This window comes from Hibiscus syriacus, unplaced genomic scaffold (assembly GCF_006381635.1).
Source record: "Hibiscus syriacus cultivar Baekdansim isolate YM2019G1 unplaced genomic scaffold, ASM638163v2 tig00110013_pilon, whole genome shotgun sequence".
NCBI lineage: Eukaryota > Viridiplantae > Streptophyta > Magnoliopsida > Malvales > Malvaceae > Hibiscus > Hibiscus syriacus.
The window spans coordinates 1,844,880-1,989,058 of NW_024062563.1; the positions used below are offsets into that span (position 1 = coordinate 1,844,880).

Here is a 144,179-nt window from a genome sequence, read left to right on the forward strand (position 1 = left end):
AATTCAATCTACCCAGAAAACCTCAAGCCTCCTTCTGTATTTATGGGGGAGGTAGATTCTAGATACCCTTAACTTTGTCGGGATTGACTTTCCTGCTGACTATAAAGCCTAATAGTTTCTCAGATGTTACCCCGAAGGTGCACTTACTAGGGTTCAGTCGCAGTTGGAACTTTCTCAATCTCTGGAAGAGCTTTCTCAGATTCTTGACATATTCATTCCTGGTTTGTGCCTTGACAATCATGTCGTTGACATAAACCTCGATTTCTTTATGCATCATATCGTGAAATAGGGTCACCATAGCTCTCTGATACGTTGTCCCGACATTATTCAATCTGAAGGGCATCACTTTGTAACAGAAAATTCCCCACATTGTGACAAATATGGTCTTCTCCATTTCTTCGGGATGCATCTTGATCTGATTATATCCCGAGAATCCATCCATGAATGAGAAGAAAGTGTTCCCGGCTATATTGTCTACCAAAGTGTCTATGTGTGGCAGATGAAAGTTATCTTTGGGACTTGCCTTGTTAAGGTCTCGGTAATCAACACACATACGCACTTTTCCATCTTTCTTCGGAACTGGAACAATGTTAGCCACCCACTCTGGATACTTAGCCATTTGAAGAAAACCAGCATCGAATTGCTTCTAGACCTCTTCTTTGATTTTAAGGAGCATTTCAGGTCGCATCATTCTCAGCTTTTGCTGCACGGGTTTGCATTATGGTTTGATAGGCAGTTTATGGACTACCATGTCTGTGTCTAGCCCCGACATGTCTTGATAAGACCAAGCGAACACATCTATATATTCTTTAAGTAGGACTATCAAGATTTGTCTTACTTCAGGCGAAAGAGTTATGTCGATTTTAACCTCCTTTCTATCCTCTTCAGTGCCCAGATTCAAGATTTTGATATTCTCTTCATGTGGAAGTATTTGTTTTTCTTCTCTTTCTACCATTCTCAAAAACTCAGTAGGTAAGTTGCACTTCTCTTCATTGTCACATTCATCAAATTCCCCAAGACAAATGGTTAATTAAAAATTCACCTCCGGTTTAAGATCATCAGTGCCTGTATTATCGTTATATGGGAACCTGAAGGAAAAGAAAATGTGTATGCATGAGAGGAACTATCCCTCATGGAACAATGAAAGAATAAAATTTGAAAAAGTATAAAATAGAGTGCTGAAATGAAGAAAATATAAAATGAATTCAAAAGAAATGAAACAAGATAATTGTTTGCCATGAAGAAAATTTCTCATATTTTATTGAATTAAAATCAATATGTTTATTCACTCTTACAAAAGATCACCTATTGCCTCGAGTATAGGCATATAGGGATAGTTCGAATATTACTCTGAAAGACTCTTATAAACCACATGTAGCTCTTCCACCGACCAGTTACTACACACAAACCCATGTGGCAGTGGGCGGATTCTTGATCTATCTGCATCTTCAGCATTTCTCGTGGTCACGACATTTATACTCAGATCTTCCAGAACCGCTTCTAAATCTTATGAGGTGGTCTCAAACACATAACCACCTGACTTGAACGTATTGTAAAGAGGCGGGAATGCCATGGGCTCCCATTGAAACTCACATCCAGTTAACCTGGCTAGTCTTCTTTCCCAGTTTTTTTTTGGATTTCTTTCCTCTTTTCATGATGATTGGGCTGAAAACCAAGCCCAAACTGATCTAATTTTGAAATAGGAATGACTAGATTAATCATTCTTTGCAGATGCTTTCTAAACCCTTTTCAGTCTTGGCACCTCTTCCCAAAGTCTGTCTGATCCCTATTCTGGTACACTTAGAAAGTCGAGGTTTAGGAATCCTTCTTTCTTCTACCACGAATGTGGCATTCATGAATTTTAAGGAGCGGAATGAACACTCTACCGTTTTCTCGTTGACCTCAATGTATGGAGCATCCATGGTCACACTTGCCACGATATCTTCTTCAGTATTTATGATCACCAAGGCTCCATCAATGACAAATTTAACTTTTTGATGCAGCGTGGATGATACTGCATCTGCTTGATGAATCCATGGCCTTTCCAAAAGACAGTTGTAAGAAGGCATGATATCATCACTAGAAACTCGACATTATAGGTGGCAGGTCCGATGGTTAGAATCACATCAATCTTGCCAATTACCTCTCTCTTGGTTCCGTCAAATGCTCGGACCATGTTCTGATAGGTTCTCATATGAGAGGTATCCATTGGCAACCTCTTCAATATAACCAAAGGCATCACGTTCAGGGCGGAGGCGTTGTCGATTAAAACACTTGGTAAAGCGTGCCCCTTACAATAGTTAGTATGTGTAATGCCTTTGTTCGGCCTCTCCTTTCAGACGAAATCTCATCATCTGAGAATGAGATTATCAGCTTGAATATTATTTACCAGTCGATCCATCTTGTTGACTGATATATTTTATGGCACGAACGTCTAATTTAGGACCTTCAACAACTTCTCTCGGTGTGCCTCTGAGTTTAACAGTAATGTTAACATTTAAGTGCTCGTCGGTAAGCTGTGGAGCTGTTCTATAACGCTGTACATGCTATGCTTCAAGAACTTGAGGAACTCTTTAGCTTCCTCATCCTTTATGGGTTTGTAAGCTAACACATCTTCTTTGAAGGGCTCAAGTGGTCTTTGCCCCACTTTGCTATCGGTTTCTTTCGAAGTACTCACCTGACATTCGTACTTCCATGGCACTTGTCAATATTCCTTGTATTGAAAATGTTGGGGTACTGTGATCACCACCTTGGTTTGTGTTGTTGTTGTCATTTTTGCTTTAGGGGTAATTATCAAAGGACTACCCCTTCAGTATTTCTTTTCTGATTATTCTCCGGTAGCACAAACGTTTGCTTCCGGGGAACCCTGAACTTCTTCATAAAATACCAACTCTTTCCTGTCCATCATGAGCTAGACTAATGATTTGAATTCTGGACAATCCTACACCTTATGCCCATCCTCATTGTGGTAACAACAATGGTTACTGTTTTCATTCCTTGTTGCCTCTGACTGGGGTGCAAGAAGCCCTGCTTTCACCATTTGTCTCCATATCCAAGCCAAAGGAGACTTTACTTTCGAAACATTAATTTTGATTATCCTGCCCTTCTCGGTGGTAATCGCGTTAATCCAGTCTCTTGATGATTAGGCAAGGGATTCTGTGCGACATTTGGTGTTCTGGAGTTAAAATGGATCCAATTCTTTTTCTGTATTTATTGAACCAACCTCTTGAATGTGAGACAATCTTCAATCGAATGCCCTTGTATACCGTCATGGTATTCGCAGTGAGTGTTCTCGTCATACCATCTCGGGTAAGGGGACTTAATTGGCTCCATAGGGTACGGTGACACCACGTGATCGTCGAAGAGTTATTGGTATAATTCTTTGTATGACATAGGAATGAGATCAATTTTTCCTTATTTTATGGCTAATTCGATCATCTCACCGGCCATAACTATATCTGATAAACTTCCCGATGTGATTGCCACCAGGTGCCCGAAGTAAAGGGCCTTCATGGTCTGAACAAAGAGCTTCCTAGTTTCATTTTCATCCAAGGGTGAATGAGCTTGCATAGCCAAATCTCTCCATCTCTGTGCGTATTTTCGGAAACTTTCATTGTGCTTTTTCTCCATGCTTTGTAACATAACCCAGTCCGGTCGCATGTCATTAATGTGCTTGTACTGCTCCAAGAAAGACTTGGCTAAGCCTTTCCACGTTTTAGTATGAGATCGGCTCATCTGATTATACCACCGGATGGTTAAACCAGACAGGCTCTCCTGGAAGTAGTGGATCAGGAGTTGGTCATTTCCCACATATCATGTCATCTTCCGAAAGAACATATTGATATGGGTTGAGGGACAGTTATTCCCGTCAAATTTCTTGAATTTGGGGACTATAAATTTTGGTGGAAGCACCAAATCCGGAACCAGACTAAGCTCTATTGCATCCACTCTATAGTATTCGTGGTCCCTTTTGACCACTTTTATCTGGTCTTCTAACAGCTTAATCTTTTCCTCCATCTTTTTTGCCTTATCCTCATTGTCAAAATCTAGGATATGGTAATCATCTGGATGGTTGTCATGATTAGTTGTAGAAGTTTGCATCTTTGCAGCAGAAGAGACTTTTCCTCTGTTGCAAGTAAGTCCCTTGTAGTCCAGGTAAGATCCTGGGTGATACAACTACTTGCGGGGTCGGTGGTATAGTTACCCCTATAGACGAACCTGCCCCTGATGCACTTGCCTGTTGTAAACCAGACAACTTGGCACGATTTGATCGACCAAAGATGCCTGGCTTTTCGTGATGGAATCAAGGGTACTCTGACTATTCTGGGCTATCTTATTTTCAAGCTCTTTCTGCAATTTCGCCATATTCTCCTCGATTTTTTCGATTCTGGCCTCCATTTGCTTCTTCTTTGTTCGAGTATTGTGCGGATGATGTGTGTCTTGAGATTGTAGAGGTAAACTCGGTGTTCTCTTCCTTCTCCTTCTGAGATATGTTCTGTTGGTTAATATGAATGTAAAAACATGAAAATATAAAAATAAACATTAAATATAAAATGCAATGGATGCAATACATGATGTATGTAATTTAGAGACATTGATCCAGAAAAGTGTCTGTTATTATAAATAATCCTTATTTAAACAAAAGTGTTTTATCTTTTAAGAGACAATAAAAACAATCTAAAGGTACATCCGGACTAAATCCTCTAGACCCCGAACATCTTCTAGTAAGTTGACAAGTCTTATTCTTCATATGTCACTGATTGAATGCCTTGTCAAACCACTCTGGCTTCCCTTGCTAGGCTATGCAAATAACGGTTACCTTCTGTACTTGTTCCAAGAAATCACGGATGACTGCATCTCTGGCCCTACCCTTTGCTGAGTTTGCGCCTAACAGAAACGCCACTGTAAACCTTCGTCAATAGGCACTATCTGAAGATCGCTCGCTTGCTTCTTGAATCCATCCACAATAGCTTCTAACTCACTATGGTTTTCCATCTCACTCTTATTGTTTCTGAAGGGATTTCTTAAGTTCAACTACTGGATTCTCAAGCGCTTGTTCTGATGGTGGCTGTCTATCAAGCACCTCTGAGTAGTTTTTAACTATTCTTTCAGGGTCTCTCTTTCATTCGGCCCTTCAAACTTCCTTTTCAAGCTGTAAGCTTCGTCTTTCCAATATCGAAGTCCTTCTCAGATTGGAATTATTCTAGACTTGCTCTTGGTACTCCTTTCTCAAATCCTCAAACTCAAAATATACCTTCTTATGTTCTTTCTCTAGCTTGTCTTACCGATCCTTTTGAGTATCGAATCTAACTTCCACTGGTAGCATTCAGCCTCAAGTTTACTCACCCTTTGCTTCAACTCATTCTCAGCTTCAAACTCTTCTATATCTCAAGTTCGGAAGGGACATGGTTGAGATGTTCCTTCATGGTTCGGGTGCCTCACAATCTGGCACTGGAATATTGTCGTTCTTCCTTAGTCTTCACCACTCCAAATAGTCAGGAGTGATCATGTCTTTGGCAGCCTCGACATCCATTCGGAACACTTTCTTCTATGACTCGACTACTTCCTTGAGTCTTTTCTTATAGTTGTCGCCATGGTATACAAATTCTGAACTAGCTAGTCCATACGTCACTAGGAAAACTGACGTGCCCCAAACTGTCGAAGTGCCAGAAGTAAGAATACCCAACTCTTTCCCACAGTCCAAGCAATGTTATGATGTCAGAATCTCCACATCAGAAATAAATGTCAATGTGGTCAACCAAGGGGCTCTCCAGGCAATATCTCGGTCCTGAAGATGTGTGAAGACTTTCATTTATTTTTCCTTTGAGGCGCCTTCATGCCATTTCATGTGATGAATTCACCTAAAGGTGAATAAGTGGTACTGAATTAGCGGTAGGCAACCTCATTAGTCTTCCAAAATGACTGTGAATCTAGACTTGAAGAAGCTGAGCACACCCACTTAACCTTCCTCCGCCAGTTTTTCTATAGTGGTTGGAGAGCGGAAGGTCACGGCTAAGATTGCTGGTGCTGGATTTACTCGCCTTGAGAGCTGTTCAAATAGCTCCACCACAGCTTCATCGATGCACCCCAAAGTCTTCAGGAAGATAATCAAACCGTAAAGACCCAGTGCAAAAAGATCTATAACCTTCCACTCATCAGGGTGATTCTTCATCAGTTACTTGATGTCAGACAAATGAATTCCTTCTCCGGTGCCTCTGCGCTAAGTCCGATTAATTACACATTTCTCGTCTACTCCCGCAATTTTGGCCAACCCATTTTTGAAGGGCTGACTCTTGATATGCTTGATATAGGCTTGTTTCAGTCTGATGTTTTCACAGTGTAGCAGTATAGTATACTCTTCGATAGTGGGCACCATGTCCTCCTGGTTAAAGGTGAAGCAGCTATACGCCGGATTCCAGAATTGAATCAAGGCTCTGATCAAGGGCTCGTCTATCTTGACATGGAGTAGGAATGCGATATCACCATACCGCTGGCTGAACTTTTGTTTTCTGTCACCCTTTAACTGTCCCAAATTCTCCATAGCTCTTGGACGTCGTTTTGCTTCAGGATGACAGAGGCGTAGCTAACCAGTTCTGACAGATAACTTCTCTGAAGACTGTCTCCCTTCTCTTTCTGAGTCTTCTCGGACCATAGTCGTACCTCGACATTTTTATCTCTTGCATTACAACCCCTTTGCCCATTAGTTCAGATTATTTGTTTATAATAAACACCGTTTTAGGGATCAATATCCTATTTTTATGATGCAAATTGCTAAAAAAGACAATCACGAAAACAAAAGGTTAGTAAAAATAATAGTAATAAAAGTAAAAAGGTAAAAGGAAAAAAGTAAACTGCATGGTTATGGTAAATACATCTTAGGGTTTGAAATGAGGTTTCGGGGTAGGCTCTAATTCTCCATAGTCTCCCGGTTTAGGTTCTAAAAAATGGTACCCGAGTTCTCCTTGCTGGTGCCCCCTTGGGCTTGCTAGACCCTTAGTCATAAGGCCATTACAAGCTTGTGTGGACTAAGTTAAACTCGAGAGGAAACATTCTCTTATGCCCATACGAAGAATAATTTCTCACGAGAGCGTCGCTTTCGCCCCACTTAAAACGGGTTCTGAGCTCAGGTTTAGAGCCTTAGGTGGAAAAAACTTTAAGGGTTGAAATCATTGAGAAAATCGTCAGTACAACTATTTATTTGAAAAATAATCAAAAGTAAGTAAAAAGAATCGAAATGTTACCTTAAAATTTAAACTTACCCTTTTCATTAAAAAGACAACTGAAAATTACCTTAGCCTGACTCACTTACATATCCTCAGCGGAGTCGCCAAGCTATCGAAACCATTTTCGGGTGGGCCAGAATTAGGCTTCGACTTGATTAAACGAATTGGAGTAGCCACTGATCATTTATTTTAAAGCAAATGGGTTGATCAGATATCTTATTTCTTACTTGATTTGCGTCTTACCAAAGATGTGTCGGATTCGGGAATCAGTTACAATCAAGGAAGGGTTAGCACCCTTGAACTGCCCTTTCAGTACTACGTAATTTCCAGTTGTCTTAAGTTAAGAAATCGTAATTTAAATGAAAAGGTAAAATAACGATCTAAATTACTTACTTCTTATGGATTTAAAATTGTACCCTTAAAAAAGAAATGTTAGATTTGTAGTGAATTACATAATTGAATTAAGGTAAAAAAACGTAAATATGGAAATAATAAACATGCAAAGAAGAGAGAAAAAAACAAAATAAAATAAAAATGAAACAAAGTGAATAAAATGATAATATAAATAAAAATAAAAACAATAAAATAAGACTAAAACAAAAATAAAAAACAAAGGCCTAAAACAATTGATGAAATTAAATAGAGAAAAATACAGTGAAAAAATATACATATATAAATATTAATGTTAAAATAAATTAAATAAAAATATATGTAAAATAATAGAATATAGTATTTAAATAAAACAAATGAATAAAAATAAATAAATAAATAAATATGTATATATAATAATAATAATAATACTAAATATAGATATATATGCATAATTAAATATTAAGGGAAAATTTTATAATAATAGTAGAGAAATAAAATAATAAAAATAAAATATAATAATTACAAATAAAGGATTAAATTGAAAAAACAATGAATAGAGGGTGAAATTTAAAACAAATCGGGGTAAAGAGTTAAAATTAGGGGTCAAAATGGGAGAATTAAAATAAGGGAGGACCAAAAAGCGATTTACCCTTTAATATACAAAAACATGTGGATCTTCTCGGGTCAGGGTCGACTCGCGGGTTACCAGTCGGTCGATGGGTCCTATAAAACCCAAAATATTTTAAAAGCTTCTCATTTACAACCTTCCAAACGAGAGCCCCAATCATCGTTTCTCGTTTTCTCTCGGCTGTTCTTCATCAAGTAAGAACAGCCACCGTTGTTTTCCAGATTCTGGCCGCCTTTGATCGACGCCGGCTGTCGGTCATCGGCGGCAAAACCAATTTTTTTACCATTCGAAAGCCCTTTTTACCCAAAGTCCAAAAATCTGAACTGTTTTTCAAAACTAGCCTCGTAGGGGTGTAGATATAGAAAATAGATTTCGAACTCTTCCCCTAGAGTTCATCGGCCATTCGAAAAAAGGAAAAAAAAAAAACGACACCACATACAAGCCAAATACAAAAATGTATGAACTTTTCACCTTAGATTTCTCTTCGAAATTTACAAAAAATGCTTCGAATATTTCTTTCAAGTTGCTTGTGATTTTCCTGCCTGTATTTGTGTGTGTAATACTTGTGCTTGTATTTCATATAAAAATTGTGTTACAAATGGTGTTGATTATATAGTATTTATAGTCTAAAAATACTATGTTAGCCTCGACTTTTTAGAGTTTTATTTGAACTCTAACACTTGTTTGTTGGTTGTGGATGAATCATGTGCACCCACGCTGTTGATGGCCGAGAAAATCGACGGTGGACTCGGATTGTTGGGGGTTTGCGCGGCATTGTGGAGATGGGAAACTAGGGTTTCAAAACCCTAGTTTGCATCGAGCAGGGGTTGGATTCGGGTCCTGGATCGGGTTTCACTCCAGTGGGTCTTGGGCTTTAGCAGATTCGGGCAGATGGGTTTGGGGGTGTTGGACGTGTAGCGTTTGTACTTGGGCCCTTGTTGGGTCTTGGACCTGTACATAAAATGAAATGTAAATAAATATATATATTATAACTTATATTATATATATATATATATATATATATTATAATTTAAGCGATCGAAATTAAGTGTCTTTACCATTCTATAACGTTGAAGTTGGTTCATGTATGTAAAAATATATGTTCAAAATTGGGTACCTTGAATTTTCGGGTAATAAAATATCGGTCCGTGACCCGACCCATTACATTCAGGTACTCGTAAAACCTGGGTGTCCGTATTTTGGGTAACAGGTACCCGATTCATAATTTTTTTTAAATTTTTCTTTAAATTATATTATTTTTAAAAAATATTTAGAAAAAAAGTCTAAAATTATAAAATTTAAAGGTCTATAATATATAATTCATGTATAAATTTTAAAAATTCAAATTACATAATTGAAAGAAATTTATTAAAAATTAAAATAAAAAAGATATAATTAAATTTTAAATGTTTCGAAGTTAAAATAAATATTTAAAGAATTAATTTAGAACGTTAATGTGAAATAATTTAAGATATTAAGAATTTAGAATGTTATGGTGATAAAATTTAAGAAATTAGGAATTTTTTAATGTTATAGTGAAATAATTTGAGAATTATAAATAAAAATTTAATAAAAATAAAAATAAAAAATATGTATAATAAACCGAGTATTTGGTTGGCGGGTACCCGTTAAGAAAGATTTCGTGACCTAGGCCCGACCCAAAAACCCAAAAAATTTAGCGGACCGGGTATCCAACCCGAAACTTCAGATATTTTCAAAATAAATATTCATATTTTTTAACCAAGTCAGTTTTTTTAAACACCCCTAATGGTATCCCACAAGTGTGAGTTATAAGTTTTTAATTGTTCTCAATATAATTCACAAGTAGCTTATTTTGAACATTATTTCCTCGTTTATCAATTAGTAATTTTAAACATATAATATATCGTTATAAAAATCCAATTGAGTAAAATATAAAATTATAATTTTATAATTAAAATCTTTGTCCATATAAAGTATATTTAAAAGTTTTCAAAAAAATCTATTTTTTTTCAACAGATGACTCTGTTACCAAATTTGAACATTTATTTTTCTTGTTCATCGAGACAGGTCTCCCTTACATCTTGACCTATTACGAATTGAATTGAGAAGGAAGGTTACTAAGAAGACAATCACATTAATCTTCATCATTTTACTTTGGAAGCAATCCGGCTGCTATTTCCTTTGGCAGTGATGCCACTGCTACTACCTGCAACCCTCACCCGAATTCTAATTTTTTATATATATATTTATAGGGTCGTATCGAATATTTTTGAGTGATTATTTTAAATAAAAATTGGTGTACCAAAGTGCCATCTTCCATTGTTTCACGGCGTTCGTAAACTATGAATTCTCTTCTTCTGAAGAAAGGCTTGAGTTTTGTCCAAACTTAAGACGAATAATGCTCAAGTTATCTTCAACATCTTTTATATATCTGGCTTCTACCATGTCAGGGTCCCATTGCTGTCCACAAAACAAATGTTAGCTCCTTTAAATAGATTTAAAACCTAAAATGGCCTCTGATCTGAACTTGACTAGTTAAAATTCACCTTGGCGGCTTCTATAACATTGGAAACGGTGATGAATTGCTATGGCGACACAGATCTGAGCAGCCGGCGACTACGGAAGATATGAAGAGACCTCTACCTGCGTTTCGATATCTCCACACCGTTGTCACGGCTGAGAATCTTCCATCCGTCGCCGCAGCGACACGAATTCCCTGATGAAGCCGACATTAACAACTCCTGCACACAGCTCTCGCCTGCGAATTGAACGTATCTTCTCAGCGAGTCCTCGCTGATGGACCATGACTGGTTGCAAGCTACAGAACCGGCATCCATTTCCATTGCAAGGCAGCTAACAACACTAGCTAGGCCTCTTTATCTAAATTTCACTAGTAAGAACTAAAGTATATATACCAGAAACTGATTACAAGGGTATGGTGAAGAGAGCAAAACAATTAGTGGAAAAGGGGGAGCTGTGATTATTGAGGCACATACGATGCCAGAAGAAGCTCCATGATTGAAACTGCACATCTCCATCTCTGGTTATAGATAAAAGATAGATTCTTTACTTGCAAAAAAGGAACAAGAAGCAAAGATAGGGAGGTGTGCACATGGATTGTTGGGAGTTTTAGGAAAAACCAACAGAGAATAAAACCATGGAAGCAGTAATTAATTGGAGGGGAGTTTAACTTGCCTGGTTATGTGGATGACAATTGAGTGTATTTAAAACACATCTCTTTGAGCATGAGGTCCCCAGTCACATGCAACTGCGAAGCCCCAAGTTTCAAATCTGGATTTCGACAGAAACATGTGTACGTGAACTTTTGTCCCCAACTGCAGCTAGCTGGGTCCTTCTAAACTTGGCTACATTGATGCATGTTACTCTTCTCGGCAATTGTTGAGGGAAAAACTATGATTATAACAAAGGTCAGTAATTCGTCTTTTGATTTAAATTGAAAATTGTAGACGATAGTTTAATAAACTGAAAAATAACATGATGTATAATGTATACAAAAGATTGAGTTCAGATATTTTCTCTAACTATGATGATTTATATGTTCAACTTTAATATTTAAATAGAGAAATAATGATTATTTATATATTACCCGTTTAAATAAATATAATTGTCGGATAATATATTAATTATGAAAGATCACGTGAATCAATTTGTGGTCATGTCAAGAGATTGCAATGGTTAGAAGTATATTGGACTCTTGAGACTCCAAAAACCTCAATAAACATAGGGTCATTGTATGGAGGTGCAATTCATGAAGAAGGTTTAAGGAGGTATAATTAGGGATGATAACGGGTCGGATTCAATTAGATTTTTGGCTCATCCAAAAATCATCTATCTGCTCTTGATCTGAACTTGATTTAAGAGTATCTCATCTGACATAAAACCTTATTCAAATTTTTAGGTTAAAACCCACAATCCAATTCGTTTCGATCTAAATATATTTATATATAAAATTATTTTTATTAAATAAAGTAAAGATCTAATTTAGAAAAATTAAAAAGTATTATTATGATTATTGCATAATATTATAACTCAACTAAATCAAAGGGAAAATAGAAATCATATGAATCTATTTATTTATTATCAAAGGAAAGCAACTTCGACAAGAATGACGAGAAACTCGAATAAAACTCAATCTCATTCACCATAGCTTTTTCCTTATGAATGTTGATGCCCATTATTGAGATAATATATAAGTAATATGACAGAACAGTACTACGTAACCTAGTTTAACATATTACATTAACTTTATATTATTAGGATAAAGACCGTTACGGTTGAGTGATTGATTTTTTATAAAATGATAATATTAATAATTGTTGAAACAATGATAACAAGGTAACTAGCTTAGTATGTTACATCAACATTATGTTATTGTAAGAAAAACAATTAATGATCGAGCAACTGGTTTTTTATAAAATGATAATGTCAATGATTGTTTCATTATTTTTAAAAAGTTCATGCTGAAACAAGAAATTCATTCGAAATTTAGTGACAATTTTTGTACTTTACCCTTTCATTAATTACTCTATCCTCCTTTTTTTTATAATTATTTTTTGATGATTGAGCGATCGAAATTGCTAAGTAAAAGTAGACAGGAAATTAAAAAGGAATGGGGAGTTCGTCAAATGATGATTTTTCGGTGGTGGTGCTTGCTTCCGATTTGGGTATAGACGCCCGTCCTTTCTTATCCAACCACGACACTGAAATCGAAGACCAAGACCACTGGCACGACTGTCCCCTGGATTTCTCCGATGAAGATTTCTCCGACCTCGATTTCCTCCAGTTCTTCCGCCGTCAGGGCTCCGATAAATCCGGTAACCGCATTATCCGCATCGTCGGAAAGTATTTTCCCGGTAATTTCATCTAACTTATTTTAATATATATTATTTTTCTTCTATAATTTTAGTTAGGGTTTGAACTTATTTAAATGAATTAGGTAAATGCATTAGATTATGGTAAATGGCAAGTGCAACTCATCCACTTAGAAGATAGCTGCTAAATCTTATCCAAAGTGAGATCCTTATCGAATCCTACTTAGAACCATCTTGTTTGTAAATAAATTGAAGAACTCACATATGGGATGAAATTTCATACTCTATTTCTCACTATTTGGGATTCTTGAAATCCACAAAGACAAATTAAATTCTTCCATTTGGTTCTTTTACACAGGCTTGATTACTGCTAACCAAAAACCTTCCGATCATCCAACTCACTCTGTTGTTACACATAGGTGATAAAAGAAACCTTTTCCAAGAATGAAATAGAGTGATTCTTGTTTAGTGTTTCATTTATATAAAACCAAAGGGGGATATCGGGAGTCCATAACCTAATTAGTCAAACAACTAAGTCCTTGTTAATGAATATTGTATTTAACTAAGTAGTTACATTCCAATTAAATTCCTTGTTCAGTTTATTTGATGTGATGCATTAGGTTCTTAAGATAACATGGTTTTGATTAATCATTCAAAGTATAGCATGTCGGTGCAGTTCAACTCCTTTATCAGATATCTTGACTTCTTGAGGAGAAAAAATGGCTCAATGTCTACTTTCTATCTCCTATATTAATCTGTATCTTATTCGATACTCTAATAATCACCCTGGTTAAGGACTTACATTAGTTAATCATATTCTAGGAATGAGTGAGAGATAAGTATTCGAATCACTAAAGGTGATGAATCCTTTTTGGATCACTCGTATAGCTTTAAAAGCGTCAGTTCATATCCAAATTCCCCTGGCCATAAGTATCCTTTCTTGGGCGCTATTCATATGAAATCAATGCATGCCAGTTTCAATACATTATGACCTATTGTCATAAGTCAAATTATTCGAGTAGAACAAAGTTATAGGGTTTCATCAAGTTTAAGTTGTTCCTCTAGTAAACTCCATTTTGGCCTTTCACAAGGTACTTGCTTTAATGTATGCAGCTCCAGTTGTTAGTGGGGAGCGACTGAAGAGATATATATACCACAAGATATGCAGTGAATTGCCTGAAGGTCCGTATTCCATAGTTTATATGCACAGCACAGTGCAGAAGGAGGATAACTCCCCCGGTGCTACTATCTTGAGGTGGATTTATGAAGAACTTCCCTCTGAGATCAAGGATAGGCTGCAAGTCATCTACTTTATTCACCCTGGGCTTCGTTCAAGGCTTGTCTTTGCCACATTGGGCCGGTTTCTTTTAAGTGGGGGGTAAGTTACCATAATTCAAATTAGCAATGTAGCTATCTAATAAGTTATACCTTTAATCAGATGAAAAATCTTTTAATTGTTTCTTGAACTTGATAGCAAAGCTTCTTCAACGCTCTTTCTTTCTATCAGTTGGACTAGTTGTTAAGCAAACTAGTCATATTGTCTAAAATATTTCTTTTCACATTCTTAAAAGAGTCAACACATTTGATGCAAATCCTGTCTTTCTTATCCTAAAACGTAATGAAAGCATGCTCTTAAATAACAATTGATAGATTAGCAGCCTTCTTGGTCATGCTAGAGGTCATCATAGATTTGCGACTATTCCGGCCAAATTTTTTAGTTAACTCCTTTTTTTCCAGTTTATATTGGAAGATCAAGTACATAAGCCGCCTGCAATACCTATGGGATGACATAAAGAAGGGAGAGGTTGAGATCCCTGAATTTGTGCAAAACCATGACAATGTTCTTGAGCACCGGCCCCTAACAGATTATGGCATTGAACCGGATCCTCTCCACTTAACAGAGGTACCTACCACTGCCTACTCATTGGGGAGGTATGAAGAGAGATTAACCTCAAGGGAATTCATGTTATAGTATCGAATTAGACGCAGCTAAACCCACTGAAAGGGTTTTCAGCCTCTTGCCGTTGGGAATTATCTGGTAAAACAAGAATTAAGAACTGTCTTTATATTGCGTTCCTTGCTCACTTAGAAACCGCTACGTTGTACTTGTAATTACTTATTGTGGCACGTTACGGCTGACATTGATGCATGGATGTATTACATTGCAGCTCAAAATATCATGGATTGTTTGCACCCTTTATTTTAGCCGGTTCGTCAATATTTTTGGTTAAATATTGTTGAATTATTGGATTGAAGTGACTTGTTCCATTTTTAATCACTATTTGTCGGCACATCAAATGCAAATCAAAACTTGATGGTAAAAACATTTTACAGGTCCTTGTATTTGTGCAAAACATAATTTGACGATAAAAGTATAACAACTTTGAAAGATTGTTAATTTTATGATGTGGTATTAAATCCTAAATGTAATAGTTTGATATTTTAAAGGTTATAATAGGTTATAAATGTCATATCATATTAATGTTATAATATTTATCAATATTTTCTCGTAACTTATTTTATTGTATCCAAAAAAAGATTGAATTTAGTATCATAAATTCAAAATTCATTCATGTAGATAAAAGTGACATATTAACAAAATTAACCTTAATATTTTCTTTTTGACTCCTATTATTTTTAAAGTATTATAATCTTAATTTTTAATTATTTATTAAAATAATCTCTACTACGGTAAAATTATTAGTTGATTAATGATCTGTGCATATTACTAATAGTGACAAATCTAAAAATTTAAATATCAGATCTAAAATTTTAAGGTAGGTAATTTTTTTTTCAATTAACACATTAAATAAAGGGTAAAATATATAAATAGTCATCTAACTTTAAGGACGCTTACATTTTGATCCTCCAACCTTTGAAACTTGCAATATAGTCATCGAAAATTTCCCCCCTTCGTTAACTCCCCTCCACCTCCTCTTTCTATTTTTGTCCATGTCGTTGCCTCCGTTAGTTTTTTACTGATGTGGCATTTAACACCCATTAACTCCCCTCATCCTCCTCATCCTTCCCAAGCTTAAACCCAAATAAAAAAGAGAATTATCAACAATCCCAAAAGCTTCCCCCGTAAACCTGAAATTCTACTCAAGAATCTAAGCTTCTTAGATTTGTATGTTTGTAAACCTCAAACAATAAAATGCGTTGGGACCAAATAATCTAAAACTAGTGTCGTTGTTTTTGTTTTGGGATTTGGTTTTTGATGAATATTGCTTTTGAATTCTAAGAGCGGCATCAAGGAGAAATATGGTTTTGGGTTTTTTGGGTTCAAACAAAGGGGATTTCTTTAACATGATAGGGGAATCATGGATCGAGAAAAAGCAAGTTTTTTTTTTTTACAGAAATTCGAAGGAAAGTTTGAGTTTTGAGAGATGGGTTTTCGTTTGTTGAACACCCATGGGGTTTTTGCACAAGTAAACAATCTTACAATAGGAATCTTTGATGGAACCGGGCAAATAAGCATAAGGGATGTGGGTGGCAAAAGCCTTTGGCTTGTAAACACTAATGTTTTTCATATTGGGGCTAGGATTGTTCATGTAGAAATAATTCTCAAAGGAACGAACAAGTGTGTGAGGATTAGAGGAGAGCAATGGGTGTTTATCTGTTGCTTTAGGGATGGTTTCCACTAGTTGTTGGAGCTCATCATCTCATGATTTATCCGTATCCAGGGTTAGTAAAATAAGTTTGGCTTTGCTCATTTTGTTGTATTCATGATGAAACCAACACTAATGATGATGATGAAGCAGATGAAGATTTAATGAGTGTTAAGTGTCCCATAAAAAAATTAACGGAGGTAACCATAAAGATAAAATATAAAAATAAACTAAAAGTTTAATAATTATATTAAAAGTTTTAAAAATTGAGTGATCAAAATATAAATACCATAAAAATTTGATAATTATTTATAAACTTTACTTTAAATTATATTTAATAATTTTTATAAAATAATGGAAATGTACTTGACATGTGTGAGGTTTAATGTATATACTCCTAACTACTGATGTGATATTTTTATATATGTTTAATTATTGACATATCATATATTATGTCACTGAAGTGATACCATGAAACACATTTATCACTTATAATGATAATGTGTCATGTTACCTAAAGTGATAATATAACATATGTTATCTTACTTAAAATGATAATATGATATGTATTACATTACCAACTAAGTACATAAAAAATATCATATCAATTATTTACGTGATATGTATAACATCATTTAAAATGATGTTATGATATGTATCACGTTACCAATTAAATACATACAAAAATGTCACATTAATATACAAACTAAATTATCTCAATGGTTAAATAGACGGTTGTTATTCTTAGAGGTTTCGAGTCTGAGCACTAACAACCACAAGTTATTTCAGTGTTCATTATCAACTGATTAAAAATATTTATAACAAATACCAACACTTCTAATCATCTTAGATTAATAAAATATATTATATTAATTATTTACGTTGATCATTAATCAAATTAATAATTTTATTTAGTAAGAATAATTTTAAATAAAAATTAAAATATAAGTACTAAAATATTAAAAGGTAAGGTATACAAATAGTCCATCGACTATATGATAATATTTTATTAAGTCAATCGACTATTAAAAGTTATAAATAGTCTTCTAACTACAGAGTGTTGTTTTGTTGAGTCTCTCAACTATTAAACATTACAAAATGATCACCTGACTATTCAATATGTTTCGAACTCATAATTTTTCGTTGAAAATCGACAGTATTATGGGCTGAATGTTAACATGTTGACTGTGATATGATAAAATCTGATCCCAGAATCTCAAACGGCTATCATATCCCAGTCATCATGTTAATGTCCAACTTAGACAACCGTCAATTTTTTAACAGAAAAAGACGAACTTGAAACATAATGAATAGTCGAGTGAATATTTTGTAACTTTTAATTATCGAAAGACTTAAAAATGCAACATTCTATAGTTAGATAATTATTTTATAAATTTTAATAGTCAAATGACTTAATAAAACAATACTCTATAATTGGGATCTTTTATATACTTTACTCAATAGAAAAATAAAAAAATGAACATTTGTGGTCGAGTTAATTTTATCATCATGTATATAAAATTCCATGCATCCTCCTCCATAGCCTGTTGTCTTCTATAGATGTAACTTGTCACTCCCTTCGTCGGTTATTAGATTCAAGGCTGACTCTTCTCTCTCGTCTTTCTCGTTTCTATGCTTAAATTTTTCCTTAATCAGTATCCAGTGTTGGTAATATTCAATCCCACATAGAGTTAAAAATACTAGTGGGAATGGTATTTCAGGTTCACATTCTCCATTTCTTTGTTGAGTGATAGAAAACAAGGTGTGATAATATGTGTCTTTGACACATCTTCACGAATACTATTTTTTTAGAAAAAATTCGTAAGGAAATTTTCTCCGAAAGATTAAATGAAAAATGTAAAAGATTCATCTAATATTTATAGGCTACTGAGACTGTTAAAGTTCGAATATTTCAGATGATAATAATTGATTATTAGTTGTCTGAAATTAAATAAATTAAACTGTTATTTTCCTAAATTAAATCAGAATTTAAGATGTATCTGGACTGATTTCAAGCTTTGTTCATGGGAGAGACAAGCTGTTAATATCAGGAGTTACAGGAGTTATCTGATTTAATTTCAAGAGTTACAACTGTTTAATTTTTATGCAATGAACATGGACAAGAGGAGTTACAAAAAGGGTTTAAATTCAGAATTAAAATCAAATTTAATTTGATTTTTTTGTTGGACGGATTTACCCTTACTTCTAGCCTATAAATAGAGAGTTAAATTCAGCTTCTTAATACACACTCTTTATAATTATAATTCACTCTCCAAGTGTTTTCTAAAGTTGTTCTCTCCGTGCTTTCCGATCAGAAGTGCAATACCACCAGTAGTCACTCTAGTTTCGGGTGTACGGAATTCGGAGCGACCGTGTTAACCTCGGGGGACGGTCCGCCTACTGCATCGATTACACACATCGGGACGAATTCGTTTCTAAGGCAGTGGTTAATACCACGACACGGTTAATCGATTCTTTATTTATATATTTCAATATATATCTTACATGTCAGTGCTAATGTCTCGTTTTGCAGCAGTCTATTTTACCAACAATTTAGAAACGAATTCGAACTGCTGCAAGATATTTGTAAAAGGAATGATGAAACCACATGTTAGATTCGAATGTGTAAGTCTGGATTCAAATGTCGGTTCAACCTTGCATCAAAGTGGTACGTAATATTTTGATACATAATATTATTCTTGTGGTAAAATACAGCCTAATGCAACTTAGAATTGGTTTGCTTTGACAAGTCTAAAATGTTTATTTACATTTAATACGATGAAATGGCTTATTAACAGTCAGTAACTGCCACTATAAGAAATTCAATGTAAACGCTTTATGTATATAAATGCTTTAATTAGTCGGCAAGCATTAATATTGGAAAGTTGAATATAGTTTTGATAACTGGCTGTTTTAGAATAGAAAGAATTCAATAGTGAATTGAAAGGTTGGGGTTATAACCTTTATTACTTATGATTATATATATATATATATATATTCATTAAATTTATGGTTATGGTGCTTAAGTTAATAACATTTTTATGGCTATTTAAACGTTTAAAATGTTTATTATAGTAAAATAGGTATTTGGGAAAAAGATGCTTGCTATAATATTTTAGCAATCATTTCTAAATGCTATAATGATATGAGTTATAACCACCGTTAGCATAATGAGAATTTATATATTTATTAATATGCTATAACGGTTTCATTAATGTGATTTTTGTAACTCATTATGTTGTTATATTAAAAGGAGAATGTTAAAAGGTGTTGTTACATGAGTTAAAGGTGAGTAACATCTTTATTTACTAATACGTTTGGGTTGAAACAATTCTATGCATTTATTATAACTTTAAATATGGATTATATTACTTTGTAAATAAGTTTGAATTGAAACGTTGAATATTTTAATTGGGCATTAATTGTGCAAATTATAGCTTTAATGGTGTTTATTTACAAAGTAATATACATATTGAAGTATTAGCCGATAGTGATTTCACTCGTTCTCGTTTGGGTCTTGGTTCACGAAAATGTTGAAATTGGTTAATTTATTATTATTTTATAATTAATTTTGAATTGTTATTGAAATGCCCATTTGTTATATGTATGGCGAAAGAAACCTTTAATGTGCATTAAGGTTAATCATTTTAAATGCAATAAAGCTTTGCATTAATTTTTACATGAATCTCATGTTTACACATTTAATGTTGCAGTTTCATGATTTTTAATCTTAAGCATGAATGTTAATTATAACCATTATTTAATGGTTTTTAAGTTTCAAAATGAGGTTGAACAATTTATTAAATAGCTATATAAATGTTTGTTAATAGCTATATAAATATTGGTAATTAGTAAATGTTCAATTTTGAAACTTATATGCTATAATCAAGAAGTGACATGATTATAATATTGGTTAACATTTTTTTTGAGAGATAATGCATGTATGATTGGTTAATATGAGGAAAAGAGTAACTATTTATTTTCATGTGGGGTAAGAATATTTCGTTTTTCAATAGTAAGTTGAAAATAAATGTCAACTCTCTTGTCGTACTAATAATTTCTTTTGAGAAATTTATAACGATAACAGAAAGTTGCAATTTTGGAGAATCATGAAGATGATGATGTTGAACGAGAATATTCTTCAAAATGATGATGCAAAGGCTGAAGTAGCGTGCATGGTGAGGATGAACAAGTTTATTTGGAAATTATGATTCTACCTGCGAGGTCAGACTATTTAGACTTGTTACTTATTAATTTATGCTTATAATGATGCATGAATTAGATTGCATGAGCCTTTAAGCTAGTCTTTAAAACTTAGTGGATACTATGAAATGAGATAAAAACTTGGTATTTAAGCGTGCCTAGTGCACCACCTCTCTTTCATAGAAACCTACCTGGTGCATTGTTCATTACCATGCTCACTATTTTTAATTTATAAAATACTATGACAAGATGAAAACTCTTTTAACTTAGTGTAGAAGTTAAAAGAGTAAAGATTAATTTGGTTGAGTGAAATACCAAACTTAGTCATAGTAAATAAAATATGTGATGATCTCGTTAAGGCTAATATGTTGAATATCATGAATGAAAATATGATAGACATTATTTCTACTAAGAGTGTGTTGTAGCTATTAAATTTCTTTAAGTGGTTTTCCTAAGTAGAGGAAAGAAAAGAGATTATATATTTCATAATAGTTTATGCATTTTAATCTTAATGATTTGTAACTTCTCAAAACTTTGAGAATATAATTATGCGTAAATAAAACTTGAGTTTGTTAAAATATAGTTTTATGGCTAAAACTCATAACAAACTTTACTCTAGTATGATTGAGTATTTGTTTACACGTTTTACAAGACACTTATGAATATCCTAAAATGTTAGAAATGTGGGGGTGTCTTAAAATGTAGATTAAATGCATAAACTCAAATAGAAAATATTTTATCCACTTCTTCTAGTATTCCTGCTAGGTATTCTCAATAAATTAATTTCGAGCCTAGAAGAAGTAAAAGGCTATTTGGACCAAAATTTATCACTTCCTTTATTTTTGAGATAAATGATTTAGACTCTCTTTCTGATCATATAACTTAAATGTTATATAAGGATCCTAAAAAAGCTATAAGATCTATCGATGCTAGTTTCTAGAAAAGCGCTTTTAATGATGAACTAGAATCGATAATGTCTAATCATACTTGGGAATTAGTTGACTTGCCTAGAGGATTTAAACCAATCTGTAGCAAATGAATCTTCCGGAAGAAAATGAGACCAAATGGTTTGATCCAGTAGTACAAGGCAAGGCTAGTTGTCAAAGGGTTCACTCACAAGTTTGTTTTAGACTACTTTGATTCTTACTTCCCCGTTATGAACATCTCAAAGATCCATGCATTATTTGCACTAGCCCCTATTCATAAGTTGATAGTACATCAAATGGATGTTAAGACTGCATTTTTGAATGGAGATCTAGATGAGGAGATCTATATGGGAATAATCGTACAAGAAATTTCATAAAACTATACTTAGTTTTGGTTTTTTGTGAATGGTTCGGATGCTTGTGTGTATTCGATGATGTTTGGTACTGATTGCGTCATCATAAGTTTTGTATGTTGATGGCATGTTGATTTTTAGTTCTAACATTGAGTCCATGAATAAAACAAACAGTTTCTTGTCCACTAAATTTGAGATAACGGATTTGGGAGAAGTAAATATAATCTTAAGAGTCAAAATTACCAAAACTGAAAAGGGATTTTCTTTAAGTCAAGCACACTATCTTGAGAAAGTGTTAAAGGAATTTGACAATTTTGATGTCGTCCCTGTTCGAACCCTTGTGACCCTAGCATATATATCTTTAAGAATAAAGGAAGTAGCGTTTCCCAAACAGAATATGCTAAATTAATCGAAATCTTAATGTTCTTAAAGAACTATACTCGGTCTGATATTGCTTATGCTGTGAGTAGACTAAGTAGATATACTCATAATCCGAGTGGTGAACACTGGATTGCTCTTAGACACTTACTAAAGTATCTTAAGGTTATTTTGGATTAGAAACTTGAGTTTGTTGGCTATTCTGCGATACTGGAACGATATTGTGATGCCAACTGGGTTTCTGATAATAATGAGGTAAGCTCTACGAGCGGATATGTTTTTTACTTTGGGTGGAGCAGATATCTCGTGAAAATCATCAAAACAGACTTGTATTGCTCGTTCTACCATGGAGTCAGAGTTTATAGCTCTTGACCTAGCTGGGAAAAAAGCCGAGTGGCTCAGAAGCTTGTTAGCAGATATTTCGTTGTGGGGAAGACCGACTCCTCCGGTTTCATTATTGTGTGATTCACAAGCTGCGATATGTATGGCTAAGAACCAAGCTTACAATGGTAAGAAAAGACATATTCGCATAAGACATGAATCAGTTAGACACTTAATAAAGAATGAAGTGCTCTCTTTAGAGTATGTGAAGTCGGAAAGGAATCTAGAAGATCCTTGGTCTTAGATTCATCGAGGCGGATTGGCCTAAAACCCATTGGTTGAGGAATTCATGGTGGATACCCAACTTAGTTATCTAAGTTCCATGTAACATCCTAATTAACGGGTTAGTGACTAAATTGTAAAAATTCAGAATTTGGTGATTAAAGTAGAATAATTATATAGTTTAAAAATAATTGTTAGTAAATATGAAATGAATTTAAGGACAAAATGGTAATTTTGCAAGGAAAATATAATTAAAAATTTTTATGGGGTTATATTATAACCCGTGGATTGAGTAGGAAACAATGTTTCCAGATTCCTCTCATCTTCTTCCTTCTTTCTATCTTCCTTCACTCTTCTCTTCTTCCAAACGTGAAGACCAAGTTTAAGGTAGAATCTGAACCTTGGTAAAAGGAAAGCTTATATGACATTAAGACAACAAGATAAGTGTTTTAGAGATAGATTTGGAAAATGAGTTTTTAGATGAAATTTTTATATGGATGAGTTTTTGAAGTTTGAATAAGATTTTTGACTTGTCAATAAGTTAATTAAGAAGTATGAGGTGATAGAATTAAAATTAGAACAAGTTGGAATTTGAGTAAGATTCTTAAATTCTATATGGATGATTAGTTTTTTTAGTTTTAAAGGTATTGAATGGATAATAATTAGTTTAAGTAAGTGCATGAAAGTTAAGAGTATTAAAGGGAGTGAAATATGAATGTTTGAGCTGAAATGAGATGATTTTCGAGCTCAAAATAGGATTTCTGGGCTAGGGGAATCGGTACCCATTCAAGGGGAATCGATACCCCCTCAACGTATATGAATTTCCAGAATGCTAGAGGGGAATCGATACCCCCAGGGGGGGAACCGATTCCCCCATATAAAAAAAAGAGAAAGACTAAACTATTAATTCCTTAAATTGGTAGGCCATTAAAGATTAATTTCAAGACATAGACATCTGATAATCATCTTGAAAATTATGTTCATGTAGATACTGAGCCTACACGAGTTCGGGAACAATCTACAAGTAGGATCGATCGAGGAAAAGACAAAGAAATATAGGTGAGTGCATAAGCATAGCATAATTATAGAAATATACTCAATTCTAGACTTGTGATAAGTCTAGATTGGTACATGATCATATTCTGTATTATGAGACATGACATGAATTCATATAAAATGCATTATATGACATGAATATGCAGGAAAAGTTATGAGCTATGTGAAAAGGTAAGAATTTACATGTCTACGCGATATAGACTACGTGAAATGTAAAAGCCCATGTTATGTAGATGAGAACTATAGGTATAGTTGGCATGCCAAGGGTAGAGGGTCTACGCGGTCCTTCGGGACAATATTCTACGCGGTCCTTTGGGATATATATATATTCTTTGGAACATGTGTGAAGTCTGGTGAGACACTTGTGATCCCTAGCATATGTATATGATTCTTAAGGAATTCTATGTGGTCCTTATGGACATTATTATATGGCACTACGATGTAATTCTACGCGGCACTTCGGTGCATTTATACGAGCTGTGGTGACAGCATAGTGCACAACCTCACATTACTCAGATACCTTAGGTTCTCAATATGATATCATGGGCCAATAAACTTATTAATACAAATTCATGAATGTTAAAGTAATATGCTTACAGGTATGGATATTGATGATGTAGACTACATTGATTAAGTACATGCTTTCATCTCATTTCATATGATTATGACATTTTCATTACATTGCCTTGTTATTATTATTACATTGCCTCACTAAGTCGATGACTTAGCGTATGAGTGTTTCACACGTAGGATCCGAGAAAGTAGACGAGACAGGTGAAGCAGCTTGACAGCATTACTCCTGCAACCACCAGATCAGAAGCAACTTAATAAGTAGGTCATTTTGTTATGTAAATGGCAGTTGGCATGTAATTAAAGGGTTAAGTTGTGTATGCTCTGAATATTTTGGTAAACTTATATTACAATATGTATTATCGTATTTTCTTAATATAAGTTCAAATATTTTGACTATTATTGGTTAAGAGTTGTGTTTTAAAAGTCAATGTAATATCTCTGACTCATATCCGAGTCGGGTACGGGTTGGGGGTGTTACATTTAATGGTATCAGAACTATGGTTTAGCCGATTCTAGGCATGAACCAGAGTCTATAGAGTCTTTAAATGAATACATGCCAACAAAGAGTGAGAACTTCTGATCTGGTATAGTATGAGTATGTGTTTTGCTAATAGAACAATGTGTTTATTTTTATTAGATGTCCGGACAAATAGCTCCCGAAGTGAAGCGGGAGAGATAGGCATGCTGAAAGCAGTAATTCACCTGCCCTGGCCAAGCAAGGTGAAGAACAGGCATCTCAAGGAGTGCCTGTGCAAGATCAAGATACGTTCTTCAGAACGTTAGACGCTATTCTGCGTCTTCAACCTTCTTCCACTAACTCAAAGAATAAATATAGCAAAAGAGTTGAGAGGTTTAGGAGCTCCCGAATTTAAGGGAGAAGCTGAGGAAGGTCCAGTGTCAGCGGATCTTTTGGTTGAATGATTTGAAAATCATGTTAGATGGTCTCCACTGTTCTGAAGTGGAGAAATTAGATGGAGCTGTATCTTTATTGAGGGGTCAGGCGAGGATATGGTGGACGAACGTCACCATGAGGATGTCAACCGACCAGTTGACTTGGTCTTTGTTTTAGAAGAATTTAAAAGCAAGTATATTGGAGATCAGTTTATCCGACAAATGAAGCAGGAGTTTATGAATTTGAAGCAGATGAGCCGCTCTGTATATGAGTATGAATGTGAGTTTAATAAGCTGAGCAGGTTTGCAGCTGAACTTGTGCCTACTGAAAAAGATGCTTGCGAATGGTTCGTGGAGGGCTTGCGCCCTAGACTTAAAGAATTGTTGATAGTGTTGAATTTGTCCTCGTTCCAAGAGGTGATCAATCGCGCCAAGGCTCTTGAAAGAGCTCAGAATGAGAGATTCGGGGATTTTAGAGTTCAAACATCAAAGAGAACGGGTGCTTCTTCTAGCTCAGTACATCAAAAAGGGGAAGAGACTCGGGATTTCGATCACAAAACTAGATCAGAATCAGTTGCATCGTCTGCTAGGGGAGCAAGTCAGGCAAGACCTAGACAGACGCAGTCAGTGGAATCTGGTGCTGGGAGATCTACTCCGAGTCAAGGGAGATAGTGTCAGCACTGTGGGAAAAACCATTATGGGGCTTGTCGGATGGCTGTTGGGACTTGTTTTCGATGCGGAGATGACGGACATTTTATCCGGGATTGTCCATTGATTGTTGGTGAGCTTGCACCATCTGGAAGAGTTGGTTCTTCCTCACAATGAGGACGAGGAAGAGGCAGAGGAAGGAACCCGTCTGAATTCTCAGCTCAACCTGAAGTTCGATCCACTGCTCGGGTATACAATTTAAAGACAAGTGATGACCGTGATGATCCTGATATCATTACAGGTACTTTTCAATTGTATGATAAATTAGTATTGGTGCTGATTGATCCGGGTTCTAATTATTCTTATATTACAAGTAAGTTAGTAAAGGAGTTGAGGATTCCCTTAGAAGCTACGAGTAAAGAGATTATAGTAACAACTCCGTTAGGCCATAGTGCCCGGGTGAATAAAGTCTGTAAGGGGTATCCCATAAAGGTTCAGGGAATTGAATTCCCTGCTAATATGATGGAATTACCCTTTGACGAGTTTGAAGTGATTCTGGGAATGGATTGGTTGTTCCGTTATTATGGAGATGTTAATTGCATATTGAAAAAGGTAACCCTGAAAAGTCCAAGAGGAACAGAGATAAGTGTGAGCAGTGAAAAGTTTAATCCTTTAGCAAATGTAATATCAGTGATGTCTGCCAAGAAATTATTGCTACAAGGATGTCAGGGTTTTCTTGCAAATGTGATTGATTCAAGAGCTCAAGAGAAAAGGTTAGAGGAGATTCCAATAGTTCGAGAATTCCCTGAAGTTTTCCCGACTGAGTTGCCAGGATTACCTCCGGATAGAGAGGTAGAATTCCAGATTGAAATAATGCCGGGAACAGCTCTGATTGCAATGGCACCTTATCGGATGGCTCCGAAAGAATTGCAAGAGTTAAAGAATCAATTGCAAGATTTGTTAGAAAAAGGATTTATTCGACCAAGGTGTCACCTTGGGGAGCTCCGGTGTTATTTGTTAAGAAGAAGGATGGATCAATACGTCTCTGTATTGATTATCGACAGCTTAATAAGGTGACTATCAAGAACAAGTATCCCCTTCCGCGCATTGATGACTTGTTTGATCAACTAAAAGGAGCTTCGGTATTTTCGAAGATCGATCTACGTTCGGGTTATCATCAATTGAAGATCCAGAGAAGATATCCGAAGACGGCTTTCAGAACGAGATATGGTCATTATGAATTCATCGTATGCCATTCGGAGTAAATGCACCTGCTGCTTTCATGGATCTTATGAACAGGATTTTTCAGCCCTACTTGGACCAGTTTGTTGTTGTCTTTATTGATGACATACTGGTTTACTCGAAGTCCATTGAAGAGCACAATGCACATCTGAGGCTAGTTTGCAAATTCTCAGGGATAAAATCTCTATGCGAAATTGTCCAAATGTGAATTTTGGCTAAACGAAGTAATTTTCTTGGGGCATGTGATCTCGGCAGTTGGGATTAGAGTAGACCCAGAAGGTTAAAGCTATAATGGATTGGGAAGTTCCTAAGAATGTGTCTGAAGTTCAGAGTTTTCTTGGACTTGCCGGTTACTATCGAAGATTCGTTAAGAATTTTTCGATGATTGTGCTGCCTTTAACAAAGCTAATGAGAAAGAACGTACCATTTGTTTGGACTTCTGAATGTCAAGAAAGTTTCGAAGTTTTAAAGAGAATTCTGACGGAAACTCCGATATTGGTTCAACCGGAATCTGGCAAGAATTTTGTAGTATACAGTGACGCATCCCATAACGGGTTGGGGTGTGTATTAGCAAGAAGGAAAGGTGGTAGCGTATCATCGAGACAGTTGAAACCACATGAAAGGAATTACCCCACTCATGATTTAGAAATGGTTTGTTAGTATTCGCTCTCAGGATTTGCGTCATATCTTTATGGGGAGCGTTGTTACTTATATACAGATCATAAGAGCCTGAAGTACCTGATGACTCAAAAAGAATTGAATTTGAGGCAACGTAGATGGGTAGTTCTTAAAGGATATGATGTGATAATTGACTATCATCCCGAAAATCATAAGAGCCTGAAGTACCCGATGACTCAAAAAGAATTGAATTTGAGGCAACGTAGATGGGTAGAGTTCTTAAAGGATTATGATGTGATAATTGACTATCATCCCGAAAAGGGGAATGTGGTAGCAGATGCTTTGAGTAGAAAGACGTTTGCAGCTTTACGAGCTATGGATGCAAGATTATCTTTAACGGGAGACGGTGGTCTTTGTGCAGAATTAACCCTTAAACCAGCATGGTTGGAACGAATAAGAGAATTGCAAAGTAAAGATGAAGTGTGTTTGAAAAGAATTGAACGAGTAAAGAACAAAGAGATTAAAGACTTTGAGATTAAGTCAGATGGAAATCTATATTGTAAAGGAAGAATTGTAATACCCGACAATGACGACTTGAAGAAAGAAATATTAACAGAGGCTCATTGCAGTCCGTTAACGATGCACCAGGGTGGAACCAAGATGTATATGGATTTGAAGGATCGATTTTGGTGGTCAGGGATGAAACGAAGCATCACCAAATTTGTGTCTAAGTGTTTGACATGTCAACAAGTCAAAGCCGAGCATCAAGTTCCATCAGGATTATTGCAACCGCTTTTCATTCCTCAATGGAAATGGGAAAATGTTACGATGGATTTTGTTTCGGGGTTACCCTTGACCCCGAACAAAGAGAATCAATCTGAGTAATTGTTGATCGATTAACTAAGTCAGCGCATTTTCTTCCGGTTAGAACGGATTTCTCTATGGAAAAGTATGCAGAGCTGTATATTAGAGAAGTTATTAGATTGCATGGAGTACCTGTTTCCATAGTCTCTGATCGAGACCCTCGATTCACTTTTAGATTCTGGAAATCTTTGCATGGAGCGTTGGGAACTCGTTTAAACTTTAGTACGGCTTTTCATCCTCAGACTGATGGGCAATCAGAGAGAACTATTCAGATATTGGAAGATATGTTGAGAGCATGCGTAATGGAATTTAAAGGATCATGGGAAAAGTATTTACCGCTGGCAGAGTTCGCTTACGACAATAGCTATCAGACGAGTATTAAAATGGCTCCCTATGAAGCTCTTTACGGAAGGAAATGGCGTACGCCTTTGAACTGGTATGAGCTCAAAGATAAATAAGTGCTTGGTCCTGAGTTGATTCAGGAAGTAGAAGAAAAGGTCCAAATAATTCAGAGTAATCTCAAAGCTGCAGCAGACAGACAGAAATCATATGCAGATCTAAAAAGAAAAGAAATTGAATTTCAAGTTGGAGATAAAGTGTTTTTAAAAGTGTCTCTATGGAAGAAGGTGTTGAGATTTGGTCAAAAAGGAAAATTGAGTCCTCGGTTTATTGGACCATATGAGATTGTAAGGAGAGTAGGACCTGTAGCATATCAGCTAGCTTTACCACCTGAGATGGAAAAGATACATGATGTCTTTCATGTTTCAATGCTTCGAAGATATAGATCTGATCCCTCTCATATCGTGACACCAGAAGAGATTGAGGTTCGACCTGACTTGACGTATGAGGAAGAACCTGCTCATATATTAGCTTACGAGGTGAAGCAACTAAGGAATAAAATTATTCCTTTGGTCAAAGTGTTGTGGAGAAATCACAAAGTAGAAGAAGCAACATGGGAGCGTGAAGAAGATATGCGACATCAATACCCTCATTTGTTCATGCAAGGAAAATTCGAGGACGAATTTTCTTAAGGGGGAGAGATTTGTAACATCCTAATTAACGGGTTAGTGACTAAATTGTAAAAATTTAGAATTTGGTGATTAAAGTAGAATAATTATATAGTTTAAAAATAATTGTTAGTAAATATGAAATGAATTTAAGGACAAAATGGTAATTTGCAAGGAAAAATAATAATTAAAAATTTTTATGGGGTTATATTATAACCCACGTGGGGATTGAGTAGGAAACAAATGTTTCCAGATTCCTCTCATCTCTTCTTCTTCTTTCTTATCTTCTTCACTCTTCTCTTCTTCCAAATGTGAAGACCAAGTTTAAGGTAAGAATCTGAACCTTGGTAGTTTCTTTGATTTTTAGCTTGGAAATTGAAGTTTGGATGTTATATAAGCTAAAGGAAAGCTTATATGACATTAAGACAACAAGATAAGTGTTTTAGAGATAGATTTGGAAAATGAGTTTTAGATGAAATTTTGATATGGATGAGTTTTTGAAGTTTGAATAAGATTTTGACTTGTCAATAAGTTAATTAAGAAGTATGAGGTGATAGAATTAAAATTAGAACAAGTTGAAATTTGAGTAAGATTCTTAAATTCTATATGGATGATTAGTTTTTTTAGTTTTAAAGGTATTGAATGGATAATAATTAGTTTAAGTAAGTGCATGAAAGTTAAGAGTATTAAAGGGAGTGAAATATGAATGTTTGAGCTGAAATGAGATGATTTTCGAGCTCAAAATAGGATTTCTGGGCTAGGGAATTGGTACCCATTCAAGGGGAATCGATACCCCCTCAACGTATATGAATTTCCAGAATGCTAGAGGGCCCATATAAAAAAAAAGAGAAAGACTAAACTATTAATTCTTTAAATTGGTAGGCCATTAAAGATTAATTTCAAGACATAGACATCTGATATCATCTTGAAAATTATGTCATGTAGATACTGAGCCTACCCGTTCGGGAACATCTACAAGTAGGATCGATCGAGGAAAAGACAAGAAATAGGTGAGTGCATAAGCATAGCATAATTATAGAAATATACTAATTCTAGACTTGTGATAAGTCTAGATTTATATCTTGGTACTGATCATATTCTGTATTATGACATTACATGAATTCATATAAAATGCATTATATGACATGAATATGCAGGAAAAGGTATGAGCTATGTGAAAAGGTAAGATTTACATGTCTACGCGATATAGACTACGTGAAATGTAAAAGCCCATGTTATGTAGATGAGAACTATAGGTATAGTTGGCATGCCAAGGGTAGAGGGTCTACGCGGTCCTTCGGGATATATATATATATTCTTTGGAACATGTGTGAAGTCTAGTGAGACACATATGTGATCCCTAGCATATGTATATGATTCTTAAGGAATTCTATGTGGTCCTTATGGACATTATTATGGCACTACGGTGCAATTACGCGCACTTCGTGCATTTATACGAGCTGTGGTGACAGCATAGTGCACAACCCACATTACTCAGATACCTAGGTTCTCAATATGATATCATAGGCCAATAAACTATTAATACAAATTCATGAATGTTAAAGTAATATGCTTACAGGTATGGATATTGATGATGTAGACTATATTGATTAAGTACATGCTTTCATCTCATTTCATATGATTATGACATTTTCATTACATTGCCTTGTTATTATTATTACATTGCCTCACTAAGTCGATGACTTAGCGTGTGAGTGTTTCACACGTAGGATCCGAGAAAGTAGACGAGACAGGTGAAGCAGCTTGACAGCATTACTCCTGCAACCACCAGATCAGAAGCAACTTAATCAGTAGGTCATTTTGTTATGTAAATGGCAGTTGGCATGTAATTAAAGGGTTAAGTTGTGTATGCTCTGAATATTTTGGTAAACTTATATTACAATATGTATATTATCGTATTTTCTTATATAGTTCAAATATTTTGACTATTATTGGTTAAGAGTTGTGTTTTAAAAGTCAATGTAATATCTATGACTCATATCCGGGTCGGGTACGGGTTGGGGGTGTTACATTCCATGTGGTCAAACAAAACCATTGAAAGACTCATATTGCACATTCCTACTGCCTATCCCTATGATGAATAATGTGCATGCCCAGGATGAGCTTAATTGCTCTTAATAAATTCATAACCCATGCTTTGAGTGGTCCTAGTGAGAAAGACTTGATGAATTTACCGGATTTTGGGTTGAATATATATTCTTAATAAGTTCATAACCCAGAGTTGAGTGGTAGTTCTAATCGCAAGGACTAGATGAACTTACCGCTTGAGAGATGAGTTTTATTAAACTCTTAATGAATTCAACCCAAGAGTTTGGGAGTTCCTAGTGAGAAGGACATATTATGGGAGTTCCTAGTGAGAAGACATATTGAATTCACATCCCTGTTAAGGGTGGTTTATATCGAGATAAACTTGATGAAATAACCTATGTAAATGAGAAGGGTTAGCCACATTCTATGAAAAATGTTGGGCCATTTTTCTAGAGCACTTACTAGAATCCTGAGGTAAGATGACCAAATATATACTTTTGTATATATATACCTTACACATCGAGGACTCAGGTGGATGAAGGGGTTAGTTGTGTGTTATGAGTTTACCCCCATCTTAGAAAGTTCCAGACTAGTTTCACTTATCTAAGAGAAGGATTGCTCATCATCACTATGTACTAGTTCCAGATACGTTCACTAGTGCTTAAGCAACTAATCTCGCTATTGCTCTTCTGGAAAGATTGTTTTCGAGTTTTAGAAGAATTCTTTCGCATTAGTGGGGGAATGTTGGTAATGCTCAATCCCACATAGAGTTGGAAACACTAGTGGGAAGGTATTTAAGGTTCATATTCTCCATTCCCTTGTTGAGTGATAGAGAACAAGGCGTGGTAATATGTGTCTTTGACACATCCTCACGAATAGTATATTTTTAGAGAAAATTTGTAAGGAATTTTTCTCCGAAAGATTAAATGAAAAATGTGAAAGATTCATCTAATATTTATAGGCTACTGAGACTATTAAAGTTCGAATATTTCAGATGATAATAATTGATTATTAGTTGTCTGAAATTAAATAAATTAAACTGTTATTTTCATAAATTAAATCAGAATTTAAGATGTATCTGACTGATTTCAAGCTTTGTTCATGAGAGAGACAAGTTGTTAATATCAGGAGTTACATGAGTTATTTGATTTAATTTCAGGAGTTATAACTGTTTAATTTTTATGAAATGAACATGGACTCTTTTTTGAGTCAGATTCATCAAGAGGAGTTACAAAAAGAGTTTAAATTCAGAATTAAAATCAAATTTAATTTGATTTTCTTGTTGGACAGATTTACCCTTACTTCTAGCCTATAAATAGAGAGCTAAATTCAGCTTCTCAACACACACTCTTTACAATTAGAATTCACTCTCTAAGTGTTTTCTAAAGTTGTTCTCTCCGTGCTTTCAGATCAGAAGTGCAATACCACCAGCAGTCCACTCTAGTTTCGGGTGTACGGAATTTGGAGCGACCGTGTTAACCTCGTGGGACGGTCCGTCTACTGCAACGATTACACACATCGGGGAATTCGTTTCTAAGGCAGTGGTTAATACTACGACACGGTTAATCGATTCTTTATTTATATATTTCAATATATATCTTTCATGTCAGTGCTAATACCTCGTTTTGCAGCCGTCTATTTTACTAATATCCATTACTATAGTGTTCAATGGCCGGACTTAGTTATTTTGACGAAAAGATGGCTGATCTCTTCAAACAGCTTTTGAGGCCCATTCCATTAGTCTTTTATTGAGTTTTTTATTTGCTAGTGACCATTACCCTTTTTGTCGAATGAGTGAAATCTTCTCCGCTGGTGTTTTCTAAAACATCAGATTCCTTGGTCCAACTGATGAAAATCTCCTGCCTGTTTGCTTCTGTTATTTATCTTTTTGTTTAAAATTTCTGTTATTCTTGTGTTTTGTAGGGTTTCTCGATTGGTTCTTAATCCATTTTCTTTTTATTGCCTCTACCTGGACCACCGTTTTTGATGTCCAAATATTTCTTAATCAATGAATACTTTTTTCCTCTCATATTTTTTCTTCTTCTTAGTCATGTTAATTATTTACGTTGTATTAAGGTCGTTGATTATCTTACAAATATAAATCCATCAATTATATGTAATGTTATGTTCCACAGAGAACTTCATTCAACAAATCCAAATCAAACAAAATGGAAGATGAAAACCAATCAATTGAACTCCAAAATATCAACCTTTAGATAGAATGTTCAAAGAACAACCAAGCTAAGGAGAAGTCCACATCGACGTCTATAGCACGAAAGAGGAACCTGGATGGCCACCATGCTTATGCATCACCGTTGTTCACTTTGAGCTCGTCTGCAACTGAATCATATATGTGAAATTGTATGATGCGTTTGGGAAAAAAAGACTATCTTTACAAAGAGCCTCGAAGATGATACACTTTCTTTTCAATTTCTTAAAAACTATTGTGTCTTTGCTCACTTAATTGAAGAGTGGGGTTCGACAATTTTGGGTGGAACTGTCTGGAATGAAAAGGATTTTTGAGAGAGAGCTCAGACCTTCAATGGGGGTTTGATTCTGTGGGAAATGGGTTTAGTTAATATTTTTTCTTATTTTTTTTTAATTTCAATCATTTAGATGAACCCTGTTTTTGGATCTAATGGTTGCAATACAATGAAAACTTACGCGCTCCTCACAATTACTAACTTATACTGCTGGAATTGGAAACTTCGTGGAAAGTTCAGATTTTTTTTAAGAAAGAGGTCTCAGTCGAGCGATAACTCATATGGGAAATCAACGCAAATCCATTGCTGCCGTCGTTTCGTCCATTATCCGAGCCATCGGCAGTGGGATTCCCCACTGCTTTTCTGGCAAGCCCAACTATCCAACTGTCTTTTGTTTTTTTTGTTCCTTGTTTTATTCCTTGCAAAAAAATCAAAAAGCAGAAACGAATGTCAAATTGGCCGTACAGGATAAAGAATTAGGGATTTCTTGTTACTCTGACAGAATGATATTGGCAGAGAAGTCCTCCGCATTTTCTGGATTCTCCTCTAATACATTTTCATTCATTGCTCCAGTACGGTTTGCCGGTGTTTTTTTTTTTTTGTTTTCTAGTTTCAAAAACTAAAAAAAATGTTGAGAAAAAGAGAGTATAAAGATTTGCCCGTGCTTCTGAATTCTGATAACACTAGGGTTCTTTCTGTATTGCAGGTGGCCTACCTTTGTATAAGGAGATTGCACCGTTGTGTTCGGTGGCCCGCCATCTACCTTGAGACAGTATTTCTGGTGAATTGCTATGGTCATGGACAACATGAGTAGCACTTTATCAGGAAGGGATCTTCTCCACCTCAATGACGTGGAGGTTGGCCTTTCCAAGGACAATGATGATCTCGACAATCATCTTGATCTTGATGTTGACCCCTCCGATCCCTTTGACATCACTCACACTAAAAATGTTCCCCCAGAGACTCTCAGACGCTGGAGGGTATAACCCCTTTTTCTCCTTCTGTAAAATCGTCTCTTTTGTCTGTTTTTCTTCTCTCATTGTAATTATAATATAAGTTGTTATATAGGATTTAGTGGCAATTAAATGACCTTCTTTTTCTCTTGTGTGTTTAAGCTGTTTCACTATTTTTTTTTTCGTGTTATTCATTGTATTGGACGTGGGAGATTTTTTGGTGATGCTTTCAATGTTTAAATGCAAGCTCAGAATTATCACGACGCAAATTGTTATATCTTATTTAATGCTTGCTTGGACTAAATCAGAATGTAGGACTTGTTATGTCTGTGTGTTCTGTGAAACTTGTGCATGAACCAAACTGAAGCATGTGTGGAACATTAAGCTGTTTTCAGTTATCATACTGCGTTCTTTGCCTTGATCCTGTACTGAGTAGGTGGTTTCCAATTATGTGTACTGTATGATCGGTCTGAAAATGGCGGCTCAACATTTAGGTATTCTTTTCAAGATAACTGTAATATCACTTATCCAAAGAAAGCATAATGCCCTGTTCCAAAATTAAAACATTCAGCAAAAGAATTTCTTCAAAGATTTAGGTGTTCTTTTCATTTAGGTGGAGCTTCTGGGCATTTTTTAGAATTAATTATGGATCCCTTATCTGTTTTACTTACAAAAGAAATTCATGGTTTTATGGCCAAGTTTGCTAATTCCATTTTGCTTTCGATTATTTGCAACCCCATATTTAATTCATAGTTATATAATATAAATGCATTAATTGTCTGTTTGAGGTCTTTGTGTAAGATGTGTACGGGCTCTAATTTTTCTTGGATCCTGGCTGATTTATTATTTATTTCTTTACAGCAAGCGGCGCTTGTTCTAAATGTTTGTCGCCGATTTCGCTACACATTGGACTTGAAAAAGGAAGAAGAAAAAGAACAAAGAAAGAGGATGATAAGAGCTCATGCACAAGTCATCAGAGTAATTTTAAATACTGTAATCAACATTTAAGTTAGATATTTTTGTTCCAGTAAAGTCAAACTGATGTTTGCTTGTTGCTTCAGGCAGCGTTGCTTTTCAAATTGGCTGGCGAAAATCAAATTGGTATGCTGCGCAATTCTATTTTTTAGGACTTCCTTTGCTTTTGCTTTCACCCCAATATCCAATTTTAGTAAGCAGTAGAAATATAATGGTGTCCTTGCAATTTAGCTTGTACAATAGGAAAGTGCTAATTATTTTTCTATTCATGATCGGGAAGTGTCATACTCCACTTGCTGATAGCACTGCTCTTTTTTTTTGGGTTTTTTATGGGATACAGTTTTATTTTTTTCGTGTCAATTATTAGTCATAAGCACGAAATGAGCAACCTCAGTGGTAAAGTAATTGTTGTTATTCCTTGAGGTTTCGGGTTTGAGCACCAGGAATGCTAGGGGTGTGAGCATTTAATGTCAAATGATTAAGAGTTATCTTTGAACATATATTGTCTCGTACTTACCCCAAATTAATAAAAAAACAATTATTAGTCATAAGAAAGTTGATACTTCCAACTGGATATTTCAACCAAATGAATGTGTTATAGTTTTTTTTCTTTTTTTTTTCTTTGGATGAAAATGGTATTTTTGTGAAGATACACATTGTTTGAATGTGCTAATGTACATTTGCATTCATTTTCTCTCTTGTGGCTCTTAACTTAAAAGTGAATTTTAATTTTGTTTTTAGCAGTGTGTTATCGAATATTTTGTTGTGTTTTGTCTTCTGTGAAGGAGCATATTTCTTAATTCTAAGATTGTTTTCTTTTCCACCTAGTTTTTTTATCTTCATGTTAACATATATTTGTTACTTCAGTATCAGGTGCACCAGTTGCACCGCCAATTGATGGTGGTGATTATCCAATTGGACTAGAGCGACTTGCATCAATGACCCACGATCATAAGTTATCTGTACTTGAACAATATGGTGGAGTAAGTTACCTATAAATGTAATTTTCCTTGTTTTATTTGGTGCTTTGTTTATAGCTACTGCCTGTTACTCATCGGAATTCCTTCATCAGGTTAAAGGGTTGTCAGGTCTGTTGAGCACAAATTTAGAGAAAGGACTTAATGAGGATGAGGCTGATTTTTCAAACCGGAGGAATGCATTTGGATCAAATACATATCCACGGAAAAAGGGGCGGAGTTTCTGGGTAAACTGTTTTTCGTCCTTTTTTTTTCAATGATTGCAATTACGGTGGAAATTTTACTGATTACATATATTGATATCTATGCTATATCTATGCTGGTTTGTAGATGTTCCTCTGGGAGGCGTGGCAGGATTTGACTCTTATTATATTGATTATAGCAGCTGCTGTGTCACTGGGGTTGGGAATAAAGACTGAGGTGAAGCTATTCTTTGTTTTGAATTTACTAATAATATGTTTGGATTAAGGGGAAGGAAGGGGAAGGAAGGGGAGGAAGGAAGGGAAAGAAAGGAAAATAGGGGATATTGGGAAAGTTTCCCTTCTTTTGGGTTGCACTCAAACAAAAGTAAGGAAAGTGACGGGTGCTCAGTAACCCTCCATTTTCTTCCCTTTCCCTTCCTCTCCCCCCCAAAAAAAATTTAGGGGAATTGAAAAATACGACCTCCATTTTCCTTAAACTCCCATTTTTAGTTCTTTAAATTTGGGGGAAATGAAAGGGAATGGAAAGAATTAATTTTAAAAGCTTTATATGACTATCATATCCTTATTGTTTTCTCCGATCTTTTACTTTGCAGTGATTTCTTTGTTCTTTCCTTTCTTGTTTCTTCCCCTATTGTCCTAACCGGTAATTGTTTTAATTGATATCCTTTATAGGGTTTGAAAGAAGGATGGTATGATGGGGGTAGCATTTTCTTTGCCATTTTGCTTGTTATACTTGTTACAGGTATCAAATTTGATAAGTCTCCATAAATAGAATGCAATTAGTATCCAAGCCCTGTGTTCTACTGCAGCTTCCTGTAACTATAAGCCCTATAGAGTTGTGCAGGTTACAATTGTTGTTGTTGCAGTGCCTGATGGGCTTCCTTTGGCTGTTACCTTAACGTATGTTTAAGTCATAGCTTTTGGTTTCTATGGACTAACAATTGAACTCATTCTGTTGAGTATATTTTATGCTTCTTTTCCTATCTTTTAATTCATGGTTCTGTTTTTACTTGAACTTTCAGTCTTGCATACTTAATGCGGAAGATGATGGCCGATAAAGCTTTGGCAAGTTCATTAATTCCAATTTTTAAATGTTTTACTTCCATGACTGACTCATGTTTTGGTTTAATAGTGTCTTTATCTAACAGACATAGATTTACAGGTGCGTCGGCTTTCAGCATGTGAAACCATGGGCTCTGCAACAACAATTTGCAGTGATAAGACTGGCACATTGACTTTAAATGAGGTTAGTCCTATGTGAGTTTTGTTAAACCACTATGATTTTATGCTTTTTGTTTTTGCACTTGATAAATGGGGTAATGCCCTAGATACAGTGGACTTCCTCCATTGGAAAGAGATACAGGAGGCGGGCAGTGATAAAATAAGTGCAAAAAAATATTGCTTTGTTTCTATTAAATCAAATGGGATTAGGGCTCATATAATCCTTTAGTTTTCTTATATCTTCCTAGTTCCAGTTGTAGTTAAAATATATTGCAACTTCTGTCGAGTCCTCCTTAGTTATGCCACACTTTCTGAAAGGTTCTCATTCAAATTTATTCCATTTAGTTCCTTGCTGTTAAATATTAATTTTCTTCAACGGAAAGTAGGCAATACATGTGAAAGTTTCTACATTAGTGATGATAATGATGTTTTATACACACACTCTTGAGTCTTGATTGTAGCATCTTCATATCTTTCTCACTTTGAATGTTCCCTGTCTTATGGTTTGACAACTAATTGTTGTGTCTTATGTTTCGCCCCCCTCTTTTTATTTTAATTTTATATTTCCATCCTTACTACATGGTTTTGCCTCATTAGGGTTGCTCTTGTTCAGTAAATATCTTTCACAAGCCTTTTCCAATTGGTTGCGCTTTCTGACATTTGTTTAGCTGTTTCAATTTTCTAATCCATCTGTTTGAAAGCTTTAGATATTGACCTGATTAACTATAATCACATATGACTGTTGTTGAAGCTATTGTTGGGATAAAGAAGATAAATCCACCTGCTGATTCTTCCCAGTTGCACCCATCAGTTGTGTCTCTGTTGAGTGAGGGAGTTGCTCATAATAGCGCAGGGAATGTTTTTGTGTCTAAGGTAAGATTTTTTATTCATCTAATTCATTATGCTATGGTCAAGAGATAAATAATCGTGATGCATAAGAAAATGTTAGTTTTTGTCTAAGCTTAAATGTTCTACATAGGAAATGACTTTTGCTTCTGACTCATCAATTGGTTCTGCCAAATATCGGTTTACTTGTTCATCAGTCATACTGGAAATCTCATTGAATTACATTCATTTTTTCAGGATGGTGGTAATGTTGAGATTTCTGGATCTCCTACAGAAAAAGCTATCCTTTCTTGGGCAACAAAGGTAACCCCAGAACTTGGTCTGTCATCTACTTTTGATTTATTTTTGTTTGCACATACTAATAATTGAAAATTGTATTGTAGTTGGGAATGAAATTTGATGCAATCAGATCAGAATCCACTATTCTTCATGTTTTCCTTTCCACTCAGAGAAAAAGCGGGTGGTTGCGTACGACAGGTAGTGGCTTCAGTCTAAATGCTTTTGACTTCGTTGATTCTCTACTATTTGGAAGATTTAAAATTCAATTATTAGAAGTAACAGAATGGATATGGCTAAAAACACTAATGGCTTTCTTATCAAAAAAATATTTGGGAATTTTGACAGAAGCATATTGGTTGTTTTCCTCAATTTTCCTTTTTTTCTTTTGTTAGGAAGATAAAAATGGAAAACTCTTTGATTGACAGGTTTCTTAGGCGGGAATTAGAATAGGCACAGTTTCCTGCCTACAACATCCGTTTCTCTTTCAAACATGTTTTTGGGGTTTCAGGGTGAATTACAATAAACACTATTAGCTATATTGAATAAGCATTCAACCAAATCTTGTGAATGGCAACATTTTCATTCCAATTTTTTAGTTGATTTTGTTAGTTGATTATAGGACTGGAATAAGGATATGAATGGATGGATAAAGAAGGAAAAAAATATAGAAAAGAGGTTTATGGGGTTTTGATCTTTCAGTAGGAAGAAAATGTTGTTCTGTGCTCAGGTTTTTTTCCACTTGATCAAGTCTTTTTAGTTGATGGAATTATAACTGAAGTGCGCAGGTTCAAGTGCATTTTAGTAGAATTTTTCTTAGGTGATGCAGAACATTTATTTAAAAAAGACAGCTTTTTTGCCAAATATTTTGAACCGGCACTACTGTTGATATTAATAATATACACGTCCTTTAATATATCTTTTTCCTGTTTTCTTATGGCAGTTCTGATGCTGAAGTTCATATACATTGGAAGGGAGCAGATGAGTTAGTTTTGGCTGCATGTTCTGGATATCTTGATTCAAATGGTTGCCTGCAATCCATGATAAGACAAGGTTAGTGACTATGTTATTCATAAATTTTTTTACACACAATAACATGCATGCACTACCGGAAGGTCTTCTGGGTAAAAAAAATAAGGGAATTTCCATTTCATTTGAGCCCCATAATTAACTTTAGCTTGCAATTCCTTCTAGTTTTTATGCAGAAATAAATTGTAGGTTGACTCAGTGCTTTAGCAAGTATCTGATTTTATGCAGACTGATAATTGATTTAGGGAAACCATTGACACGTATATTTGACTTAATGGCTGTTGATTAGAAACTAGACCTCTTGTTTAATAAATTAGGAAAGAAAAGGTTGTTTCTTACCAGAAATAATTGCTCACTTTATAAATTCTACTATTTAGGATTGCATGATTAGTTTTTATGCAGAAATAAATTGTAGGTTGACTCAGTGCTTTAGCAAGTATCTGATTTTATGCAGACTGATAATTGATTTAGGGAAACCATGTGAACACGTATATTTTGACTTAATGGCTGTTGATTAGAAACTAGACCTCTTGTTTAATAAATTAGGAAAGAAAAGGTTGTTTCTTACCAGAAATAAATTGCTCACTTTATATAAATTCTACTATTTAGGATTGCATGATTGAATAATGGACTTCACTGCCATTTAAACTATATTAATCATGGTTTTATTATGCAAGTATACTGGTTTAGGTATTTGCATACAAAAATTTTGAAATTGTTTCTGATTCCTAAATCCTAATATGATTTGATCATATACGCTTCAACTTTTATGTTTAACCACCTTTCTGCAGGAATTTTTTGAGGCTGCTATTGACAAAATGGCTGCAAGTAGCCTGCGTTGCGTTGCCCTTGCATACAGATTGTGTGAACAGGAAAAAGCTCCTAGGGATGAAGAGAGCTGTAGTGATTGGGTCTTACCTGAAGATAACCTTGTTTTGCTTGCTATTGTTGGTATAAAGGTAAACTATTTTAGCATGAATTCCCCACTTTTACCTAATGGTATTTCCACAATAATGGTTGTTAATCTATTAGAATATTGACTATCTTTTTTAGCTTTGACTTTATGTTCAATGCTATTGAATTTATGCAAAGATGTGCTGAATGATAATGTGAAGCTTTGCTTCTGCATGGAAGATACTTCTACGTCCCAAATTACATGCATGTACATCCAAACAATTAGATCTGTCATTGGAAACATTTGTTTTCATTGAAGTTTACTTTGGTAGATTAATTATGCCACAAATGGGAAAATTTTGCCATGATCTACTATTTAAGCTATATACCATGACATTTCTCCTTTTTACCCCTCGATTTATAACACTATAGTGTCATTCTTATTGTGCATGTTGGAACTTAGGAGTGCCTTTAATAATCATCTTATCATGTGTACTTTGTGTCTTACAATGGTTTCATCTTCTAATTATTAATTATGTGCTTGTCACAATGCTATTACACTAAAAAAGTTATTGTTCCAACTTTTGTTGGTGTAATTTACTGACTCACAATGGTCTTATGTTGATAAGAAAAGAAAGCTTACACTCCCTTTCATATAGGCCCTCCAGTTAGATGAGAAATATGCCAAAATATAAATGGAGGAATGGCTGTTAATACGTTATAATTGTCTAATATGAAAGATGAATTTTCTTGTACATATTAAAAAAAAATGCTTTTTATACAGGTGAACTATGCTCTTCCTTTTACTTATAATTACTAGTTTGGATACATTGTTCAAATTTGATGTTATTTTTGTTGCCAAAATTCTAGTGTTTGTGTTTTTCCATATACAAAGACAGTTTGGAAGTGTTTCTTTGGTTTTTATGTTCCATTGAGCAAAAGTGGAGGAGTTGCCATTTCGTTCAATTGTTTGTGTTGTCGTGAACTAGATTACTGTGCAATGTGCAACTGCTACCTCTACTAGCTAACATATTTTCTCACCTGCAGGATCCTTGTCGCCCAGGTGTTAAAGATGCTGTGAAAATATGTATGGATGCTGGTGTGAAGGTAATTTTGATGGTTTCATAAGATTTGCTTTAGAAGCTATCATACCTTAGTGCGTAGAATGCCTGCTTTTACAGAGTTCATATTGAATGGTCAAGTTTTCCTTTATTTTCAAAGATTTTTAATTATTATAATTTAGAAAAAGTACTTGTAATTTATGAATGATAATGCTTTATGCAAACTACGCTCTTATATATATGGCCTATTTTTTTGAATCATTAGGTACGCATGATCACTGGAGATAATATCCAAACAGCGAAAGCAATAGCTTTGGAGTGCGGGATACTTTGTTCTGCAAAAGATGTTACTGAGCATACCATCGAAGGAAGGGTGTTCAGAGCCTTACCTGGAAAAGAAAGAACAAATGGCCAAGAAAATAACGGTATCCATTGATTATGCTACTTGATTATATTGCCTTTAGATCTTGATATTATTCTCAAGTGTCCAAACATAATTGTTGTTTCAAACATGAAAGAGTGGTTAATGGGAGTTTTATGCAGGTAATGGGGAGATCTTCTCCAAATGACAAGCTTTTGCTTGTTCAAGCCTTGCGTAACGGAGGGATGTTGTAGCTGTGACTGGAGATGGTACCAATGATGCTCCTGCTTTCACGAGGTTGCTGTGTGGTTAACTTTGTTAGATTCATTTATTTTTCTGTGATGATATGCTTTACGATGCATATTATATGTGGTAAGCATCGGCTTAAGAGTATTTGATAAACCATTGAACGTTAAAATTTTGAATGGTTTACTTTTTCTATTGTATTCAATAATTTTTGTATGAACTACTTGATGGAAAATTCTCAAACAATAAGCGCTTAACTGCTTGGTAGCTTTTGCTACTTAACACATCAAGTAAATTTAAGGAGTTTTTTTAGTACAATAATCTTATATTCTTTCCTTTTAACTTATATAAATTGAAAATAATTATAAACCATATTTCTAATTCATAAAAGATAAATAAAATATCTAATGAACGTTCGTACCAAATAACCTTTAGGACACAAATTCTCTACTTAAATTTTCAGAACCAAAAATTCATTACTTAGGTTATCATCATTGAATTTGTTCAGTTTTCAAACTGCCCCTTTGGTATCCGTGTATGCTTAATATACTTGCATATAATTGTGAGATTGCCAGTGAGTCATGGAATTGGATAACTGTTCAGCCATGTGAACTATGGTAGGCCATTTACGTTATGTTCAAGCATCTTTGTTCCGAAATCTGATAAATCCCACCCTCTGCCTCTCATACTGCTTGGCTACGTGTGTTCCATAGCTTAATTTGCTAATCTTCCCAGTTTTTGCGATTTATATTCTGTTGATTGCATTTCTACTTTTCTGTATTTTAGGTGGATATAGGTCTGGTCTATGGGCATTCAAGGGACAGAAGTCGCAAAAGAAAGTTCAGATATCATTATATTGGATGATAATTTTCAATATTCAGAAGTTTATACAATTCCAGCTTACTGTGAATGTTGCAGCTCTTGTAATCAATGTCGTGGCAGCAATATCTTCCGGTGATGTTCCTTTAAATTCAGTGCAGGTACTGCTCTTTCTCTACTCTTCTATTTACCTACTTCTACTAATTTAATTTGACTACGTAAAAAAAAAGTTTACCTTAAGAAGTGCACTCTAATTTTCCCAAAAGAAAAACTAATAATAAATGGTTGAAATTCCCGAAATTACATGACTTGTTACCTATGAAATTTTGTTTTCTGGTTAACTGTCTGAAGGAGTTGAAAGTTATGCTTTTCATAGTACAGTTTCATCATAGAGGGTATGAATAATCCATGGATTTCAGTTGTTATGTACCTGTAGATGGGTTGGTTCAGTAGTTAACCGGAATGGGTATGTTGTTGAGTTAATGTCATTAAAAGGGGGATGGGCTTAGTTGGTAGCTAGTCAGTGTTTTAGTTTGTAATAAGTTGTTCTGTGGTGAAACTAAGGAGCTGTGTACATTGAAACATCCCTTTATGGTGACAAAAAAATTGAATGAGAGTTCTTTTGCTACGGTTACTATGGGTTAACCTGATCATGGATACTCTTGGAGCACTTGCATTGGCCACTGAACCTCCAACAGACAACCTTATGCATAGATCACCCGTTGGCCGAAGGTTTGAATCCTTTTATCATGTGAATATTTTGTGTACTTTGAATCATAGCACTCTAATTCTATGTATTGGTTATTAGAAATGGCTGAGTATACCTTATCTAGTTGATATTTAATTGACTTGTTGTATTGATCTAAATGTTTTATTTTCCCAGAGAACCTCTAATTACAAACATCATGTGGAGGAACTTACTAATACAGGTACCTGTTTTCTTGGGTCCTTGCCATATGATTTTCACTTGTTGACATTTTGCTTGTCTTATTGCAGTTTTACTTGAGATTCAGAATTGTTAACTCAGACAGAAGTCTGGGAATATAACACCATGGTTCTATGTTTTATAATGTCTTCACATTTCATTTCAGGCTTTATATCAAGTTAGTGTCCTTGTGCTCAACTTCTCGGGTTTGACCGTTCTTGGTTTGGAGGATGACAATGACAGGGAAATGCTTACAAAGTGAAGAATTCTTTGATATTCAATGCGTTTGTCATGTGTCAAGTACTTGGTGACAAGTTAAGATTCTGGGGTCTATTTTTTTTTTAACATTTGGCATAATGCTGAAGTTTGGTAACTGTTCAAATCACAGATATTCAACGAGTTTAATGCTAGAAAGCCTGAAGAAATCAATTGCTTCAAAGGAGTGACTAAAAACTACCTATTTATGGGAATAATCGGATTTACTCTCACACTTCAGGTGAACAAATCTTATCCTTTTTCATTTTCTCCATGGGCTTGTTCTGCTTTCTTTGTTGTCATCTGTTTTTACTTGGTCTGCTTATAATACTATTTCCAACTACTTCATAGATAATCATCATCGAGTTCCTTGGAAAATTTACCTCAACAGTGAGACTTGATTGGCAGCTGTGGCTTGTATCCGTTGGCATTGGCATTATCAGGTAGGGTCTCACGCTCCCGTCACTTTTAGCCTCCAAATACCTTCACATATTGTTGGTATTACTATTTACTGCTAATGCTAGTTGTAGTCAAACACAAAAAGAAGGTAGTTGTTAATTTCCCAGCCTTAAAAGCTGTTCGATATGAACTTATCGGCCAAAACAGAAAGAGCAAATTAAATAATTTTATATATTCATAACCTTCATTAACTGCTATTATCTTTTTGAAGTTGGCCTCTTGCAATCGTGGGGAAGCTGATTCCAGTTCCCAAGACTCCGGTTTCGAAATTCTTCGTAAAGCCATTTCGACAATGCAGAAGACCGAGGGATGCATGAACATGTTATTTCTGTTGTTCCTTGCAATCTAAGAAACTGCTAAGCTTGTATATATAAAGGATAGTGAAAGAGCAGGGCAGTTGCTTACATCCTTCTCCTCTAAAAAGGCAACAATGATGCTTTGCCTTTGTGATTTTTAAGGCAGATAATTCATGTATTTTATTAGTACAAGGCTTTCATGTCCCCCTCAATGTTACGTCAATCAATATAAGTTCAACGAGTTCTAATGTTTTTTTTTTATTAAAATTAAATAAAAATGATTCGAGTTAAGCTTCTTGATTATATTTGAAATTATTCGATCATTGAATCATACTTAGCTATTTTTATAAAAAAATATAAAATTGTTAAAAGCTATAAATTATCTGTAAAAAGTTGTATAAGATCAGTAATATTTTATTTGATTCTGGTTATATTATTATCACGATTTAAATAGATTATTAAAATAATCCACAAATTGATCTAATTTTCCATTGAGGATTGATTTTGAGAAGTTATTAACTCTAAAATAAGTAATTGTAAAAAGTTGTAATTTCTTGTTCTTCAGTTTGATTGCTAGAATTTATATCGTAAAAATATTTCTAAATTCGTCATACAATCATGTTACACCCCTTCTAATACAATTTGAAAGTCTAATCCATCTTATTACACCTACAATTTGACAAGCACAATTACATCAGCTTTCTCGTACTTGCACAACATGATCTATCTTTAAAATATATTGTTTGATCCATCAAAAGATTTTTCATCAAGCGAAATTTATTTACATATAGATTATCCACCTCCGTATCACCCTAAATAATTTGGGGCTCTTTTTAAATTTTTTTATTCATAATATAATGATAAAGAACATGATGTAGTGATGGGCATGGGTCGGGTTTTGGTTCACCCGACCCGACCTGAGAACAAGGAGTCTTCCACCCGAACCGGACCCGATATATAACTTAAAAATCCGACCTGACCCGGCCCGAAATAAATAAAAAATTTATTCAATAAAAACAGTGACTTAATGAAAAATAATAATATATAGAGGGGTATTATTGTAATTATTTCTAAATATATAAAGTAAAATTATATTTTTTCGGGTCGGTCGAGTATTTTTCACCCTAAACCCGAACCCGACCAGGCCCAAATTCATTTTAAAAAAAAAAAAAATTAGACCCGATTGGGTCTGATCGAAACCCGTCAAGTTTAGGTCTCATGCCCATCCCTAACAGGATGGATGCATTAAACCCTTAAGAGAGCGAGTGCATCTTATTATTTAAAAATACTGTAAAGATTAGTTCGAATGGGGATCAGAAAACCCCATGTCCTTTTTTTAAAAACGAGTATTAAAATTTTGGGTGAAGTATACAAAATGGTCTTCGATTATAAAATATTATTTTATTGAGTCATTGACTATTAAAAGTTACAAGATGGTGCCCTAACTATAGGACTTTTTTTGAGTCCCATAACTATTAAAAGTTACAAAATGATCACCCAACGATTCATTGTGTTCCAAACTCGTCCTTTTTTCGTTAAAAATTGATATCGGTTTGAGTTGGGTGTTAACCAATTGACTGAGATTCTGAGATCATATTATACATATATCGGTCAGCAGATTAACATCTAACTCAGATTAAAATCATTTTTTAACAAAAAAAGGACGAGTTTGGGACATAATGAATAGTCAAGTGACCATTTTGTAATTTTAATAGTTAGAGGACTTAAAAAATAATATTTATAGTCGAGTGACTATTTTATAACTTTTAATAATTGTAGGATTCAATAAAACAACACCTTAGTCGGAGATCATTTTGTAACATTTATTAATTGTAAGATTTGATAAAATAACACTTTATAGTCGGAGAAAATTTATATATTTTGCCTTAAAATTTTAAAATTTCTCGTCATTCAGAGATGATAGTTTTTCAAATAACTTTTTGTAGTAGAAAAAACTCTTATTCCCACGATAAAAATTATGAATATATTTATTTTAATTAAAAAAAAACTAGACATTTAAAATAAAAAATATAACTTAAACATTTATTTTTTTAACTAATCCCGTAAAATATAAATTGGGGAAACTGGTAAAGATTCTTCTTTTTTTAAAATTTTCTGGGTTTACTAATTTGTTTCTGATTGATTATTGATTGTCGAAATATGGGAAATGGGTAGAGTTCCAAAAGCTGAATCCTATCGGGGAGCTGGTGGACGGTGTCGATGTCATTTCAGACTCTTTTGCAATTCTCATGGTCATTTTCGGTTTCCCCTTGTTTTTTTTTATTCAATTCATCTCTATTGTATTCACCATACAGTATCTGGAGCAGAAACACCCTCAAATCCCCTTATTGCCATCTGATCTTTCGAAGAAGGCACTCAACTCTACTTTCCTCCATTTTTGTTTTGATAATGTTCCTTGACTAACTTAGCTTTGTATGATTATTTGCTAAGTTATGCTGCACTAATGAGTAATGAGTATTCGAACATCATTCTATAGGTCGCGAATATCGTCTGCTCGAGCATTCAGCCTCTTCAGAATCGAGCTGTGCTGGTTTGTCTCCGAGTGAATTGACCTCTTTTACGCATTCATTCCGTTTTCGATGGGATCATTGAAATACATAAGGAGTGTATGATTTGCTGCTTTTACCTTTATAGAATTGTGTAGACATCAATTTTTCATTTAAATTTATTATTATTATAAAATTATTATTATTATTATTATTATTATTATTATTATATTATTAAATATTACATAGCCCAAATACAAACCCCATGCCCAACTAGAACCGGCCCAGACCAGATGGAAATCCTAAACATTTAGGGTTTTAGCTAGGGTTTCTAAACCCTAGCACTTTAGCCGCCAATGATCCAGAATCCTCCACGCCGCCGCCGCACTTGCTGCCAAATGCTCCAACCAGCTGTTGCCGACGCCCACTGCCACGACTCCACCCTAGCCGAGGACTTCAGAAGCTCTGCTGCCACGACAACGTCCGTCCACGTTGAAGCTATTATGGTGAGTCACCACATAGTTCGGTGACTCACCGAAATCAACCCTTGGGACCGGTCCGAGAGCCGCACCGGTGAAGGCTATAAAGCCTCAACTTACCTGCAAGTAAAAAAGACACAACAGAGGGCCACGACAGAAGACAACGAACGGAGAACAGAAACAACGAGTAAACAAAGAGCAATAAACAAACACCCACATCCAACAGTAAGCCAAAACCAGAAAACAAAGAGAGAAAAGCCGAGATATTTACCTCATCGAAGCCTCCCTACGCCGTTGAAACCGAAACATCGGAGGTAGATCTACGTGTTTTGGTAAGATTTTAGGCTAAAACAACTTTAGATTTGAGTATAGAAAAATAAAAGCTTCGATTTGGGGTGGATTTTGTAATTTCCGGCCACCGGATACGGTGGCTGACGGTGGAATTAACGGAGGCGAACGGCTGCCGGCCGGTGCCGCTTCTCTCATTTTAGAGAGAACCCATAGAGAACTCTGGCTCTCTCAGCTTTGAGAGAGAAGAGAAAGGAAGAAATGAGAGAATGGCCCGTAGGGCCAGTCGATTTGGGTATTTATACCCTTTCCCAAACGACGCCGTTTTGGGAGGGGTATATCTGTAATTTGTGCATGGCCAAACCCTTTCAGCCATCCTATTTTGTAATCCTTACATTTTAGTCACTAAAGCAAATTTTTAGATCCTTTTAATTCGGTATTCGAATTTTATATATATGTATTTTAGTCCTTAACAGTAATTATAAATATTTTAGGTAAATTACTGATTTAATCCTTTAATTTTAATAATTAATTTTTTAATCCCGAATGCATGTTTTTTAATTTATTTTAATATGATATTCGAATTTAAGATAATTTTATTTTAGTCACTAATTTTAATACTTTAAGTTAATTACTAGTTTTTTTATTTATAGTTTTAATTTCATTATTTTTAATTATTGTTTTTATTTTTTATTATTATTATTATTATGTATAATATATATAATAAATATATATGTTTATTTATTTTTATAAAATCCTATTTATTTAATTTTATAAATTACTTTTAAGAAATAATCATATTTTGATTTATTTATTTTTTTTATATCGAAGAAAATAGCTGTCTTAAAGCACCTAGAAGCCCTTTCTGATATTTCTAAATAATTAGATATCTCTTATATTATATTTTTATAAAATTATAAATTTGAAATAAAAAAAATATTATAAGTTAATATATCTTTGAATTCTTAAATTCTATTATTAGAGACAATTCATAATTGAAAAGTACCAATTTTGGGCGTTGTAGGGGTGCTAATCCTTCCCTAAACATAACCGACCACGAATCCCCTTTTTATTATTAAAAAGGATGAATTTTTGGTTAAAATGCATATCAGTTTATCTTTTAATCGATGTTTTCTTAAAAACTCTTTTAAAAGAATGATTTTTAGGTATTCGACCTACCTGACCCAAAAGGCCGATGGCGACTCCCAAATTATTTTAAAACCATTTATTCACATCACTTTTCCCGCCAAGTAAAAAAATTCGTGACGAAAACCGGTTACGACAGCTTGGCGACTCCTGGGGATCGTAAAATTTAAAATTAATTATAAATTGTCTCTATCAGTGGAAATTAAAAATTCATATATTTAATTTTTAATTTTTTTTCTTTCAAATTTTTATTACTTATTATTTTTATTATTTTATTAATATTTATTTTTTATTTATTCAGGTATTAATTATTTTATTTGTCTGTTAGAAGTTTGAACATTCTCCTCACACAACACTGCATTGCATAACATAAGCTTTCTAATCAAGCTTGTCCTTTTAAGTGGGATGAAAGCGACGTCTTCGTGAGAATTTATTCTCCGTGTCAGACCTAGCAAGTAACTTTAGGGGTTCATATGCTCTATGTCTTCGTGAGAATTATTCTCCTGTGTCAGGCATAGAGAAATGTATCCCCTCGAATTGATCTCGATCCACTAAAGTCTATAATGGACTAGGATTGAGGGTTTGACAGCCCAAGGGGGCATCAACAAGGACAGTTCGAGTACCTTTACTCCTAGAACTGAAAACCTGCATATAATAAACCCTAGAAACTCTCCCGATCTGAAACCATGCCGAAATTTTGTCAGTAGGTATACACAAAGGAGAAATAAACTCTAGCTTTTAATTTATTTTATTTCCTTTTCTTTTCTGAATAAATGCATGTGAACTAGAAATCATGCGGTTAGGTTAAATTTTCCAAACAAAGCATGGAACTAGAAAGCATGAGGTTAAGATTTATACCTTGATAGATAGATTTTTTTTCCATTAGTTAGTACTAACTATTTTTTCTTTTTTTTTTCTTGCATGTTACATTGCTCTAATCTGTTCATATTGATTTCTTTGTTTGCATTGCATGATCATGGCATAACCAAAAGGTGTTTACTGGAAAGACTGTTCATCAAATTGGAAAGAAATCGTAAATGGACAAAAAGTTTTATGATCAAACAAAATATGATGCGGCCAAGGAAAGACATCCTGAGGAAACTCGAGGATGGAAGCGAGCAATGCACATAGAGATCCTGTATATTAATACCAAAAGTATTACACAAAGATCCTACCAGATTGATACCAAAAGCAGTTTATGGTAAGAACATCAGTCAGGGCATTCAGAGTAGTGGAGGTTTTTATGAAGCTCAAGCATGTTATTTGAAGGACTTGAACGACCAAAATAAGAAATTGAGCACATAAATGAAAACCATGCATGAAGATTTTCAGAAGATCAGTCAAACGTTTCAAAATGCTGACCTAGGAAGTACCCCAGAAGAGTGGATAACAGGGTCACCAAGATGAAAAAAAGCTGCATATATGAGGATCTTGTTCAAGAACTTCTTGGACAGAAAGGTTCTCTTACAAGGGAAAATGAGCAACTCCGAGAAATGACACAGAAGATGAAGAGAATGTCATGGAAGAAGTTACAGTCCAGACAAGCAATATGTTCTTAAGTAATAGATTTAGCTGATTTTACAAGGAGATGAAGCAGACTGAAGACTCAACTTTTTGAGCATGAATGGAAATTAACTGGGCTTTGGAGAAGTTAGAAGTGAAAGATATCCTTATATGTAAAGTTTTGTTTGATGTACCGAAACTTTTGTGTTCAATGAAATCTGTTCTAAGATGACCACTCTTGAGTAACACCTTTTCATACACATTTGCATTTTTCATCTTTGCATTTTTTATTTTGCAATTATACTTTTACATTACACAATTTACATTCCCATTTTTTACATTTTCACATTTACATTTCAGTTTTATTTAAATATTGTTATATGCATATAAATAATTTATGAAATGTTTTATAAAATTAAAATCGAGACCATTCATTCATTAAAAGAAGGATTTCAACCGAAGTGATCTTGGTTCTTACTTGAAGCAAAAACGCTTAGCACGACACAAGGAAAATGTATAAAGAAACTGAGGATAGGCTAGCCAAATTTGAGATAGAGCAAAAAGAGCAAGAAGAATTAAGAGCAGTTGGTACAAGTTGAAAACTAATATCGCAATTCTCAGATCAATCTATTGAACAAGTTGGAAGAATGATTGGGAAACATTTGACCCTGGGAAAAGTCTTGTTGAAAACCCCACATCCTCTTGGTGTTACATCTATTCACATTCCGGGGCACACTTCTGCGCATCAGGAAACCCAAGCACCAGTTCACTTCAATGTTAAAGACCCACAATCATGCTGGAGTTTGTTCCCACAGACTGTCCTACTGCTTCTGGGTTAAAGCTAAATGAATTTTGTACTGATAATGAATTTTGACCCAAATGAATTAGTTGAGAAGAGAAAACTCATCCAACGTCTGAAAATGTAGAAGAGGTCATAAAATCAAAGAGACAGCTAAGGTGGGTTGACGCCAAGAACTAAGTTTGGTCCCTGACTAGTTCTCCGCCAAAGTTTAAGGTTCCATATTTCGAGAAGTATAATGGGACCACATGTCCTTCATCCATATCACCATGTATGTCGTCGCATGACTGGCTATGTGGAGAATGAAAAATTGTTGATCCACTGTTTTCAAGAGTTTATCTGGAATGCATCCAAATGGTATAATCAGCTAAAACGTATTCAAATACGTTCTTGGAAAGACTTAGCCCAAGCTTTTTGGGTCAATACAAGCACATGATTGATGGCTAATGTGCAAAACATGAATATGAAGTGCAACGAGAACTTTCGACAATATTCACAAACGGAGAGACGTGCTTCTCAAGTGCATCCACCATTAACAGAAAGGGAATTCACTACTTTGTTCATCAATACATTAAAATTTCCCTATATCAATCACATGATAGGGACTGCCATTAATAATTTCTCTGACATAGTCATGTGTGGAGAAATGATCGAAATAGCTATCAAGAATGGCAGGATAAGAGGCTTTGATAGTACTGACGTCGAGAGAAAATCTGAGATCAATACAGTGAGGTCTTATTCAACTAATCATGGGACCAAATCTTATAGAATGACTCGAGAGAGAAAGCTCATATGATGAAATTCCAATGACATATGAGGAATTGCTCCCATTACTGGTTCAGCATAATCTTGTGACTCCAGTTCAATCTAAACCAAAAAATTCCCCATTCCTAAAAGGTATGAAGTTAATACAACATGTATCTACCACAAGGGAAGTACGGGGCATACTACTGAGAATTGGGGCATTAAAACGCAAGGTTCAGAATTTAATTGAATCAGGGGCATTGACCTTCGAGGAATAATGTGACATGATAAGTAAGTAGTGGAAGTGTTATCTACCACTGTAGTACCTTTCTATTTTCAGCATCCTGTTTTAACTACTTTTAGTTCCTTTCTCCACTTTTTGTCCATAAATAAATTTATGTTGTTTAAGGTTATGAGCATTGAGTCAATTTTGCAATCTTGTAGTTCTTTGAATATCAAGATTAAAAAGTTCTTCATGATTAGAGTTATAATCTTTGACAGAATATCAGGATTGAAAACCAGAAAAACAAGGACCATTGATCTTACCTCAGAAGAAATACACCTAAACACTATCCTATTACAAATATGAGATAGCCTACTCTTATTGAAAGGAATTACAAAAAGGCTTGGTATTATATATATAGGAGCGTACAAAATGGGGCATCATTGGTATATTACATTACAAAACTGACTAGAGTATTTTTATATGATGACGTTCGATGATGAACGTAATCTTCACAAATAGGTAATCTAGTTTAAGTCAGTTGCTTGAGAATTGAATTCTAACAAAGAGATTTTCTGAATTCCACCAAAACACTTAACAGGTTCTTCTTAACAAGCTTAAGAAATTGGATTTGAACACCAATGTATATTATTATACAATAAATCTTTAGTTGTCCCTCTAGAGCAATGGGTAATCGCCTGGCTTTATGGATAATATTCAGCTAGTCTATTATACTATTATATGCAATAAAACTGTCCCCTCTAGAGCAATTGGTTAATCGCCCTGATAAAGGTGATTATTATATACAAAGCTGAATTCAGCTATCCAAAATGGCAAATGTGTTAACAAATGGACTAAGGGAGTACGAAACACCTTTATAGTCAACTTCACACAAGCACTCAGAAATTTCATTTTTAGACCGATATTTTCGCAGTACTTTGATTAGATGAGTCTAAATGAAAGATTCCAGAGAATTGAAATGGAAGGACTCTAGAAGGTCTAGTGATTGGCAATCCTAGTTGCGTCATTTATACGCATCCGGTTAAAATACCAAGTCCTCAAGTGAGACATGTGACAAAGTTCACAAAGAGCGAGAGATGAGTGACATCTTAAATAGATGAAACCATAGAAAATAGGAAGACCATCCAGAAACCAAACCAAATCTTGATACTTGTCAAAGAATTATAATTCTCAAACATTACAGAGTTGTTGATTCTTTTGATATTCTTTGAATTCATGCTATGATTTGATTTATTGTGAACCTATGATAGGCAACATTCTACAAAATTCTTTCATTCTTGACTCACACCAGGAGGAAAAACATTTTCAAACAGGACAGTCTCAAATGGAGAAGGTCCTTGAAGCAATTGTTGCTTATTCTACCTCTGTTATAGAAAAAGATGAACGAGGCCAGAATGATGAAACATTTCACTTTCTTGAAAGCAAGTGGTCCAAGAAGCCAGAAAGTCTGGATAATTGAACTTGTGGCGCTCTCCAGTGACATCATTAGTAATCCATCAGGAAAGATTATCGCTTATTTCATGCTGATGGCGATAAGCATCACCAGACAAATTATTTCCCCAGCCATCAATCCTTGTTCTCTAGAAGATTACATCACAGAGCTATAAGTCCCTATTAAGATGTATTATGGGAATGAACAAGTCACCACTTGCACTCTGGTTATACTGTGATACTGGCTCAAGTCGAGAAACATATTGCTACTTTTTCCATATTGATCATTTCTTTGTCAGGATTAATCCATTATGTCCTTCAGAGATTGTTGAATTTGAATTTGAGGACTTATGGCACAGAATAAGACATTGGAACAGAATCTACCCTTATAGATACTGTGATACTCTCAAGTCGAGAAACATCATTGCTACTTTTTCCATATTGATCATTTTCTTTGTCAGGATTAAATCCATTATGTCCTTCAGAAGATTGTTGAATTTGAATTTGAGGACTTATGGCACAGAATAAGACATTGGAACAGAATCTACCCTTATAGGCCTTTTATATAGGGTAATATTGGTTACAGAATTCCAAAAGTTGAAGATGACCAGTTTTACTGTCAACTAAACCGTTCATGATTCGAAAAGAGTGGGATATATTGGAGCAGCAGAAGAGACAGTTGTCGTAGCAGTCATTGCAAGAAAATGCACCAACAAAATCATCTAGTTCATCCTGATGATGTTTATTTCTTCCAGTAAGGTTGTTACGCTTGATGCCACCGACAACAGGTCGAGTCCGTTAAATCTACTCATTAATTGCTCTAACTGATCATCATTCAGTTCTTGCTCATCTGTTTTCAAAAGTATGCCAAGACAGTAAAAGGCAACTTCTGCATCATTGATCCCATAGAAAAGAGACAGGACATTGATACTACCATGGAACATGTCTCTATACAGATCCTTTCTGTCAATTTGGCACTTCCTGTACATGTTTTTAAACAGTTCAACTTTGTTCTTGGATCCCAGGAAGGCCATCATTTCTTTGTCAATGGAAAAATATCAAGTATAGTGCGTGGAGAAAAAAGATAAGAGGAAATCTGTTCTCAATTGAAAGAATATGAATATAGCCCTTTTCAGTGTAGCAGCATGAAAATGCTTCGAATCTACAAATTCTGGCTCTACATCAAATAAGTACTGTGATATTCCAGTCCAAACATTAACTGGAGCAAGTGCCATGTTCTCGTAGTAGAAATAAGGAGACCCAATAGTATCTTCTGGAAGTGTTCTTTGAGTTATCTGATCTGGTTCGGTAGGAACCCTTAAACCAATCATTAGAATTAAAAGATGAACTGCATGATCGTCTTCATTAAGAATCTTATTTTCAAACTTCCTCTGCTTCTTTCGTTTTCAAAAATCATAGCCCAAGCTTCGCCTTTGCTTGTAATTAGGATCATTGCATAATGACTTCCTATCTTCTACCATAAGAAGTGCGTCAGTAGCCTTAGCCATTTGAGCAGCACATATAAAATCTGTCAACTTTGCAATTGATGAATCCGGACCACATCTCTCCATGGCTATTGAAACCTCAGCATCTGAGTATCCCATTTTCGTCAAGTATAACAGTTTATTCTCCTCATCAGAATCAGAATTCAGGATTTCCTTGGTATCATAAAGAACTATCAATATCTGTGAAATCATCTTGAAAGATCGCTTCATAATCAGATGAGTTGTTATCAGAATCAACATGTTGCATGGGTGTGGATTTTTGATGAACCTGTACCACTATATATGTAGTCTTGCTATTGTATCAGATTACTGTTTGCATAAATTGGTTTCTCTCCCACAGAAAAGTATATTTCATAGATGGCCTTCACTGAAAGATGATAAGCCACTGTGTCAGCCTGGAACGGATTACCAAGCTATTTTTACTACTCTTTCTGATTAAATCCCTCCAGATACAGAAAATGGTCACCTCATTCAGAAGAGGCACATATCTCAGACATTTCTGTCAAAATGATTGATTGATTCTTAAGTATGTGACTATGTGAAGAGAATTCCTCCAATTACTTGGCAACACTACTGTTAAGTGACACCAAATGAGAGTATTCAAGATAGCAGATTTGGGGCATGAAAGCCACAAGTACCCATAACAGTGCATTGTCAAATTGGACCTCATGAGGATCATGATATTCCAGTCAAACATACATTGAGAGTTGAATCAGAAGCAGATATTGGGGCAGACTGAAAACTATTTCAATCAGAATCAGGAATATTGAAGTATTCTGAATATTTATATCAGCAAAATACTGGGGCATGCTGAAGCTCCTTTCAATCGAATCAGGACTGTTGATGCATTTTGAACACTTGTATTAGCTAATGTTGGGGCATGCTGAAGACCCATATCATCCTGTGTCAAGATCATTGACTTGAACAAATATTTCCAATAAGACATAAAGATATGAAGAATGAAAAGGTGAAACAGTGACAGTCGAGCTGACTACACATAATTGCTTTGTTCATCAGGCAGTTATATTAGGGTCCTATTGTTGAACAAATATTTATTCAGCAAGTATGTTTCAAATACCCAATCTTCTTAAAATCATGTGTCACATGATAGCGCGATCTTTGTTAAGCTACATCACGTTGCATGAATAAAAATGATCCCCAGGAGACTACTCGATCCAGGGTTCAGTTCCTCGAGATCTCAGCTTTGAATTTAGCCTTTTGTGTGTCGGTGATAATTGAAAATATTTCTTTGAGATTCCTGGCAGTTAGTTTCAACCATACTGTTGGGATTATGAAACTATTTTTCACATCATTTTTGCTTACTTGATGACATTGAAAAGGAGACTCAACTCACTTATATTACTGTTATTCCCGTTATTATGGGGTTATCATTGCCAGCCAGGCTGAACTGAATTTTTTTGGGGTTTATCATGTGTGTCTCATCCCTAGCGCAAGAATTCCATGAACCTTTTCTGGACATGGCCCCTATAGTTGATGTGTTTCTAATTCCTACAACGCTCATTACAGAAGAAAACGTGATCAATATCACACTTACCCTTGCCTGAGACAATCAAGATCAATTGGTATCTCTTATTCATTCATACTAGCATATCTTGAGAATTTGATCAACTTTTTGGTCACACCAGCATCTCATTTGTATTCCTTTAAGTTTTGTTCTCAAGTGGTCTTGTGACGTTTATACAAAAGTTCTGAGCGCTACGAAAGAGCCTCCCTGACCAAATCCGGGCAGAAGCCACAAGAAATGAAGAATGTGTTTTCAAATGTTTTACATCTCGACAGAAACCCAGGAAAAGATGAATGTATTGTCAAATGTTTTACGAACCAGTGATTATGGTGCTGAACCATGTTGCAATCATATGGTTTCCATTTATTGATCCAAGATGAAGTTTGTCTTCTTCAACCCAAGATTAGAAGTGAGATATGATGAAAGATTTCTTTCCACAGAAGGGAGCTGAAATTTTAACAACAAAAACTAGTTGGAGCCACTAAGGTTGAACGACAGGTTGTTATTAAGCATCTCGACATGATATGGTCCAAGTTGCCTTATTCGAGATCTATTAGATGTAAAGACATGAAAGGATTTGGAATAAATCTTCCTTGTGATGTTTTCAAGAGTTAAATTGGAACAGACTCTACTCTCCTAATTAATCCCTGCTGAGTCAGCATATCTACATTACACTCTTCAAAGATGATAGATTCTCTTTTAAAAGATGATAGATTCTCTTTTCAAGATGAAAGCTTTATTGGATTTCTACACAAGTCCAAACAAAGAAGGTTGGTTTTATCAAAGACAGAGTGGTGCATCAAGATCATAGTTTGGATTACGGCAAGAGTTCCATAAATGAAACATGTCCTCTGAGACTTTCATGAAGCAAAGAATGCAAAGATACAAGTTGATCAGATGATTCTGCAGAAATGCAAGCTTGATAGCATAAGTTTTCTACACTGATATCCAGAGGTAACCCTGGCAATAAATATGAAGTGAAGGAGAACCAGTTCACCACTTTGAAGTCAAATGAAGATTGCATCAACATTCATGCATTCATAAATCATTTGCACAATAGAAAATGCTTTACATCGATACATCTTAGTGCATTCAAACATGAAGTTTTACAGACCTTCGTAAGAACAAGAAGATTCATGATGAAAATACCTTACAATAAGAATGTAGAAGTCAAAACTGCAAATACATGAATCATGCAAACATCTGAAGAATATATGGACGTAATCCACAAGAATGAGCATTATCTTGAGATTGGGTCATGTTACCCAATCAACATGATATTTTGAAAAAATAATGAGAAAACATTTACATAGTTTCTCATTTTATCTTTTCTAAAATGAAATTGTTGAAAAGTAAGAAAACGATTTTCTTATTTTTTTTACTTAGTAAACTATTTCCACATCCATAGACCTACAGTGCAGGATGTTTTCAAATAGAAATTTATCTCACTTGAGATTGTTTTTCTTAAACAAATTGTTTCTCGCTTGAGAAAGTTTCCCTCGAAACAACAATGTATCTCACTTGAGATTATTTTTCTCAAAACAGAACTTTGTCTCACTCGAGACAGTTTCACTCGAAACAGAACTTTGTCTCTCTCGAGACAGTTTCACATCGAAACAACAATTTATCTCACTTGATTGTTTTTTCTTAAACAAATTTGTCTCGCTTGAGACAGTTTCCTCGAAACAAAAATTTATCTCACTTGACATTGTTTTTTCTTAAACAAATTTGTCTCGCTTGAGACAGTTTCACTCGAACAGAACTTTATCTCACTTGAGATTGTTTTTCTTAAAACAAAATTTTGTCTCGCTTAAGACATTTCACTCGAAACAAAAATTTGTCTCACTTGAGATTGTTTTTCTTAAAACAAATTTGTCTCGCTTGAGACAGTTTCACTCGAAACAGAACTTTATCTCACTTGAGATTGTTTTTTCTTAAACAAGGATTTCTCGCTTAAGACATTATTTTGAGTTATTTGAAATGGGGCATGTTACCCAATCAACAAGTTATTTTGAAAAAGAATGAGAAAACGATTTCCATAGTTTCTCATTCAATCTTTTCTAAAAATGAAATTGTTAAAAGTAAAACGATTTTCATAGTTTCTTACTTAGTAAATTTTTCCCACATCTATAAGTCCTACAGTGCATGTTTCCAAAAACCTTCGGAGCTTTTTGATGTTTTCAAAGCCTTAGGGTCATTGTAAGTCCTTCAGTGCATGATGTTTTCAAAAACCTTCGGGTCATCTGTAAGTCCTTCAGTGCATGATGTTTTTCAAAACCTTCGGGTCTCTGTAACCCCTTCAGTGCATGATGTTTTCAACATTTCCATCCTGCTCAAAAGAGCCAATGAAAAATTCAGTGCATGATGTTTTCAAAACCTTCGGTCATCGTAACCCCTTCAGTGCATGATGTTTTCAAACATTTCCATCCTGCTCAAAAGAAGCCAATGAAAAATTATTGTCTTTTTCGTCTTTGCTCTATTCTTGTTAACACAATGATAAGCAAAGAGGGGCAGCTGTAGACATCAATTTTTTTATTTAAATTTATTATTATTATTAAAATTATTATTATTATTATTATTATTATTATTATTATTATATATTATTTATTAAATATTACAAAGCCCAAATCACAGCCCAAATACAAACCCCAGGCCCAACTAGAACTGGCCCAGACAAGATGGAAACCCTAAATATTTAGGGTTTCAGCTAGGGTTTCTAAACCCTAGTACTTCATCCGCCAATGATCCAGAATCCTCCACGCTGTCGCCGCACTTGCTGCCAAATGCTCCAACCAGCTGTTGCCGATGCCCACTGCCACGACTCCACCCTAGCCGAGGACTTCAGAAGCTCTGCTGCCACGACAACGTCCGTCCACGTTGAAGCTATTATGGTGAATCACCACATAGTTCGGTGACTCACCGAAATCAACCCTTGGGACCGGTCCGAGAGCCGCACCGGTGAAGGCTATAAAGCCTCAACTTACCTACAAGCAAAAAAAGACACAACAGAGGGCCACGACAGAAGACAACGAACGGAGAACAGAAACAACGAGTAAACAAAGAGCAATAAACAAACACCCACATCCAACAGTAAGCCAAAACCAGAAAACAAAGAGAGAAAAGCTGAGATATTTACCTCATCGGAGCCTCCCTACGCCGTTGAAACCGAAACATCGGAGGTAGATCAACGTGTTTTGGTAAGATTTTAGGCTAAAACAACTTTAGATTTGAGTATAGAAAAATTAAGGCTTCGATTTGGGGTGGGTTTTGTAATTTCTGGCCACCGGATACGGTGGCCGGCGGTGGAATTAACGGAGGCGAACGGTTGCCGGCCGGTGCCGCTTCTCTCATTTTAGAGAGAAGCCAGAGAGAACTCTGGCTCTCTCAGCTTTGAGAGAGAAGAGAAAAGAAGAAATGAGAGAATGGCCCGTAGGGCCAGCCGGTTTTGGGTATTTATACCCTTTCCCAAAAGACGCCGTTTTGGGAGGGGTATATCTGTAATTTCGTGCATGGCCAAACCCTTTCCGCAACCATCCTATTTTGTAATCCTTACATTTTAGTCACTAAAGCAAATTTTTAGATCCTTTTAATTCGGTATTCGAATTTTATATATATGTATTTTAGTCCTTAACCGTAATTATAAATATTTTAGGTAAATAACTGATTTAATCCTTTAATTTTAATAATTAATTTTTTAATCTTGAATGCATGTTTTTTAATTTATTTTAATATGATATTCGAATTTAAGATAATTTTATTTTAGTCACTAATTTTAATACTTTAAGTTAATTACTAGTTTTTTTATTTATAGTTTTAATTTCATTATTTTTAATTATTGTTTTATATTTTATTATTATTATTATTATGTATAAATATATATAATAAATATATATGTTTATTTATTTTTATAAAAATCCTATTTATTTAATTTTATAAATTACTTTTAAGAAATAATCATATTTTGATATTTATTTTTTTTATATCGAAGAAAATAGCTGTCTTAAAGCACCTAGAAGCCCTTTTATGATATTTCTAAATAATTAGATATCTCTTATATTTATATATTTTTATAAAATTATAAATTTGAAATAAAAAAAATATTATAAGTTAAATATATCTTTGAATTCTTAAATTCTATTATTAGAGACAATTCATAATTGAAAAGTACCATTTATTCACATCACTTTTCCCGCCAAGTAAAAAAATTCGTGCCCGGACGAAAACCGGTTACGACAAATTGCATTGAGGAAAAAGTTGGGTCGGATGAGAAAATTCCTTGGGCAAAGTTTCATATAGAGAGAGGATTTGGAGATAAGTAAGCATCATCCGAATTACTATCCTACTAAGATGGATTTAGGCTTTTAATTTGATTAATGCTTCTTCGTTGAAGCGCTTGAGAAGCTGTTGAAAGATCATGCCTGTAGATATGCCACCGGACATGAAGTTTCCATGGTTTGTTTCATTCTCTAAAGTCTAATGTTTATCTATGCAACTTCATGCTCAAAGCACATGTTAAATCATGCACAAAGGCGCATACATTTCGAATGAATTTGGTTTGATTGATAGTTTGGTGAAAACTGCTGTAGTTTCCTGCAGTAATATGTGATGTAGAAAATGTAAATCAGGCATTACCAAGATACAGTTCTGCCCCTGAACTATATATGCCTTTGAATTTTTAGATGCAAATGGGTTAGCCATAGGTCTAAATTCTGCTTGACAGTAGCTAATATCACCTTCGGTTACAATGCCTGAAATGTATGAACTTATACACTTAAGTTAGAATACTCTGAATATATATTATATATACATGTATGTATGCATAAATATGGCCTGTTGAATTTCTTTGCAGGCAGATGCGTTTCTAGCACCGCAGATTGATGCCGGGATAAAGCGATTCAACGTTGACATGGTAACCCTCTCGTCCATGAACTACTTGTTTCTGCATCTAATTTGTGTTTGTTCATTTTGGCTCAATTGAAGTTGCCATAGTTCGCGCGCACACATGTATTATTGGCTTTTCTATTTGCTCCTATGCTTCATATCACCATTTCTTCTTGATCACATGGCTGCTCTTTTCCTAATATTTCGTAGGCTAAATTCCCGCTTTTAACTCGGTTGAATGGGGCGTATAGTGAGCTACCGAATTCCGAAAGGCCATGCCGGAGAATCAGCCAGATGCTCCTTTGGCATAGGGTGGTCGTTAAGATGGTGGGTACTGCTTAATGGTGGCCGGAAGAGTTGAACAAGGGCTCTTTATTTCATTCAGATGATGACAATATGGATTATGTAGTTCAAAAGCATATATATATGTATATATATATGTTAATCCGAAATAACTTTGTGGTTTGATTCTCCATGACGAAATTTACAGGTAAATTCACGAGATAATGTTAGTGATTGCCATAGGACGCCATGCAATCCAGGCGACCTTGGAGGACGCCATGCAATCCTGGCGACATACGGGGTGACATACGAGGGTGACATACGAGCCATACGAGCCATATACGAGTCATACGAGCCAATGGGGAGGATGCAACGAGGCAATGGGGAGCATGCAGGAATAGAGAGCCAATGGGGAGCATGCAACGAGCCATATACGAGCCCACGGGGAGCATGCAGGAATAGAGAGCCAATGGGGAGCATGCAACGAGCCATATACGAGCCAATGGGGAGCATGCAGGAATAGAGAGCCAATGGGGAGCATGCAACGAGCCATATACGAGCCATGCAGGAATAGAGAGGTCGCCATGCAGCCTAGGCGACCTTGTAGGTCGCCATGTAGTCCCGGCGACCTTGTAGGTCGCCATGTAGTCCCGGCGACCTTGTAGGTCGCCATGTAGTCCCGGCGACCTTGTAGGTCGCCATGTAGTCCCGGCGCCATTCCATCATCCATGCACATGCACAGCCACATAGCCACATAGATTCCTTCATGTGCTCCCCGCTGCATTGCCTACACCTCCCAATTCACGTGCTCCCCGCTGCATGCCTACACCTCCCAATGCATGCATGTGAACCATTTGAGGCATGTGAACCATTTGATTATTGGTACAATAATTGAACGCGTGAAATCAGCTGCAATTGTACAATTGGTGAAATAATTGAGGCCTCAGCCGGTTAAAAGAAAGAAAGAAAGGGAGAAGAGATTGCGAAAAAGGGAGAAGAGATTGCAGCCGAGAAAGAAAGAAAGGGAGAAAGGAAAGGAAGAAAGGAGAAAGGAAAGTAAGAAGAAGAAAGGGAGATAAGGTAAATTTTTTTATATTTAAATTAGTTTATTATTAAATGTTTAATTTGTTAGTTTAGGGTTTAGGGTTAAACAAAAAGCAGTTAATTAGTTTGTTAGTTTAGGGTATATGATTGTTAGTTTAAGTTATAGTATATAAATTAAAAATTATTAATTAGTATGTTTGATAGTTATAGTTAAAAAATAATTAATTAGTTGTATTGTTAATAGTTAGTTATAAAAAAAAATTATTTTTTATTAGTTGTTTAAGGGTTTAGTTTACGTTTACTTATATTTTAAAAAAGTTTAGTTTGTTAGTTTATTAGTTTATTATATTATATGTTATTATATTAAAGTTTAGTGTTGTTAAATTAGTTAGTTAGTTTATATTAGATTATATTAATGATTTTTTAAATATTGTTGTTTAATTTTTTTTACAGATTCATTCTAATGGCTGACCAAATTCCACTGTTGAGGCTTGACAATGAACATATTTCAAGTCATTTGGGATAATGGTGAATAAAATATTTGTTTAATGAATTATAATTAATAAATATTTGAATATTATTTTATGATTGTGATAATTTTTTTGAAATATTTAATTGTAGGAGGACGAGCAGCGAGTCCTTCGTCTTCGACTACATAAAGTGCCCAAGCCACACCCACTAATAGAAGAAAATTTGCAAGAGGCTGGATTTTGGTATAACATTTGTGCGAGATTACAAGTTGGTCCCAGGTTTGATCAGTGCGTTGATTGAACGTTGGAGACCAGAAACGCACACGTTTCATTTGCCGTGTGGCGAATGCACGATAACTTTGGAGGATGTAGCAATGCAACTCGGGGTCCAAACTAATGGGATGCCGGTGGTAATGTCACATGAGTTTAATAAGGTGGAACAACTTTGCAACTTGTTTTCTTGGGAAAGCGCCCGTACCACCAGAGTGTAAAGGGTGGCGGGTGAGGTTGTCATGGTTGAAGAATGAATTTCAACTTCAATCAAATAGTACGGAGCACGAAATTATATATGCAACACGAGCATATATATTACAATTGATTGGGGGAATTTTGATGCCTGATAAATCCGGTAGTTATGTTCACACTCAGTATCTTCTTTTTTTAACAAATTTTGAGAATTGTAGGCAATATAGCTGGGGTTCGGCGATATTGGCGTTCTTGTATCGTGAGATGTGCAAGGCGTCATTAGTCGTGAATGATAATAATACAGTAGAAATCGGTGGATGTCTGTTGCTGCTACAATCATGGGCTTGGCATAGACTTCCGTTTTTGACACCGATTAGTCGGACTGCGGTTGACTTTCCACTTGCCGGAAGGTAATATGAATCCTCTATTTTAATATAAAATATTAATTAAAAAATATTTATTTTGATTAAAATTATTGAACAAAATGTCTCTATTTTTGTTTGATTGATATACAGATGGAGGCATAAAATTGAAGGCACAGGGTTGGTGCACAACAACATTAAAGAGTTCAGGTTGAAGATCGACATTAAGGCCAAAAAGGAGGTATGCATAATTTGTATTTTTTTTAATTATTATTTAAATTAACTATATTATTTGATTTAAATAAATTTTATTGTTTTTGTAATTTTACAGTTTAATTGGAGACCATACATGAATGAAGAATTATTTGCGTTGATACCGCACGATATTTTAGATGGGTTTCAATATTGGTGTGCTGTTACACCATTGATCAATTTTGCTTTTGTTGAGATCCAATTTGGGATAGAGTGCTGAGGCAATTCCACTTCCACCAACCTATTCCGCGGAGTCCATGGGCTCATGACCTCCTCCAAAACTTAGATGGTCGTCGTCCAGTGAATTGGGTTGAGACGCATGACGACCTGCACAGATTTGATGGTCGTCGTAAAGAAAGCGTTAATTGGGTTGAGAATCATGTAACCTACATTAATGCTTGGAACAATAGGGCTTCATTCATGTCAACTCTTGACGCCATTCAAGACGACGACTTTAATTTTGAGACTTCGGCTTACCTTGCTTATTTTTTGGATAATGGAAAGCCGTTCCTCACAACAATAGTAGAGAGGCGGCAATTTTTGAGGTTTAAGAAAAGATTTGGTAAAGCTGAATTATCTCTACCGAGTGGGAGTGGGAGTTCATCTCTACAAACTGAAGCGGAAATGACCGATGTGGATAATAGCGCACCACAATCGTTGCATCACGCAGTTGATGATTCTACTGGCCGGCATACATACCAGAGTTTGTGCAACCTGAGGCACCCATCTATTCTGGTTGGACTCTGCAACATGGACATCAACATGGCATTTGATGCAGTACTCTTTAATCGCCAGCGTAGCTTCATTTTTTCCTCTGAATTGCACCCCAACTGAAAATTCACCAGAATTATCGAATGATTCAGTCATTTGGTACGGAGGTAAATGTGGCATGTCTGGGAATTCAGGTGCCCTCATTGCATCATAATCTATCTCGTACATGTGAGGAGTAGCTTCATACGGTGTCGGAACTTCATCAATTGCACCTCCACCAAAAATATTTTCGTCGCCGCCCAAAACGGGTTCTTCAGTTTCTTCATCTTCGCTTGAATCATCATGAATTTCTCCCCATCGATTTTCAGCGTCATTATCAACAACCAATTCCGGTATGTTTCTCGTCTCATACTCTGCTGCTGTAGATGTCCCCCCGACTTCATTTACACTTTCCAATAGTGCCATAAAACTGTTCGGGAACCTGTATGTCGGCTCCTCAAACTGACTATATAAAGCCATTTCAGATGGATTTTGAGCCACACCTCTTGATGACCCAGGAACATCACATATGTTACGCACATCAACAAATAATTCAATAACTGCTATATTGGTTGACTCATGTAATCCAACCATGGTTCCAATATCATCATCTTCTTCAAGTGGAACTGCAGCATATCTGACTGGGTTAGAGCATCATAAACCTATACCTCAACCATCAACTGCAGCTCGAATTTTTCTTTCTATCTTATGCTTCATTTCTATAAATGTGATGTCTTTTTTGAACATCATATTTATTGGTTTTTCAGACTGAAAAACTACTCCGACCTCATTTTCCATAATCTGTCCATTATAATGGACAATCGTGAAAAAGTTGCTGCTCATTTTCTCTACAAATAAAAAAAAAAATTATTTAGATTAAAAAAATTAGATAAGATAATTTCATAAATTATTAAATATAATATAATATACTATTATATTAATGTCAAATAAAATTTATTATTTAACTTGATTGATTGCTTACTAATAAACCTAATAATGATTTGATAATTACTATTAATCTAATGATTTGATATTTAATGATTTAATAATAATATGATTTAGTCATAATCACTAATAATAATGATTAGTTTGATAATATTTTTTATTTTTTAAAAATATCAAACAAATTTGTTAGGCAAAACTGTCGATATACTGTTCTCGAAATAATTATTTCGCGAGATAATGCGTTGTCCGGATTATTTCATTCAATTAATTTTTACTTCTTACTAATAACACATACAATGTAAATTAAACAATTTATTTTTAAAACAACACTAAATATTTTTAAACACAATATTTTTAAAACGGAAATTATCTCGCACAAATTAGTTTATATAATATAATATAAACTTACTAACTAACTAATTTACACATACACAACAACAAAAATGGACAACAAAAAATAATAAATTACTCACGTCTTTATGCCTTCTTCCTTTACTTTTTTTCCTGCCTTGTTTCTTTCTTCGAATCAATCTGTACGTGGGCAAATATTGTGAAATAATGTCATGTATGTGTAAACAAAATATTTATTTAAACAACAATAGCTCCCACAAATTAATTTTATATAATCTAATATATTATAATATACCTTAAACTAATAAACTATTTCTTTATTATAATATAACTTAGTTAAAATAACAAACTAATTAAGCACTAATTAATTTTTTTATAATATAACTTCAACTTCAACGAACAACCTAATATACGTTTAAAGACACATACAAATTAATAAATATTTTTATATTTATAACTTAAACTAAGAAACTAATTAACTAATTTTTATATAATATAATATATAACTTAAATAATAAACTAATATAATATAACTTAAACTAACAACTAATAATTTACTAACAAACTAATTAACTAGATTTAATTTTACCCTAAACCCGAAACTAACAAACTAATAATTTCATATATTAAACTAAATTAAACAATAAAAAAATTACCTCACGAAATATGTTTGAGCCTTTATCTTCTTTTCTTCTTCTTCCTTTTCTTTCTCGGCAAAGTTTATATTTGCCGGTTCTGCTTGTGCTTCTACCCTAAACACCATATCCTTTATATATATAAAGCAACTGAGCGTTGGACAGAGTCATTAAATTTGATTGTTGAAGCAAATATATTAGCATTGTCGTCTAACTATTGAGCATTGAAAGGCTGACGCTAAATTAACGCTGCAATAACGCAACAACACATACAGCTACGGGTGCAGGAATCTCAGCTATGATGCAACGCATGCATGCAGCAGCTACGGACCAGACCTTGGTCGCCGAGACTCCATGGCGACCTACCGACCACGCCGCCGTGACCTACACCGTTCGACGTGCATGGCCATGCACAGTTCCCACGTCCCATGCACAACATGTATCTGCATGACCATGCACAGCATGCATCCCCTCCCCCATGCATTCCCACGGCCCATGATTTTTGCAAAATATGCACAGGCGCCATGCAATATACCTTGGAGGTCGCCCGGATTGCATGGCGACCTCCAAGGTCGCCTGGATTGCATGGCGACCTCCAAGGTCGCCTGGATTGCATGGCGTCCTATGGCGATCACTGTAATTCACCCCATTCCAGCAATTAATCTATGATGTGCACCATATCGTGAAAAAAAAAATTCGAGAACATTATCTCGTGAATTTACCCAAATTTATCTCTGTTTGCAGAAATATCATTTATCTTTGGTATAAGATGTAGGTATGCAAAGTATCCATATGGTTTAGGCACTAACTTTGGCAAAGGCTTAAATAGTGTGCTTTGGGTGCTTACTCACGTTGGATAGTGAGGCTAAGGCTAAGGTTTAAATCTGAGCCTAGTCGAACTTGAGTATTATTAGCTCGAATCTATTTGAAAACTCTAAAATGGAGTTCGACTCGTCTTAAAAAATTACGAGCCTAAAATTTTTAAGCTCGAACTCAAAGCATGAATTAAATCTCGAAAAAACTTGAAATGAAAAAAAAATCTTAAACTTAACTCGATTGAAGCTAAAACTCAAATCTGAACCTTAAATATTTGAAAACTTTACACTTTATTTAAAAATAAAAAAAATCTGAATATATTATATTCTCGAGTTGCTCGTAAGCTTTTAGAATCGAGTAGCTCGTTTCGGCTTGTTAAGAAATAGAGTCGAGTTCATTCGAATCGAGTATCCATCGAACTTTGACCGAATCGATCTCGAACTACTCACGATTTGTCTCGTCTCATTTATAGCCTTGGTCGAGCATTTATCTTTTTTTTTTTATCCTTTGAAAATTATTTAAAATTTAGATTTTCATTAGAACAAAAGTCGAATATAGAAAAGTCAATAAACTTTTTCCTGAATTGAATAACCATATAATCCATTGAGATAATATTTATGTTGTTAATCACATCATTATTGTAAGATTTAATATGGAGCAGTCACGTAAATAGTAGTGGTGGAGTTCTGTATAAAACCTTAAGAACACATTGATAGACGATGAGCTAAAACAAATTCTCCGTAGCATTTGAATTGTTGCGAGAAGAATGATCATTTTACTATTATTTAACTCACATTTGACACGTGACTATAAACAAAGTAGATTTCAGATAGATTCAATATTTTTTTTATTAACCTAAGTTGGTTATAAAATAGCCTTTTTCTAAATAATTTTTTTCTAGAAATTTAAAATTGGGGTTTAAAGCTTCATCCATCTATCACATCATATAACAATAAACGTTTAATCACTCGTGTACTTGTTGATGTTTGGACCTGTAACAACGATTTTTTTAACTATTGAGATAATTCGATTGGTGGAGGTTAAATAACTTTCTAGCAAAATAAAAAATTGGAATTTAATTTCAATAGGTTTCAAAATCAAATACGAAGAAACCTAAACTAATCATTTCTCTCTCTCGCTTTTAATATGTTATTTATGTGTATGTGATTATTTTTCTCATAAATTGAGTGGAGTTTAGAGTTATTAGCGGAATGAAGTTTGTGTCTCATTCCGCTTCAATTTGGATGAAACAAATGCAAATTTCATGAATAGTGAAGCGAAAATGAGAACAAAAATTAAATTCATTATAAGTGATGAAATGTATACACATCATAAGTAGTGAGATAAATGTGATCATTCAAATAACTACCAAATTGATGTCATCATAACACTTTTTATAAAATTAATTAATTTACTTTTTGATAAACAAATTATCTCAAGTTGTTAGATAAATGTAAAATTAAGGGTTACTTTTGTCTTTATGGTAGACCTAATTTATCATTTTCACCCCTATCTTATTTTCGCATCAATTTAGTCCTCAAGGTTGTTTGATCGTATCATTCTATACTCTAACCCTAACTTAAAATCTAACCCTAAATCATAACCTATAACCTCAAAACTATGAACCCTAAACCCCAACTTAAAACCATAAATGATAACAAATATTTAAATATCGATGTAATTGAGCAACTTCGATGGATAAATTGATATGAAAAAACGATAGGGGCGAAAATGATAAATTGAATATACTAAAGGAAAAAAAAGTAACATTTTTCACCTTAAATAAAATATCCAAATTATTACATTTACTTTTTAAATATTGAAAATAATATAAAATATTATAATAACAATCTTACCCCAAGTTTTGTTTTTAGTCTCACTAATCCATTCCACCACTAAAGGTTTAGATAATTAGATTTAACTTAACTAAGATTTCGAGTTTAAAAATTTAAGAATATAATAACAGAATTAAATACTTAATTCAATACAAAAAATAATAAAATTTTACTTTTTTATTGTTCTTATTATTTTAATTAACTCGATAAGATTAGTCTTTATTTAAAATTTTAATTTAATAAATGAGCTACGCTCATGATAAAATAAAAGAACTGTCACTGTAAATAACTCACAATTCACCAACACCAAAAGCATCGATGCACATAGGACAATGTTTGATCGATATCTTCACAGGGGATGTTCGGGTTGTCAGCATCCTAAGCTGATGCTTAAATAAGTGAGGGTGGAGTTTGAATATTGTTAAATTTGATTTAAATTAAAAAGATTAAAATTGAGTTCTATTCTTTTAAAACTTTAAAAGTTTGAAATTGTTAAATTTAACTCGAATTCGAAATAAAAAATTGAAGCTTGAGCTTGAAAAAATTTGAACTCGAAATATTCTAAAACATAGCTTGATTGAAGTTTGAACTCGTAATCATAAATTGAAACTCAAGCTCAAAAATACTTGAACTCGAAACATTATCAATTTAACTCAAACTCGAACTCGAACTTAAATCTTAACTTTAAGTACATAAACACCTTATTTTATACTTTTAAAAAAAAAATAAAACAACATAAAATTGTTATTCAATCATGCCTTCATTATTCTCTTCTCTACAATATATTCAGCCTCAAAACTCCAATTAGTCCCCCACCCTACAGTTTTCAAGATTAAACGAATTTTGTTTTGAGATGATAAACTAATCAAGTTTTGGTTGCTTCTTGATTCGTAAAATACATAATTGTTTTTCTTCAAAATCCAACACTATAAACGAATCAAACAACCTCTACAAATTAGTAGCAATACATATAGTATATCTATATGTTGCAGCAGTAGAGCTGCGCCTACTTGAAAGGGTTGTTATACTCCCTGTTAGCTTCTGGGATTGAATTCCACTCCCACAGCCCGTCCGAGAAGGCCGTCGGACTCGGAAGTGCGGCGGGAATCACGTTCAGACAAAGCTGCTGTGCCTGTGATTGTGGTGGCAATGTTGAGAACTCCGGTTGTTGTTGTTGGTGATGATGGAGATGGGGATGAGGTTGATTTGTAGTGTAGTATTGCTGCTGGTTCAATGTGGGTTGTTGGAAGCTTACTAGCTGGTGGAGATCGTCGACGACTGCGTTGGGCGACACGGAAGAAGGGACTAATGGAAAGAGAGTTGTGGGGTTGGGGAGTAAAGAGCAGCAGCCTTGCTTGGACTGGTTTAAGAACATTCCTTCTCCTTCAATTCCGGACGGTAAACCAATTGTTGTGTTGATCGGAGGAGGAGCCATCGGACGGTACACATCTTGATTCGAAAGTCCCAGAGCTGTTGTGACATGGGAAGTACTAGTAGTACTGCTTCCCTCGGTTTCACTTACCTTTTCCGTGGACAGTTGTCCTCTGGACGAGTCCGATGGCCGCCTCGTCGGAAGACAACGGGGGAGCGACGGGTGGTCTTCGACTCCAGCTCTCTTGTACACCCGGCAAAGCGATATCTCGGCCTGAATTAAATGTTTTTGAGATCAAGCACCGGTTACAGTTATGATACTCGTGACTGGAAGTAATAGTAGCATTGAATACATGTAAGAGTCCTTATTGAATCCAAAGTTCATGCAAATATGGTAAAGAAAATGACAAGATATTTTAGTATTATCTTATCCTTTTGTCTTGCTCTAAAAGGATTACAACCTTGCAATTATTCATTTCCTGGACGTATTCCAGATGATTACTAGAACTGAAACCTTTGGAACTTGGAAAAGTATTTCTAGGCTTTTGAATTTTCCAAGCAGAAATTAGGGTTTAGTGAAAGAAGAGTAAATCATTTCGGTGCATCAAATATTAATCCTTCCTAGAATTCGAATATACCTTTTGGTAACGTTCGGTTTCGTGGTGAGGCAGGCGATACTCGTTCATAATCCAACTGGTTCGGATTCCTTTCGGAGCTTTTCCGGAGTAGAAGACTAGGGTTTTCTTGAGACCAATCGATCGAGAGTTCTCGCCTCGAATCATGCGGTCCGCTCCGGTTGCTTTCCAGTAACCGGACGTCGTGACACGATTCGGTCGGTCTCCATTTCGGTACTTGCGGTCTCTTGGCACATAGAAGAACCATTCTTTCTCCCCAATTGCAGCCAAGGCTGTGATTTGCGGCATAACAGTTCAAACATATACACAAAACAAAACATGAATCACTATGATTGTTATAGCTAGCTGAAACATGAATCACAAATATATGTGTGATAGAGAAAATAATTAAGGAAAGAAATTCAAGAGACAATCAAATATATCACAAAGAATTGTAGTTTTACCAGGAAGCTCCCAAGGGTCATAGCGATATAGATCAAGGAAAGTGATGAGCTCGACATTAAAACGCTTGCCCTCGACCTTACGGCGAAGGTAGAACTCTACGAGTTCTTCCTCAGTCGGGTGGAATCGAAAACCAGGCATGATCATGTCGTGCTCGTGGTCATCCTTGGCGCTGCTGCTGCTGCCGAGGTCATGGCTGCGGCCGTCGACGGCGTTGATGTTGGTATTATTATTATTGTTGGGGTCGTTGCTCATGATTTCTGCTTCCGGTATTACTATTGCCATAAACTAATTAAGCATCAAACTATGGGCTCGTAATATATATCAGCTCCGAGCCCTTTGGTATTGACTGAGAATGTAGTAGTGCAAGTGGTAGGTTAAAATGGAGGAGGAGAGAAGGAGAAGAACAAGAAGAATGAGGAAAAATAGAAAAAGAGAGGAAATTTAGAGTTAAAAAGATCTACATAGCTTTCAGGCCCTACACTTCGACTACAAGGTGATTAAGATGAGACAATGACATCTCAAAAAGACGACAGGTTGTCCAAACCACCATTAGAGCCTCGCTGTGCCCTTGGACCTTTCTTCCTCCCCACCGTAGAATTTTTATTTTCTTTCATTTCCCCCTATTATTCAATATGACATAATTGGGATAAGTATTTGATCCGGTAGGTTTAATTGAGTTAAGTCTAATTATTCGAGTTTATATTTAAATTTAATCATAAATATTTATAATATTATGATATTAATTAATTTCAATTTAAATGATATTTTATATTCGATATATATATATATATATATATTACATATAGCTGAGAAACACAGCTTAAATTTAAAAACTAATTATTAAAACTTCGAGTTAGTAGCTTTCTATTTTATAACTTAAATTTTATTTGATTTTTTTTCAAATTATGTCTTACTATCAAATAAAAAAAATCGAATTTTTGAGTTGAATCGAGTTTTTATTATTTATAACTGTTAGGGATAACGTGACCCCTGGTGTTACTTAAAAGTCATTCATTAATCAAGTTTAGGACTAAATGTTTATAATTATACGTCCCATTAGATTGAAATATTTTATAATATTTCTTAAGATAATAGATTCTTCAAATCAAAATTACGGTCATTTTTGGACACCTTGGCTGAATGTTATATATGATACAAATGAAGGGTAGGTGTAGTAATTGGTGGGATTCAGAAGTGCAATCGTAATAATGGGTTGAGTCAAGAGAAACCCGTGACCCTCTCCTGTCATTGCTCATTACTACCGCCATTTCTTCTCCTAGTTTTTCTTTCCTTGTAGCCATTGTACAGCCTATAAAATAGATCTCAGACCCCAAACTCCATTAACGTCCAGCTAACGCTCCACACCAAATAACATCTGATGCAAGTCATCTGACAGTATCAACAAAAAGAATTGAAGGCACAATCATATTAGAACAATGGCACCTATAATTAGTAAGAACTTACCTATACTTCTATTTCAGGGGATATGAATTTATAAAAATTTAAGATATAAAAAATTATCAGTAAAAATATTTAAACTATATTAAAAATTAAAATGCTCAAGATACAATCGTTTAATGCATCATGAGGCTATCAGCTAATCACATAGCAGCAGCAAAATGCGGGGACAGAGTCATTCTTTATATGAGAGGGGTTACTGTTTCGCTCAAATATTTTGGTATAATAGCATTTCAAGTATTTTTTTAGTTTAAAATCTTAATCAAACAAGTCTTTTGTTTTTTTTTTCTAATTTTTTTAATTTAAATATTTAATAGACATTTATTTCTCTCATGTTTGATTCTAACTCTGTACACTCTCATGCAATCGAGAACCTCGAGACAACTAAGGCCTTAGCATAAAACTTAAGTATGTCCGTCATCAACCTCTATTCATCCTTACCCTTAGTTACCATGCTGAAGTGCTCCTTGAGATCTCATTATTTTCATTCTCTCCTTCAACTTAAGCGATAGGGAGAGAGCACAAATTCTAGGGTAAATTACTTATTTGGTCATCCGTTTATTATCATGTTTCAATTTTGATCACCCAACTATTTTTTTAAAATTATATTTAACATTACGTTTCATTTTTTTAATCCACCTACTTTTGTAACCCAACTATTTGAAAATTTTGATTTTAATATTTAAAATATCTTCAAATTTTAAATTTTAAAATATTATTAAGATAAAGTTTAGTTCACTTTAAGTTAAATTTTTATATTATCTTAAAAAACGATGCTACTTATCAGGAATTGTATTCACCGATTATTTTATGCTTTAAGAAAAAGAGATAATTTGTAAGGGAATAATTTTTTTGGGGGAAAAAAAGAATAATCCTATTTCTGTTGAGTTGTAAATTATTTTATATTAATCAAAATAATTTTTATGAAACAAACATCCAAAAGTACAAAAAAAAACCATAAAACAAACGCAGCTTTCATTCGAGAATGTAAGGGCAGTCGTATCCTGAACAAGGTTTCAAATCACAGTCCGAAAATGTGATGGCGTCCATAAAATAGCGGTTTCGGCGTCGAGTTATCTACTACACTCGTAATAGCGCCCTATAATGTCCGCGACGGTTATCATAGCACTCGCGACGGCCACAATTACAATAAACTCGAAATGATCGAAAATACAATCGCGATTTGAAACACTTATCCTGAAATAATAATAAGGATAAGAGAGAGTGTACTCGGAAGCATAATTCTTTGCCCAACACATTTACTAAAGTAGATGTGGATAGCTAATCCGGTTTATGCTTGGTTCTGCAGAAATATGGTCCGGTCGGTTTGTGTATCAATCTAGAGGGTTCCATATAAACATGTTCTACCGGAAACATCTGGATGCTGATATCAATTATGACTAATTTATTATCAATAAAAAAAAACAAGATTCTTCGAGATAAAGGCTTATAGTTTGTGTACGTTTAATTTAAATAAGCTATTAATGTAGGTTTAATGATATTTTTAGTTTTTATTTTTTAAAAAATATTATTTTATTTTTAATATTTAAATTGATTGATTAAAAATAACAGATTTATTAAGTTTAGCTCAATTATTTTATATTTTTATAATTTTTTAACAGTTAATCTTTTTTTATTTTTTTATTTTTTTGTATAAAAAGGTAAAATAATTTACGCCATCATTAGTAAAAAAATATTGGGTGTAGTATTATACTTCTAACGAGATAATTAAGATTCAAACTTTTATAAAATCTTATTTTTAATTTATACTCAAAAATTAAAATATAAAAATAGGAACAATATTAGAGATTAGACAACGATATTAAAACGCAAAATAATCATATAAGAGTTTGGTTTCTCTAAAAATTACAAATTAATAGAATAATAAAATTATATTGTTTATAATATATTTTATATATTTTTAAAAACTATAATTAAAATAAGAATGATATATAATAATAATAATAAGAGAAAATAACTTCAGTGACCGAAAATGTCTTATAATATACGATTTTAACCAAATTTTTTTTGGATTTGTGAAAATGACCAATAAATTCGTAACGCGAACTCTAATTTCGCAACACAGGTTCCAAAATCGCAACTCGAATAGGTAAATCACAACAATAATATGTAAATCGCAACGCGAATTTGTAAATCGCAACACATAAGTCAAACTCGTAACACGGAATTTCAAATTCGCAACGCGAACTCCAATTTCGCAACGCGATTTTCCAAATTCGCAACGCGATTTTCTAATTTGCGGCGCTAATTCCGAATTCGCGATTCGCAATGCGATTTTGTAATTCACGACGCTAATTCCTAATTTGCGATTCGCAACACGATTTTGTAATTTGGAATTAGCGTCATGAATTTGGAATTAGCATCACGAATTAGGAATTAGCGTCACGAATTGTGAATTTGAAATTAGCGTCGCGAATTCAGAGTTAGCGTCGCGAATTCGTAAAATAAGTTGCAAATCGCGAATTAGGAATTAGCGTCGCGAATTCGGAAAATCGCGTTGCGAATTCGGAAAATCGCGTTGCGAAATTGGAGTTCGCGTTGCGAATTTGGAAAATCGCGTTGCGAAATTGGAGTTCGCGTTGCGAATTTGAAATTCCGTGTTGTTCCTAATTCGCGACGCTAATTCCGAATTACAAAATCGTGTTGCGAATCGCGAATTAGGAATTAGTGTCGCGAATTAGGAATTAACGTCGCGAATTAGGAATTAGCGTCGCGAATTAAGAATTAGCGTCGGGAATTAGAAAATCGCGTTGCGAATCGCGAATTCAGAATCAGCGTCGCGAATTCAGAATCAGCGTAGCGAATTAGAAAATTGCGTTACGAAATTGAAGTTCGCGTTGCGAATTTGAAATTCCGTGTTGCGAGTTTGACTTCTGTGTTGCGATTTACAAATTCGCGTTGTGATTTACATATTCACGTTGCGATTTACATATTATCGTTGCGATTTACCTATTCGCGTTGCGAATTTGGAAAATCGTGTTACGATTTTAGAACTTGTGTTGCGAAATTAGAGTTCACGTTACGAATTTATTGGTCATTTTCGCAAATCAAAAAAAATTGATTAAAATAGTATATTATATGGCATTTTCGGTAAGAAGTTATTTTCTCTAATAATAATGTATTAATTATTATAAAATGGATATGGGAGGAGATAAGACAAGAGGGGCCAGGTGTATTAAGTGGAAGTGAGTTTGATATTTTATTTTCATAGCAGAGCTGGTGGCTTGGACCCTTTGGGCGGTTGTCAACCCACTTGTCCGTCACTTCCACTGCTAATTATTGCAATTTGTAACTTATCACAACCCCTGTTTCAGATACAGCTAAATAAACCCAGATTCTTGTTAACCTTTTTTTTATTAATTTAATAATTACAATATTTTATATATTCAAATATAATTTTCAATCTTTTTAATATTAAAGATTCATATTTTAGATATTTATGACGTTCGAATCCGAATTATCAAAAAATAATAATATTTTTTATCACAAAAATCACTTAATTTATATATCACTTCATTTGAATAGATTCTTGTAAAACTTGTATGAAACCAGGGTTGAAATCACCCAATTAAATGCAAGGGTTCCAAGGAGGGGACCCATAAGGCTTGGGGGTGGTGCAGCCAGTCACCGACCCATGGAGCTCTCTTGTGAACTGTCAAGGCTTTGCTCTCGAGCTTGAGCCGTCCAGCCAATGTTGTGAACCAACGTCCCGACACAAACTTTTCGTCATTTATTGCCCACAAAACTACAAAAACCTACTTTTTAGATATTCTTCCTACGCAAGCATGCGTAATTGAAATGACCTTATGAATTTATCCCTATGTGTCAGTTTCATACGTAATCCCTTAACTTGTGGCCCTGCTCTAATATTTCTTTCTTGCTAAGCTTCCACGCTACCCATGCATGAGTATGTGTTTATCACTTTTCTTTTCTTTTCCTCAATTGATCACAATTCATGATAAATTTTTGAGTTGTGACTTTCTTATTGAGTGTTTGGTTAATGGTGGTCTCATAAATTTAAAGAGGAAAAATTACTCTTTATTTTGGCGTGAGAATTTATATAGAGATTCTTGATGTTGATACTAAACCTAGAGTTATAATTTTTATTTATAGGCTGATCAATTGAATAAATATGAATGTCTAATTGTGAATTTTACTCTGACATATCATGTGAATCCACCAAATATCATATCAAAGATTGTCATTGACGGAAAAATTTAGACCTCCAAATGATTTAATTATAAAAGTTCACAAGGCTTCGATCGAGAAAGGAATAGAAGTAAAAGAAGACTCGGAGGAGATATAACAATCACATAGTATGATATTTTTTATTCTTTTTAAGTTATAGTAGAGCGAATGAAAATATAAATCATTTAAAATATTACGTGATGTTTTAAAGTGGTGTGGTTAATATTATTATTTTACAAGGAATAGGCATTATAGTACAATATCATGTATAGTAGAGTAGTTTTCCAAAGAGAAATGCTTGTTTGCTTTGGGTGCACCCACTGAATGAGCAGCCAGTCACTCGCCTATTGAGGACCATGCGAATGTGCATGGCTTGCTCCAACCATTGTTGTAATCCCTTAAACGCTACATCTTTATTTCGTTATTCACAAAACTACAAAACCCTACTTTTTGTTTTCTTCCTATGCAATTGAAATGAATCTCTCGCGTTCCAAATGTATGTGTCGGTTTCAAATATAATCCCTAAACTATTGGACCTTGTCTAAATCTTATGACTTTCTCATGATTCTTAATCTCATGGAACATGTTTGCCGACTTTTTTTAATGTCCCTTGGATCGGAACAACCTTCGAGTTTGACTGTAATTAAAAACAAAAGTAAAAGACTTCAATCTAACAACAATTCTTAGCATTTGCTCGATCCAAATTTCTCAATGAATAATAATAATTCATTTATCACATAAATCACTTGATTCGTACTCCAAATAACAGTTCACTTTCATCTATAACGCCAATATTTATTAACGCGTGCATCTTCGTTTATGAAGTACGTTGTGTATATGACTTTTCTTCTTTGTTTTCCTCAATGATCACGTGGTACCGTATCCTTGTTGCCCATAGCATTACATGCATTTATTTTTATAACAAGGTGTGTGTATGACTTTTCTTACTTTGTAATTTAATTTATAATTAATTTTAAATTTTTATAATAGTAAAATAAATATCCTGTATTTTTTATAATTTCAAAAGGTTAACATCTACGTCTACGTTGAATTTAGTAATGATTATGATTATTATATCCGAATCTACCGTATCTGATATTACTTCTTTTATATAGTTTTGAAATTATATTTTAAATATATATATTAATCTGGAATAAGTATAAAATAATATTTATTTAAAAATACTCAATTATTTGACAATAAATATTAATATCTCTAACTTTTCCAGTGTTTAAACTCGAGTCTCAAAAAATAATAATTATTATTTTATTATTGATATTGTTTCATTTACGTAAATATATATTTTAAAATAAAAAATTAAATATTATGAGTCACATGACAAAGTTCTGAACTGCTTTATTTTGGGCTTATTATATAAGACTGTGCAATGGAACCCGCTAGTGATGCTGACAGGTGTGAAAAGTTCTAAACAGATTTGTATAACAAAGGAACAATTTCACGAATAGCCCCTGCAGTACAGCAAATATTACAATATTGTACCTGTATTTTAGAAATGTCAATTTCAGCTCCTAAAATTTTATTCTAATTATTAAAGTGACACTTTTCTTATTCAGATAAAATATAAAGTGACATGCAACATCTCTTCAATCTTAATGAATAATTAATTGGATTTAAAAATGGATATTATGAAATCGTTTTATAGTATTGCATGTTAATTATATTTATAAAATTGGAAAAATGATTTATATTTTTATATGTAATATCATCATGGACGGTCTATGAAGTCAGGATTTTAATTCAAACGAAAGGATAAAATATAATTAATAATAAAATTAAATGGAACAAAAGTAAAATTTAAAAGTCTAAATATATATATATATTATATGTTTTCTAATAATAAAAAAATTGTAGGAAAGGGGTAGTGACCTCTGAAAGTATGCATTCTGGATATCATTATATAGTGTCATGTGTCAAATCTTACTTTTAAGAAAACATATTTTTATTTATTTTAATGCGTAATATCATTATGTAGTATCATATGCTAATATGTAATTGGAGAAGTATGACCTTATTTCCTTTTTTGACCTTTTTTCTAGTGCAATAAATAAATGAATATAGAAATGAAGAAGGGTGTAGCATGTAATTAATGAGGATGGATGGAATAATATAGAAATGGAAAATGGGAAGAAGAGGTGAAGTTGGTAAAGTCATAATTGCGAATCCAAAGTTAATATGGGAAAGTTTGGTGGCAGTCAACCCTAGAGTAATAATACTCAATAGTACATCATCATTATAAAAGCACCCATGCAAGATTTTATATTAAAGTTTTTAATTTTTAAAAAATTATATTAAAATTTAAAGATATAAAACTATAATTAAGAAAGTGAAATTATATCATCAATTTAAAATTAAAAAATACTTAAATTATATGAGAATTTAAAATATTCGAAGATACAATTGCTCCCAACACCAATGATGGGTGTATGTATTGTCTAGGTAGGTACGTGCGTAATTCGAATTTCTTTATGTTCATTGTCTAATTCGTTAAAGGTGTCTAGCCTGAAATTTTATTTATGTTCATCTTATTAAATTTTTTTTGTTATTAAAATATATGCATTTACTCTGAAAAATATATTTTTTAGATCGGCTACTATCCAACACCTTTCTCGATTCATCTCTTATGAGGGTGGTCAGACAGGTATGGCATCATCATGGATTCATCAAAACACCATCAAAATGAGGGTTTGGGGTCCATCACCACCGTTGGATTTTAATGAAGGGAGTCAAAGTTTTGACCGTCAGAGTAGACCGGACAGACAGCAATGTCGGGACCCTCCCCGTTTTGACTCTCAGGTTCATTCGTTCATTGAGCAAAACTTTGTTTTGTCATTGAATGTTGGGGGGGGGGGTCTGACGTGATTCTTTTTTGGGGATGGTTTTAGTGTAAGGGATGGAGCTCTCGTGAATCATATATGTTTTTCTTTTTGTTCGTTGCAGTGTCTGTAACTCGTCGTTGACTCTGGTAGATGCTCTCCTGACTCGAACGAGTCATACCATGTTTTCTGTCTTATTCTTCTGTTTTTTTTGGTGTGATTTTTGAGGAAACAAATTTGAAATTTTAAAGGGATAAATTTAAAATTTTAGAAGATAAAAATAAAATTTCAATAAAAATTATGTAGATCCATCCGGCTGATATCACCGGAAGTAGATTAATTTCTTTTCCTGGATTTTGTAGGGATCGGTGAAAACGTTATTTGAAAACTCGTCAAGTGAAGTAGGATTGTATTACGATAACACCATCTTATAATACATATATATATATATATATATATATATATATATATATATATATATATAGGTAAAGTACATAAATGGTCTCCCAACTCTATGGTACTATTTTATTAAGTCATTCGATTATTAAAAGTTATAATTTTTTTTATTTTATTATAGAATGTACTTTATTAAATCTCTCGACTATTAAAAATTATAAAATAATTACCCGATTATGCATTATGTTCCAAAGTTAGCAGATTAACGTTCAACTAAAAAATATTGACAATTGTTTTTAGCAAAAAAGGATGAGATTGGGACATAATGGATAGTCGGATGACTATTTTTGTAACTTTTACTAGTTGAGGGACTTGACAAAGTAACACTCTATAGTCAAAGGACCATTTTGTAACTTTTAATAGTCCAAGGATTTAATAAAGTAATCCATATAACTGAGGGACCATTTGTGTACTTTACCCAATATATATTTACGTGAAATTATATGTATATTTGTATAGATACAAAATATTCAAGAATTTTCACATTAATTATAAATCTTCGTTTTTTTTATTGTATGAATCGTTCAATATTTTTTTTTAAATTGAATCAAACGAAATTTGAATAATATATTTTAACAAATATTTTTAAGAGGTGATGACTTTGTCACAACTACCCTATATATATATGGATTAGTATAGAAATTTATATTTCAATTTATCATTTTTTTCTTGTGGTGTATTACTTATGTTTCTTATATAAATTAATCCTTGATTTTTTTTCCTAATGCACTAACATTTTTTAATTCAATATTTAAAATTGACTCTTTTCTAATATAGTAGCTATATTTTTTTATAAATTGGTACTTGAATTTATCTTTTATTTTTTAGTTTAGTATTATTTAATATAAGACCACAAGAACTCAACACCGACGATTAAAAAAAACAAAATGGAGAATAATTAAAATAAATTATAGAACAGAATAAAGAAATAACATAAACAAAAAATGCAACATAACGCATATAACATGATTTATTAACTGTTAAAATATTAAACAAAATATATCACTGTAAAAAGAATTATTCCATGGAGAAACAACAGTAAAAAACAATTATGACGTGAAAAATCAACATAAATGCATGGATAGTGAAATCTAGCAACAAAAGTAACATTAAAAAAGAGGTTAGTTACCATTTACCAGTCTCACCACTTTCTTTCATCAGAACTGTGGCTGGCCAAGATTTATGACTCAGGTATACTGCGAATGAAAAGATTTAGCAATCTGATTTTTGCAATTTTCAGCTCAAACCATATCTGAATAGCTACTTGGGCTCGTTCTCAGAAAGCTGTCTTCTTAGATCCTTAAGAGCATCGACGACTTCAGGACCGAGATTGTGCTTTAATAGTTTAACTTGGAAAGAGGTAGACCTGAAGAAGGTGAAAACATGAATCAATATGTTTTTCGTGTCAATGATACAAAAGTACACTTTCTCAAGCAATCAGCCCAACATCCACGTACTTTTTGGCGTGTTTAACTAGCATGATCATTATGTTAGTGACGCTGGAAAGTATTCTCTTAGTAGAAGGTTATCACAGATCTCAAAAGAGAAGTGAGCTGTTTAGTGGAATAGGCCAAAAGATAAGTGTACAGAACAGGTCTGGCTTAAGTTGCCAAAATCTGCTTTAAAAAGATCATAACGTTAACAGTCCAATCTTTTAGTATGATTGTTTCCTTTATGATATGTTGGAATCAGATCCCAAGTCCAAAACTATGCACGCAAGGAAACCTTATTCCTTCACTTCTACCCACAGCGGAGAAACGAAGTATAACGGGCATTGCCAATAGGAACTACGTAAAATTGGCACTGCTACTGTAGACCCATATTTTCGTCCACTCGGGCCCAATAATAAAACAACTATCCAGCAACTCCGTTCTCCCCTTCAGTCGCACGTCTATCGTCTCCATTCCCAGATTTCTCGGCAATGTTTATCACCAACAACAAACTTAGTGTTTTATTAAGATTTAAACACTTAAAAATAGGGTTTTGTAAACCTTATAAATTACATGTAATTAAACACATAAAGACGGAGGAGATCAGACGATTACTAGACAAAAAATCCTACGAAATACATACTATAAAGTTGCGGTGAAATACTGAAAAAAAGAAGCTTTTTTCGAATAACTCAAACCGTACGAGCAGAGGAACCAAACCAAAAAGAGAGAGATCACCAAGCCATCAAAAACCCATTCGAAAAAAATACAAAAAGAAGAAAGGACCTCACCTTTACCTTCAAAACCGACCATCGATTCGTCTATCGGAGGAAAGAAACTCCATCCTCGAGTGAAGGTAACCCCTTTTTCGTTTAAATACGAGTTTAAGATCGGATTCATAGCTTTTTTTTTTTTGAAGTTTGAGGGGTTGGTTTTGACCCTTGGTTTTGTCTCTCAAATGAAAGAAAATGAGTAATGAAGGGGATGAGAGAGCACTGCCGAAGCATTTCACGTGGGAGGGGTGTTATCCCAACGTTTTGGTTTAAGTAAGAAATAGGTCATCCAAGAGTTAAATATTTTTATATTTGTCTGTAATCTTTACCTTATTTTAATTTGGTCAATGTACATTGATTATTCCTCTATATTTTCAATTCATTCAATTTAGTCCACATTTATACTTTTTATATTTTGCGAATTAACTATCTCATTTTATTTTTTTTTCTTGCAGTTCGTTTTAGCGTTAATTTAAGTCCATAAAGTCCAATTTATTTCAATTTGGTCCTTTTGATTTTTAACTATTCATTTGTTTGTTTGATTTATTATTATTTTTTAATCTTTTTTTAATTTTATATATACATATTTTTTTGTGTCTTGTTACGTTTTTTCTTTTTTCTTTTTGATTTATTTTCTTTTTTTCCCCTTATTTTTATTTATTCTTTTATTCTTTTTATTTTCACTTTTACATTTTGTCATTTCTTTTTATTTATGTAATATATTTTTATTTTATTTTCCCTTTTGATTTATTTTATTATTATTTTATTATTTATGTTTTTTAATTTATTTAATATTTATTATTATTATTATTATTATTATTCTAACATTTTCAACTTTTTAGAGAAATTCCAACCAATCGAAGGTATGTAATTTGAATCGAACGTTTTAAATTTAAATTTTAATTCTTAATTTTTGCAATTAAAGACAACTGATAAATTAATTGGTACCAAAAAGGCGGTTCAAGGGTGCTAATCATTCATTGACTGTAACCGACTCCCGAACCCGACACGTTTCTGGTAAAATGCAGATCAGGTAAGATGGTGTCCGATCTACCTAAATGTTTTTAAAGTGATCGGTGGCGAATCTAACCCAATTCATTTAATCCAAGTCGAAGTCCAATTCAGGGTCCAACCGAAAGACGGTTCCGACAGCTTGGCGACTCTGCTGGGGACAGGTAATTGAGTTAGGCCAGAATTAATTTTCGGTTGTCTTTTTATGCGAAAATAGTAAATTTAAATTTAAATATATTTATTCAATTCCAATTAGTTATCTTTGATTTTTTTTCTCAAATAAACAGTTGTACTGACATTTTTTCAATGATTTCAGATTTTCAAAAGTTTCTATCTCTGGCTCTATACCCGAGCTCCAAACCTTTTTTAAGTGGGGGTGAAAGCGACGCCTTCGTGAGAATTTATTCTTCGCACATGCCTAGCAAGTAACCTTCGGGATTCATATACCTTATGTCTTCGTGTGAATTTATTCACCGCATAGGCATAAGGGAATGTGTCCTCTCGAGTTTAACTTAGTCCACATGAGCTTGTAATGGGCTTAGGACTAAGGGTCTGGTAAGCCCCAAGGGGGTACCGACAAGGAGAACTCGAGTACCTTTTTAGAACCTAAACCGAGAGAGTACAAGGAATTAGAGCCCACTCCAAAACCTCATTCCAAACCCTAGGCTGCTTTGTTTCTTGCTTAATTTTTCTGTTCAAAGCATGTGAACTAGACAAATATTAAGTTAGGATTTATTTAAAATTAGCATGCGGGATAGAGATCATGTCCGGGTAGGAATTAAAACATGTGGGGGGGTAGGACTTTTATTTTTCATGATTATTTTTTATTATATTTTTACCTCACTAACTCTTTTTCTCTTTCATTTTATTTTCATCACTTGCATCATTTAAAAGAGGTGTTGATCCACCAAAAACGTGTTTGTTAAACATGAATAATCTGCATTAATAGACAAAGGGGTTGTAATACAAGAGATGAAAATGCAAAGGACAATCTACAAAGCGACTATGTGTCACATTCAATCCAGAAGACGCGGTGCCCACAATTGAAGAGTATATCACTCTGCTGCATTATAAAGGACTCAAAATGAATTGGGTCTGCATCAAGCACAATGAAAGTCTATATTTGAAGAACTGACTAGCAGAGGTTGCAGGGGCAAGATGAAGGTTACCGATCTTGAGAGTCCCTTCAAAGACAACAATGGCAAAACGATGGCTGAAATTGGAGACCATTACTGATGAATTCAAGAAACAAGCTTCGGATAGTTTCTATCGATGGAGGGCTCCAATGGTGTTGCCGTTAGGGAACAGACTAAACAGAGAGTGGAAGCCGGAGGTGCACTCTTTCGAGACTTTTTTTGGGGAAAACAATTCGTCATTTTGCTCGGTTCGTCCAGAGAAGCCAGAGTGGTTCGACAGGTTATTCAACCGGTGACATACGAAGGCAGAAGACTAGTCAACATATCAGAAGCTGTCAGAATATTTGTCTCTTAAAAGATAAAATACTTTTGTCCCCAATAAGGATTATTTCTAATAACAGACACATTTTTTAGATCAATGCCTCGAACATTGCATGCATTATGCATCTAGACATATTTTGCATTTTGTTATTTTTCTTTACATTCGCATTAACTAACATATGCATGTCTCATCAAAAGGGAACACATACTGGATACACCACCTCAAGCATTGGACACACCCCATCCGCATAACACCCGCCTGAAAAAGAAGATGGAAGCAAGAATGGAGAAAATCGAGGAGAACATGGCAAAATTGTAGAAAGAACTTGAAGACAAGATAAACCAGAGTACTCTGAATACAATCATGAAGAACCAAGAGTCTTTGGTTGATCAGATCGTTGCCAAGTTAGTTGGCCTACAACAGACTAGTGCGCCTGGGGCAGGTTCACCGGAAGGGGAAACTATATCACATACCCCACAAGTGGTTGTCTCACCTGAAATCTTATCGAAACTTCGAGGGGACTCATCTGTTGCGAAAGTGAAACCCTCGTCCTCTATATTTAACCCTGAGAACAATCCGGGTTACTACCATATACCAGATTCAGACGAAGAAGACAAATCAAAGAAGATGGAGGAGAAAATCAAGCAATTGGAGGACCAAATGAAGATAGTTAAAGGGGACCATGACTACCCTAGAGTCGATGTCGCGGAGCTCAGTCTGGTCCCGGATTTGGTTCTTCATCCGAAATTCAAGTCCCCGGAATTCGAGAAGTTTGACGGGAGCAGTTTCCCATCTACTCATATCACCATGTTCTGCCGAAAGATGATAGGATATGGAGGAAACGACCAACTCCTGATCCACTGCTTCCAGGAGAGTATGTCGGGCTCAGCCATTCGGTGGTACAACCAACTAAGCCGATCAAATAACAAGACCTGGAAAGACCTGACCAAGTCATTTCTTGAACAATACAAGCATGTCAATGACATAAGGCCAGATCGAGTTATGCTACAAAGCATGGAAAAGAAGCATAACGAGAGTTTCAGGCAATACGCGCAAAAATGGAGAGATTTGGCTGTACAAGTGCATCCACTTTTGGATGAAAAGGAAACTCAAAAACTTTTCGTACAGACCCTGAAGACTCCATACTTCAGACACCTGGTTGCGATCACATCGGGAAGCTTTTCAGACTTGGTTATGGCCAGAGAAATGGTTGAGTCAACCATAAAGCATGGCAAAATTAAGGATGGGGAGGCCAATAGGAAACCTCCTATGCGAGAGCGAGATGGAGAGATTAACAACATCAACCATGCCAGTAAAGGTGTTACAATCTCCAAACCAAAATCAACTACAATTGTACCATCAGGTACTTCTAGACAAGATTCCAGAGAACCAATGAGAGAAAGAGAACATTTCGACCCTATTCTCATGACCTACAAAGAGCTTTACCTTCAACTTCTTGACACCCATGTAGTGTCACCATACCCGGTGGAACCCATGAAGCCCCCGTACCCCAAGTGGTATGATGAGAATGCACATTGTGAATATCACGACGGTGTCCCAGGGCACACAATTGAGAACTGTGACGCATTCAAGAGAGTCGTACATAATATGCGTAACCAGAACTGGATCGACTTCAATAACTTGGGGGCATCCAAGTGAGGAAGGCCATTTCATCATTTGAGTCATTTTGTTTGAATTTGTTTTTTCTCTCTCTCAAGTTTGTGTAAGGACATTCGAATAAATTTATGTTACTTTAAAGATGTTAAGCAATGAATCACATTTGCAAACTTGCAATTCTTTGAATATCATTTAAATTAAGAAACTCCGTAAATGGTTCAAAGTTACGGGTATTTGACAAAGTAACATAATTTAAAACAAGGACCTTGACCTTACCCAGAATATACCCTCAAACACCGTACCCTACTCTTGCAATTAACCAATATAACCTTTTCCTTTAATAAGGTGCGGACAACATGGGGTATCATTTTGCATATGAGATTACTATACTTTTTATTTAAGACGTTCAGTGATGATAACGATCTTCACATATGAAATAGTCGAGTAGGTGAATCTAGTTTAGGTCAGTTGCTTGGAAATTGAACTTTAAAGATGAGATTCCTTGACTTTAAAAAAACACATAGACTATAACAGGTTCTTCTTGACAAGCTTTGGAAATTAAATCCGCAAAAACTGAGCTATTCCGCTAAGGCAATTGGTTATAGAGGAAACTCGAAAGCCCTGACTTTATGAATAGATTGCGTTCAAACCATGACATTGCTTGGACACTTGGCACATCGGTGTTTGCTCCACTACTATTGTCAGGCTGAAGACTTTGTGATGAGATGAACCCTTCAGTTAATCTGATAAAAGTTATTATAATATTAAGTTTTCCCTCTAAAGCAATTCTTTAAACGCCCCAGCTTTATGGATTTGGCTGGCCAGATAATAGCAAATTAAATCAAATTAACTAAACAAGAAATTTTCGGTAATAATGGACTAAGGGAGTTAAAGAACACATGTTATAGTCAAATTCACACGAGCACTCAATTATTTCATTTTTAGATCCATATTTTCGCACTACCTTTGTTAGAAGAGCCTACAAAGCTTGAACAAATGGAAGATTTCAGAGGACCAAAATAAAAGGTCTAGCAATTGATCATGCTAGTTGCGTCATTTTGTCCACACCCAATTGAAATGCCAAAGCATATTGCGATATTTCAAAAAAATGACATTTTGGGTTACCGAAACCTTAGAAAAGAGGCCAACCTAAAGACAACTCATCCATTTGAACATTTGTCAAAGAGCTGTAACTCCTAAAGCATTAAAAGAGCTTTTGATTCATTTGATATTCTTTGAGCTCATGTTTACAATTTGATTCAATTGCGAACAAATTTTTTATCATTTTCCCTCTTAAAACAAGAAAAATGAGAAAAACATTTTCAAACAGAACAGTCTCAGATATGAAAGGTCTGTAAAGTCCAAGCTTGGAAAGAGGATGGGGCACAATCGATTCCAAGGCCCAGATTGGTAGACAGAGCACGAGACTCCATCCAAGAGATAACACATAATTCATTCATGTTGCATGCATCTTAGACATACTTAAGTGCATCACATTAATCATTTTAGCATACATGATTTTTTTGCAGCTTTTAGAGTCAAGTTTCGACTTCAGGATGAAGGATACTTGATTCATAAGTGCCTTTAAAAAATGATGGTGGTTACTTAACTCAGCAGTGAGAAGCTACACCTCAACTGACTTGACATATCTACAGATCTCATAATCGATTTCAGATAGGTTCGAGAACGAATTTAGATCAAATCCAGTTCGGCTCAAACTCACCACGAGCAACATGTTTTCAGTTAACACTTTCAAACCAGATTTCAATTCCACGATGGAAGATATCCGACTGACAAAATTTGTCTGTGGGCTTTCCTGTGAAGGGGAATCATCCAAAAATCATATTATTTGGTTCAGACTCGCTCAGGAGAACACCTGAAGAACTATGACCGGCTTAGACCTGTGAAGGGAAGCCATTTTTTTAAAAGACATCATTTGCAGCACAGCTTAAGTCGAGAAGGGCTATCTGCCAAATACCCTCGAGTTCGATTACACTCAGCTTTGAGGGCACACCATTTACAGCATAACTTAAGTCGAGAAGGGTTATCTGCCAACCAAAGACCTTCGAGTTCAACTACGCTCAGGTCCAAGGCATATCATTTGCAACATAACTTAAGTCGAGAAGGGCTATCTACCAAAGACCCTCGAGTTCGGTTACACTCAGCTTCGAGGTACTTCATTTACAGCATAACTCAAGGCTAGAAGGGTTATCTGTAACCAAAAGACCTTCGAGTTCGACTACGCTCAGCTCCAAGGCATATCATTTGCTGCATAACTTAAGTCTAGAAGTGTTGTCTGTGACCAAAAGACCTTCGAGTTCGACTACGCTCAGCTCCAATGCATATCATTTGCAGCATAAATTAAGTCAAGAAGGGTTATATGCCAACCAAAGACCTTCGAGTTCGACTACGTTCAGCTCCAATGCACATCATTTGCAGCATAGCTTAAGTCGAGAAGGGCTATCTGCCAAAGTCCCTCAAGTTCGATTACACTCAGCTTCGAGGGCACATCATTTACAGCATAACTCAAGGCTAGAAGGGTTATCTGTCACCAAAGACCTTCGAGTTCGAATACGCTCAGCTCCAAGGCACATTATTTGCAGCATAGCTTAAGTCAAGAAGGGATATATGTCAAAGACCTTCGAGTTCGACTACGTTCAGCTCCAAGGCACATCATTTGCAGCATAACTCAAGGCTAGAAGGGTTATCTGCCAACAAAGACCCTCGAGTTTGATTACACTCATCTTTGAGGGCACATCATTTGCAACATAGCTCAAGGCTAGAAGAGTTGTTTGCCAACAAAGACCTTTGAGTTCGATTACACTCAGCTCAACGGCACATCATTTGCGGTATAGCACAAGGCTAGAAGGTCTATCTTCCAAAGACCTTCGAGTTCGACTACGCTCATCTCCAAGGCACATCATTTACAGCATAACCTAAGGCAAGAAGGGTTATTTGTCAATAAAATTATCGAGTTCGATTACATTCAGCTCGATGACACATCATTCACTACTGTCCGGCTGCAATTGAGGCTTTCAAGTCAAGAAGAATACATGTGTTAACTGTGCCTTAGTGACAAAAAAACTGCTTTCCGGCAGCATAGCTTAAGTCGAGAGAAGCTATTTGTCAGCGAAGACCTTTCGAGTTCGGTTTCATTCAGCTCGAGGGCCTATCAACCACATGGTAGAGTCAAAGAAATATTTTTCAGTCGAATTTTCAAACCAAGGTCTTCAAACTGAGAAAAGACCGAGACGAGAAGCCACATTTCGATTCAAAGTCCGGGCTACGACTTCAATTCTGTATCATTTTAGGATGGACTTGACTTCGCGATGAAGGAGCCATCCACAACCCCATTCGACAGGGAGTTATTCTATTTAATCTTCAACTCCACCAGACGAAAATTTGGTTATTTTTTCTTTTGTCCTATTTTTCGTTCCACGAAAAAGGACAAAGAGGAGCAGTTGTAGACCCATATTTTCGTCCACTCGGGCCCAATAATAAAACAACTATCCAGTAACTCCGTTCTCCCCTTCAGTTGCACGTCTCTCATCTCCATTCCCAGATTTCTCGACAATGTTTATCACCAACAACAAACTTAGTGTTTTATTATGATTTAAACACCCAAAAATATGGTTTTGTAAACCCTATAAATTACATGTAATTAAACACATAAAGACGGAGGAGATCAGAAGATTACTAGGCAAAAAATCCTACGAAATACATACTACAAAGTTACGGTGAAATACTGGAAAAAAGAAGCTTTTTTCGAATAACTCAAACCATATGAGCAGAGGAACCAAACCAAAAGGAGAGAGAGATCACCAAGCCATCAAAAACCCATTCGAAAAAAATACAAAAAGAAGAAAGAACCTCACCTTTACCTTCAAAATCGGCCATCGATTCGTCTATCGGAGGAAAGAAACTCCATCCTCGAGTGAAGGTAACCCCTTTTTCATTTAAATACGAGTTTAAGATCGGATTGATAGTCTTTTTTTGGAGTTTGAGGGGTTCGTTTTGACCCCTGTTTTTGTCTCTCAAATGAAAGAAAATGAGTAATGAAGGGGATGAGAGAGCACTGCCGAAGCATTTCACGTGGGAGGGGTGTTATCCCAAACTTTTTGGTTTAAATGAGAAATAGATCATCCAGGAGTTACATATTTTTATATTTGTCTATAATCTTTACCTTATTTTAATTTGGTCACATGTACATTGATTGTTCCTCTATATTTTCAATTCATTCAATTTAGTCCCCATTTATACTTTTTATATTTTGCGAATTAACTCTCTCATTTTGTTTTTTTTCTTGCAGTTCGTTTTAGCGTTAATTTAAGTCCATAAAGTCCAATTTATTTCAATTTGGTCCTTTTGATTTTTAACTATTCATTTTTTTGATTTATTTATTATTATTATTTAATATTTTTTTATTTTTATATATACATATTTTTTTGTGTTTTGTTACGTTTTTTCTTTTTTCTTTTTGATTTATTTTCTTTTTTCCCCTTATTTTAATTTATTCTTTTATTATTCTTTTATTCTTTTTATTTTTACTTTTACATTTTGTCCTTTCTTTTGATTTGTGTAATATATTTTTATTTTATTTTCCCTTTTGATTTATTTTATTATTATTTTATTTTTTATGTTTTTTTAATTTATTTAATATTTATTATTATTATTATTATTCTAACATTTTCAACTTTTTAGAGAAATTCCAACCAATCGAAGGTAAGTAATTTGAATCGAACATTTTAAATTTAAATTTTAATTCTTAATTTTCGCAATTAAAGACAACCGATAAATTAATTGGTACCGAATGGGCGGTTCAAGGGTGCTAATCATTCTTTGACCGTAACCGACTCCCGAACCCGACACGTTTATGGTAAAACGCAGATCAGGTAAGATGGTGTCCGATCTACCTAAATGTTTTTAAAGTGATCGGTGGCGACTCTAACCCAATTCATTTAATCAAAGTCGAAGCCTAATTCGGGGTCCAACCGAAAGACGGTTCCGACAGCTACGAATAATTCCCTTTGTTTCTATGGCATCATCTGAAGGAAATAAGGCCACTACATATTACGATTCCGGCTTTAGGCTTATATTTCAACACAACATGATGTTTTCCTATCGTCAGTTTTAAGTTCTATTAGTTGTATGACAATTTTGAAACGCAGTACATAAACCACACAATGACTTTTCCTTATTCTTTTAACTTCTTAGGTGCAAATTTTTGTAATTTCGTTCGAATTGGGAAACACCTTTGTTCTTGAAGCATCCTCTCAACCTCCTTCCGTGAAGCTTTAATCTACATACATTAGTAGAGGAACCGTAAAAAAAAATATAGTATACAAACAATATTTCACTAGAAAAAAGGGGCAGACAATGGTAACACCGTGTCATAGAATGGATGCAATTTACAGACAATACTTCAATATAAGAAGGGCTACATCAAAGGTAACAATTTGTCATATCAAGGATGCTCATCTCTTAATCAGAGGAATGGCATCAAGTAGCAAAGTGTTATAAGAAAGACTAGAGTAGACCGTTTGGACATGTTCTCTTTAGAGCATTTGGCTCGATGATCTATAACGATATTCACTCTATGGAATGGACAGAAATAAAGAAGGAAAGGACTCATTAGATCATAAAAGGAGAAGTGCCTTGTCCTCTCAATCACACATAAGGATAGGATGGATGTAACACCCCCAACCCGTATCCGACCCGGATACGAGTCCGAAGTGTCACATTGACTTTTTAAACATTCATTCGTATAAAATAATGGGTAATTTAAAACTTTGATAACATTTAATTTATTTCAAAGCGTTTACAACAGATATCAGAGTTCATACCATTTATATCTTTAGACTACATCCCAACTACACTCTGTAAACAGTACATACATTTTCTGATCTGACATTTGGTAAGAAAAACTGACCTGTCTTGCTCCGCATTACTCTTTACTCTTCTCGAAACCTACGCGTGAAACAATCACACGCTAAGTCGAAGACTTAGTGAGGCATAACGACTTATAATGCACTTTAAAACATATATCGATACATGCATGTTCTTTTCTATCATGTTATAGCAATTCCATGCATTCTTCGTATCATATAAAATCATATCAGATTAATTACAGTAAATACATACAGACACATAATTCATCATTAACAGTTTATCATGTAATCACATACTTTTATTGTTAACCTTTTCAATCAAACACTATACACACACAACATCATATGGTTCACGTAACACATTTCAAACCACTTATAACCCCATCGTATACATATCACATTCAGTATGCTTGTTTAATCACTTTATTAGCCCATGTACACTAGTGAGAACTTAAGGTATGTGAGTACATTGAGGTTGTGCACACATATGCTGTCACCACAGCTCGATCAATGTCCCGAAGGACCAGTCCATAGATTCCGAAGAACCTAGGTAATCAGTCCATATGTCCCGAAGGACATAGGTAAACAGTCCATATGTTCCGAAGAACATAGGTAAACAGTCCATATGTTCCGAAGAACATAGGTAAACAGTCCATATGTTCCGAAGAACATAGGTAACCCTCGACCCTTGGCATGCCAACTATACCCCTAGCTCTCATATCACATAACATGGGCATTATCATTTATAACAGTTCACATTACTTATTCATATTCTTTCTCTTATAACCACATATCTTTTCTTTTCAGTCACGTATCACATGTACGTGTAATCATTGATCTCATAACCACATGTTCCTTCTTTTCTGTCACATACTACATGTATGTGTAAACATATATCTAATATCATATGTTGCATGCAATCACATAGATCTTATCTCATAACATATACTTGTAGTCACATAGCTTCTTTTCATATTCTCATAGGATCACATAGTTCATATCTTATACTTTGTTTTCTCATGTTCACATATATCATGTCATATGGCTCATATCTTTATCATGTAGTCACATAGTTCAGTTTCACATATGTTCATATATATACATTACATAGCACATACTTCTCATAACATTACATTCAAAAGCATGTTAACACATATAATCATGCATACATACAATTCATGTCATTCATATACATATAATCATATATTCATGCATTCTAACAGAGGAAATAGACTTGTCGCAAGTCTTGTTTCCATTTAGCACCATAAACTAATTAATATGCACTCACCTGGCCTCACTAGTCAATTCCAATCTCTTATCTTTCCCCTTGATCGATCTTACTTGCCAAACGTTCCGGAATTCTTTATGCGTAGAATCTACATAAATGTACATTTCGAGGTAATCATTAGATACCTACACCTTGTAATTGAATACTAGCAACTTAAACGAACTTATTAAACCAATATTAACATTTTTCTTTAGGGGGAATCGGTTCCCTACCATGGGGGTATCGATTCCCTCAAGACATTCTGGAATTCTGTCGTTTGAAGGGGTATCGGTTCCCCTTGAATGGGTACCGATTCCCCTTGCCCAGAAATCATATTTTCAACCCGAAAATTACTTCATTTCCACTCAAACCCTTCATATATCATCCCCTTTTCATTCTTAACTCTAGTATACATACTTAAACCAATCTATATTCATTTATTTCATCTTAAACCTCAAAATCCTATCTTCCATATGAGATTCAAAAATCATACCAAATTTTCAATGTGTTCTAATTCCAATTCTAACACTCCAAATCTCTTAATTTAACCATTGACAAGTCAAATTTAACTTCAAATTCTACTTATCAATTCCTTTCCAAAATTTCATATAAAACTCCAAATCTTTAATCTCTCTTAACCTCTCCATCATTTGTTTTTAAGATGATTTAAGCTTTCCTTAAGCTTAGTTATCATCTAATAATCAAAACCCAACCTTAAAATCAACAATTCATTTACAAACAAAGAACTTACCTTTTGAAGCTAGCCCCACGTGAAGAAGAGAAGGCAAGAAGAAGAAAGCTTCCAGATAGCTCTCTTCCCACGTGTATATAATTCCTTAAATGATCAAATAACCATTTTACCCTTTATTTCCTTTAACAATTACAAAATAACCTTCATCATATGCATCTAATAATCATAGAGCTATTTCATTCTTCTATTTTAGTCATCAAATTATGAAACTTTACAATTTGATCACTAACCCGGTATTGAGGATGTTACAAATATCCCCTCCTTATAAGAAAATTCGTCCTCGAATTTTCACTGCACATCTTAATAGGAACATATCTTCTAATGTTCTTATGTTGCTTCCCTGACTTATTCTTTCTTGTCATCATCAGAAACTTACTTTTCAATCCCTTAGTTTTTCGACTATCTTTTTCGTTTATACCTTCATCTTCTGTTGTTTATCATATAAGCAATAACCAGTAATACCAATCCATTGTTGTCTTTTCTCTCATTCGATTATGCATTTTTCCTTTGATCTTTCTAAAATTCCATATAATGTCACTCATCACGTTGACAATAACATTCATCTCATCACTCTATATCAAAACTGTCCTCTGTACTTCCATATTTATCGTATCTGATTCTTTTAAATCAATCCCTTTCGTTTCTTATACTTGTATTTTCCTTCCTGAAGGTTCCATGCAAATACTTATCTCTGTTTCTACATCATAGCTATCTGCTCAGAATATACAATTATATTCAAATTCATATCATAATCAATTAACTCCACTATATCTTTCCTCCAATCTTATAACTCTAGCACCTTTACTCTGACAGCTAGATAATAACTTTGGTTCAGTCTAGGGCACAAGCCCTCTTATACCAATCATATACATTCTTTCCAATCTAAATTATCTTAACATTCGCTTACTCAACTTATCAATTTCACCTCTATTCTCATACATCCTGAAATTTCTTTTACTCAAACTCAACATTCTGACTTCCTGTGTCCTATAATCTGATCATCGATATACATATTCTCAAACTCTTCTTATCAATCCTCAGCTTTACTTAAATATACAAATTCTTACTTCCTTTTCCTTTACTATACCACATTACTATGATCCAAATATGCAACTGTATCCAGATCCATTACGGATTTGGTTCTCATATCCTGACAATATCTTATAATCTTATAATTCCAGTACATTCCCATCGCATATTCTCGTTAGCTAACGCTAACTTTTCCGTCTTAACTGCAAACCCTTATCATATAAACGCTCTTGCTTATACACAATGTTATTCCTTCATTTTGAACTTATAAGCTCTGACTTATACATCTTATACACTTGTCACTGATGCACTTATCCTTAAGTTCTTCTATACGTACTCATCACGTCCTTAGATCTTTTAACATTCTTATGGTGACACCCGTTCACCATATTCTATCTTATCCACATAATAACTCTATATCGTTTTTCCGATTTCAAACGATGAAAACTTTCTATCATTATTCAGATATGATTTCAGCTTTCTGAAATCAACTTTTGATCTTACTAGGCATTTCCTGAGGTGTACGCTCTTCATCCTGCCTGGCCAGGGCAAGTGAATAGCTATCACAATCAGGAATATCACCTTTCACTTACTTTGAAATTATTACGATCGGATTTCTACTGTATTAAACTATTCTTATTCTATTAGCAAGACAACATACTCCTTACACAATCAGATCAGAAATTTTTTCAATCTATGTTGGCATGTACACCTTTTATGACACTTTGGACTTCGGTTTATGCCGAGAATCGGCTAAACCTTGGCTCTGATACCATTAAATGTAACACCCCCAACCCGTATCCGACCCGGATACGAGTCCGAAGTGTCACATTGACTTTTTAAACATTCATTCGTATAAAATAATGGGTAATTTAAAACTTTGATAACATTTAATTTATTTCAAAGCGTTTACAACAGATATCAGAGTTCATACCATTTATATCTTTAGACTACATGCCAACTACACTCTGTAAACAGTACATACATTTTCTGATCTGACATTTGGTAAGGAAAACTGACCTGTCTTGCTCCGCATTACTCTTTACTCTTCTCGAAACCTACGCGTGAAACAATCACACGCTAAGTCGAAGACTTAGTGAGGCATAACGACTTATAATGCACTTTAAAACATATATCGATACATGCATGTTCTTTTCTATCATGTTATAGCAATTCCATGCATTCTTCGTATCATATAAAATCATATCAGATTAATTACAGTAAATACATACAGACACATAATTCATCATTAACAGTTTATCATGTAATCACATACTTTTATTGTTAACCTTTACAATCAAACACTATACACACACAACATCATATGGTTCACGTAACACATTTCAAACCACTTATAACCCCATCGTATACATATCACATTCAGTATGCTTGTTTAATCACTTTATTAGCCCATGTACACTAGTGAGAACTTAAGGTATGTGAGTACATTGAGGTTGTGCACACATATGCTGTCACCACAGCTCGATCAATGTCCCGAAGGACCAGTCCATAGATTCCGAAGAACCTAGGTAATCAGTCCATATGTCCCGAAGGACATAGGTAAACAGTCCATATGTTCCGAAGAACATAGGTAAACAGTCCATATGTTCCGAAGAACATAGGTAAACAGTCCATATGTTCCGAAGAACATAGGTAACCCTCGACCCTTGGCATGCCAACTATACCCCTAGCTCTCATATCACATAACATGGGCATTATCATTTATAACAGTTCACATTACTTATTCATATTCTTTCTCTTATAACCACATATCTTTTCTTTTCAGTCACGTATCACATGTACGTGTAATCATTGATCTCATAACCACATGTTCCTTCTTTTCTGTCACATACTACATGTATGTGTAAACATATATCTAATATCATATGTTGCATGCAATCACATAGATCTTATCTCATAACATATACTTGTAGTCACATAGCTTCTTTTCATATTCTCATAGGATCACATAGTTCATATCTTATACTTTGTTTTCTCATGTTCACATATATCATGTCATATGGCTCATATCTTTATCATGTAGTCACATAGTTCAGTTTCACATATGTTCATATATACATTACATAGCACATACTTCTCATAACATTACATTCAAAAGCATGTTAACACATATAATCATGCATACATACAATTCATGTCATTCATATACATATAATCATATATTCATGCATTCTAACAGAGGAAATAGACTTGTCGCAAGTCTTGTTTCCATTTAGCACCATAAACTAATTAATATGCACTCACCTGGCCTCACTAGTCAATTCCAATCTCTTATCTTTCCCCTTGATCGATCTTACTTGCCAAACGTTCCAGAATTCTTTATGCGTAGAATCTACATAAATGTACATTTCGAGGTAATCATTAGATACCTACACCTTGTAATTGAATACTAGCAACTTAAACGAACTTATTAAACCAATATTAACATTTTTCTTTAGGGGGAATCGGTTCCCTACCATGGGGGTATCGATTCCCTCAAGACATTCTGGAATTCTGTCGTTTGAAGAGGTATCGGTTCCCCTTGAATGGGTACCGATTCCCCTTGCCCAGAAATCATATTTTCAACCCGAAAATTACTTCATTTCCACTCAAACCCTTCATATATCATCCCCTTTTCATTCTTAACTCTAGTATACATACTTAAACCAATCTATATTCATTTATTTCATCTTAAACCTCAAAATCCTATCTTCCATATGAGATTCAAAAATCATACCAAATTTTCAATGTGTTCTAATTCCAATTCTAACACTCCAAATCTCTTAATTTAACCATTGACAAGTCAAATTTAACTTCAAATTCTACTTATCAATTCCTTTCCAAAATTTCATATAAAAACTCCAAATCTTTAATCTCTCTTAACCTCTCCATCATTTGTTTTTAAGATGATTTAAGCTTTCCTTAAGCTTAGTTATCATCTAATAATCAAAACCCAACCTTAAAATCAACAATTCATTTACAAACAAAGAACTTACCTTTTGAAGCTAGCCCCACGTGAAGAAGAGAAGGCAAGAAGAAGAAAGCTTCCAGATAGCTCTCTTCCCACGTGTATATAATTCCTTAAATGATCAAATGACCATTTTACCCTTTATTTCCTTTAACAATTACAAAATAACCTTCATCATATGCATCTAATAATCATAGAGCTATTTCATTCTTCTATTTTAGTCATCAAATTATGAAACTTTACAATTTGATCACTAACCCGGTATTGAGGATGTTACAATGGGGGCATTGCTGATGAAACGAAAGGTAAATCCATGCTGCATTACTGTTACATTACTTTTGATTTTTTTTCTTTGCATAAGACGGTCCCTCTGTCACACTTGGTGAAGTAGTAGCCATAGAACATACAGAAAATTTGTTACTAGTTTATCCATAGCTCACTAAGATATTTATCATCTTGGTGTGGTTCGCATTTATATATTAGTAACAATCATGTAGATGTGGGTTAATTATTAGGCGATGTGGCTTTTAGATATTGTTAGCGGTGTTATCTCACATCTATTAAATCAAAGGAAAGCTTCTCGACTTATTAGAAATTGGTTTCAAGTTCGATACTTAACATGGACACGGTACTCTGTTGTTCCAGCCTAACCCCATGTGAAGTAAACACCCCTGTGATGTTGTCCATAGGCAGCTCCTTGTTGAGCTACATGTGAGAGGCATTGTTTAGTAATACTACCCTACTTCTATTAAGTCTTGGGATTCCTATGATTCTAATCTCGAGGAAATGATTATTTTAAGATGTGGAAAATCTTCATGATTATTTTAAGTTTAATACGCTTATCTAATTTTGATGGAATGAAAAAAATGTAGCATTTAACTAAAAAAAATATGCCTCGCCTCAGAAACTAATGCCTTGGAGCTCCAAACAAAGGCTCCCTGAACAAAACCATTAATAAGAAGAGAAAATAACCTCAGTGACCAAAAATCTTAGATAATATACGATTTTGATCAACTTTTTTTGGATTTGCGAAAATGACTAACAAAATCGCAATGCGATCTCTAATTCGCATTGCGATCTCCACTATCGCAAATTCACGTTGCATTTCGCATTGCGATAGTTGAAAATCGCGTTGCGTTTTTCCATTTCGCGTTGCGATAGTTGAAATCGCAACGCGATCTCCATCATCGCAAATTCGCGTTGCATTTCGCGTTGCGATAGTTGAAAATCGCGTTGTGGTTTTCCATTTCGCGTTGCGATAGTTGAAAATCGCGTTGCGATTTTCCATTTCGCGTTGCGATAGTTGAAAATCGCGTTGCGATAGTTGAAAATCGCGTTGCGATTTTCCATTTCGCATTGCGATAGTTGAAAATCGCGTTGCGATTTTTCATTTCGCGTTGCGATAGTCTACAGTCGCGTTGCGATTTTCCATTTCGCGTTGCGATAGTTGAAATTCGCGTTGCGATTTTCCATTTCGCGTTGCGATAGTCTACAGTCGCGTTGCGATTTTCCATTTCGCGTTGCGATTTTCCATTTCGCGTTGCGATAGTCTACAGTTGTCGTTGCGATCTTCCAAATTCGTTGTGATAGTTAAAAAAAAGATTTTGTTTCTTAAGAATTTTCTCTAAAAAGATAGTATACGCGCGGACGTGTCGAAGACACGTATTACCACGACCACGACCACGACCACGACCCCGACCTGAGACGAGACGAGACGGACGGCGGCGGCGGTGCGCGAGAGTCCCCCTTGTTGAGTGATAGAGAACAAGGGGGACTCTCGCGCGCCGCCGCCGCCGTCCGTCTCGTCTCGGGTCGGGTTGGGTCGTGGTCGTGGTCGTGGTCGTGGTCGTGGTAATACGTGTCTTCGACACGTCCGCGCGGATACTATCTTTTTAGAGAAAATTCTTAAGAAACAAAATCTTTTTTTTAACTATCACAACGAATTTGGAAAATCGCAACGACAACTGTAGACTATCGCAACGAATTTGGAAAATCGCAACGACAACTGTAGACTATCGCAACGCCAAATGGAAAATCGCAACGCGACTGTAGAAAATCGCAACGCGAAATGGAAAATCGCAACGCGATTTTCAACTATCGCAACGCGAAATGCAACGCGAATTTGCGATAGTGGAGATCGCAATGCGAATTAGAGATCGCATTGCGATTTTGTTGGTCATTTTCGCAAATCCAAAAAAAGTTGGTCAAAATCGTATATTATCTGGGATTTTTGGTCACTGAGGTTATTTTCTCTAATAAGAATAAGTCCAACGAATAATTCAATAGAGCATTCTAGAACCACTGTCAAAACAGAAGACACCTGCCTAAAATAATAATACAAGAGGTAAGTGTCCCCAACAAGGATCAATACAGTCAGGCAGACACTTGATTCTTGAAACCCCCATTTTCTTTCGGTGATTTATTGACTAATTAGCCCTTTTGTTTTTAATTGTAACACTTCACACTTGAAGATAAAGAGGATGAAGGTTCTTTTAGCTTCACTTCATCACCAAGGATACTAAGGGAGAACTCCAACTATCATCACTGGCACCGCCTTAGTTGCTACGGTGTAAGCAACCAATAGTTTCTATACATAAGTTGAAAAATCTTCCCAACGGATGTTGGACAATATTTCTAATATATAGGGCGGAGAAATATCTTACTTAAGTGATAGTGAATACCTAAAGTTCCGAAATTTACTGATCAACCTGTGATGCAACTTTTAACTGCGACTCCAAAGAATCCTAGATGTCAAGCTTACTTTACCAAGTATGATGAACCATACGGCCATAGTACTTTTGGTATGACTCCATAAGGTCCTACTATATTCTACAAAGTTTTGTAATTGCTATGGTGTGCCCATACTTCAATCTCCTCTTACTTGTTACATCAGCAATTCATAGAACATAGGCATCTCAAGTATAGAGAAGATTCCGATTTTAGATGACCAAATAGCAGAAATTACCATTGGACAATTATAACCAGGTAGAATTTCATGACTACTACAATAGAATAATTTCTTGATCGCAAGGCAATGCTTATCACGCCATGTGCTGCTTGCTGCTGACAATTATCAGAAGTCACAACCCATACTTTGGGGCATCCATCCTCCTTCAGAGCTACAACCTGTTATACATTTGACATTCACACTAGAAGTCATTAACAAGGACAAGAATAGTTCATTTGTTTTACAGAAAGATGCATACTAGGTGTCATGGAAAAGAGTTTGGGCGACAGATTTTATAGGAATAACTTACAGGGCAGACTGTTCTAGATGCATAATTGATACTATCCCCTAATGCTGGATGCATAACCAAAACTATCCCCTAATGCATAAAGTTTAGAAGAAAAGCGACTTTATTTGATATGAGGCCTCTCCAATACTCTCTAACATATTCTGAAGCACTATCCCTAGAACTCCCTGAGTACGATTTACCTGGAGGCCTCAACATTAAGAAGTGTTTTTTTAATTAAAAAAAAGGTTCAAGGGAACACGTTAGAAGGATATGCTGCATGTCTAACTAATCAGATGACACTGTACCATCCATTCATAATAATCCTAGAAGGTTCTCAAACTAATCAAAAACATGATTCGTAGCTTTCTTTTTTCCCTTTTGTCCAATAACATAATTTGAAGCTTAGTGTAACTTATCATCGAAGAAAGAGCAAAGTAAAACTCTCGCTACAATGTGACATGAAAAAAGGAAGCATAATGAGGCATGCAAATCTTTTTATTCTTCTATATATAAAACCAAATATGCTAAATAACCAGTAATGGAACAACTCAAATTCTCAGTCAGTCGTCATCTCAGACCTCTTTTTCAATCCATGCATCAGCACAAGATTCTCCTGAGTAAACTATATCGATGCTGAAAATTGGAAATTATTAACATCAGAAATCAAAGTTTAATCTTATTGAAAGCAAGGAAATTCAGTTATATAAATAACATCGAACAATGAAGTATTGAAGACCATGCAGCCAATTCAAGGCACATTATGCACATACCATAGCTTTAAGTTACCGGACTAGATGTAAGTGTTGGATACAATGTGTCCAACAAGGACATGCACAATATTTATAAGATTTTGCATACATCTGGAAGGCTGTACGCCTGTACCGTCACACCCGTATTCAAAATATGTGTTGGAAACGAGTACTTCAGGAAAAATGAAGAGTCGGAGCAACATACCAAGTATCGACTACTAATTATTGAAGTTTCCATGCTTGTCAACCATCCATATCAAGCATTGACTCTTCATATTACCTTTTTATTTTAAATTTTGCTGGACTTTTAACTTCTGTATAGGATAAATAGTGACATGTCCTAGGTTTTTTGTGCTAAAACCATAGAAACCGCAAACATATAAAACACGCAATACAATGAATTAAGATCATTCCCTACGCATGACTAGTCATACTAACATTAATAGAGAGTAAAAGGTCAACATAACCAGCACTAGAGATATGTAACTGTCGAATAAACGTGAAGTCCCTTTATTTTAATGAATGATTTGGAGACTGCAAGTTCGAGTTTTTTAGCATAATTTTGATATCTACTATAAAAAAATGCTATTTCAAGTTTATTGTCTGTATGACTAATGAACTCTTGTATAGCCACAAAGTGATCATGAAATATGGGTTGACATAAGACATGATGTAAAGCACCTGTCATGCCAATGTTTGAATAGGAGAAGTAAAGCACAGATTGTAGAATAAATTGAAAACCAGTTGGCTTGGAGTCCTAAGAAGCCCAAATGTTAAATAATAGAGGATAAATTAAGAAAAGTTAGTAACCTTGCAGATATGTGGATTTAGCAGCAAAGCAAATCATCATCATACAAGCATGGAGTTTTAAGCAGTTCCAGAGTATATAACAGCATATGTAAACCTAATTAAAAAAGAAGGAAAAATCAGAATGAATAATTCATATAGAAACAAGCAAGTGCGTCATAGCAATGATAATTTTCAGATTTAAGTATCATTACTAACCTAAAGTAAAGGAAGATTCACTGGTTCGTCCAAACAAGCAAGGTTATCATAGATGATAAAGATATCTCCCATTAATGAACTTAAAGAGAAAAAGAGGACTGAAATAATTTTTGACAGTAAAAGAATCAGAATAATATAGTACCCAGCAAAAATTTCCTTGTGTAGGAAGTTCAGACATCATGGCATCAAATACAACAACCACTTTCACCCCTGAAAGTATTTAAAAATAACAAGATTTAGCACGTTAACAATTTAGCTGAGGCATCCAGGTAAACTAGAACCTACATTCGTACATAACCTGATCAGAGAGTTATGCGACATTAACAATAGCGGATGAGAATTGAAAGAAGTTACACACAAAAATGTCTGATATTGAACATACTGAAGCAGAAATGCGAATAGATAATAATTTCCTAATTGGAGCATATATTAACTTGCTTTTGCTACATGTTTTGATAGTTAAACATCAAGACCAGGGTTTCAAATAGCGGTCGAATAGAAGTGTCGCGGAAACTGCTATCGCGGAAAATAACTGTGTGAAGCGGGATCACACCAATAGCGGCGGATCACGGCCGCAATTTAACGGATCGCGGCCAATCGCGGAAATAGCAGACCGCTATTCCGCTATTATTCCGTTAGTTTCATTTAAAAAAAACAAGTTTTTTTATTAAAAAAATCAGCTCATTCCAAAAAAATTCAGGATCGCGATATCCGCAATGACCGCAATAGCATCCGTTATATCCGCAACCGTGATAAACACGACACGACTGAAAACGTGACCTCAAACGCTATTTAAAACCCTGATCAAGACCATGCACAGAATTCCCAGGGAAAACAATTAGAAATGGAAGAAGCAAAGTATAAACCTCTTATAAGTTCATCAATTAGTTTCAGGCCAGCAGTGTCAAGCCTTCCTTTCATAAAATACTTCTTCAGCTTCACCCTGTCGTAACCGGTTTTCGTCCGGGCACGAATTTTTTTACTTGGCGGGAAAATTGATGTAAATAAATGCTTTTGAAAATAATTTGAGAGTCGCCATCGGCCTTTTGGGTCAGGTAGGTCAAATACCTAAAAATTATTTTTTAAAAGAGTTTTAAGAAAACATCAATTAAAAATGAACTGATCTGCGTTTATAACCAAAAAATTCGTTCTTTTTAATAATAAAAAGGGATTCGTGGTCGGTTACGTTTAGGGAAGGATTAGCACCCCTACAACGCCCAAAATTGGTACTTTTTAATTATAAATTGTCTCTATTATTATAAATTTAAAAAATTCAAAATATATTTAATTTATAATCCTATTATTTCAAAATTATAAAAAATATTTAAAAATATTAGAAAAGAACTTCTAGGTGTCTTAAGACAGCTCTTTTCTTTGATATTGATAAATATTAATTTAAATTAAATAATATTTTTTTATAATTTTTTAATTTTAAAATACCAGAATAGGACATCCAGTTGTATTAAGACTGTCCTTTTCTTCGATATTGAAAAATAAATATTAAAATAATTTATTTAAAATAAATATTTATTTATTATATCTATTTATGGCTACATAATAAAAATATTTAAATATATAAACAAGTAAAATTAAAAAATATAATTAGAGCTATATATTTAAAAGCAATAAAAAAATATTTAAAATAAGTGACTAAATCATAGTAAAAGTAAAATTAAAAACCTAATTCATAATTAATCAAAATTATAGGGATTAAACATGCTATTTCTTTATTTTATTTATTTAGTGACTAAAATAAAATTATCTAAAATTCAGATTTTAGAATAAAATAAATTAAAAATATAAACTAAGGATTAAAATATTATTTATTAAAATTAAAGGATTAAATCTGTTATTTATCCTAAATATATTATTTTAATATAAAGGACTAAAATAAATAAAATTTAAAATTTAAAGATCAAATTAAAAGTATTATAAACTTGATTTAGTGACTAAAATAGAAAGTTTACAAGTTTAAATGGCTGCGGAAATGATTTAACTATTCTTTAATTACACGCATAGTCCTTCCCGAAACGACGTCGTTCGGGAATGCCTATATAAGGTCCAAAATGGCTGGCCCGAAGGGCCAGCCTTCATTTCAATTTTTTTTTCTCTCTCAAGCAGAGAGAGAGCCAGAATTCTCTCTGGCCTCTCTCTAGCTTCCCTCATCGGAGGGAAGCCGGTCACCGGACGGCAACCGTCTGCCGCCGTGACCATCACCGCCGGCCACCGCTTCCGGTGGCCGGAAAATTTTATTTTTACACTAATGGGTAGATACCTTCGGTTTTCAAAGGTTGTTGGTGACGTTTGGAGGGTTCCGGTGGTCGTGGCTTCCTCGGTAAGCTTCTCTCCTTCCTCTTCTTCTATTTTTGATTGCTGGTTGTTGTGATTTGGTCTCTATTTTGTATCTTTTGCTCTCTGTTTTTGTCTCTCTGGGATCTATTGTTCTCTGTCTCTGTCTTTTTTTTTTTGCAAGTTGGGTGATGGCTTTATAGCCATCACCGGTGCTCATCTCGGACCGGTCCGAAGAATAGAGTTCGGTGAGTCACCGGACTCCCAGTGGTGACTCACTGCTAGAGTAGCTACGTGGGTGGCCATCTGGGTCTTCTGGAGGCTTCGATGGAGGCGTGGCACTGGCAGCAGAGGCGGTTGGAAGCTGGACCATTGGCTGAGGCGGTTGGAGGCAGAGGCGGCTGGAGGCAGAGGCGGCTAGGGTTAGAGAAACCTAACTGAAACCCTAAATGTTTAGGGTTTCGGTTTGGTTTGGGCCGGTTAACTGGGCTTGTAATTTTTTAATATTATTTATGTATATATATATATATATTTAATAATAATAATAATAATAATATTTATAATAATAATAATAATAATAATAATAATATTTATAGTAATAAATCAATATGGGTAAAAAATTAGTATCTTCAGCTGCCCCTCTTTGCTTATTCTTGTGTTAACAGGAATAGGGCAAAGATGAAAAGATAATAAAAATTTTTATCCATTTGGCTTCACTTGATCATAATGGAGATGTTGAATAAATTCTTCTCTTTCTTTCAAATGAGTTCTTCTCATTATGAACTTTCCACTGGGGATGATGTTGACCTCTTTCTTTCTGTGATAGAGTCATTCAAAAGGTTGAATAAGCTCTTGATGAGTTCTTCTCATTATGAACTTTCTCTAGAAAGGCTGATGCTAATCTATCTCCTTCTGTGATAGAATTATGCAAAAAGTTGAACAAGTCCTTTCTTCAGATGAGTTCTTCTCATTATGAACTTTCTCTAGAAAAGTTGATCCATCAAGTGATGGATTTGAGCAAAAATCTGAACAAATTCTTCTCATTATGAACTTCTTCATCATTCTTCAGATGAGTTCTTCTTATTATGAACTCGAACTGGAAAAGCTAATCTATCAAGTGATAGATTTGAGCAAAAGGTTGAACAAATTCTTCTCATTATGAACTTCTTCATCCTTCTTCAGATGAGTTCATTTCATTATGAACTTTTTCTGGAAAGGCTGATCCATCAATTGATGAATTCAGGTAAAAGGTTGAACAAGTTCTTCTCATTATGAACTTCTTCTTCCTTCTTCAGATGAGTTCTTCTCATTATGAACTTTCTCTGGAAAAGCTGGTCCATCAAGTGATGAATTCAGGCAAAAGGTTGAACAAGTTCTTCTCATTATGAACTTCTTCTTCATTCTTCAGATGAGTTCTTCTCATTATGAACTTTCTCTGGAAAAGCTGATCCATCAAGTGATGAATTTAGGCAAAAGGTTGAACAAGTTCTTCTCATTATGAACTTCTTCTTCCTTCTTCAGATGAGTTCTTCTCATTATGAACTTTCTCTGGAAATGTCAATCTATTAAATGATAGATTTGAATCTTTGCTAAAATCTTTGAAATTCCTGTTAAAAATTCAACATAGATGAAAATGAATGAAAATGCACCTATTTTTGCAAACACCTAAATATGATGCATGAATGTTAAGTTATTTGATTTCATATTGGTGAATTGAGTATTTCTTCAATTGTAAAAACCCAATAGATCTTTCTTCTTCAAATCAGAGAATCTATCATCTTTGACAAATGTAGATGTAGATATAATGTCACAAAACCTCTTGAGAATAAAACTCAATAGTATAGGCTCTTGAAAAGCTTGTATTCAGGCAACATGTTGATTCTGATAACAACTCATCTGATTATGAAGTGACCTTTTCAGATGATTTCACAGATATCGATAGTTCTTTTAATATCAAGAAATCTTGAATTCTGATTCTGATGAGGAGAATAAACTGTTATACTTGACAAAAATGGGATTCTCAGAGGCTGAAACTTCAATAGCCCTGGAGAAATGTGGTCCAGATTCATCAATTGCAAAATTGATAGATTTTATATGTGCTGCTCAAATGACTAAAGATACTGATGCACTTTTTCCGGTAAAAGATGGGAAGCCATTATGTGATGATCCCAATTACAAGAAAAGGCGAAACCTGGGCTATGATTTTTTTGGAAATGAATAAGCAAAAGAATCTTGAAAAGAAGCTTCTTAATGAAGACGATCATGCAGTTCATGTTTTAATTCCAATGATTGGTTCTGTAGTTTCTACCAAACCAGATCAGATAACTCAAAGAACACTTCCAGAAGATGCTATTGAGTCTCCTTATTTCTACTATGAGCAAATTCATCTTCCAAATTCAATGATTGGTTCTGCCAAAACAGATCAGATAACTCAAAGAACACTTCCAGAAGATGCTATTAGCAAATTCATCTTCCAAATTCAATGATTGATTCTGCCAAACCAGATCAGATAACTCAAAGAACACTTCCAGAAGATGCTATTGGCAAATTCATCTTCCAAATTCAATGATTGGTTCTGCCAAACCAGATCAGATAACTCAAAGAACACTTCCAGAAGATGCTATTGGCAAATTCATCTTCCAAATTCAATGATTGGTTCTGCCAAACCAGATCAGATAACTCAAAGAACACTTCCAGAAGATGCTATGAGCACATTGCATTTATTCCAGTTAAGGTTTGGACTGGGATATCACAGTACTTATTAGATGTAAAGCCATAATTTGTAGATTCGAAACATTTTCATGCTACTACACTGGCAAGGGTTATATTCATAATTCTGCCAATTAAGAACAGATTTTCTCTTTATTCTGCTTCCTCCATGTGCTGATGCTTTTCCATTGACAAAGAAATGATGGCCTTCCTGGGATCCAAGAACAAAGTTGAACTGTTTATAAACATGTACAGGAAGTGCCAAATTGACAGAAAGGATCTGTAAGGTTCTTGAAGCTTATGACAATGAGTCACCTTCGAGTGTCCAGAAGTATGTTCTTGATGAGTGCTGAAAATGGAATCTAGTATGGGTTAGAAGGAATAAAGTTGCTCCACTTGAACCTGATGAGGTGGAAATACTTCTAGGTTTCCTTAAAAACCATACACAAGGATCTGTATAGAGACATGTTTCCCAGTGATATCAATGTCTTGTTTCTTTTTGCTGGAATCAGTGCTGCAAAGATCGCCTTCTACTGTCTTAGTATATCTTTGAAAACAGAGGTGCAAGAACTGAATGGTGATCGGTTGGAGCAATTGATGAGTAGATTTGGCGGATTCGACCTTGTTGTCGGTAGCATCCCGTGTAACAATCTTGATGTTCATGGTTTTAAGATGGTGATGATTTTCTTACTTTATATTCCATGTATTTAAAAGTATTAACATAAAGTGATATTCAGAAATCTTTAAATTATTTCAAAATTATGTTAATTCATATAAAAGAATAAATTGAATTTTCGAAAATAAATTGAATCTCAAATAAATTGAACTTGAAATAGATAGAATTGTATTCAAAGTTCTGGCAAGCATAAGAACGATAAAAATTCAAATGTCTCAACAAATTATAAGCATAAGTATTTCTAAATTAATCAAGTTGACACAATTTAGAGAAATGATGTAAGCTTTTGTCTGGAAGATCTCAAACGTTGTCAAAATGCTTGTAGATGTGTAGTTTCTCCTAAACTGTCAAAATCTTAAAAGGGTTCAATTGCCAGATGCCTAATATCAACCTGCATTTGAGCCACCTTTTCAGGTTTTCAACTCAAATCCTTCCTTTGGTTACAAGATGCTCTCTGCGAGTTTTCACCTTGACCCCCCCTTTTTCTTCTTTTTTCTCTTTTTTTCTTTTTTTTCTTTTTTCTTTTTCTTTTTTTTTTTTTTTTTTCTTTCTTTTTTTTTCTTTTTTCTTCAAGCATAATATTTCTTGACAGAATCCGAGTTTATTGGATTTCTCAGAATTTTTCCATCCATTTCTGCCAAGATCAATGCTCCTCCGGAAAAGGCCTTTTTTACAACGTATGGCCCTTCCCAATTAGGCATCCATTTCCCACGGAAATCTTTATGTATAGGCAAGATTTTTTTTAGTACTAGATCACCCTCTTGGAATTCTCTTGGATGTACTTTTTTGTCATGAGACTTCATCATCCGTTTTTGATACATCTGTCCATGGCAAATAGCTTTCAATCTTTTCTCCTCAATAAGGTTCAATTGATCAAATCTAGCTTGGATCCATTCAGATTCATCCAATTTTATTTCTCTCAATATTCGAAGCGATGGAATCTCAACTTCAATTGGTAAGACTGCTTCCATCCCATAGACTAAAGAAAACGGTGTTGCCCCAGTAGATGTTCGAACAGTAGTTCGGTAGGCATATAAAGCAAAAGGTAACTTCTCGTGCCAATCTTTGTAAGTTTCAGTGGTCTTTGTAATGATTCTCTTGATGTTCTTATTTGCTGCTTCAACTGCCCCATTCATCTTTGGACGATATGCCACTGAATTTGCATGTTTAATCTTAAACTACGCACAAAGTTCGGTCATCATTTTGTTGTTCAGGTTCAGAGCATTATCTGTAATGATCCTTTCTGGTAGACCATATCGGCAAATTATCTCTTTCTTTATGAATTTGCAGACTGTGGACCTCTTAATATTGGTATATGAAGCAGCTTCGACCCATTTGGTAAAATAATCAATGGCCACAAGGATGAAACAATGTCCATTCGATGCTTTTGGTGTGATTGCTCCAATGACATCTATTCCCCACATAGAAAATGGCCAGGGTGCTGTCATTACATGTAAAGGAGATGGGGGTACATGAATCTTGTCTGCATATATCTGGCATTTATGACATTTCCTTGCATAATTAATGCAATCTGTGTGCATGGTAGCCCAATAGTATCTATATCTCATTATTTTTCTGGCCATGGAAAGACCATTTGCATGTGTTCCACATATTCCACTGTGTACTTCTTTAATGATGCTTCGAGCTTCGCTGGTATTTAAACATCTCAATAGCATTTGATCATTGCTTCTTCTATACATAATCTCGCCATCAAGAAAATATCCAGCAGCCATTCTTCTCAAGGTTCTTTTATCAATTTCAGATGCATTTGGTGGATAACTTTGATTTTTGATATATTGCAGAATATCATGATACCATGGTTTACCATCTACCTCTTCTTCCACACTATAACAATGTGCAGGAATTTCATATACTTGCATTTTGATTGGCATCATATCAACTTTTTTAGTTGCCTGAAACATAGCAGCTAATGTAGCCAAAGCATCTGCCATTTGATTTTCTTCTCGAGGGAGATAATTGAAGGTAACTCTCTCAAATTCTTTCACTAATTCGAGGGTAAAATTTCGATATTCCAACAATTTGGGATCTTTTGTTTCCCATTCTCCTCGCAATTGATACACCACTAACGATGAATCTCCATATATTTTGAGACATTTGATTTTTCTTTCTATAGCTGCTTTCAATCCCATGACACAAGCTTCATATTCTGCCATGTTATTGGTGCAAAAGAACTCCAGTCTACTTGTAAAGGGATAATAATATTTTCTGGAGAAATTAACACTGCCCGATTCCTCGTCCCAAAGCATTAGATGCTCCGTCAAAGTAAAGCTTCCAAGTTGCAAATGCATCATTTGTTCTGACTTCTTCATTCATGGATATGCACAACAAATCTTCATCGGGAAAATTGAAATTCAAAGGCTGATAATCATTTGATACACGACTGGCCAGAAAATCAGCTATGACACTTCCTTTTATCGCTTTTTGGTTGACATATACAATATCAAACTCAGATAATAACATCTGCCATCTAGCCATTCTGCTTGTCAAAGCTGGTGATTCCATTAAGAATTTCAAAGGATCAAGTTTTGATATCAACCAAGTAGTATGGTATAACATATATTGTCTGAGTCTTCGAGTAGTCCACACCAAAGCACAACATAATTTTTGTATTGGTGGATATCGAATTTCACAATCGGTAAATTTCTTGCTCAGATAATAAATAGCTTTTTCTTTTCTTCCAGATTCATCATGCTGTCCTAGTACACATCCCATCGAATTTTTGAAGACCGTCAAGTAGAGAATTAATGGTCTATCAGGCATTGGTGATACTAAAATGGGGGCATTGGATAAATATTTCTTAATAATATCCAAAGTTTCTTGACATTCTTCATTCCAGACTTCAGGATTATTCTTTCGAAGTAATTTGAACACTGGATCACATTTGTCAGTTAATTGAGAAATGAACCGAGATATATAATTTAATCTTCCTAAAAAGCCTCGAACTTCTTTTTTTGTATTAGGTGGTGGGAGATCTTGAATTGCTTTTACTTTATCTGGATCTATCTCGATTCCTTTTTTGCTGACCACAAATCCCAAAAGTTTCCCGGAAGTTACCCCAAAAGTGCATTTTGCGGGATTGAGCTTTAATTGATACTTCCTTAATCTCTGGAAAAGCTTTTTCAGATTTTGAATATGTTCTTTTTCAGTTCGGGATTTGGCAATCATGTCATCCACGTATACTTCAATCTCTCTGTGCATCATGTCATGAAACAAAGTTACCATAGCTCTTTGATACATTGCCCCTGCATTTTTCAATCCAAATGGCATCACTTTATAATAGAATGTGCCCCACATGGTTACAAATGTTGTTTTTTCCATGTCTTCAGGATTCATTTTTATCTGATTATATCCTGAAAAGCCATCCATAAATGAAAACCATGCGTGTCCTGCAGTATTGTCTACCAATGTGTCTATGTGGGGTAATGGAAAGCTATCTTTCGGACTAGCTTTGTTGAGATCTCTGTAATCCACACACATTCGAACTTTTCCATTTTTCTTTGGTACGGGAACAATGTTGCCTATCCATTCTGGGTATTTAGATGCCTGTAGGAAACCTGCATTGATCTGTTTCATCACTTCCTCTTTGATCTGCAACAACATTTCTGGTCTCATTCGTCTGAGCTTTTGTTGGACCGGTTTATATTCTGGATTGATTGGAAGCTTGTGTATTACTATATCTGTGCTTAAACCAGACATATCTTGATAAGACCAGGCAAAGATATCTTTGAACTCTTGAAGGAGATTTATCAAATCTTGTTTTATCTGGATTGTCAGAGTAGTACCAATTTTCACCTCTTTTATTTCTTCATCTGTTCCCAAATTCACAGTCTCAATCTCTTCTTTGTGGGGTAGAATTTGTTTGTCTTCGTTTTCTACCAATCTTAATAGTTCAGTAGGAACATCACATTCCAGTTCATCCTCACACCCATTGATTTCTTCCAGACATATAGGTTGCTCTAAATTTATCTCTTGATTAAATTTAGGAATAAACATGCTATTAACATGGTGACACCTGCAAATTTAAGTCAGACATATTTTCGAAAGAATATAGTAAATTTATGAAATAAATAAATGTAAAAATGTAAGAAAATGTAAAGAATGATTGCCATCTGAAAATTTTAAAGAAAATTTCTTATATTTAACATAATTTTCTTTACAAGATAACAAAAAGTTTTCATATTTTTGAGCTAAACATAAAGATTAGTTCTGAATATTACTCTGCGTTAATATTAAAAACTATAGGAAGATCTTCAGTGGTCCAATTGTTGAGTGTTTCTCCAGGAAAACATGGGCGAATCCTATCCAAGTATTTGCCAGTCTTGTTGTCATTCATGATCATGTTGATAAATAATCCATTCATAGCTTCTTCAACTATGTTTTGATCTTTCGTCAACTTTTCTTCTTTAAAGGCTTCAACAAGCTGTTGTTCTACATTAATTGTTCCCCCTGATCTGAATGTGGTCTTCAACTGTGGGAATGACATGTGTTTCCAAAGGATTTCTCTCCCTTTCAACCCTGCCTTTCTGTTTTCACATCTTCTTTTCATCTCTTTGTTCTTTTGCTGAAAATTGGGCTTAAACCCAAGCCCAAAACGATCTTTCTTCATCTTTATACTGACAGGAACTGAAATCCCTTGAAGATTCTTTCCTAAACCTTTCCCAGCTTTAGCTCCGATGCCTAAAGTTTGTTGTACCGTCATCCTTGTGCAATCAGACAATCTGGGATATGAAATTTTTGCTTCCTTCTGCAATAAAGGTTGCATTTACAAATTCAAGAGCTCGGAAAGAGCATTCAAGAGCATCATCATTGGTTTCGATATATGGAACATCACTTGTTACCGACGCAATGATTTCTTCTTCAGCTCCTACGCATATTAGTTGTCCATCAACAACAAATTTCAATTTCTGATGTAATGAAGAAGGAACGGCTCCTGCTGAATGAATCCATGGCCTCCCTAATAGACAATTATATGTAGGGTGGATGTCCATCACCACAAAGTCAATATTGTACATGACTGGTCCAATTAACAACGGTATTTCCATTTTCCCAAGCACTTCTTTTTGAGTACCATCAAATGCTCGCACTACATTCTGATAACTCTTCATGTGTGATTGATCCACAGGCATTCTTTGAAGTGTGACTAGAGGCATCAAGTTGAGAGCGGATCCATTGTCAATCAATACTCCTGGCAACACATGACCATGACAATGTGTCGTGATGTTCAAAGCTTTTACTAACCCCATTCCGCCTTCCGGTATTTCATCATCCGTGAATGTTATGTAATTGTCAGCGGCTATATGTCCCACAATTCTGTCAAGTTTATTGAGGGATATATCTTCAGGGATGAATGTTTGATTGAGAATTTTCATCAAAGCATTTCTATGTGCTTCTGAATTCATCAATAGATCAAGAATAGAAATTCTCGCTTGTTGTTTGTGTAGTTGTTCAACCACACTATACTCACTATGTTTCAAGAATTTCAAAAATTCTTGAGCTTGTTTTTCTGTCACAGGCTCATTAAATGCTGGAAGGGATTCATCCTCAAATACCTTCTGAGGTATTGCCATGGCTTTTCCTTTTGCTTTCACTTGTTCTGAAGCCGACTTCTCGTAACATCTCCCACTTTTCGTAAAGAAACCCGACTTCGCTCACTGCTTCAGACGTCGATGTTGTATCCAAACTCTGTATTTTCTCTTCTGTTTTTTCTATAGAAACAGATCCTCCTACCATTGAAACATTGGTAGTATAATTCCAAGGTACCCTGCGGGTATCTTTGTATGGAAATGGTATAGGAGTGGTGATAACTACTTTCGGCTTTATTGGTGCAGGAATCGCCGTACATGATTTCACATTTATGATCACAGGATCATTTATTCTTTGATTAGGTTTAGAATCCTCTGATGAGCAAACATCATCTTCTTTTTTCCCTGGTTCTTCTTCAAAGAATTCTATTTCTCTGTTGTTCATCAATTTTTGCACCAAATCCCTAAACTCAGGACATAGTTGAATTTTATGCCCTTTCTCCTGATGATATTCTCAATAATTCTTGCCTTCATTCTGCTTTGGCCTGAATTGTTGTGGAATTATACCGGCTAAAGAGAGTTGTTGGAATACCCAAACAAAAGGAGATTTTATTTCAGAAATGTCAGTTTTTGCTTTCTTTCTGTTCTCTTTCTGAATTGCATTCACATTTTTATCTCCATGATTTGGCAATGGATGATTTGATGCAGATGGTGTATTGAATTCCAACTTTCCAGTATTGATCAAATTTTGGACCACCCTTTTGAATGTCAAACAGTTTTCAATAGAATTCCCCGTGATTCCTTCATGGTAAACACAATGTGCCTTTGTATCATACCAAGGAGGGAATGGTGGTTGCATGGGAACCAAAGGATAGGGCCGTATGACATCTGCTTTTAACAGTGAATCATAGATCTCAGCATATGGTACTGGTAGAGGTGTAAAAGACAACCTTTCATTTTCCTTTCGAGATCCTCTAGAATCTGCTCGATTAGTGTTTGTTTCCTCTTTCTTAACCCTTGGCTGGGTTATTGTAACACTTTTGGATGAATCCTTGTTGTAAAAGTTTGCATTGTTAACTTCATTCTCTTTTTTCCGGTACATAGGTCTTTTGGAACTATACCCCTCATTTGATTCAATTTTGCCACTTTTCAAGACATTTTCGATGAGTTCTCCAGAAATGACCAAATCTGCAAAATTTTTGGTTGCATTCCCCATTAGATGATTTAAATAAGGAGCCTTCAATGTATGGACAAACATTACTGTGGCCTCTTTTTCTGACAAAGGTGGTTGAACTTGGGCTGCTGTGTCACGCCATCTCTGGGCATACTGTCTGAACGTTTCATTATTCTTTTTCTCCAAATTTTGGAGAGTCCATCTATCAGGAACCATGTCTGTTACGTGGCGGTACTGCTCTAAGAATGCTTTAGCCAGATCTTTCCAAGATCTAATGTTGGCTTTGGTCAATTGAGTATACCATTTTAAAGCCGGTCCTGTCAAACTATCCTGAAAGCAGTGAATTAACAATTTTTCGTCCTTCACATATCCTGCCATTCTGCGACAAAACATAGTAATGTGGGATGAAGGGCATGTAGTACCGTCATATTTATCAAATTCAGGAGCTTTGAACTTGATGGGGAGGATTAAGTCTGGAACCAAACTCAACTCACTGGCGTCAAACCCATAAAATGATTCAGTTATTTCCACGGATTTCATTCGTTCTTCTAAGCTCTTGATCTGTCTGGTCAATTCTTCATTTACTTTTTGTTTCTCATTTAGCTCATTCAAATCTGGTATCAAATGCTCAGTATTAAAATCCCCTATTTTCACATCTGATATAAGCGGATTTTTGCTTGAAAATGCAGGATCCACTTGTTGGTTTTCATGTGGTTTGGCTTCTTGAAATGCTGATGTACGAGCATTGATTTGTATAGGTGTAGTACCAGAATGAAAAATTGGTTCTGGCGGAAAACCTAGAGGATATATAGGTTCTTGGCCGAAAGATACAAGATTTTCAGGCATTTTTCCAATGATATCCTGCCTTTTAAACATGTCCTCTATTTTCTGCATCATACTGTCTTGTGAATTTGCAATATTGGCTTCAATTTTCTCCAGCTTCATTCTCATTTCTGCTTGTTCTTTATTATGCTGTTCCTCAATACGTTGTATTTTATCCTCCATAATTCTCTTAGTAGCTTGTCTAGTACCGTAGTGATGTTGTATTTCTTTTTTAGCCAGAATAACTGCGATTGAAAAATCTTTTAATATTATTTTTTCCAAATTTTAATTAATGAATTTTATCTTAATAAATAAAATAATAAAAATTATTCATAAAGAAAATTATGAAATGAATGATGAATGTATGCAAAATGTATGTATGCAAAAAAAGCATTGATCCCAAAAAGTTAACTGTCATAGAACAACTTTCATCGGCATACAAAAGTTTCTTTATAATAATTCATAACTACAGATAAGGCATAGCTTTCCTATTAAGCTCTATAATTTCTTTCATTAACCATGACACCTTCTTTCCGCACTTAGAAACTGGATCAACGTGATGCTCAATTATTTTGGCTTCAACAGCTAGTTCCCCAACATATCTAGCAACTTCGCTCATTTGTACCATGGCCTCGAACACCATATTACTTCTTTCTTCACTTCTTTCAACATAGAAATCAGTTGACTTTTGCCATTGTTCATTCGTTCCTTCAAGAGTTTGCTCTAACTCAGTGATTCTGACTTGACAATTGTGCAGAATTTTTTCAAGATCTCTAATGCGTCTTCGCAGTGAAGCACTTTCTTCATTACTTTCTTTGAGATCATTAGGTCCTAGACGAACCTTTTCTTGAAACAACGATTCTTCAAGTTGCAAAATGTAAGCATTAAACTCTGAATTTTTGTTTCTAGATTGATCCAGATCTTCTTCAAGTTTTGTTCGTGCTTCTTGCGTTCTTTGATTAAGCTTTTGGATTTGAACATCCTTGTTTCTGCATCTTTGCATCCAATTGCTAGCTACTTCCTGCTCTACCTCAAGTCTGGTGTTGAAATTTTTTTCTTTCTAGCTCCCATTTTTCTTTTTCAATATTGGATTCTTCCATCTTTTGGCCTCTGACTTCAAGTTCAGCAATCAGCTGGTTCATTTCAGATTCAAATCCCTTGAACATGATATTTTTCTCACCTTCAAATTTATCAACGACATCATTCTTCATCTCTTCTAAACCTTTGGCCCGATCCCTTTCTCTTTGCATTTCATTCATGATCTCGCGGTGTTCAGCCTTGCTTTTTATAATTCGCTCTCTTCTGTCAACCTCAAAATCTTCCATTTTTTGCTTTCCTTTCTCAAGGCTTTTGAGTAAACGACTATTCTTTCCTTTCAGATCTTCAACTCGTCTTTTCTCGATGTTCAATTCTCTGGTCATCTGTATCGTCGATTGGCTTGGTCCTGATGCTTTCCGGGATTTATATAACTCCTGGTAATTTTTCTGTAATGCTCTGAATTCATCATCAACTTTTTCTTTATCTTTTCTCAACATTGTACATTGTGATGAATGAAAGTCAATGTCAACACCCAACATAGCTTTATCTTGTCTCATTTGCTCTAATTCTTTCGACCAGCCTTCTCTTTCTGCTTCAAATTCAGCTCTCAGGATTTCAATCTCTGATGGAACCACCTTAATGCGATCTTCCATAGAGATATCCTCATTTTGATCTGGTAGAGGAATATTTTCATTTTTCCTGACATATCTCCATTCCTCATAATCAGGAGTTAACATTTCTTTTGCTGCTTTAGCTCGGATACAAAAAGTTGTTTTCCAAGCTGTAACGGCTTCCATGATATTTCTTTTATAATTTTTGCTGTGGAATGCGAATTCAGACGACTGTAATCCAGCAGTGACAGGTACAAATTGACGACCCTCATACTGTCTTATGACCAGAAGTGGTGCATATCCAATTCCTCCCCATAATCCGAGCAGCATTATCCAATTGTAATCTCCACATTTGTAAAAGAATTCCCTTTGGATTTGCCACGGGGCTCGCCAAACAATATCATTGCTTTGCAGATTTCGAAAAGCATTAATCCACATATCTTTCTTAATTTCTTTCGGCCATTCCTGCTCCAGAAATTCTTTTAATGGTGAGTAATCCGTATTAAAGCGTCTGTATGAAACCTTTTCTGTCCTCCAGAAATGACTACGGATCCAAACATATAACAACTGGGTACACCCTGAGAATCGTCCACCTCCTAGCTTTCTACAAGCATTTAACGATCTGAAGGTCTCTGCTAGGATTGCAGAAACAGGATTAATCTTTTTCGGTAGCTGTTCAAACAAATCTACCACTGCATCTTCAACATATCCCAATACTTTTGGGAAGATGACCATACCATACATACCCAGAGCAAATAAATCAAATCGTACTTTAACATCTGGATGACTCTGAATAAGTTCTTTAATGTTGGTCCAAGCAATGCCTTCGCTTTCACCTTTTTGTTTTGTACGGGATGCCACCCATTCTTCTCGTACCCCGGCAATCTTTGCTAATTTAACTCGAAAGGGTTGAGTTTTAATTGACTTTGAATAGATTCGATTCTCCAAAGCCCCATCTATATGTATCAAAGTTGTGTACTCTTCAATAGTAGGGACCAAATCTTCTTTATTGAGAGTGAAGCAATTGTACCCTGGATTCCAGAATTGAATTAGGGCTCTGAGCAATTCATCATCAACTTCAACATATAGCAAATATGGGATGTCTCCGTAAGTCTGATAAAACTGCAATTTTTTATTTGAATCCCAACTTTCCCAAATACTTCGCAAATCTTGCATATCATTTCTTTTTAGCGAAACTGGAGCATAACTGGCTAAGTCAGATACATAATCATCCTGCAGAATGTCTCCTTCTTGTCTTTGTAAATCCTCAGCCCACTGTCTTACTTCTGAGTTTAGAATTACTTGGTTTGAACACTTTTTATCCATGGATGAAGGCTTTCCAATGAGACAATTAACACAAGGATCAATGCCTTTTATCCTGTATGATGCTATGCAAACAGAAAAATAAAGAACACACAAAAAGAAAATAAATTAGTTTACATAATAAAGAAATTTAATAATAACATTTACATAAATATTTTTATTTAAACATGTTTTTTCCTTAATTTAAATAATTTAAATATACATGTAATTTAATCAGTAAAGAAAATAAATAAATTAACAGGAAAGTCAGAATTCATTTCTCCTGTGTGTACACCTATTTTGGACAAAATTTCGGCATGACTTCAGATCGGAAGAGTTTTTAGGGTTTTTTATATGTAGGGTTTCAGATCTAAGAATAAAGGTACCCGAATTGTCCTTGTTAGTGCCCCCTTGGGTTGCTAACCCTCAATCCTAGTCCATCACAGACTAAAATGGGTCGAGTTCAATTCGAGGGGATACATTTCTCTATGCCTGACACGGAGAATAAATTCTCACGAAAACATAGAGTATATGAACCCCGAAAGTTACTTGCTAGGTCTGACACAGAGAATAAATTCTCACGAAGACGTCGCTTTCACTCCCACTTAAAAGGGACAACTCAATTATAGAGCTTTATGTTATGCAATGCAAGTGTTGTGTGTGAGGAGAAATGTTCAAACCTTTGACAGAAAAATAAATAATGAAATAAAATACTTGCAAATAAAATAAAACATATAAATATTATGAAAATAATAAGTAAAGATAAAAATTTTGAAAAGAAAGAATTAAAAAATTAAATATATGAACTTTTAATTTTTAATTAATAGAGACAATTTATAATTGATTTTAAAGTTTGACCGGTCCCCAGCAGAGTTGCCAAGCTGTCGTAACCGGTTTTCATCCGGGCACGAATTTTTTTACTTTGCGGGAAAATTGATGTAAATAAATGCTTTTGAAAATAATTTGGGAGTCGCCGTCGGCCTTTTGGGTCAGGTAGGTCAAATACTTAAAAATTATTTTTTAAAAGAGTTTTAAGAAAACATCAATTAAAAATGAACTGATCTGCATTTATAACCAAAAAATTCGTTCTTTTTAATAATAAAAAGGGATTCGTGGTCGGTTACGTTTAGGGAAGGATTAGCACCCCTACAACGCCCAAAATTGGTACTTTTTAATTATAAATTGTCTCTATTATTATAAATTTAAAAAATTCAAAATATATTTAATTTATAATCCTATTATTTCAAAATTATAAAAAATATTTAAAAATATTGGAAAAGAACTTCTAGGTGCCTTAAGACAGCTCTTTTCTTTGATATTGATAAATATTAATTTAAATTAAATAATATTTTTTTATAATTTTTTAATTTTAAAATACCAGAATAGGACATCCAGTTGTATTAAGACTGTCTTTTTCTTCGATATTGAAAAATAAATATTAAAATAATTTATTTAAAATAATATTTATTTATTATATCTATTTATGGCTACATAATAAAAATATTTAAATATATAAACAAGTAAAATTAAAAAATATAATTAGAGCTATATATTTAAAAGCAATAAAAAAATATTTAAAATAAGTGACTAAATCATAGTAAAAGTAAAATTAAAAACCTAATTCATAATTAATCAAAATTATAGGGATTAAACATGCTATTTCTTTATTTTATTTATTTAGTGACTAAAATAAAATTATTTAAAATTCAGATTTTAGAATAAAATAAATTAAAAATATAAACTAAGGATTAAAATATTATTTATTAAAATTAAAGGATTAAATCTGTTATTTATCCTAAATATATTATTTAATATAAAGGACTAAAAAAATAAAATTTAAAATTTAAAGATCAAATTAAAAGTATTATAAACTTGATTTAGTGACTAAAATGGAAAGTTTACAAGTTTAAATGGCTGCGGAAATGATTTAACTATTCTTTAATTACACACATAGTCCTTCCCGAAACGACGTCGTTCGGGAAGGCCTATATAAGGTCCAAAATGGCTGGCCCGAAGGGCCAGCCTTCATTTCAATTTTTTTTTTCTCTCTCAAGCAGAGAGAGAGCCAGAATTCTCTCTGGCCTCTCTCTAGCTTCCCTCATCGGAGGGAAGCCGGTCACCGGACGGCAACCGTCTGCCGCCGTGACCATCACCGCCGGCCACCGCTTCTGGTGGCCGGAAAATTTTATTTTTACACTAATGGGTAGATCGGACCGTCCTAAGGACGGTTCCGGTGTTATTTTCTCCTAAAAAGCTCCCAATCGGAGCAAATCTAGGAAAATACCTTCGGTTTTCGAAGGTTGTTGGTGACGTTTGGAGGGTTCCGGTGGTCGTGGCTTCCTCGGTAAGCTTCTCTCCTTCCTCTTCTTCTATTTTTGATTGCTGGTTGTTGTGATTTGGTCTCTATTTTGTATCTTTTGCTCTCGGTTTTTGTCTCTCTGGGATCTGTTGTTCTCTGTCTCTGTCTTTTTTTTTTTGCAGGTTGGGTGATGGCTTTATAGCCATCACCGGTGCTCATCTCGGACCGGTCCGAAGAATAGAGTTCGGTGAGTCACCGGACTCCCAGTGGTGACTCACTGCTAGAGTAGCTACGTGGGTGGCCATCTAGGTCTTCTGGAGGCTTCGATGGAGGCGTGGCACTGGCAGCAGAGGCGGCTGGAAGCTGGACCGTTGGCTGAGGCGGTTGGAGGCAGAGGCGGCTGGAGGCAGAGGCGGCTAGGGTTAGAGAAACCTAACTGAAACCCTAAATGTTTAGGGTTTCGGTTTGGTTAGGGCCGGTTAACTGGGCTTGTAATTTTTTAATATTATTTATGTATATATATATATATATTTAATAATAATAATAATAATAATAATAATATTTATAATAATAATAATAATAATAATATTTATAGTAATAATAATAATAATAATATTTATAGTAATAAATCAATATGGGTAAAAAATTAGTATCTTCACACCCAATAGCCACATACATTGCAACCATCAACGAGCAATACAGGGACATCATCCTCTGCACCCTGGTTGGTACTGTAAAAACTTTTAGCCCCAAGAAGCTAAAAAAGTGAATCAGTACAAAATTGACCACGCAAAGAAACTTAGACAGTACTAATAAAGGGTCGTTGTTGGATCACGATAAAGCTCTATATCTTGAGGAAGCTCCTCCTTTTGCACCTTCTTTCTCCTATAAATAGTTGCAGGCTTAGGTACATTGGATTTCCTCTTTTGGTATTCCTACATGAAAATTCTCATACAATTAAGATAAAAAGGAATGATTTACAATAAAATAAAAGAAGCTTAATGGTTTCAGACCTTCCACAACTTTAAAAACTGCAAGTTCTGCTTGACATTGGATGTGATTCTTGGAGGAGCTGATTCAGGACCCTTACCCTATCAATGATAAAGCTTAGCTTTTTAGAAACAGTATGAAAAGGGGTGACAAATCTCCAGTTAATCTGAAGAAAAATTGCTGGAAAAAAAAACTGAAAACCTTATTGGGAGAAGTAGAAGAGGACATTTTGAGGATGACTGTCATGCCCTTGTAGGTAGTGGAATCGCAGCAGCAATAATGAAGTGATTGACTGATGATTTTCATCTTCAGCGAAGATCATTACGTCATTAGCTCCGTCCCTTGCCTTTGCATTCAAACGGAAAACTTAAAAGCACCGTACGGCTCAGAGAGCTTCCATCGTCTTGTTTTTTTTTATTCAATTTTGATATATCATTATCGTAATTATTTTATGGATGAATCACCACAAATATTTTTGAGTAAAGTATACAGTCTCAAGGAGTTGTTTTTGTAATTTTGTAACTATTAAAAGTTATAAAATAAATTTTTAATTATAGAGTATTGTTTTGTTAAGTCTCTCTATTATTAAAAGTTAAAAAATTATCACTTAATTATTTATATATTCGAAACTCATAAATTTTTCTTTAAATTAACGATTGTTGGACATTAATATGTTGACAAATATATCATAAAATCATATTTTAATGATGTATGCTAGAACTGTTGAAGACTGGTTCGACGACATAATGTAAATAGATAGTCAATCCGCAAAATACAACTCAAATATTTCTGGGATTAAATTTTATTATATCTTAATCAATTGTTTAACGTCCAACTTTGACAACAATCTATTTTTATAAAAAAAAAGGACGTGTTTAAAGAATATGAATAATCGAGTCACTATTTTTTAACTTTTATAAATTTTCAAAAGTTAATTTTTCAGCCTCTTCGAAAAAACTAACGTAAACTACATTATTAATCACTTTCATTTTAATTTTGTTCACTTTTCCTCATTAAATTAAAAATAATAATATATGACCGCCTTCAATTTAAAAGTCGAATATCACTGGCTAGACATTTAAAAGTCGATAAGGTAAGTGATTACATATTAATTAAATAAAACGAGCAAGGTCACATCTTAAGAAAATAAAAACTAAATTGATAAAATATCATGTTTTTTTTAATTCAATAAGAAAATATACAAAAATTAAACGAAAGTGTCAAAATAAATAATTTTCATTTTTTCTCTAAAAAGAATATCCTTTTTAACCCTAAACCTAATCCTTATCCTTGTAACCGCAGCCATGGCCGCCTTTAGCTGCGGCTCGACCTCCTTGTGTGTTTTACACAAACCTCGTTCCAAAAGCAAAAACTACGACCAATAAGATCTCAGATTGCAAGTATTTGTAAGAGGGGAAAGCACATAAAAATGAACAGCTAAGGCAAGAATTCTATGCTCCGGAAACTGCAATAATTAGACGTCAGACACAAATTTATTGTTAAATCAACTTAAGCGTTTAAACTCGTGTTTCAAAGAATACAGTATTGATACCATACATATACACTATATATAACATGAAATCCAAATGGACTTCATATTCAAATGACCAGATCCTGAATGCCAAGTCCTATTCTCCAATCTAATAGCCAAACCACCATAACTTCACTACTGCAGGTTGTTCCATTGCTAATCTCCTTTCTTGCCCTTTGCACTACTTTCACTTTCGAGGTCATCAAGGTGCCAAAAAATACTTCCAGAATCATAATACCGTAAGTCAATATGAACTGGAAGCAGATAATGAATTGAAAAGCATGTTTACGGCTTCCACGGTGCCGGAGGTGGTGGTGGTGTCGGGAACATTGGTGGGACTGCAGAAAATATAGTATTCTTATCGATCCCAGTCGATCTATCACCAGACAATGCCACGAGTGCAGCAACCAAACCAGCGTTGCCTGCAAGAGTTGGCTCGGTGTAGTTGTAGTTGGTACGAACGTCGTGAAATCCATCATGCCTGTCGGGTCCAGCAACCATGGCTCCCACAAGTGTGTTCGGGTTTGGCTTTTTCGAATCCCTCCATTTCCATCCCCCCTTACAGTTATATCTGATTTTATTCTTAGGGGTAGATGCACCTCTATGGTGAACATGTTTTGGGTAGTGGTTACCAAAACCCACAACATAGCTCATTTTCCGAGGATTTTCACCGAGGATGTAATCGATCTGCAAAGTAACAGCCGAAGAAACAAAATTATTGTCTACCAGCCACGGAATGATTCAGGATTTAGTGGTACGAACCATTTCCCCTAGACTACAACATACCTGGGTTTTAGCAAATTCACGCAAGACATTAGTTGAATAGAAATTTGGACCACAATACCATCCAGGTGTATCGGCAGCGTCAAGATAATCGCTGAATAAGGCGGCTAAGAAGGCTGCATTGACAACATACTGCAGAGGCTGAGGCCTACCATGGTTTAACTGAATCAAACCTCCTGTAGCAATGTCCAAAGTTACAAAGGTCAAAAGAAAATTACATAGCCGACACAGTTAAGTATGACATGGTTAACAAAAACAGGAGATTTTACCTTTAGTTCTATTAAAGCTAGTAAAAACTGGAAGGTATGAGCACATAACTATGCTGGTTTGATTGTGAAACGTTCTCAATATTTCCTCGTATGGATATCCAGGACTTAAAAACAATCTCAGCCGGCTCAAAAGCACCTAAAACACAAAACATTGGTTATATTAGTGATGAACATAAAAGATACTTTCAAAAGGCTCTATCACTAACACAGAAAAAAGCTTATAAACCTATATGGGCAGATTGTGACAAGTAGTAAATGTATAACTTGTTACTGCAAACGAAGACATACGCAATTAAGCGCGCTAATTGAATTTTATCCAAGAAGCATAAGTGCAGCTTTTACAGCCTTGAAGCTAGCTAAATCTGATCCAGGAAATGTATGATTGATGATTTTGCAGTAGTCATACACAAAGTTGAGGAAAAGATCAAGGGGGAAAATGATTAACTATAAAAAAAATGAAATAACATATGAATGGCCATGGTTCTTAAAATATAGTAGAGACTACTTGATATAGAAGACAATAATGATGGAGAAACAAGAACTAGAATGAACATTTACAACTATGAACATAGGGCAGAAAACTGGAAGAATTTTTTTCCAAATGGTATCAAGAAAACTAATCTTAATTGCATTTGAAAATCACAGTGCTGCAAACAACGCAAACCAAACCTAACATATAAATTCAAAGGAAACTTTTAACAAAAATGCCATTCGTTAACCAAATAGAGCAGACAGCAACAAGAGAAAACTAGAAGACAAGCAGCATAAAGTTACCTGAGCACCAGCAAGCTTGTTATCCCAGCTAAGAACGCCATAATCTGGGCCTCCCCAGAAAGCCCCAGCATGCTTGGCAAGTTTAGGATGAGTAGCCAACTGAAGGTAGGAAGAGTTCCCAGTGGCATAGTATAACCAGGCTCCACCCCAAACGAACTCATCCCAGTAACTGGAGGAGTTATAAAAGAGGGCAGGGTCAGAACCACCAGCACTATATCTGCCTCTTTGATCCCTGGAAAACTGAAAGAGGGTCCGTGCACCGTGGACAAGCTTTTGAGAGTATGCCTTGTTGTCTTTGAAAACAATGGAAGCAGAAGCCAAAGCAGCAGCCATTTCGGCAGCAAGATCAGAGCAGCTGTGACATTCATAGACAGGGCGCGGGTAATCAATGTCCTCAGGGCGCATCCAGCAATAATGATCATTCGGTGTCGTACTGCCTCCAGAAGTATCTCCTACCCCAACCTGCGAATTTATAACTTAGCAATTAGCATAGAAAAATGACAAAGAACAGTAAAATAAGGAATAGTATCCGTATAACTATACCTGTGCTGCAATCTTATCTATTTTATCAGCTGAATTGTTGAAGGTCTTGAGCAGATAATCAGTACCCCATTTGATAACCTCCTTAATATGATTGAGTTCCCCAGCAGCCTCGTATTTAGCACTGTACTCGATGACGCTCCAGCTCAACATGGTCATGGCAAAAGATGCAGGGAAGTTGAACTTGATAGCATCTCCAGCATCGTAGTAGCCGCCGACCAGATCCTTAATCGTAGTAGAGGTATCGGATTTGCCATCTCGGAGGCACGAGTTTCCTCTCCACGACACATTATTATGCTTAGGCAGCTTCCCCGCTGCAGTGCAATTATAAATTGGCTTATCACCGTAATTATATGTAATTAAGACTATTATACTACATTAAGCTCTGAAAAGCATGGATTTAACCTGATCTAACCAATGCCCAACTTAGATCTATAATAATTGAAGCTAAAAAAACTAAGATAAACTTACAACGCTGAGCGTTGAAGAACATGAGCGCCTTGTGAAGTGCGAGAGTGTAGTTATCGGGTGGAGGCTTGCCGTGATGATGACGTGGAACCGTTTTCACGATCAAGGTGATGAATCCGGCGAGAAATCCGGAGACGAGCAGTGTCCCGACCGTCCAAACAAAGATCTTGCGGCTGACAATGATGCATCCGAGATCGACGTACCTCTTCTTCTTCTTCTGCTCGCTGGGGCCAAGCAGCCAGCTCTGCTGTGTCTCGTCCAAGGGACGAGAGAGCGCAGCCCTGTCCAGGTCTTGAAGGTTCCTGCTCCGGTCGTCGTCGGTGGCGGAATCCGCCGCGTTTATCTCCAGCGGGCCTCCCCACGGATCTCTACCGTACATGCTCATCTTGATGAGCCTTTTTCTTTTTGCTCGAAAAAGAAAGAATAGACGAACTAAATTATACTTCAAAGAGACTACAATGGAAGCAGCAGATCTGATTGAGATGAGAGGAAGGGGAAATGAAATTGATTGATGAAAAGAAAAAGATGGGGTAAGCACCAGGCAGTGTTTGCTTTCGTTTTCTATGCTTTATTGCTTTTTTAGAGTGCGAATGTGAACTTAGATTGTAAGCTAAGCTATCATTGAGCTGGTTGCCCTGCTTGAGACGAAATATAATACATTTTTGGTTAAACTCTATAAAAGATACCCTATACTATGTTTTCTTTTGGATTTAGTCCTTATTGTAATTCTATCAAGGTGTATGTATCACAGTATCATATATTTAAAAAAAATAAGTTAAATAAATTATTGAGGGGATTAATGGTAAAAGATTAATCTCGAAACTAGAAATACACGTTTCACAAAATATAAGGTTAAAAAATGTTCGAATTATAGGAAATGGACTGAATTAGCAAAAAGTAACATAATAAAAGAACCTCTTATAGAATTTGACCAATCTATTTTACTTACTAATATTAATATGCTCTTGTCGGAAAGGGATAAAAAAGACAAAGACCAACCCGTGCAGTCAGAAAATCTTAGTTTTAAAAATAATGTTATGATTACATTTAATTAAGTAATTAGTTAAAGTATTCATAGAATAATAATGATGATTACTGAGAGACAGCGACAGTCCAGCTGTAATGTATGCTTGGCGTCCAATTTAATTTATTACACGATTTCCACAAACCAACTGCTGAGAAGTTTTTGGTGTGAGGCGATTAAAAATTGGTTAAAAAAGTGTAATTGATTAAATAAGTGATTAGTTAAAATATATACATGTATATATTTATTTTTGTCTCGAGTTATTTTATTTATATATATATATATATAATTTTATTATATATATATATATAAGTATATAGTAATATAGTTTGTGAAAATATTTTTGACAAAATATAATATATAACTTTCAGAAAACGATTGTTGAAAATTTATATATTATATTGTTTTTGAAATATTTTTAAAATATAATATATAGTTTTGGAAATATTTTGAAAAAATTTATATATTGTATAGTTTTTAAAATATTTTGAAAACTTATATAGTATATAGTTTTTAAAATATAATATATAGTTTTAAAAATATTTTTAAAAATTATATAATATATAGTTTAAAAAAATATTTTTTGAAAAATTATATAATATATAATTTTAAAAATATTTTTGAAAATTATATAATATATAGTTTAAAAACATTTTTTGAAAACTTATATAATATTTTTAAAGTATTTTGAAAACTATATAACATATAGTTTTGAAAACTTTTTAAAATAAAATATATAGTTTAAAAAAATATTTTGAAATATATATATTATATAAATTATATTTAGTATATTATTATTTTTTATTTTATTTTATTTTATTCATTTTAATTTATTTCATTTTTTTCAGGTTTAATGTCTTAGTCCGGTTCAAAGTGGTCCAGCAAAAGTCCAAAAGTCCACAGAACGGGCTTGACCCAACCCAGGTTCCAAGCTAGGGTTTCTCAACTTAGTCCCAGCGCCGCACATCTTACAGCCGTTAGATCAACCAGTGATCAACGGCTCAAATCACGTGATAATTAGGGTTTTGATGCCCTAAATAGTTCATCAAATGCACAGCCATATCTGGACCGTTGGATCTGACCCAATCCAACGGCCAGAAGCAATTTCAAAGGCCAGAAGCATCGCACGTCACCGGAAATGAAACCAGTCAAACAGGCAACAAACACGTTCCATAACAGAACGCAAATCTCGGTGAGATCGGGAACAAACCCGAGGTAATCGAGGATAACCCCAAAGCAATCGAAAACGACCCTGATGGGAGGCCCTATAAATACCCTACAAAGCCACGGTGGGGGAAAAGGAACAACGACGAGAAAATGACACCAAACAGTAAACCCACAGAGGACCAACGAGAACCACCACAGACCGAGAACCCTCGACAGTACAACCAAGAGAAACCCATCTCAACATATCAGCCAACATAAAAAAGAACATAAACCAACCTTGGGACAACAGTACCCACAACACAACATTAGCAAACGCTGCCAAAGATCCATAAACGACAAAAAAAATCAACCAAACATCATCAAGCCAAGATACCAACAAAGAACCCACGAAGAAAACAAAAACACCCAAAGCAGAGTAATGCAAGCATAAACACAAAACAAAGGAAACAAAGTAACGCAAGGACCAGCCGCGGTGTAGAGCAAAGAACCACCGAAAGTCTGAAAGTCGTCGGATTTAAAGGGTGAAATCCGAAGGTTGAGGTGCAGATCTACGTCGTTCAAAGCTTTTTTAGGAGTTTTTGCTCTCAGTTTTGGGATGGGGTGTTGAGACGAACATTTGGTGAGGATTTGGGCGATGGCCGGAGCGGCGGCTAGCGGCCGGAAATCGCCTGGTAGAGAGAGGCGAGAGAGTTTGTTTTCTCTCATTTCTAGAGAGAATGTAAGTGGAGAAAATGAGGGGATGTGAGGGATTGAGCCCGGTTTTGGGCTTAGATACTGATATCAAAACGGCGTCGTTTTACCGAGGGTCTCCTGCGCATTTTCTCGGCCGGTTAAACTATTCCACTGGTACTTGTGATTTGTAAGCTTTATGATTTGGTCACTAAGATAAAATTTTGGTACTTTCGATTTGGAGTTCTAATTTCGTTATGCCTACATTTTAGTCATTAATATATATATTTTCCTTTTTTATTTCATTATTTTTATTTTTATTTTTCTTATTATTATTATTATTATTATATTTATTTCACTAACCTTTACTTGTTTATTCTATATATTATCATTGTTACATTAATATTTTTCCTTCATATTTTATTTTTATTTTTTTATATTATATTATATTTATTTATTTATTTCACTATTATTTTTTATTTATTTTCATGCATTTTCTATTTTAATTCAATTATGCATTTCACGACAAATTTAACAGTTCTATCTTTTTAAGGGTCAATTTCCAACTAATCAAAGGTAAGTAGTTGAATCGAATTCTTAAATTTTAATTTAAATTCTTAATTTTTACAATTAAAGACAAACGACAAATTTATTGGTACCGAAAGGGCAGTTCAAGGGTGTTAATCCTTCCTTGACCGTAACCGACTTTCGAACCTGACACATTTATGGTACAACGCATATCAAGTAAGACGGTGTCCGACCCACCTAAATTCGTTTTAAAATGGTCGGTGACGACTCTAACCCAATTCATTCAAGTCGAAGCCCAATTCCGAGGCCCAACCGAAAGACGGTTCCAACAATACCGTAAATATTATATAAATTAACCGGAAATATAAAATAGGCGCTATCTATTATATTAAAATATTTATCTGTTTTTTTAAGGTTACTAATAATGTAAACAGTAAAAAAAATAGGTGCTACCTATTACTTTAAACTACCTATCGGTTTTTTAAGGTTGTTAATAATGTAAACGGTAAAAAAAAATAGTCGATACCTATTATATTAAAATACCTACCGATTTGTTTAGAGATTACTAATAATGTAAACGGTAAAATAAAATAGTGCCTTTTTTAAAGGTTACTAATAATGTAAATGATAAAAAAAAATAGGCGCTACCTATTACATTAAAATACCTATCGATTTTTTTAAGGTTGCTAATAATATAAACAGTAAAAAAATAGGCTCTACCTATTACATTAAAATATCTACCGGTTTTTTTGAAGGTTGCTAATAATGTAAACGGTAAAAAAAAGTAGGCGCTACCTATTACATTAAACTACCTACCGGATATGTTGAAAGTATCGATTTCATTTAAATAAGTATCGACACTTTTGGAATTTAAAAGAAAAACAGTAATAGCGCCTATAAAGTATCGATATTTTATAAAAATGTATTAATACATAACAATATAACAGGTAAAAATATGACAAAACCAGTTTTATTATGACAAAATCAGTTTCATTATGACAAAACCGGTAAAGAGCTATTAGATATGTTAAAAGTATCGATACTTTTTGTACATATATTGATACTTTGTTGAAAATTATGTAATTTATGTTTCAAAATTTTTTAATAGTGCTTCATGTTTTCCACCTACAATATTAATTAATAATTTCATTTACACAAAAAATTATTTGATTGTTTTGATATTTTATAAAATATTATTTAAAATTTAAATTTAATAATTTTAACCAAAGATAATAATAAATATGTAATATCTATGTTTATTATTTTTAATTTAATAATAATATATACCGTAACATAAAAATAAATCATTAGATGCGTATAATTACTACATTAATATCTTAAAATTCACTCAAAAGATAACCCTAAATTAATGTTTTCCACAGTGAAATAAGTATGGACACTTATATATATGTATCAATACCTACCGATAACCAAAGTTTATCGGTTACCAAATTTTTTAATAGTTTTTCATGTTTTCTACTTACAACATTATGAGTTTGTCAACATAATAGGTAGCGTTTTACCGAATTTATTAATTATCTTATTAAATTTTTGATCACGTCATTTTTTAACCGTATATTAATCTGCTTTTTTGAAACAACCCCCAACTGCTTCATTCCACGTCTCAGCTAAACGGTATGCAATAAATAAAAAGTATATATCTTTTATAATAAAAAAATGGTTTTCATATTTTATTGGAATTAAAAATTAAGTTACTTAAATGATAAAATCTTTGACCGAGCCATAAGGCACGGTTAGGTCCATTAATATTAATTAATCCAATCCAACCGGCTGGACCATTTTTTATTCAACCGAACCTTTGCCCACACTATGGCTCTGTTTGTTTTTTTAAAATTAGCTTTTAAGAAAATATTTTCTTCGTCTTTCAATGTTTGGTCAGCATAAAAATGATTTATAATTTTATTTTTAAAAAATGAATTAAAATCTGATTTTTTGTAAGTTCGTTTTACGAAGTTTTCACTTTAAATTTAAAAATAATATTATTATTTTGTGAATAAATAATATTACTCAGTGTATTATATCTGATGTTTATAATAAAGAATTTTATTATAATTTATAATAATTAATAAAATGTAATAATCATAATATTTTTATTTATAAAATTGTGTATATAATATTTTAATAATAAGAATGATATAAATAATATTAAATAAATTATTCTAATATTTTAAAAATAGTATTATTATTTTGTGAATAAATAATATTATTTAGTGTATTATATTTGATGTTTATAATAAAGAATTTTAAAAAAATACCAATAAGTGGAAAACGAATTAAATAATACCATCCAAGCATTATAAAATAATTTATAAAAAATATTTTCAGTAATTTATTTTATAAAATTTATTTTTTGAATTATGTTTCGTTTAAACAAATGGACATGTACGTAAGACATCTATTATTGTTCTTTACTCTATTTGTTTGTAATTTTCACATACCACGTGTCTGATCTGACCCATGTTAGTGGTTTGAGTAATTAATTAATCTTTCGTACCACTCCTAGTTATGGCAGGAACCCATGTTAGTGGTTATTTCTCCTGGAAGAAGATAGCGGCAGGGGAGGATATTTCTTGGCCCAGAAATCTATGTTTCTAACACTAGCAGCGGCTGCATCATCCGTGAGGGATAAATACCCTACTGCCGCATTAGCCAAAGTATGGCTGCTATATTATCAATGCTTTTGCAACTCTGTAGCAGAGGCGAAGATGTGGCGGCGTCGGCGACTTTATACGGTGGAACACATGCACTTTTAAGTTTTAACCCAATTCTTACTCAGAACCTTTAACTTCACGAACACTTCTATCGACATAACTACTCACTAAGCTGTGAAAAACGCTATCGTCCAAGGACGAACAAAAAGCTTTAAAAAAGAAACCATTATGGCAGGTAATCAACAGGAACCAAAAGGAGTTGTGAAAACCCCATAACTTTCTACAAGAACCAAAAGGAACAAGAAGCTACTTTTAGAATCTCTTTCCACTAACTAAAAACATCGAGAAACACGACGTCTTTTGATTCATACATATATAGGAGTGACAAAAATAAGGAGAAGGTGATGTCACCTTGCCTATGGCGTTGCAGTTAGGGTCAGGTGGTGGTGGTGCAACCGGTGCCAGTGGTGGAGGTTTTAGAGGAATGGGAATGATGTCTTTAGGGTTGAATTTGGAACATGGGTTCTTGAAACATGAAGATAACAACACCAACAACAACAATACTTCTTGTTCAATTGCTTCTACTGTTGTTGGAATTAATGTATAATGGTTTCTAGACATTAATCAATCTCTCTTCTCCATTAATTAAAACCTTTATTTTTGTATGTTTTCTAGTCATCTTTCTTTCATTTTCCCTTTCCTTTTGAAGGATGGTCAGAAATATGGGTTTATAGTTTCATTTTGTCCATCAGTAATGAATTATTGCAGCTTTGAGTTATCCTTTTTCTATTTTTATACCTGAGAATGAAGGAAATAAATTATCCAACAAACTACTAAAAGATTCGGACATGATACAATACAAGCATGTTTAAAGCAGTGGACAAGTTTATTTCAAACTTGTTTCCACTACCCTTTATGAAAACCATTGGAAAGGAAGAGAAGCTAATGACACGTAAAATCTAAATGTAAACATTTGAACTTGAGTTGCTCCTATAACATTCTAAGAAATTTAAAGAGTGCAATGCATTACTTCATCCAAACAAATTCAACCACATAAAATAGGTAGCATCCATAATTAAAACTACAAAACGAAAAAAAAACCCTGATGAGCTTTAGACGTTGAAAGATATTAGATAATACATGAGCTTGCGAAAGAATCGCACGATCATTATCATAAACCAATGACGGACACGACTCTTTGTCTGGGTTTGTTGGATACTCTTTGTCCGCCGCATATCGATGGAATGAAAAACAAAAACAAAAAAATTTCTATTTAATATGAGATGCAACTAAGATGGAACCTAGGACCTCGACGACCAAGCATTCGTAATCGTAAGCGCTAAACAATTCACCTTTACTGAAGCAAGGCAAGCTTGCCAACCCGCTTCTCAATAGGGAAAAGACCCCTCGTACCTGTAGCAAACCCTTGTGAGCTTTGCCATAGTTGCAGATGGCTTGAGGAAAGAGTTCCTGTAAAGAATATTTGGGAAGAATGATGCTTTATTCTCTGTATATGTCAATTACATAAAACAAGTCCTATTTATATACAAATGACTACTATAACGGCTTAATAACTGAAAATTAAAAAACTTAACAAACTTAACAAACTATGCAACTAAAACAAAATTAGTTAACAGTTTCTACACTCCCCCTCAAGTTGGTGGTTGCAAAGACATCTTTAAACCCCAACTTGGAAACTAGATATTCATGTTGATATACACCCAAGGCTTTAGTCATTAGACCTGCTTGTTGCTCCCCTGTCTTGATGTGTTCGGTCTGCATCAAGCCTTCTTGAATCTTTTCTCTGACAAAGTGGCAGTCTATCTCAATGTGTTTAGTTCTCTCATGAAAAACTGGGTTAGCTGCTATTTGCAAAGCCACTTTACTGTCACATATCAGCTTAGCTGGTGCCATATTTTTCAATCCCAACTCTGCTAATAAACCCCTTAACCAAACTATTTCTACAGCCGTCCCAGCCATGCTTCTGTACTCTGCTTCTGCAGAAGATCGTGCAACAGTATTCTGCTTCTTAGACTTCCAAGAAATCAAAGACATTCCAAGCTTAACATAAAAACCAGTAACAGACCTTCTGGTCATAGGACAGACAGCCCAATCAGAATCACAATAGGCAAATATCCTGCACTCACTTGCTGCACTAAGTAAAATCCCCTGTCATGGATTTTTCTTGATGTATTTTACTACTCTTAATGCAGCCTCAAGGTGTGATTGTTTTGGTTTGTGCATGAATTGACTCAAGAAATGTACTGCGTAAACAATATCCGGCCTTGTGTGAGTCAAATATATTAATCTGCCTATAAGTCTCTGAAAACAGATTTATCTTGCAACAGTTGTTCATTACTACAAACAATTTCATCATACTCTGCTGTAGTAAGTTTCTTGTTTTGCTCTAGAGGAGTCATAGCTGGTTTAGCTCCCCCTACTCCAGTTTCTTCAATCAACTCTAAAGCATACTTTCTTTGATTCAACAAAATCCCAACTTTTGACCTTAGAACCTCTAATCCTAGAAAGTATTTCAACTCTCCAAGATCCTTCATTTTGAAGTTCTTATTTAAAATATGCTTTAGTTCTGCTATCAATGCTTCACTACTGCCAGTGATTAAAAGATCATCAACATATACCAACAAAACAACTATATTACTACCTTGATGCTTTGTGAACATTGAATAATCATATTTTCTTTGCATGTATCCGGCTGTGAGTAAGGCCTCTGTTAACTTCAAGTTCCATTGCCTAGAGGCTTGTTTTAGTCCATAAAGTGATTTATGCAGCCTACAGACCTTAGACTCCCCCTGGCTTCAAAAACCATCTGGTAGCGTCATATACACTTACTCAACTAGGTCACCTTGTAAGAACGCATTGTACACATCCATTTGGTAAAGAGGCCAGGAAAAGATTGAGGCAATAGCAAGGACAGTACGAACAGTGACCAGTTTAGCAACTGGAGAGAAAGTATCCACAAAGTCATCTTCTTCTCTTTGATTAAACCCTTTAGCAACAAGGCAAGCTTTGAAATGCTCAACATCTCCATTAGCCTTGTACTTGATTCTGTAAACCCACTTGCAACCTATTGGAACTTTCCCTGAAGGCAGGATAACTATAGACCAAGTGTTGTTTGACTCCAATACTTCAACCTCTTCCTTCATGGCTTGGATCCAAAGAGGGTTAGTAATGGCTTCAGAATAAGTTTTTGGTTCACTTAAATGAGAAGTAGAAGATAAGAAACTTTGAGTTTTAGAAGGTAAGTGAGAATAAGAAATGAAATTGGAGATAAGATACTTACTTGGAAGAGATGAGGACTGATAGGATTGAACATAATCATGTAACCAATTAGGAGGTTTGACAACCCTAGTAGACCTTCTCTGAGGTGGATACTGATTTTCAGGTGGACACTGATTTTCAGGTTGACACTACTTTCAGGTGGACACTGATTTTCAGGTTGATACTGACTTTCAGGTGGACATTGATTTTCAGGTGGAGCAAGTGGACTAGAACATGGACTAGGAGAGTAAATTGGTGAACTAGTTGAAACTTGAGGTGATGCAGGAAAGACATAATTTATTGGATTAGATGGTACAGAAGTTGCAAGATTAATAAAATCAGAATCATCAATAAGAGGCTGAGCAGGAAAAAAGGAGAAGGCTTGTTTGATGGAAACGAGAAAGGAAATATAATTTCATGAAAGACCACATCACGATTGACAAAAAAAGATCGTGTGTGAAGATCAAAAAGAACATAGCCCTTTTGAGTTAATGAGTAACCCATAAAAATAGAAGGAGAAGCCTTTGGAGAAAATTTGTCCTTATAGTTAACTTTGGTGGCATAACAAAGACATCCAAACACTTTCATATGAGAAAGATTAGGTTGTTTGTGATAGAAAATTTCAAAAGGACTTTTCCAGTTAAGAACATGAGTAGTAAGCCTGTTAATGATATAGCAGGCAGTTAAAACACACTCACCCCAAAATTTAATAGGCACATGAGAGTGAAATCGAAGAGCACGGGGTATCTCTAAAAAATGTTTGTGTTTGCGTTCAGCAATTCCATTTTGTTGGGGTGTATGAACACAGGAGCTTTGGTGAATAATACCAAGAGATGAAAAGAGTTCAGAACAATTATCACTAAAAAACTCACCACCATTATCACTACGAACATATTTAACTGAAGTAGAATGATGATTTTTGACAAGAGTAAAGAATTGTTTAAGAAATAGAAGTGCATCACTCTTAAGTCTCAACAAGTAAACCCAAGATAGTCTAGTATGATCATCTACAATAGTCAAGAAAGATCTATGACCACTATGTGTTGAGATTCTATAGGGACCCCACAAGTCAATATGAATTAGATCAAAAGGTTTAAGTGACCTAGATGAACTAATAGGAAATGGTAGTCTTGACTATTTTGCAAGAGGACAAATAAAACACTGCTTAACAGAGTTATCATTCAAAGGAAAAGAACTCAAAAAAGGGGTCTTATGCATTTTAACATGAGTAGCATGCCCTAAACGTGCATGCCAAAACATTGTATTATTATGAGAAGAAACAGACATACAACCAGAATCAATTTTGTATTCTGATAAAGACAAAGCAGAACTAAAATTTGGAGATGACAAACCAGAAACAAGGTCTTTTGAATTAAACACATAGAGACCACGAACCTGCCTACCAATCCCCCTCATCTTCCCAGTGAAGAGATTCTGTAAAATACAAAAATGAGGGTAAAAAATTATACTGCAATTGAGGTCTTTGGTGATTTTTGATACTGACAACAAATTATGATGGAAATCATGAATATATAAGACATTTGGAATAACATCAGTAGAGTTAAAACGAAAGCTACCAGTATGTGTAATGGGAACTGTTTTACCAATAGGCAAATGGACAGAGTTAGGCTCACATGAATTAAGAGATTGTAAACAATGGATGTCATACACCATATGGTCTGTAGCCCCTGAATCAAGTATCCAAGAAAAACAATCAGCAGAAGTAGGTGAGCATTTGAAAGCAGTACCTGCCAGGTTAACTGCTGCATTAACCGATGAAGTCTTATTCAAGAGTTTAAGGATTTGGTGATACTGAGCTGATGTGAAGACTGGAGCAGACTTAACTGCACTGAGATCACCAGATTGTGAGTCATGATCAGACTTAGGCAATGAGGGATTGGTAGCAAGAGTAGCCTACGGATTCTTCTTTTTTGTGAACTTGAAATCAGAAGGAAATTCGATTAAGCGATAGCAATTATCACGTTTGTGGCCTTTAATTTTACAGAAATCACAGATGCCATTAAACCGTCTTCGATCAGAATTTCCAGACGTATTGGAGTACATAGCAGTGACTCCCGAGGCAACAAACAACTGAGCTCGTTGTGCCTCTTCTTGCACGATCATGGAGTACGCTTGATTCACGTTCGGCAGAGGCTGCATAAGGAGGACTTGACTGCGAATAGCTGAATATGTATCATTAAGACCCATTAGGAATTGCAACAACCTCTGCTGTGTAAGATGCTTGGAATTTTGTTGAGACGCTTCGCAATTACAAGCCGAAAGAGGAACTAGGGCTTGATATTCATCCCACAACAATTTTAATCGCGTAAAATAGGACGATACAGTTGAATCACCTTGACTTAAAGTGGCAATTTCACGATGCAAGAAGAAAATCCTAGATCCATCTACCTTGTCGAACCGCTCCTTCAAATCGGTCTAGACGTGAGCAGCGCTTGAAGCAAAGACGATTCCAGCCGAGAGATCACTGCTCACCGTGTTGAGAATACAGGAAAGAACGAACGCGTTACAGCGTTCCCATTGAGAATGCAAGAGCTCGTCATAATCCTCTTTGCAGCAGGTGACATCCACAAAACCTAATTTGTTCTTTGCCAGCAATGCGATTCTCATAGAACAACTCCATATGTTGTAATTGTCGATACCAACCAGCTGATGAGAGACAAGAACGCCGCCCGGCGTATCAGATGGATGCAAAAATAGGGTATGGTTGAAATCGAGCATGGTGGAGATAGGGGTGGTTTCAGCAGTATTCATTTCGGCGCAAGGAAATTTCCAAAACAATGATCAAAACAGGAGGAGGGAATACGGGCTGAAGGAATGGTTGGTGAGAATGAAAACGACCCAAGAATGACCTGGGCTAAACTGATACCATGTAAAGAATATTTGGGCAGAATAATGCTTTATTCTCTGTATATGTCAATTACATAAAACAAGTTCTATTTATATACAAATGACTACTATAACGACTTAATAACTGAAAATTAAAAAACTTAACAAACTTAACAAACTATGCAACTAAAACAAAATTAGTTAACAGTTTCTACAGCTCCACTGAATAAAAGCTAAAAGATCACTAGGTGGGGAAGATGAGAGGGAAATGGTGGTGGACAATGAAAAAAAAAATAATGTTAATAAAATAATAACTGATTTAAAAACAAATAAAAAATGACATGTTAGTACCGAGTTAGTGAAAAACGATATAATGATAAAAAAATTCAATATATAAAGTTTAGTGGTTAAATTAAAAAAAATAAAAGTAAAAGTAAAATATGAGATATTAAAGTTCATTAATTAAATTTATAATTATCCTCATAAATTTTGAATAATAAATTTTGCTTTCGTGACATGCTTTTCTCTGCTCTTATGACACATGTTTTCTCTGTTCTTGTGACACAATTATTATGGCTTTTGGTACATTTTCGCATACCTTTGCAATCCTTTTAGTGATCACATAAAAATCATCACGATATTTATTTTCTTACTGATTTATCAGTTGTCATGTAATAATCAAAAACACTCTTTAGTAAAAGATTTTTTATAAATATAATTAAAATTGTGTAATAAAACAAAATACCAGATGATTTGGATCGCTCACCACTGCTTTATTATTCTGTAAATTATTCTTGTCACATTAAAGTACGGAGGTAACACCCTAAACTTGTCGGCAATCGCGGAAGCTTCTCTCACAAATAAAGTGAACAAACACATGCATGGGGATTGGCTGACTTCTGGTGTTTTCTGCAGCCACTGTCCCCGCCAAGCCAATATTCATCCCTTCCACCATATGCACCAACACCCGGTCATCACTATTCACAATCATCAAAACTCTCAGTTTGTGATGTGATATGGGGGGTTAATGAGTCAACAAAGCAATGGTTGATGGGGGTGATGGCACCATGTCCCCATATCTGAGATTCGAAAGAAGATTGTGTCGAAGGTCGTTAACTCTCGTTTCGTGTGATTAAATGATACTCAGAAAATCAGTCTACCGTGTCACATCAGTCTTCTATTACCAGGATAATAGTTATTCACAGTCGACTGGTGGTTTTATTATAAAATAATAAAATTAATGATTGTTTCTTTACTTTTTCAACTTCAATGGTTAAAATAAACTTACTCATATTTCCGTGAATATTTGTCGTTTACCTCTTGATTTCGAACCCCACTTCAAATACTTGGCCCTAAACCGATTACAGAGAAAGAAAAAGATAAGACAATCAATCAACACCAGAAAAGGAAGGATGGAGGAAGCGAAAGGAGTTGTGAAGCACATTGTTCTGGCGAAGTTCAAAGATGAAACCACACCAGAGAAGATTGAAGAACTCATCAAAGCATATGCCAATCTCGTCAACCTCATTCCACCCATGAAAACTTTCCACTGGTATCATACTATCCCTTGTCGCTCACTGTTTTTCTTTTTCCTTTTTCATCATTTAAGTTTCAGATCCAGTGCAGCCATAGCTGTGGTCCATATTGATGATGGATCTGTGGTTTTACTTTGAAACTCTTGGTTGGTCTAAAGTTAAGGTCATTTCCATGGCAGGGGCAAAGACGTTAGTGTCGAGAGCTTGAATCAAGGTTTTACACACGTGTTTGAATCCACATTTGAGAGTGCCGAGGGGATTGCAGAATACAACGCTCATCCTGCGCATGACGAGTTTGCAAACTTGTTTCTCTCCCATTCGGACAAGGTCATTATATTTGACTACAAGCCCACTGTTTTCCGTTGGTGAGGCCTAAGAACAAAAAGATTATGGTCTGAATGTGGTATTTGTCCTGCAGTGTTGTTTCTGAATCTGGTTCTTTTCTATGTTTTTCTGG

General features: G+C 34.7%; 5 protein-coding genes, 1 long non-coding RNA gene and 2 pseudogenes across 7 annotated transcripts in view; 4 read left to right on the top strand and 4 right to left on the bottom strand.

The window, feature by feature from the left end:
- Window positions 1–10,228: 10,228 nt before the first annotated feature.
- On the bottom strand, window positions 10,229–11,169 carry LOC120212342. The gene is made up of 2 exons (XR_005524691.1): window positions 10,752–11,169; window positions 10,229–10,665 (listed from the first exon to the last, which is right to left on the bottom strand). It is a non-coding gene; the product is annotated as an uncharacterized LOC120212342 (long non-coding RNA).
- A 1,615-nt stretch (window positions 11,170–12,784) lies between these two features.
- Window positions 12,785–15,227, top strand: LOC120212499 (ganglioside-induced differentiation-associated protein 2-like). Its single transcript, XM_039210778.1, has 3 exons — window positions 12,785–13,079; window positions 14,151–14,415; window positions 14,775–15,227. The coding sequence occupies exons 1-3, from the start codon at window positions 12,836–12,838 to the stop codon at window positions 15,007–15,009; spliced, it is 744 nt and encodes a 247-aa protein (XP_039066709.1). The 5' UTR covers window positions 12,785–12,835; the 3' UTR covers window positions 15,010–15,227.
- A 19,024-nt stretch (window positions 15,228–34,251) lies between these two features.
- Window positions 34,252–46,576, top strand: LOC120212500 (annotated as a pseudogene).
- A 639-nt stretch (window positions 46,577–47,215) lies between these two features.
- Window positions 47,216–63,698, top strand: LOC120212395 (annotated as a pseudogene).
- An 8,893-nt stretch (window positions 63,699–72,591) lies between these two features.
- LOC120212501 (NAC domain-containing protein 35-like) lies at window positions 72,592–93,015 on the bottom strand. 2 transcript variants are annotated; one of them, XM_039210779.1, is made up of 5 exons: window positions 93,005–93,015; window positions 92,029–92,034; window positions 74,044–74,352; window positions 73,604–73,872; window positions 72,592–73,239 (listed from the first exon to the last, which is right to left on the bottom strand). In XM_039210779.1, the coding sequence occupies exons 3-5, from the start codon at window positions 74,324–74,326 to the stop codon at window positions 72,601–72,603; spliced, it is 1,191 nt and encodes a 396-aa protein (XP_039066710.1). In that variant the 5' UTR covers window positions 74,327–74,352; window positions 92,029–92,034; window positions 93,005–93,015; the 3' UTR covers window positions 72,592–72,600. The 2 variants fall into 2 exon arrangements, with proteins under 2 accessions (XP_039066710.1, XP_039066712.1); XM_039210781.1 differs by lacking the exons at window positions 92,029–92,034; window positions 93,005–93,015 and having other exon boundaries at window positions 74,044–74,383.
- A 10,729-nt stretch (window positions 93,016–103,744) lies between these two features.
- On the bottom strand, window positions 103,745–126,048 carry LOC120212502. Its single transcript, XM_039210782.1, has 9 exons — window positions 125,838–126,048; window positions 125,660–125,737; window positions 125,457–125,581; window positions 125,308–125,377; window positions 107,050–107,125; window positions 106,326–106,393; window positions 105,008–105,062; window positions 104,239–104,319; window positions 103,745–103,747 (listed from the first exon to the last, which is right to left on the bottom strand). The coding sequence occupies exons 1-7, from the start codon at window positions 125,940–125,942 to the stop codon at window positions 105,027–105,029; spliced, it is 558 nt and encodes a 185-aa protein (XP_039066713.1). The 5' UTR covers window positions 125,943–126,048; the 3' UTR covers window positions 103,745–103,747; window positions 104,239–104,319; window positions 105,008–105,026.
- Window positions 126,049–127,120: 1,072 nt separating this feature from the next.
- LOC120212503 (endoglucanase 25-like) lies at window positions 127,121–130,512 on the bottom strand. The gene is made up of 6 exons (XM_039210783.1): window positions 130,005–130,512; window positions 129,537–129,847; window positions 128,994–129,455; window positions 128,220–128,355; window positions 127,954–128,126; window positions 127,121–127,854 (listed from the first exon to the last, which is right to left on the bottom strand). The coding sequence occupies exons 1-6, from the start codon at window positions 130,384–130,386 to the stop codon at window positions 127,453–127,455; spliced, it is 1,866 nt and encodes a 621-aa protein (XP_039066714.1). The 5' UTR covers window positions 130,387–130,512; the 3' UTR covers window positions 127,121–127,452.
- A 13,050-nt stretch (window positions 130,513–143,562) lies between these two features.
- LOC120212306 (stress-response A/B barrel domain-containing protein HS1-like) overlaps window positions 143,563–144,179 on the top strand; it is a 721-nt gene continuing 104 nt past the window's right edge. Inside the window, exons 1-2 of the mRNA XM_039210664.1 lie at window positions 143,563–143,739; window positions 143,902–144,179. The exon at window positions 143,902–144,179 is cut by the window's right edge and continues 104 nt beyond it. Of these exons, the coding sequence (XP_039066595.1) occupies window positions 143,600–143,739; window positions 143,902–144,091 (330 nt within the window). The 5' untranslated portion in view covers window positions 143,563–143,599 and the 3' untranslated portion in view covers window positions 144,092–144,179. The remainder of the gene's footprint in view (window positions 143,740–143,901) is intronic.

Bases quoted from the DNA above. Each gene is read 5' to 3' on its own strand.
- LOC120212503 (XM_039210783.1), bottom strand. From the start codon at position 130,386: ATGAGCATGTACGGTAGAGATCCGTGGGGAGGCCCGCTGGAGATAAAC. The intron at 129,456-129,536 runs GTATAGTTATAC...ATAAATTCGCAG, and splicing joins TAGATAAGATTGCAGCACAG to GTTGGGGTAGGAGATACTTC. The intron at 128,356-128,993 runs GTAACTTTATGC...TTTGTGTTTTAG, and splicing joins ACAAGCTTGCTGGTGCTCAG to GTGCTTTTGAGCCGGCTGAG.
- LOC120212499 (XM_039210778.1), top strand. From the start codon at position 12,836: ATGGGGAGTTCGTCAAATGATGATTTTTCGGTGGTGGTGCTTGCTTCC. The intron at 13,080-14,150 runs GTAATTTCATCT...TAATGTATGCAG, and splicing joins CGTCGGAAAGTATTTTCCCG to CTCCAGTTGTTAGTGGGGAG. The intron at 14,416-14,774 runs GTAAGTTACCAT...CTTTTTTTCCAG, and splicing joins CGGTTTCTTTTAAGTGGGGG to TTTATATTGGAAGATCAAGT.
- LOC120212501 (XM_039210779.1), bottom strand. From the start codon at position 74,326: ATGGCAATAGTAATACCGGAAGCAGAAATCATGAGCAACGACCCCAAC. The intron at 73,873-74,043 runs GTAAAACTACAA...CGCAAATCACAG, and splicing joins TGACCCTTGGGAGCTTCCTG to CCTTGGCTGCAATTGGGGAG. The intron at 73,240-73,603 runs GTATATTCGAAT...CATTTAATTCAG, and splicing joins AAACCGAACGTTACCAAAAG to GCCGAGATATCGCTTTGCCG.
- LOC120212502 (XM_039210782.1), bottom strand. From the start codon at position 125,942: ATGAAAATCATCAGTCAATCACTTCATTATTGCTGCTGCGATTCCACT. The intron at 125,378-125,456 runs GTACTGTCTAAG...AAGTTTTTACAG, and splicing joins CCAACAACGACCCTTTATTA to TACCAACCAGGGTGCAGAGG. The intron at 106,394-107,049 runs GTTTATACTTTG...AAATACTTTCAG, and splicing joins AATTGATGAACTTATAAGAG to GGGTGAAAGTGGTTGTTGTA.